The sequence below is a fragment of the Semicossyphus pulcher genome, unplaced genomic scaffold (genome assembly GCF_022749685.1).
Source record: "Semicossyphus pulcher isolate SPU_LCO1_2020_fin unplaced genomic scaffold, fSemPul1.0.p SCAF_16, whole genome shotgun sequence".
Taxonomy (NCBI): domain Eukaryota; kingdom Metazoa; phylum Chordata; class Actinopteri; order Labriformes; family Labridae; genus Semicossyphus; species Semicossyphus pulcher.
Window position 1 is genome coordinate 20275563 of NW_027211670.1, and position 142018 is coordinate 20417580.

Here is a 142018-nt window from a genome sequence, read left to right on the forward strand (position 1 = left end):
ACAGCTGTTTTACATTTCTCCCCTCTGAAATGTAGCGGCTGGAAAATAAAACATCCCCAAAATTAAAAAACTTGGCTGTTCATGAGTTCAGAAATGGACTAAATGTACTTCTACCTACGTATTCTGGTATTAAAGGAGTATATAAACGTGAATAAGGGACTGTGAGGTACGTGTGTATAAAAGCACACACCAGTTTTCAGCTTCAGTTTTCCCTCGTCTGTGTGCAGAATCATCTCCTTCATAGCTGGAAGTCTCTGTGTGAATGTGAATAACAAGTGTTCACTGTGAAAGCAGCTCCTGTCTGTTGCTGCTCGTCTGTCTGTAGTCTCTCTCCTTCATGTCCGATGTGTCGTCCAGCAGCTTCGTGCGGACTGACTCGTCCACCGCCATCTCCAGGGTCACCTCTTTGAACACCTTACACACCGACTCCTGTGAGAGACACGAGGAACCTGGTTTGATTCACTTTCATAATTTGGCATCTCTCACATTGAAAAAGGTCACATGATCTGATTACCTCCTGGAAGCCGAGTTTCTTGAACATGGCGATGCTGACCTGGTTGTCCAGCCCAATTTTCACTTGATACTTTTTCACGCCAAGTTTGGTGACTCCTGGTGAAAGACGACACAGCGTTCACAACCACTACTGCTACATTAAATCTGTTACCACAGTGACCTCTGAAGAGACACATGATTGAACGTGCTCTGCAGCAGCAGCTCTCTGCCGTTCATGACTCAGCACTTATTAAAGCCCTTTTTATTTCCCACCTCTAATTATTATTAAGTTATTACGTGTAGATTTTTTCTTTAAAAAATCGAGTTTTTGTTTGTTAAATGTGACATATTTTAGCATGCAATCAATTTTCTATTATTCTAATCTGTTTTTGAATCACGTTGGTTTCATTTTAAAAATTGTTTACATACTTTAAATATTTTTCTGAGCTTTTCCTTCCTCCTGAAACAAACAAGCCGTTTCACCATTCAAAGGTTAGACCTTAGCCACGATTGGCTGACAGTATTTGAAGCGACTATGTAGCGGCCGCACTGCACTGTCACTCCAAAATAGTAGAAAACATGGCTGCTCTAGGATCGGTTATTCGGCCTTATATGTACGAGCCCGAATAGCCAGGAGGTATTAACGACTGACAACGACTTGGCTACAAGCCAGTGCAAGAAGGCAGCCAGAGGTGAATGATGATTGGTCGATTTCAGCAAAAGCAAGGTTCTACGTAGAAACCAGCAGCTGTTCTGAACGGCCCATTTCAGAGGCGACCTTTTTAAAAATGTAATTCTGGAAAAACACAGAATAATGCAGTTTTCACTTTTTCACTGTGAACAACAAACACCCAAAAATGTGAAACCCATGAAAATATGAGAATATCCATTTGAGAGATACGGCCCCTTTAAAAACTTAGACTATCCTGATGACAGTCGGTGCAGTCTGTGCGTTTTTTCCTGTTCAGTGCACACATTACTGTATATTTCATTGTTGGTTTTAGTATGTTTTGTAAAACACTTTGTAAGTCTGGTTTAAAAAGTGCAATGCATATAAACTTCATTATTTATTATAATCTAACCATCTACGCCCCTGCTGTAAGTATCTTCAAAAATGTTGCTCTGTTAACAAGCCATAAGAAAATCTTCTGACAGATTGTACGATCTGCTCACCGTAGGACATCATCATGCGGGTCACCTCTTTCCCGATGCCTCTGCCTCTGTAACTGGGCTCTGTGAAAACAAGAAACTTCATCAGTGTCAGGAAATGAGAAAACAAAACATGATACATGATGATGTTAATGATACTGTACAATACATGCACTTTTACAAAACAATACAATGAGTTAACATTCACTTAAAATCACATCTGCATCTCACAGATCATTTATTTCTTGTAGGGTTGAAATTGAACTGTTTTGTGAAAAAATTGGACTTAAAATGAAAATGTAAAAACAAAAGCTCATGTAGACTGTTGGTCTTTAACAAGCTGTTGTTTATATAAAGAACAAACATGTTTGTCTTTACCTGCTATCATGATCTCCAACTCAGCCAAGGTCGGGTCTGTGGGGTCAGTCAGGAAGATGTTGACATCTCCCACCATGCACTGCTCCTCTTCTACACTGCTGTCCGCCCACCGCTGCTTATCCAAGATGATAAACGTGCACTCTGGAAAAATTGAATTAAAAAAAAATAATACAACAACTATTCTGTAAATTAAGTATTTTACATGCACTACCTCACAATGGTTGGATATATCATTTGAATATAATATTCATTGATTTGTCTGAGACCTGGAAAGTTGAGAAAGAATTTCTCCTGACACATGTTGGCTGTTCTGTAGTTATAAAGCAGCTCTTTACGGGGCTGAATTTGTTATTTTTGTGTGCACATTTCTGCAGGACTCTTACTGTCATTATCTTCCCTCCAGCTCCTCGCCATGTCGTACTCCTGCTCCAGGGTCAGCGGCTCTGAAGCGGTCAGCTGCTGCAGCTCAGGAGACTTCATCCACTCATGATACCTGGAACAGGAGGATAAAAGGCAGGTAAATAATAATAACAATAATAATAATAATAATAATAGTAGTAGTAGTAGGGCTATATAAAAAAATGACCTTATGTAGAGTAATGAGTAAATTTACACAACCAGTCCAAAATATCTGGATATTCATAAAACCTTTGACAATATCAATTTTATGAATAGAAAAGGCACGTTTAATACTTAATAAAATTAACGTAGCCAGAAATGTAAAATAATGACACTTTAAAATACAAACTTACAAGATTTCAGCAGAAGAACAAATGAAAGACATGTTTAAAAACGCGAATGAGTAAAAATCACAGACAGAGAGGCTGGGCAGTGATGCTCTCATGTCTAAATGCAGCTGTTAGTACATACATACTGTACTTTCAGCTGTTGATGTTACCTGGGCACGTGCTCTGCGGTATAAGGAACCAACACGACTCTGTTTCCCTCCAGTAAAGTGTTCTCGTTTATCTTCATGGTTAAAACATATAAACCACCAATACGACAGATACAAGCTTTAACTCCGCCACACATTCATGCCTATGTTGTCAAGTCCTCAATCACTTCCTCCTTCACACTCGGCGGTTCAAACTGCAGCTGCGCAAACTGACGTAAAGGCGAAAGTCGCCACCTGCTGGACAAAAGCAGGAAGTACTGGAGAGCTGGTGAAGTCGGGGTTAATTTTTCTGACTTTATTTTCAGTTCTTTGAAAAATCTTTATTAAAACGGGTTAGGATGTAGATATAGACACATACACATAACACAATAAAAACATTTTCAACAAATACATTATAATGAGCTCTTTATAACGACTGATATTTAAGGTACAGTATCTTTAAAACCTAACCTACAGTATTCTTGTCTTACAACTTTTCCAACACAATAATTATTTTTTAAAGGGATTGTATAACTTAACTTTAAGTGTCTGGCTCCTCCAGATCAAAAAAGTTGTAACCCTGCAAAGTTAAATAAAGCCAAGCACTTACAATCTAAAATCTTTAACTCAGATTTCTATGACAATATGAAATGTTACAAAGGTATGAAACATTAATTTTTCTTAATTTCATGTAAAAAAGCACATAATTAATGATTGCAAAATTGTTATGATTAAAAAAGTGATTTTAAATGTTCTTCCTATCCTCAAATGAGTTGTGACGTTAAGAGGCCCTGCCCAGTCTGTGCCACAGCTTGATCGTCTCCTGTGGTGTGTTGACCATGTCCATCCAGTGCTGCAGCTGCTGGCCCCTGGCATACATGAAGGGGCCTAACACAAGCACGCCCAGCAGGGCCGGAGGATCTGGGAGACAAATGAATCACGTTGTCTGATTATTCATAATAATCTAAGGCAAGAGAAACTTCAGAGCAAATAATGACAACAAAATAAGTGGGACTGCTGCTTTTGCACAGGAATATGTACAGCACAGTACAGCGTATCTTACTACGTTCACCATTTCACCTGAGCGGATGTCGTTTGGTCGCTGCAGCTCAAATCTGAGACAGGCCTCGTCCAGGTGCTGCGAGCGGAGCTTAAAGGTCATCCTGTGGTTGAAATTGGGGTTGACACCTTTCGCCACGCAGCTGCGCTTGATTTTCACCACCTGAGTGTGTATCTGTAAGCTCACCTGGACACACACACCTGGAAACCAGATGCTTTATTATCAATGCTTGCAAGTTTATTCCACTGACTTAGCTGAGATATTCTACCTCACTATACCTGCGTCTGTGATCAGCTGCAGGCCTCGAGCTCTCAGGACGACCACAGAGAGGCGCTGCAGAGACGGACTGTAGCTGAGAGATATCTGCACGTCACCCAGCTCTGAACGCTGAAAGATTCGGGATTACAGAATGATTTTACGTTTTCATGACAGACTTTGTGCATGAAGCTTTACCTACTTACATACCTGTGTGTCATCCTCTGTCTCCAGGTCCCTCCACAGCACCCTGCCGGCCTGACCGAGCTCCCCCTCCAGAGGAAACAGCACCCTGCCCACCGCGTGCCGTTTGCCATCCTGCTCCACACTCAGCACACACACGCTCAGAGTGCCCTGAGGAACACACACTCCTGACACCTGTGTGTGAGAGCAGATATGAAACAACAGGGATGCAATGTAACTAAGTGCATTTACTGTTTTAGGTAAAAAATTTTGTTTTAATGCCACTTTCTGCTTGTACTCAGCAGATTCAAACTTGTGTAAACATTCACGTCCTCGCCTGGAAAACGAAGCAGTCATTGAACTCCGGGTCGGGCCCCGTGCCCCGGGCCTTGGCCTGGCGGGGCCGCCGGTCGTCAGGCAGAAGCCGGAGCTCAACCAGAGTGACATTGCCGTGAAAACGAGGAGGGAGGTTTCCGAGGCGGAGCAAGGAGACCATGAGCTGCTCGCTGCCGTGTCGGTACTCCACGGAGAAGCAGAGGCGGGTGGCCATGCCGGGTGGAGGGGCCACCACCTCGTTGAGAGGAGGAACAGAGTAGAGACCGGCCAGCACCGACCCCACAGGGTACCATCCTGATGGAGACGGAGTATATTTTAGGACAAAAAAGTGGTTGCATTTAGCAGCAGTGTGCCTAAGCTAGTATGGCTGATACTGTGTCACTTTTGCAGAAGCTGAAACATCTTTAACAACAATGAATCTTTAAATTTAGGTTTAAAATGAATGCAGTAATCACCTACTGCTTACTGAGAGTGATCCACGATGGTCTAGTATGTTCCTCCGGACCTCCAACTTAAACCCCTCTTCTTCTTCTTCTTCTTTTTCCTCCTCCTCTTTCAGGTCAGCTTGGTTTTGTGTCATGAAGCGAGGAGGCAAGGTGAAAGGGATCTCACTGGGCCTTTCACACATGCAAAGAAAATGTATTAAATGTGCTTTCGGTAACTTTTTACATGTCAACTTAATGATTTCAACCAATTTTTTCCCCATTGTTTCAACATTGTTGTAGTCCTGATTGTGTGTAAACAGCTGCTATTTTGTTTAGTTTTTATGTGCCTTAAAGAAACAGCAGCAGATTTCTTCAATAATCTGACTTCATGGAGCGCAGGGATTGCGTTGATTGGTCATAATATTGGTACTATTTATCTAAACATATTGTACTAATGAGTAAAATATTAATATAGTGATGTGTTTTTTTTATCCTTATAGACATTAAGGCTCATTAATGTCCCGAATTTGGGGATCAATAAAGTACTATCTAATCGTATTATTCGAGTCAATTAAGGGACATTATTTGAAATTGAATGTTCTAAAATTGAAGGCAAAAATACTTTAAAGAATAAATATAATAAGTAAATTGTTATTTGGTTGAAGTAGAAGATTTGTCATGCATTGTACTAACGTGTTGCAGAAGCCCTGGGACACCAGGATCACCGGAGGGGAGCATGCTGGTACTGCAGGCGCTGTAGAGCGCAGCTCCTCGTATTGACTCTGACCCTTCTTCTTCCTCCTCCACAGACAGTAAACCATCAGGACGAGGAGCAGCAGCAGCAACAGGAGACCCACTGACACGCCAACAGCCAGTGACACCTGGTCTGAACAAACAAACATATCAACAACACACATATATATGGTCAGAATGAAATCAAATTCAATTTACTGCTTACCTGTCATTTTTCAGTCAACTCCTTTTCTTTCCGTTCCTCTAAACAGACTGAATCTTCTTCTAAGTGTTAGTTATAAACAGGAGAGTCTCTTGTAGTTGACCTGTTAGCAGTTAGTTTGGTGTGTGAAGTTAATACAGAGAGGTTCGACCCAGCTGTCTGATTCTCACATTCACTCTGTTATCTGGCTTGTTGGTTGCCGGCTGCCCGTTTAAAGGGCCATACCAACGATTCTGTTTTAGGCCCATTCACAAATTACACATTACAGCTCACCATTTTTACACCACGCTGTTTCGTTTTAGATTTCGTATTTTGATCTTCTCTGCAGATGTAGGCTTTCATGCATTGTATTAAAGAGCCATTACATCAAGTTTACACATAAGTTCACAAGCTATGGTGAAGGAGAGGTAACCTTAAATTGTTAGGAGGCATAGTTTGCATTGTTCAATCTATCTTGGACTCGAGCACATGGAGAAGTGGTGCACAACCAGAAATCAAGGCTTACTTTTAAGAATATGTGTGTGTGTATATATACAATATATATTATTCTTTTGCTTATTGTGTCCAAAGCTGAAGTTGGATTTATTTATTTCTTGGTCCTGAGCAGTGACTGACCCCTCAGCTGGTTACCTAGCAACACTAAAGCAACCCAAAGAGCCAAGCAGTTTCCCCCTTTTCCTATTTTATGCTAAGCTTAGCTAGCTAGCTGCTTTAGCTTCATATTGAACTGAATAACACGGGGGCGGTGTCAGTGCTCTCTCCTTACTCTCAGCCAAAACATCTAGACTTCTTAAAGTATCAAAAAAATGCTAAAAAGCAGCTAAATCTATTATTTCATATCAATATCAAACCATCCATCCATTATCTATACCGCTTATCCTGTCCAGGGTGGCTGGAGCCAATCGAAGCGGTCATTAGGCGAGAGGTAGGGTACACCCTGGATTGATCGCCAGTCAATCACAGGGCTGACACACAGAGACAGACAACCTGTCACGCTCACGTTCACACCTAGGGCCAATTTTTAGAGTCACCAGTTGACCTGACAAGAATGTCTTTGGACTGTGGGAGGAAGGCGGAGTACCCGGAAGGAACCACAGAGAACCTCTTCATCCGAACCAGGAACCTTCTCGCGCTAACCACTGCATCACCCATATCAAACCATATCACTGAAAATGATTTATGTCATGCCAATGGATTTTTATTATGTTACTATAATTATCAGTCTTTTTGAACATTATTTCATGTTACGTTATGCATTATATATATATATTACGCCTCAAACTGTTTTATATTCATCCGCTGCTTTGAATAGTCCCACCTGTTCCCCACAACAAACAACAACGTGCTTGTAAATGAACGTCTAGCGACTGCCCCGACTACTGACCTGGTCTTAAATCAGAATCAAGATGCTCATTAGCCACTCATCCGCCCACTGTTTTACTTCCACACATGCACACACACACACTGGGACTGTTCAGAGATTGGACAGCAGCTAATGAGATGACAGCTAATCCTTGGAGCTAAAGGCAGAGCAATGGCCTTCTCTTACACACACACGCGCACATGCACACAACACACAACACACACATTGGGAAAGAGAAATCCCCATATTTACACTCATGCCAAGTTCACATTAGGTCCGGTAATGAGAAAAGAAACAGCGGAGAAGATCAAGCTGAAGACAAGTGACAACAGAGAAAAGCCGACTGTTTGAGGGTGTGAGGGCAGCTGGGACAAGAAGGCTGATTTTCTTAAGATGTGAGAGAGGAGGGAATGAGCGGAGGAAGGAGAGACGCCATTTAGCGCTACCTGCTCTGTGGCAGGGCAGAGGCCAAGCAGGACCCAAGGTGCGAACTGCAAGGTAAGGTTTTCTCTTTGATTTGCCATTGCACTGTATGTTTGTGCACAGAGAAGGTCTGATGTGCAGGTTAACTTATATATTTATTCTTTGAGTATGGACAAATTATAAGGTGGACCGGGTACTTGCAGGTCAGCTGTTGTCAAACACTGCTATGTCAGAGTTCAATTTGACAGTTTGGTATTTAATTTTAACATAAATATGGATTCATGAATGTTTTTGTGCAACTAAATCATGCAAAGTGGAATTGATTGTGAATAAGTGAAGGACCAAAGAATTTGCATAACAGGTTTTTTAAAAGCATAAACACAAAAGAATAAAATTTGACACAAAATGCAAACTTTTTTCTTTGACATGTTTATTTATATTTCTCATAACTTCTACCTTCCGATCTTCCTTTCTTTGTTCCTTTTTGCTTCTTTGTCATCCGTTAATTGGAAGCCAAATGCTCTCTTAAACTGTCTCGATCAATCTCAGTCCGTCCCAATAATCAAGTAATCTGGATTGTGTAATCCAATTAGGCTAATCTGGGAGTGCCTGTGAATGTGTGGGTGTGTGTGTGCATGTGTGTGTGTGTGCGTACGTGCTGACAGGGTGAAGGTGGTGTTTTAAAGCCAGAAACAGGGCTGGCTCTGGCTATTGTTGCGCACCAGTCGAGTTTAGAATTTGGCACCCCCCACAAATGCGCATATGGTAAAATATATAGATATATATTTTCAAGTAGGGGGTATTGGGAGATTCTCCCCCAGCAATGTTTTTTTCTAGCACTATTTTGATGCAATTTTGAGAGAGAGAGCGGCAGACTGACGGTTAATGCGAGCGTAGCAGAGAGACAGGTTGAGAGTGGACGTGCCAATCTTGCAGTAGGCTTGAATTTAACATCTAACAAGACTAGGTCAGAACGGCTGCGGGACATGTTCATTTTCATCTGAAAAGCATGAAAACAGGTGAGTCTTCACAATGCTGGGGTTACACACGTGCCGAAAATGTAGAGAATAGGACGCCTGACTATTTTTTACCATGGGCGGCGCGCGATTCTCGGCCAAAATACACGGTGAAATTGAATTGTGATGAGTCCTGTTGATCTCCGACAGCAATATTAACATCACTTCCTGTAGTAAAAGTCACAGGCATGGAGAATAAAGTAGGTCAACACTTCCAGTTTACTTTTTCAAACTAAAAGTCCGAACTGGAATTCTGACTCCCCTCGTTTGTACACAATGCTTTTATTTTGAAGTGTTTCCCGGGCCGTTGTTGTTGTTGCTTTTTTTAACTTTATTTGGCTCTGAAAGTACCGTCACTCAGTCAGTCACTCACATACAGACCCATGTGTAGGTCAGCCAAAAACATCTGAGGCTCAAGCCAGCATCCCCCAGAACCTGGAGCCCTAGACGACCGCCTACATTGCTTATGCCTTGAGCCCGCCCTGGCCAGAAAGACAGAAAGGTTAAATGAGAAGTGTAACATTTTGGGAAATAATCTTATTTGCTTTCTTGCAGAGAGTTAGATAAGATTACTACAAGTCTCGTATCTGTTGGTTAGCTAATCAAAGTATAGGCTAAACAGCTAGCCTAGCTCTGTCCAGAGGCAACCAAACCTACCAACTAGCACTCCTAGAGCTCACTTTTTAACATAATCTATTTTTTTTACCTACTCAGTCCAAAGCCAAAGTTTAAAATTGTACTTTCTTGGCTAGGAGCAGTGACCAACCCCTTAACTTTTTACCTAGCAACCCAAAGAGCCTAGCAGCTTCCCCCTTTTTTCCAGTTTTCATGTAAAGCTTAGCTAACTAGCAGCTTTAGCTTTATGTTGAAACAAGCAGCATGGCAGTAGTGTTAGTGTTCTCATCGAACTCTGAGCAAGACTTCTGTATCGCAGAAATGCTAAAAATGCAGCTCCATTTAGCTGGTACGTTTCAGCTCAGTGTTTCGCCGTCTGACCCACAACTGAACTGCTCATAATATTGTTTTCAGCTGAAGGAGGCTAGTTGAGACTAGCTGCTGAACTAAGTGGAGGATTTAGCTTCTAAAGAGCCAGATATTTCCCTCAGGAGTTGGTAGACACCAAAATCCGAATAAAGTGAATATTGACTCAAATATATCAGGTGTCCAGAGACTACACAACAAATGAGTAATAATGTTTCTCCATACCTGCTGGATTTGTAAATATGCTACTCTTGAAATGGTTGTTTCTGGTGCCCCCATGTGGCCAAAACCAGCTGTTCAAGGTTAAACTCTAAAAGTTGTGTCTTTCTTCACAGATTGCTGCCATGGAGAGGCGGGGACGCCCTGCATCTGAGAGCTACCAGTCAGTCTGTTGTTCAGGCAGTCCGTCAGTCTCTTTATCCAGTGGAGCTGAGCGTGTCGGATTGGAGGATGAGGATGATCAGGCGCCCATTTTTTCCCTCTCAAAGAGCTCCATGGATGTGGTCATGGTGTCGGGGCTGCCCCACAAGCGGGACCCGGCCTGGGCCAGAACGGACCTGAGACGCAGCTCCAGCACCAACACGCACTCTGAGCAGACCTCAATGATGCTCCAACAGCTGCACCCTCATATGTGGCAGCACATCAACACCGCCAGCAGCCAACAGTTGTCTCACGCAACCCAAAACGTGGACATGCACAGCCCACCTGTCCTCAGTGGGCGCTGGATTGATAACATGCAGCGCTGGAGCGGATGTAGCGCCAGCACACAAAGCCGCAGCAGCACTCCAGACACAATTGTATGGAAAGAAGAGAACTCACGCCCCTCCAGTCTAACCCAGGAAACCCCTTGTCCTGTTGTGCCGGACTCTCCAGTGTCCAAACCAACTTCTCCACCAGCCACACCAACTCCTTCCATCTCCCCCCTGCAGACACCAACTTTAACTACATCTTCTTCTTCAATACTTGCACTGAACGCTCATCAACAGAAAGATATACTTGAGACATTGCCGATGCCCTCTCCTCCTCAGTCACCTCGACAGGCTTCCACCTCCTCACCCGTGCCGTCCAACTCCCCATATGCCCTCCACCTGACCAGCACCGAGGACGAGGGATTCCTGGAGAATAACATGCTTTCTTTTACATTCCCTTCACCAATGCTGTCGTCTGTTAGCTTAGCAGAAGGAAGTATGCCGTCGGATGCTGGAAGCCTTATTGATGATGTGATAGAAGATCTGAAAAGTCCTGGAGTTACAAAGTTATCAGAGAGTGGAAGTATGAGAAGTCCATTGCAAGTGTTTAGCCACCTAAAGCCTGATTCCTGTTCCTCTCCAGAGCTACAAAGTCCTGGAGTTACCCTTTTAGTGGATAGCGGGGGAGTGAATAGCCCAGTGCAAATGTTTAGCTACCAAAAGCCTGATTTCTGCGCCTCTCAAGAGATACATACTCCTGGAAGCACACAGTTATCAGAGAGTGAAGGCATGAGAAGCCCAGTGCAAATGTTTGGCTACCCAAAGCATGATTTTTGCCGCTCTCAAGAGATACATACTCCTGGAAGCACACAGTTATCAGAGAGTGAAGGCATGAGAAGCCCAGTGCAAATGTTTGGCTACCCAAAGCATGATTTTTGCCGCTCTCAAGAGATACATAGTCCCGGAAGCACACAGTTATCAGAGAGTGAAGGCGTGAGAAGCCCAGTGCAAATGTTTGGCTACCCAAAGCATGATTTTTGCCGCTCTCAAGAGATACATAGTCCCGGAAGCACACAGTTATCAGAGAGTGAAGGCGTGAGAAGCCCAGTGCAAATGTTTAGCTACCAAAAGCCGGATTTCTGCCCCTCTCAAGAGATACATAGTCCTGGACATACACAGTTATCAGGGAGTGAAGGTGTGAGAAGCCCAGTGCAAATGTTTGGCCATCCAAAGCCTGGTTTCTGCCCCTCTCAAGAGATACATAGTCCTGGAAGCACACAGTTATCAGAGAGTGAAGGCGTGAGAGGCCCAGTGCAAATGTTTAGTTACCCGAAGCCAATTTCTCCAGCAGAGGGACAAGAATCTGGAAGAGGAGCATCAGTTTGCCATCTTGAGCTGCCATGCCAAGTTCCAAGCTTTCCAACAGGCAGAGGCAGGAGGTTACCCCTGGTTTCTTCCTTGAGCGACTCCCAATTGGGTGAGTGCTGCAAGTGCAAGAACACAAGAGAGGGCTTCACGAATGCTCCAAAGGTTGATGTCTTCAGGGAAGGCGGTACAATGACTTCCAGGCTGGAGCTGGTGGACGCAGCGGTGCAGACGATCTCTCCTAGCGACTCATTTTGGGGCCTCAGGAGAAACACGTCCAACTCCAACATGGGCTCTCACTCCCTCTTGGGTTCGCCGCCTGGATCAAGACTGAACCTGAAATCCTCAGTAGGGTCAAACTCTAATCTGGTGTCCCCATCCTCAAGCATGTTCCCAGTGAGCAGTGGAGAGGAGGAGGAAAGACTAGAAGATGACCCGGCGTGGAAGATCAACTCTCCAACCTTGCACGATGCAGAGCGGAGGAGGTCGTGTCTGAAGATCCAGGGCGAGGTGAGGGACAAGCTACGTAGAAGAAGCAGCATGAAGCAGGTGCAGTGGGATGAGGAAGGGATGACATGGGACATCCATGGAGCAACTTTGGACCCAGAGGTGCTGAGCACAGCCATACGTAAGCATCTGGAACTCAAGAACAGCCCCCAACCAGCAAAGCGTCCATCCAAGAAGAAGAAGAAAGCACCAAAGCCTCCTCTTATATCAAACGTGGTAAAGGCCATGACCCCAGAACTTAATCCGCCTGCGATGATCATCACTTCAGCTTGTATGGTGGAAGCAGACAGTGAGGACACAGCAGAGGCAGAAAAAGGAAGCCCGGTGGTGGAGAAAGGAGGGAGCAAGAAGGAGGAAACAGAAGTAACTGCTCGTAGAATCAGCAGAGCAGAGGCGCACACTGCAGAAGAAGATGAGGAGGTCTATGGGGAGGAAGGCGTCAGCCGACCTAAATCACCCTCACATGGGAGTGGACACAGCCGCAAGAAGAGTGTGATCAGGTCACTGAGGCCTGGGTGGTGTGGAGGCTCCAAAAAGGCAGATGACTGATCTTGGAGACTAATCTAATGGCTTTGAATAGCTTATTGATTATCCAAAGCTGATTCAAGTTTGCACGAAAGCACTGCTACAAAACTTTGAAGGAAGCTCAGAGAGACATTTGAAGCTCTCGCTTGCCCGGCTGTTGTCTTGACTTTATTGTCTTCACTTGGTAAAATCGTAGAGAAGCAGCGTGAGAAAAGTTTCTCCACTGATTATGATCCACTGTTTATCATGGTTGTAATATCCACTTATATCCGTCACTATTGCATTAGTTTTCAGGTGTATTTTCTTACTTCAATATACTCTGAGGCCCTGGCTAGCCTTGTAACCATGGTTACGATGAGAGCAGTGTTGATAAGGATGTTTATATTTTGCTCTGATTTCACCTTCAACATGCACTTCCAGCAATGAGGTTCACATGGTGCATTGGTTTTTGGACTACCATTCTGACGGCTCAAATTGGTATTTTGCCACTGCTATCTTTTTTTTTTTCCAGTCAGATGTGACCATATTTGGAGGAAAGGGCGATGCTGGGAGGATAAGCCTTTATCCCGATTGAGAGGTAGTAGCAATTTCTCGATCACAAGGTAGCAGAGCTTGAAACCATCCCCTGTTTAATTGTCAATTGCTCTCTAAATGGGACCATAATTTACTAAATGAACACCATGCTGTATTGAAAAAGACTTGCAAGTTAGGAATGAGACCATAAATTAATAATGTAAATGTTTACTGAGGTAATAAATCAACAAAGTACAAACCTTGGAGGCTTAAAACTGAAGCCAACGTGAAGGTGTCAAAATCTGCAGTTCCTAAAATGGCCACTTGAGGCTGGCCCCAAGAGTGAGTCGATCCCCATAGACCCTGATGTTGAAACGCTCAACCTGGCAGCCCAACTTTAAGCCTGGTACAAAAAACGGTTTCAGTCTCTATAGTTAAAATCCCCATTAAGGACAAATATGCAGTGGGGAAATTTTCATATAAGTCATCTGTTTCAAATATTCAAAGGCTTGCATGATTAGAGGTATGGCTAGCTGTAGGTGCGGCTGGCTTCCTGCTAGGTGTCACCTAATTTAAATCACTCAACATGACTATTTGTTCTAATAAGGTCATTTCTGCTCAGGAAAAAAACAAGATGGAGACAGATGAAACGCTAAAATCAATAGTGATGGATAGATCCATTTCTGGTTTTCAAGTTCAAGTTTTTATGGAATTCAAGATAAACTGATAAAAAAGGACATTAACTATGAAATAATACAATTATGATGTAAATGTTCAATTAAAAAAGACTTGTCTTTGTATCACTCTTGTTTTGAAATAAAAGTTGATTATAAATAATGTTATTATGAGTACAGTTTTGAGGTAGTATTTTTGTTTAATGCTATTTCATGTATGAGCCCGGCCGATGCTGGACACATCTTGCCAGTAATGATATTTGAAATTTCAGATCTGTTTCGAAATTACCATAAACATATCCTCAGCATTTTATACAGCAACATATTGTTACTTATCAGCTACACATATACCTATAAATATTTCATAACCTACATACACTGATTATACATTGTACTTATTTTGTTACATTTCAGAGGAATATATTTACACTTACACTACAAGACATTTATTTGAGAGATAGTTACTTTGCTGAGCTGCTACTCAACACAAAAATTAAATTGGTTTATAAATACGATGAACCATCCGTTACCAAGCAGTATATTAATTACTAAAGGTAGTTTCACCTCAGGCAACTGCAACAGTACACCAGCAATCCTTCCACTTTTAGTACCTGAGGTACATCGAACTGATACAAACTCTATAATTTGTGCATTTTTTGGTTTTTGCACAAGTTTATTTTTAGTCTTTGACGTTAATATTTTAACATATATGAGCTCCGGACAACTTATTTTGTAGGAAATCCCCTCAGATTTTACAGCTGACAAATGTGCACATCCAGTTTACTCTCAAATATTTACACAGATAATTATACAGGAGGTGACTCAGCTCTAAATGTCTGTGTAAAGAATGAGCGCAGACCCACTACACTCTCCCCTCCCTCTCTTCCTGCTCTGGCTCAACTCATTAACGGTGGAAAAACATACAAAAAGAGGAGTTGTATGTAAACTTGGTGAACCTCCGTGTGGAGGTTTGACCATTCAGGCGCAGCCATTCAGATGAGCGGGCACATTCTCTCTCATTCACCACAGAAAAAAGCTCAACTCACCAGCGGCTTCCAATGTAGTTATTGTTGCCATATTTACACAGATGTGTGTAGAGCGGGAGGAAGGGTCTTTGATACGCCTAGATAAGAAGAACTTTTTTTTTCACCCACTTCTTGTGATATCTATGCAGCAGATAGTTTTAGCTTCGTTTGCCTTTTTTCCTGTGACTTTCAATAATCCATAAAATACACTTTCACAAGGTTTTAGTTGGACTATTGTGTAGTGTTTACACCAAGAATTGTCAAAAAATGGAAATATGTTCAATTTTAAAGAGTTTTGATTCTTTGTTGTTGTTGTTATTTATGCTAAACAACAATAGCCAGCCCTAAATTGGATTATTTAAGGTTAATACTGATGTTTATGAGCTCTATTTGTATTGAAAATGATAGAGACATAGAGACTAAACATAATATGAAAACACATTTGGGATAGGGATACCTTGTTTTCTACCAATTGTGATTAAGATACGTATTAAATGGGAGGGACATCTTATAGTTAAAGTCATAATCTGGAAGATTTTCATTTAAATAAATCTCTGTTCAGTCTCTATCTCTCGCCGAATGAGGTAACACATTGGTGATTGAGCCTATGGCCCACTGATGAAAGCCTTTGCATTAGCAGTATTGCAGACTGGGTGTCACAAGCGGCGCCCAGTTAGTGACGCGTTTTCCATCACCCAGCAGTGGTTGGTCTGCCAGAGAGGGTAGGCGGAGCTAAGCGGCTGCTTTTCCGGTCTCTGCAAGTGTTGCGAGTAAACAGTAATCTACTATGGCTGAACAAACAAAGAAAAGATGGATGACTACAGATACAACTTCAACAATAAGTGAAAATCCAAAGAAAAAGAAACAAATTGGACGTTCAGATGAAGGCAAACAGTCTGAAAAGGAAAGCAACTGTCAGCAGGGAAAACCAAGTTCACCAACAAGTTAGCGGCTTTATAAGGTTGTATTAGAGCACACTTGTGCTTAAGCTTAATGCTATTTAGCATATGCCAGTATGCTACATGCTAGAAGCAATAATGCTAATATGGCTTAGCAGGTGTTCAGCAGTTATAATACATGGAAGTGTTATTAAGACCTGGATATGAAAGCGCCACACAGCCTTGCTTCTAATATCGGACAGTTTCAGACAATCAAGACATTTAACTCAGAAATAAACTTACTTTAAACACAACAAAGATATGTTGATGATAAGGATTCATCCTATCTGAATAAGTATGAAAAGCCATATAAAGCCCTTTTCTCAGGAGGGTAAATAAACAGGTAACAAAACCTTTTCCGACACTTACAGAGATTTGGGATATCAGAGATAAAGGTCATTTTCAGGTCACTATGTCACATCTATAGGTCATGTGACATGATGTGATGTTTGTGTGTGTACAGTGCAGTATTGGCTTTGTCCCGTGTGCATGTTGCTGTACTGTGAGCATACTATATGTATGTGAAAGTGCTGATGGGACTCCATGAAATCCCCTTTTTCTCAGCTGCAGTGGAAACTCACAGCTAGAGGAGAACAATCCAGTGTTCGGCCTTTGTTGTGATACAGCTTATTGTCCCTGGAGGTGTGCTGTTGTGTGTGTACTGTATGTGTACCTGTGTATGTACATCTGCGTGTGCTTGCTGCCTGGTATAAATAGCCTGTGATGTGTGCCGGCCGGTGATTCTGTGGATGAAGATGGCTGTACCTGGACCTCCTCTGCTTCTCCTTCTGTCTGTGCTGCTGCCGCTGCTGTTGAGCAAGGCATCTCTGCCCGCAGCTGCATACACACTCACCCCCGGACGACAGCCTCAGCCCAAGATCCTCCACCTGGGTGAGGACGCACAGGAACGCACACTTCTAAACACTTGAGAGTTTTTATTTTCTGGTTCTTTATGTTGCTGTTTGTGTCTCCTCCCAGACTGGCCTAAGGATTGTGGTATGGCTCACTTCAAGCCCAACATGGCCGAGAGGATTGTGTCTGGAAACGAAGCCAGACCTCACTCCTGGCCCTGGCAGGTCTCACTGCAGGTAACTCATATCGTTCCTAAGGTGCCATAAACAGTTATTATTTTAGTTTAGAGTCAATTCTTTTGAATTAATCCGTCATCCATTGTTGGCTTCAGATACTAGTTTGATATTTAATGTTTAAGTGTATGAAGAAAACAAAGTTAAACCGGAGTCAAATTTTTTGTATGTGTACATACCCGGCCAATAAAGCCGATTCTGATTCTGATAGTGTATCCTGGAAAATGTCCATAATATGAATTATTAGGAAAGCATAAATATGTATGATTATGTTAAATTACTTTATCTTAAATATTGAAACTGTGGAATTGTAAAAAATCTGTTAACAAATTTTCACCCATTTGTTTTATTCTCATTGTTACGATTTATTTATTACATATCAACAAAATAAATAAAAAACATACCCAAACCAAAACCGAACAAAGAGCTGATGGGCCGGAAACACTAAACAAAAAGAAGGGAAGACACTCAGATCAACACACAAAGGGTCGTAGGATCTGGATTAGTTCATTGTTATATGCATTGAATATTCTGACCATCATTAGTATGCAGCAAAAAAGTTGAAAAAGTAACTTGTCAGCGCTCTCTGCTGGACAAACTGCGCACTAGAGCACAGTTTCTAAATCAGAACCTTCTTACTGTCAAATCGCGACCTAAATGTTTTGTGTTCAGTTTGGACCTGAGATGGAAACGAAACATCACAGTATGTCAACAAAAAGGAAAATATTCCCTCTATAGAAATAAACTAAAAAAGTGCAACATAAATGCAACCATCAAGTTTCACGAATGTAACTGTAGCTGGGATTACACAATCAGTGAATACATGGAGTGTGAATAAACTACACGACTACTCCATGCACAAAATAAAAGCGCAGCACAGACATTCTGCCACAACTTTATTTTTTTTCAAGCACACATCTGCGAAACGTTTGGGTCCCGACCCACCAGCTGAGAACCATGGCTCTAAATGACATCCGAGGTGTACTGTATATCTGAGATGAGCTCATACATTGTAGTGGATTTATTGCTTGGGCTTAAGATGTTTCAGTTTTTAAAAAGGCTGAAAACAACTCGACCCATTCTACGTTTTTGTTGAGTTGTTTACCTGCAATATTTGTTTCAAAGTTCAAAAGCACAGAAATACTGAATCAATCTTATTCAAGGTAATTGTGCAAATCATTTGGTCGCCCTTCTTTTTGGGGAAAGAATGAACAGTTGGATAGATTTTCATCTTGAGCAATGGTTGTTCTTAAAAAAAGAGGACAACAACTCCCATGATCCAACGCTACTTTACCAACTTCAAAATAAGTCTTTTGTCATTGTTTTTCACTGAGAGACCTCTTGTGAAAGAATTACATACTGTGGTTCACCAAGTTGAATTAAATTGCTCAGTTGTATGGTTCTTTATTGCTCTAAGAATATTTTTTAATGGTATTTGGTTTCCTGACATTTGTACATCCAAGTTTTAGATAAGGTTATAGAAGCTCTGAGCTCTCTCGCAAAGCTCCTTGAATGAATGAAGGATAACTAGCTGTGAGGCTGTTACAAAGGCTGTAGGTACAGTGTAAGAACACCTGGTCAAATTGTCAAATAACCCTTAAAAAACAGAATTATGCTAGATGGATTTATCAGGTAATGTGTGAGGGGTTCTGTGTGAGAGAGAGCTGGAAATTTAATTTAATCTTACTTCACTGAGAAGGCTGTCTGTTTGTCTCCTGTAGGTTCGTCCTAGGGGAAGTAAACATTACATACATGTCTGTGGAGGAACTCTCATCCACAAGAGCTGGATCCTCACTGCTGCTCACTGCTTCCAAAAGTAAGAAACCCATCCATTAACAAAGTAGAAGAGAAAAAGAAAACATGAACATTACTTTAACTATTTTTTGGGGTCTGTCAGGGGTAAAGCAGAGGATGCTGGGAGCTGGAGGATCGTCCTGGGGAAGCACCAGCTGAAGCGCTCGGAGACGGCAGAGAGGATTTTCCCCGTGAAGAGAATCTACCGGCACGAGAACTTCCGTTACCCCGCTCACAGCGAGCTGGACTACGACATCGCCCTGGTGAAGGCCGGCACAGAGATCGTCCCTTCAAACTTCATCCGCTACGCCTGCCTGCCGCGCAAGCAGACCAGCCTGAAACCAGGACACTACTGCTGGGTGACAGGCTGGGGGGACACCAGGGGTGAGTATGGGAAAGGGAGGATAAAAAGAGGGGTAGTTTAAGTTATTATGTGCAGGGGTTAACAACTGAAACTGATGCAGCTTAAATGTTCTTCTTCAGGTGGGAAGGAGAATGTGTCTCTGGCTGAAGCTTTGAATCAAGCCCGCCTGCCCATCATCGACTTCAAGACCTGCAAGCAGAAGAAATTCTGGGGCGATCGTGTCCGAGACTCGATGATCTGCGCCGGGTTCAGGGACACCGAGGACCCTCCTGCTGCATGCCAGGTACCACTGTAATTTACAACAACTAATCTATTTATCTAAATCTCCCAAGTCCTTAACTCTCACCTCCTTCTTCTCTCAGGGTGACTCTGGTGGTCCTCTGCTGTGCCAGCTGGGGCGGGACCGCTGGGAGGTGCACGGCGTGGTGAGCTTCGGCCCCATCGGCTGCACTGTGGAGAACAAACCCAGCGTGTTCACCCGCACCGCCGCCTACATCCCCTGGATCGAGGCGACGCGCATCAGGGACTTCTTCCTGCACTGAGAGGGCGTCCTGACCGACAGCAAACATAAGCTCAGCTCTGTTTAATGTCTGATGCACGTGGCTACAAACTTTTTTTTTTACAGTTTTCCAGAGATGTTCAAGTTACAACTACTTAAAGATGTTAAAACATGTTCTTAATGTGCAATAATTGTTTTCCGACACATCGTGTCTTTAAGTCTGAACTACAAACTAAGAGACAAAATACACAACTCATGACATCCAGTCTACTTTTGTGCAATAAAATCGGTTAAAAGCAAAATCTTTGGCAACATTTCCCATTTTTTTATTACAGTTGTTATTACAGTGGGTTTGATGGAGACACATGAACAGCACCCATATTCAGTACAGCTTTACAGTGATTCGTTTGTGCACAGTAAAACAGAACCCACCGCTTATACGCTTCAATAAATACAAGAGTAGAACAGACCGTAAGGCTTCGCTCTGTGTTTGCAGTTGAAAATCTCATCACTCTCCTACAACAGAAGAGTCTTTCAGTCCAAAATCAGAACGTGAATCATCCTGTGACGCACATCAGATGTCACATTGGCTCGTTTGATCCACAGTCATAGGTACTAGAATCAAAGAAGACTTCCATAAACAATAATAAAACAAATGACACACCTCTACGTAACATCCTCGCAGGGTCTTCTTGTTTCTGCAGGGAAAAGGAAACCTCACAGGATGAAGACAAATGGTGTTATAGGACGGTCTGCGTCTGGTTTTCCGGCGGATTTAAGTCCTCATTTTTACATCATCTTCTGTCAAACACATCTTTTAATTCCCAGAATGCACCTTGAAAGGGTAGTTGCTATGAGGGGGAAACCAGTGAACTGGGACCAACTCAGACTTCCCTTAAAGCACACTGCATTTGACCAGAGTCTAATTCCTCTTAGCGCTGTGGTTAAAGGCTGTGTCCCGGGAGAGATATTTGGCCCTAATGTGGAAGCAGATGTGTGAGGGAGAGGTTAGTACAGCCTGGACGATGAAGACGAGGAGCCGGTGATGTGGTCCCAGTTGTTGTAGAGAGCGTAGGCACTGGACAAGGCTAAACCAGCAAGACCTCCTCGGGCTACGCCCTTAAGGCCGCCTGCAAACACACAGAAGAGGCCAAATGAGTGATGAAGCTTTGTGTTAACAAAAAATAAACACGCATCACAGAAAGGTAGTAACGTAAGGATATGTGAATTCAACAAAAGTACCACATGGGTAGGGCTGAAAACACTACTTCAGGCAGGAGAAGGTAAGTTAGGAGGGTTCACTAGAATCAAGGGATGCAAGGTCACAGTGACCTTGACTTTTGACCACCAAAATCTACTCGGTTTATTCTCGAGTTCTGGTGGATATTTGTGCAAAATTTGAAGAGATAAAGGTGGCCTTAAAGTGTCCTCGATATCGTGTTCATGAGCAAGAGACGAGCAGACAGACAATCCAAAAACATAAAGAATTACTCACAGATTAATAAATAATGTTCATGTAGTATTTTAGCTAATTCAAGGTCTAGCATGCTGTGATAGTTAAACTCAGTTAACCATTCATTTTGATGAGAACTTCTGAAACTACAATATTTCGACAGGAGGATTTTATATTGAGGAAACAATAAATAATAACACACACACATACATACAGTATATACAAGTAAAAAGGACACCTACTGCCTGATTTAAAGAGCATCCCTGTTAGCGTCCCAGCAGCCACTGTGTTGACGTCATCCTCTGCTCCTCTGGCCTTCTCTATCACCACACCGAAAGCACTGTACAACAAGGCTGCAGCGGCAAAGATAAAACAAACAAAGCTTAGCAAAATAAAAGTTTGTAACACACAAAGTTTTCACAAAAGTTGAGTCATTCAAATTCTTTATGTCTTTAAGAGTTTAAATACAATAATCTTACCAACTGAGCCCAGAGAGTTTGCCCATGAAGCACCCTGTCTGGTCACCATGTTGATAATCCTGAGGAGAGAAAGCAAACATTCAGAGGATGATCAATGATTATTGTAAAAAAGTAATACCACCAGTAAACAGAACTCTCTCGTCATACTCACTGTACATTACGAGGTTTAGACCAAGCCATGTCTCTCGTCTCCTTCAAGCCCATCCTGAGACCATTTACAGCCCCAAGTGCTGCTCCTGGAGTCAAAACAAGAAATAAAGAAAAGCTGAGTGACACATTTGGTTAACTTGCATTAGAAATTTCAATCATATTCTATCAAATTCAATTTTCTCTTGTTACACTTTGTGCCAAAAAGTATGATATATAGACACCCAAACATTATTTGCTGTACTAGGCTGAAGGGATGTTCTCCAAATCAGGAACATGTTACCACATATATGCTATAGCATTTAAGTATAACAAATATATAAGTATAACAAACGTAAAGCTTACTGACTGGTTTAAATTATGCTCATGTTAGAGTTAATAAAGCTGTTAGTGGTATTATTTGTCTCTTACCAGTCATACAGGATCCTCCAATTGTAAAGAAAGCCAGCTCAAACCTCCCTCTTGTTTTATTAGCGCCTGTAGGTAGGATGAACTCATCTGTGTCCTACAAAAACACAACGTTTTCAGCTGTAACAGTGAAAAAATGCGCAAAACAAATTCATTTAATTCAACACCGGAAACAGTTACGAAGTCTACGTTAGCTGTAGCTTACCTGAACCAGGTAACGAGGGTCGACATTGAGGTAAGGGGAGAGAGGACTCATTCCAGTCACTGAAATCACATTACAATATAATTTAATATATAATCTTTTTTTTTTACACAATTCAACACCTGTGTATAAAGAATATCAGAAATACAAGGCCACAAAGATGTCTTACAGTACAGCTGTTAGCATGCTGATACTGGTAGCTTTGAAGCTAACTGAAGCACTGTGACAGCACATAGCTCGCTAGCATTATGCTAAAATTACATCATACTTACAGGGAACACCGGCCAGCTCCGTGTTGGAGTATTCAGGTGCACCGCCTCCAAACAGACCCCCGAGACCACCTTTCATTCCCCCCGATCCTTGTGGGTTGTTGTCCATGGCTGCGAAAGATCCGAGGGGGTCACCTGGCGAGAACTGGAGCCAGGGGGAGCTGCTAGCCGAGCCGACCTGGCTGACGTTAGCAAGCAGTAGCTAAGTCGCAATACTCAAAACCTAAGACACACTGGTCAACGACGAGCTGGTACATTCACCGCCAACCGCTGAAGCTGTCCTGTCAGTGAGTACGATCAATTGTAAGTCAGTTTTCCAGGTAAAAACACCAGATTTTAGCGTGACAGATTACTGAGCTCGAGTTTTCGACATGCCCCTGACCTCCAGTAGCACGCTCTGCCGTAAAGCGACTACAGACGTTGGGCTGTCGTAACGTCAACAAAACTGATCATGAAAGGACGAAAAACGGGCAATTCTGTGATAAAAAAAGCAATTTTATTTCAGTAGTTCCTTACTATAACTCTTTTCAACTCGATGAGCAAGGCGACAAAAACGTGTTTGTTACGTTAGTGGCCAGGGCGATTTTACGACACCTCCACAGATCTGAGATCTGTTTACTCACCCCAAGGACGAACAGTGTGAAGCAGAGAGAACATTTTAAAACTGACTGCAGAATAAGAGAGAAAAACTTTTAACATCAGGTCAAAGCAGCAGAGATTGTGGTTGTAATCAATAATTTAATCATATTGATGAAACATTTGCATACAAAAATTGGCAAACATAATCAGCTTTAAATGAATTAAAAGCAGCAATAAGCTATCAGTAAATATACTAGTAATAGTTGTGTTTTTGAAGTTGCTCTTTTCTTTAAGTACAAAAGTACTCACAGCAAAATGAACTCAAAGTATCAAAAACAACAATAGTTATATTTCTTCTGTAATGTTAATGTTCTTAATCCGTGCTCTGTTTTTAACTGTGTAAAGCGCTTTATGTATAAATGGTGCTCTGTAAATAAACTTGCCTTGCCTTCTGTAGCTTTCTATGTTGGGTCAAGAGGCTAAGATGAGTTATGAAAATATACTATTCCTCTAAAGGCCTTTTTAGTTTAACATTTTGTAAGTCCATATCAAAAGTATTCTTTGGTAATGGTTTCCATTTTGGTCTTGAAAACCTTTCCTTAGCCTCTTGCTTCTGTTGCTCATAATTCATATGAGGTAACCACTTAAGGGACTTTTGATCATTTTGAGATACTAAGTCGTTATATTTAGATCCTCACTATCACTATCACGATAATAGTCAAAACTGGGATATAATACTATTATTCTGACGTACAAAGTCATTATAGTAAGAAATATTGTCATTTTGTTACGATTCTTACTCATCATTTGGAGATACTAGTTATTCATTTGAAGTACTACTGCATTATTTCGAGGTAATAATGCATTATTTTGAAGTGCTAATACATTATTTTGGAGATAATTTAAATTATTTTAAATACTTTGTCTTTATTTGGAGATACTTTGTCAATATTTAGGGACTATAAGTATTAGGGATGCATGATATTGGATTTTTTGCCGATATCCGATATTTTCCAACCCTTTTTGCTGATTGCCTATTTCGATACCTGATGCCTACTCTTATTGTATTGGCCAAAATCTGCTATACTGCAAACATCTGGCACCCTTCTTGATGTTTGATGGAATAGGCGTGGTGCGCGCACACTTGCACCGTGTTAATGCCGTAACATTATGTCAAGCTTTTTTAGGGAATCATCGAGCATTTAGGTAGAAATAAAGTGTTGTTTTATTGGCGGAAAATATCGGTGCGGATGTGTCATTTTCAAGCCATAATCTGCAGATACCGATAACGTGCATCCCTATTAAGTATAGTCAGTATTCTGAGAAAGCTTTTATTTCGTTACATTTGTGGAAACAGTCTTATTTGCGCTTTATTGTTTTCACATATGGTCTTTGTTTGTCTGCTCACCTGTTTTTTTTTTTTTAATCTTGGGGGAGAAACGTGTGGAGTTCCTCACATGCGACAGAGGGGGGCAGCAGAGAGCTGACCAGCTACAGAAAGGTCAAACCTGTTGGCTCTGCTACTCCTCAGTCCTCTTTCTAATTAGGCCTCATTTCATTATCTGATTTAGTGAAATATTTTCCAAGTCACGATAGGAAAAAGTTAGATTTCAGCGATACTATTTGAATCAAAGAAGAAACAAAGAACTGGGTTAAATAACTTCCATATGACACCTGTCATCCCATTAAAAGCATTATTTCCCACATTTCAAAGCTACTCCTTACTTACCCATGATGCAACAGAGAGGCAAGACCACACACATGCACACGTACGTGCACAGTTTCTCAGGCCGGGCCCCGGCCATCTGCTGCCGGTCAAAGGGACAGAGGCAGTGAAGGAATTTAGTGTGTTGAATTTCCCGAATAACAGAGCATCTTATTTGGATTCTGCCATTGTATGTGTGTATTCAGAAGAGGCCAAGTGGAGCGATGAAGTTTGCCATTGTCGCCCAGTGTGGGTGTTTTCAGACTCTCTGGCATGATCTGTGAGTTAGTGTTCTCTGTGTTACTGCCCAGTGTGCCCACTGTCTTTCCCACAATGCCCCATTCAGCCCTGGGCCTCTCTCTCTCTCTCTTTCTCCCTCTCCTCTCCCTCTCTCTCTCTCAGACTGATCTGCCACCCATTTTGTGCCTTCGGCTAATCATCATCTTCATCATCATCATTGCCATCATCGGGCCACAAACCAATTTCTCACTTGTGGGATAAAAACATAGCCGTGATGTCATCTTTGTTATCTTTTTTTCAGCCGCTTTTCTCCTTCATTTCCTCTTTTCCCCTCTCTCTCTCTCTTCCTTTCTTTCTTTCTGTCCCTGTGAGCTCCCAAACACAAAAGACAGAGAGGCCACGACAGGACCCCAGTGTATGCTGGTAGTCTAGGAGACAAGGAGACAGTGTTGGGTCTTTAAACTGCCTCAGAGGGGTGTGTGGAGTTAGGGGGGAGTTGGCCTTATTTACATGGGAAGAGGACAAGAGAGAGAGAGAGGGGTTTGAAATACAACTGTTCTCTCTGCAGCTTATAGGACTCCAGCTAAAATCATTCAGTCATCAAATATTTACCAAGCAGACGAAATCTGGAGCTGTTCATTATGTGGAGAATGCCGTGCATACATAGTAATGTAAATCAACCTGTCTTTTTCTCCCACACACACCCCTCCATCCATCCACGCACACACACACTTTGATTGTAAGCGCTGGGAGCTCTGGGCCCCACAGTGTTGGCAATGCTGAGAGCTGACTGCAGAATACATTACCAGATGCTTTAAGAGTGTTTCATACCAGACTGGAGCAACAAGAAGGAGAGAGAGAAAAAAAAAAACAGCTCGAAAACAGGAAAAACAGACGCACCCATCCAAACATACATGCACCCCCACCCAAACATATCCAGTCTCTTTTATTTCCCCCTCTCTGCTATCTCCTCTCTGCTTCTTCTTCCTGTCCAGAGGATTGTCTGCAGAGGTCACATTATGTCCTCTCTCTCTCTCTCACTCTGTGTGTGTCTCTCTCTCTCTTTCTGTGCGATCGGGGGGTCCGGGGGTTGTGGCCGCAGAGCAGGCTCAACTCCAAGCCTGAAGTTCAATATCAAACCCCTCAACTCCACAATGAAAGCAGGAAGGGCAGGGAGAGGACGGATGAGCCACCCACTGCTGCATTCACAACAGAGAAAAACATCACTCTCCTCTTTTTTTCTTCCTTCGTCTTAAAGGGACGTTTTGCTTTTAAATTCAAGTTTCAGTTTAACCAGTGCACCCTTACAGGAAGTCTAATAACACAAATGAAGCTACCATGACACATTAGCGGTCGCTTTTCGGACACTTCAGGGACAGCGCGTTATCCTGTGCAATATTTACTCTGCAGATGTTTGAGGGCGAGCTTGCACAATCAATTTCCCTTTAATTCCCCGGCCGTATAGTCCTCCAAAACCTGCACACACACACACCCCTCCTCTTTTTTTTTTTTTTCTGTTATACATGTGCATGCCTCTGAGAAACCATGGTGAGCAGGGTGTGTTTTCTTCTCTCTTATTACACACATCCATGTATGTGGAGAGAAAACAACACAGAAAAAGGAGAAGTGGGGAAAAACAATGCCGTGGCCTTTTCCCTGCATTTTGTCTGAAGTGTTTGCAGGGTTTTTTCCGCCCCTTTGTCGGTTTCTAAGGAGTGTTTGGTGATTAGTATGCGGAAAGGAAGCTGATTTGCATAATTAAGTGCTACAGAGAAAAAGCAACAAAGTTTTGTTAGTTCAACAACTATGAGTTTAATAGTGTACAAAGAGTTATTCCTGCTCAGAAAACTTTAAAAGTTAAAACATTGTTCAACACAGGTTTTCTTTTTTTTTTTTAGACACACATGTACTTTTTTTAAAAGGAATCCAAAGCTGAGACAGATACCATTAAAGTGGTTAATAATCACAGAAGTGGTAACAGTTAGTAACCTACACTTAAAGAGTAGATTAATGTTGTTCTACACTGTTAATTGTCACACTTAATAGTATACAAAAGGCACAGAGGGCAAGCAATGCTGATCTCAAGTTAATACAGAGACTCCAGTATATCAGGATTACTTGTGACACATGAATGATCAAATTATTCTCCATAATAAGGCATGTTGTTCTCATCTGAAAAGGTCATTTAATGTTATTTTCACGTACAAAATAGAATATAAAAATACATTATAAACTTGTTACAGATGTTACTCTCCATGATTCGTCTTTTTAGGATCTCAAGGCATCGGTTGGTTTCTGTGTGTGCGTGTAAAACTGTACCCTCCGAACAAAAAGCGAGTACACATGCAAAAATATATATATGGACGACTTCATCTCCAACAAAAACAAACAAACAAAAAGATAAAAGTCAAACACTGTCCTCTTGAGGCGTCAGACCTCACATAAACATGTCAGACTTGTAGCTGCTGCTTTAATACTGCACTTGCACTCCCAATGCGTGTTTTATTTGGCACCGAAATCTGAATCGGGAAGATTTATAGATGATAATAATCAGGCTGCGACACATTTCCTGCAGTCGTGATTAATCTGCATGAAACCCAAATGACATAATTTCACCCTGTGGGATTACGGTGTAACATTGTTCGATCGCTCGAAATAAATAAAGGCACTGCTGTTCGAGCTCGTACAATACTGTAGTGTGAACAAGGCATCTTTGTGTGACGTCTGCTGGGTTTAGACAAAGGAAGTGCAACCTTCCCCCTGTGTGGGTGACTTGGCATTTATATTACAAACGTATTGGGGTGCTATACATTTAATTAAAAACTCTAGAAAGAGACTTTGGCATTTTGGATTCCAGGTGTGCTGTTTTTCCTCGCTGAGCACCTGTTGCTTCGTCTTTAAAAAAAGGTTTTTCCGCTGCCTTTTCTTAAAATATTCTTTGACTGAAACGTGTCAAAGAGAAATAGAAAAATCTCCGCGTTGTGATTTAAAAACAAGACATCATTGCATCCACATGTTGGTGTTACATCTTAAAGGAAAGCGTGTTAATATATTAATATTTTAACACCAATTATAACGTATTATAATGAAATTAATGTATGCGATCCCTTTTTGACAGTGTGTGGAGAAGTAAGAGGTGCCCGATGAGGAAAAACGCTTCAAAGAAAATCAAAATATGTCCTAAAGTTTAGTGTTTTTACGGAGGGTTTCTGTGCTGGATAAGTATCAGTTATCATCATTAATCAGTACAGCATTAATAGAGTCATTATTATTGCATCACATGGACTGAGGGAGGGCAGCTCAGAGAGACAGTTTGGCACAGTCAGGGAGCCCTTCACCACTTAGGAGCCCATCCCCAGTAACGTTTACTGCTAATAAATGGCAGCTACAGATGATTGACTGGTTTTGAAACATTCTCAGACTGGCTTTGAACTTCTAAAAGGCACGTTTGGTAAAGTTTAGTTTAGGACTCGGTGACGGGCGGGGTCCTGAGGTCTATTCCCGTGATCGCTGTCGTCTGGTTGGCTGGTTAGACAGAAGCAGCCGGGGTTGTTCCCAATGTGCTGGTCTGGTTGGCTGAGCTGCAGGGGAAGTGGCGGGGCCGTGGGCCAATGAGCGCGCCAGCGGGGCAGAGATGGGTGGGTCATCAGTGGGCGGAAAGGTCAGAAGGTCAAGGGGTCATGGGTTAGTTGCCGTGGCAGCTAGAGTTAGACAGACAGAGACGGACGGACGAGGAAAGGAAACAAAAAGGGCACATAAAAGGGGACATAAAAAGAAAAAAAGATAGAAGAGAGATTAGTGTCAGCTAGTGGCGTCAGGATGACAACAAGGCAGATCTACTGCAGCCGCACAGCGTGAGGGGAGCCGGGGCGACACCTTCATGAGCCCTGCATGACCATTCAGAGTGACTTACACCAACCACATGTGGTGACATAAGGAATGGCCGGTTAGCGATGCTCATAAGCGCTCATGAAGGTGTTTTGCAAGGAAGAAGACGCCCCTCCTGCCGCGCGACTGCTGCTATAGTGATACTACTCATGCTAGCTGGGCTACGACTAGCACAGACAGACAGTGAAACCATGGACAGAGAGGGAGACAGCATGGTTTCATGTGGGTGAGAGAGTGACCTTTATGTCCAAAGAAAAGTGTCCGGGCCTCAGAGATACTTTCACTCACTGACAAGGAGAGCTATTGTTTAGCAGCAGGCGTAGGATCTGGATGATTAACAGTTGAGATTATTGATTATGGTTTGATTTGTTTTTGCTATGAAGTATTAGAAGAGCTCCTAATGACTACAGTCAGCAAAGAGACACTGTAAGAGATAGTGATGAGAGGTTAAGAGATGGTGATTTTAAAGGGAAACAATTTAACAGTAGACAGACTAACTACAAGAATTTAGAGGCTTTGGTTTTCTTTAGAGATTTTTTTCAATAGTCATCTTTATTGCCTTTTAGTGTTTTTTTGTCCATCGCGTACAACAAGAGCTCCACCGCTCACATACACACATATATCGTAGCTAGCTAGTCCATTTCTATTGCATAAAACAGTCACGAGGCCTGTGAATCGAGAAAGGTCACCTCATCTTTAAATAGACAGAGCAAAAAAAACACTGCCTTCATTGCCACCTTTTTTTTCTTTTATATCGCGGTGACTAAAACAGTAGTAGCTACACACCTTGAATAAAGTTTGAAGTTTACATGGAGACACTTCATCTATAAAAAGCATATCGTAGAAACAAAAATAAAAATTTACAAACTAAAAAAACTAAAAAAAAAAAAAAAAATACTACAAGTATTTCAAAGCGATCTTGTTCCATAAGCTTCATATAAGCACTTTAAAATCCCTATATACAAATTTATTTTGCAGCTAAATACATGGCAACAGCACCACTCTGGCTAGGAAATATATGAAAGATGTAAACAGCCCCAATGATAAAGTCCAGTGGGCGACTGATAAGACCACAAACAACAGTATTTCATACAAAAAGAGCTTGTAACACAGACTTCAGTAGTTATCACACGCTGTGTTTTAGTAGTAAAAGACCAAAGATCATGTTGAATTGAATGACCTCCAGAAAAAGACAATCACTGTTACTTTAAATGTCATATAGTCATTGGGCACAACACATGATTTAATTAATAATAATAATAATAATAATAATAAAAAAAACATTTGTGGAATCTACTGGAATGAAGTTGGGTATAAATAAAAATTCCCACATATATCCGAGGGTCAAAAAGTAGTAGTGAAGAGATAAACAACAACAAAAAAAAAAAGTATCTGAGAGAGACTCCAAATCCGGAGTCACGAGGACCGAGTCACATGAACGGAGCGATCCATTTTAATTGAGAGGGTCCCGGCCTGCAATCTAACAGGCGAGAGAAAGATAACCCTAACATGGTTCCTCCCAGTCTGCTCACTTATTTCACTTTCACATTTTACTCTGACGCCGCTTGCTCTACAGTTATTTTCTTTTTTTTTTAAGGCATGCCGTATTACAGACACATGTAAACTGAAATTGGTCCATTGGTCTGCATGCACGCACACTAACACACTTACACACACACATACATCAACATAAAGTGGCTGGTGAGCTAACTAACCTCTGTCTGGGGTCACTACCCTTTGGTAAGGATGGATTCTCTTGTCGTGGCGTCGTACCTTAGTGGTCATGGCACCTGCTTACAGCCATTGACATTCGCCAAAACAGAACACAGAAGGTTACTCATCAGAAAGACATCAAACAGTCCACCCATGGCACCAACATCAGTGAAACCAGGTTTAAAAAAAGAAAAAGAAAAAAAAGCTCAAGGCTGAGGGTGAAAATGAGTCAAAACTTCTAAGAGACAGAATGTTTGTTGTTTTGTGGTCTTCTGTTCTCTAAAGAAAATATTAATCCAAACCACTAATTTCTCACGAAGCTTCACTAGTAGATTTAAAATCAGCTGTAAGCAGAGTCACTCTATAGCTCTGTGATTAAAATAAGCTTTAAGATATATTAAATCACAAACAGCGGCGCTAAAATATCTATGGGTTCACTAAAAAACGTGTTAAAAATTACAAGCAGAAGCCGATCTATTATAAAAAGTTAAATAGCCGTCACACCACAACGCTAGTCTGCTAATACAAAGAGGAAATGAACAGGAATGGACACTTGACTACAGAATGACTGTTGAAGAATCTGTCATCCTAAAGTATGAGCAAACTTTGACTGTTTGCTCTGTGGGACAAATATGTAGGGGGGTAAAAGAGAGAGAGAGAGGGGGGAGAGGGGGGGTGGTACTCTGCAAGCCAGTCCGTGTGTGTGTGCTAGGAAGGGGGGTTGCTATCGCTTAGCCTTTGGTTGGGAAAGCCATACCTGCAAAAACACAGGAAGAGGGGACTGTTAGCCCAGCAATGAGCTTCTGCATGCACATGCATATGTCGAGGATGTATTACAAGAGCTGGATCTGGCTGCCAATATGTACCAGTGGCATCTGCTGCCTCCAGTTCTGCCATCTAATCAGACACAATATATCAGGTTTTTTAAGTCGTGTTAGGCACGTTAAAGCTCCTGGTTTGGTTGTTTTTAATGTTATTTGTTAAGAAATGTCTCTGTTTCATTCTCAGACAATAACTATCCTCTTCTTTAATGCTTTAAAACATGATACAAACTCCCCAGAGGAAGGGCAGGCGTGTTCTCTCTCTGTGTCTCAGGATTAATTGTTAAATCATAATGATACCGCTTTGACACCAGTGTGTTGCTTCAGCCTCGTAAGCTAACAGTTGCTAATGGTGGAAATGTGGCTCTCAGATTGAACAATACAAGATGAGTTCAGTGTATAGGCTGTGTGGTTCGGTCGAGTCAACTCTTCAGAAAGAATGTGAGATGACATTTAGCTGAGGTTCGTTAGCATACAATGAAACTAATTCCCTTTCCGTGGCTCAAACTGAAGCCAAGTTACGTTTGTGGGAGTTCAGAATGTTTCAACCTGAGCGATTACTCCGGCTTCTTTATTAATCTGTTTCTAAATGAAGACGTAGGGAAAGGATGAAGTGGAGTTTCTGGTGTTTCTGGTGAGTTCAGTCAGAGGCTGAGCCGAACATAAACACACACAGAAACACAGAAACATACCCACACAGGCATTGTTTTTGTGGCTTGCTAGCTTAAAGCTAACCTGTGTATAGTTGGTACATTAAGGCTGAGTTGCACTAGCGAGGATACATTTTTAAATCCGATTAAATCATGGTTTAACTTTAAATTATGTTGCACCAAACTTTATAACTAAGAGAGATTAAATTTAAGCCTCTCTTTAACCCTCAGTTTAGTTTTGACTCTAGAAGCTAGATTCAATTTAATTCTGTTGCACCAAACCTTTAAACTCCAATTTAAAAGTTCCTCGAAGGAAATTGAGGGAGAGACTCAACCCGATTGAGTTTATATGATGCTGCTGAATTTCAGTCAAGATACCGGTTCACAAAGGAAACTGTTATCGAGCTGAACAGGAAGATTGGACTTTTTAGCTAACATTAACGTTAGCTAGCAAACATGGTAGCGTTTAGTTGTTAGAATGTTACAGAATACAGAAAGTTTCCCCCCTTTTTATACTTACTAGGTCCCGACAGCATTAATTTATTTTAATATGGGTGAGCAAGTATCTCCATATTTATTAAACTCTGTTTAACTTCGGTTTACGTCAATAAACTTGGTTTTGAATTGTGCAACAGAGCTCTGCTTAATTTTAAATCTGTATTCACTCATTTTAAACCTAGTTCGGATAAACTCTGTTGGTGCAACCCAGCCTAAAGGTTATTAAGGGTGATCCGCACAGACTGCACAAACAATCAAGCAGTCAAATTTGCATGCATGAGGCTTTGCTTTCTGACTGAGCACACCTATATAGCTGCAGCTACAGGCGAGGTTAATGTCTAGGAAAGCGTCCGTGCAGAACGTAACTGTGGCTTATAAACGTATGAAACTGTTAGCCATGAACTAATGAAGTTTTTTGACCAGGAAGGTTAAACATTTATTTTTCTCTAGCATCTAGAAATGCTTAAAGTCTCAGAGTATAGTCTACGGGGCGAGCATCTTAAGCAGGGAACAGATACGAGAGGTTATTTGGTGCGCAACTTCTATTGGAGTCCAGTATCCAGTTCTCATAATACATCCATTGACCATGTATGAAAGTGATGTACTTTTGATTTGATACCTAATACTCCAGTCGAGTCAATCGGGTATTCCAATATGGAGGGCGTGAGTGTGTAGGGATACTCGTAGGGCGTGTAGATGATTCCAGACTCGGGCCCTTGCTGCACAAGCGCCGGGTGCGGATTTCCTCCCTGCACGAGGGCCGAGCTCTGGATCTGACGAATCAGAGGCATGATGGTCGGCGTGTTGACGGGGGCGGGGTTGCGCAGGGAGGGAGGCAGGACGGGCGTCGGGCCTGTGATGATCCGAGGAGCCTGAGGGGTCGCTAGAGGGAAGCCGGCGGTGGCTGCACGGCACACAAACATAAGATAATGCAAGTATGCGCACACCCACACGCGAGCACACACGTACAATAGACAGGGAGGAAGAGAAGACAAACAGACTATTTAACAGCAGAAACAGAGGCATTGTTCTTATATACAGTGGAGTCCTGTACCCAGACCCCTCCTCTGTCACCCACCAACCCTCCTCCACATATAACTATGATGTCATCCTTACGCGTCTTGACATTGGCGTCTCTGTAAGTCCCGTTGAGAATGGCCAGCTCCATCAACTGCATTTTCTTCAGGTTGTCCTCCCCCTCGGCCTACACGCACACACACACACAAGCAGAGAGGCACAATCAGCTTATTTAGCGAGCCCGGTCAACAAGTCAGCAAAGGTTACAGTATGCAAAAACAAATCAGGATTTAATTTCAATATTTTCTGAAGAGAAAAGACTGTTTTTGTTGTTGTTTGAAATGTCTGAAACTGAGTGGACCACCAGACCTTGAACGCACCGCACAGGATATATTCAGTGTCAAACACGCTAGCTTCTTAGCTCCAGTTACAGCCTGGTGAAAAGCCCGACTGATTTACAGTCAGACAGCAAGGTCGAGCGGGTTAAACCAACACCTATCATTAACTTCACCCTCCCGCACACACATTCACAAACACAGATTAACAGGTGTTCGGATCCTGATTGCCTATAGCTGTTCTCACATCTTTTCACTTTTAGGGTTGGCCGATACCGTGCTGTGATTGGAGCGGAAGTGGCGGCTGATTGCTGCAATAGAACATCCCCCTGCTGGTCTTTTCAGGCTGTTTCCATTGTTGCAAATAATGCAGAGGAAGAAAAGGAAGGAGCCTTGTGATTTCAAAATATGTGCTTTTGTGATTGTGTGTCAAACGGGACAATTTAGGGAATGTGTCAGTCTACATGCCCAAGTCTTGTTCTTTATCGTGATATTTGCGCATGGTTATGTATGTTTGTGTGTCCGTAGGGGGGGGGACGTAGGTGGGCCGGAGAATGTGAGAAATGTTGAGGAGTGCAATCAAAATGTCCTCTTGTGTGGACAACAAAAAAGAAGGAGCGAAAAAGGAATACTGTAGCCAGTAGTTTGGGAATGAAGTGAGTTGTGAACGAGTGAAAGGAGTGATGGAGTGGGGAGAACAAGTGAACAGACTCTCCATTCATTCGCTCAGCCTTTCAAACAACCCGGGGTTACCATGGAAACCCCTTTATGCGTGTTCCCTAATTACCCTAACCCCTTACACATACTCTCACACACACACAAAAACACAAAAAAGACACAAACACACACTTTTTGGACTGACAATCCCCTTCCCCCTTCCATGCATACCAACACAGTGAACCCTCGTCCAGTCACACAGATTTTCCATCGAGTCCGGTCTGTGATATCTGACCGGTTCGGACTCATACTCACAGCGGGCACGAGAAGTTTCTTGACCTCGTTGATGGCCCGTTGGAGCTTGATCTTGGCCCGGTTGTGTGTGTCCTCCACTGTGATCAGGACGTGTAGGTCCTCGCTGAGGTGCTCCCAGTTGGGCTTCCCTCGGTTCATCTCCTCCTGAAACACAAAAACAGTTTAAAAGCTCCGTTTGAATGCAGCACACATGCTCGGGCAATCACTGCGGCGAGGGAACAGGATGTCTTCTTGTTTGGTTCGTTTTTTTTTTCTTTTTTGGATCGGCCTCAAACTGCACACACAAACACTCACAAAGCTCAAGGTCGTTCAATGCGGCTTCGCAAGTGTTAGAAGGCTCAAGTTGGTACACATATGTGGTGCTGCACTTTACCGAGGACAATCAGATTCTTTGGGTCTCATCTGTTTCCCTCTCTCTCTCTCTTCCTTCATCAAAGCCAGTGCTGAAAGTTTTCAGCCAGTGATATTCAGATGTTGAGCAGCATTTATAACTGAATAATCGTTCAGTCTTTATCAAATACAAATCCCAAATATTGATGCTGTTACTGGTTGGACTCATTGGTCTCCTCCCCTGTTGTCCAAATAACAAAACAGGTGCACACATACACTCTTGCAAATACCTGTTTACCTCTTGCAACTTGGATAAGTTTGGGGGCTGCACGGTGGTGCAGTGATTAGCGCCGTCGCCTCACAGCTAGAAGGTTCCTGGTTTGATCCCGGTTTAAACTTATAGTGGGCCTTTCTGTGTGCAGTTTGATTGTTCTCCCCGTGCATGCGTGGGTTCCCTCCGGGCACTTCCTCCCACAGTCATGCTCGTTAGCTTCATTGGTGACTCTAAATTGCCTGTAAATGTGAGCCTGAAAGGTTGTCTGTCTCTACGTGTCAGCCCTGTGATTGACTGGATCAGAGCAGGAAGTACCCGGCCTCTCGCCCAATGACAGCTGGGATAGGCTCCAGCACCCCGCGACCCTGAACAGGATAACTGGTATAGATAATGGATGGATGGATGGATAAGTTTGGATAACAATATATACAAGCTGGATTAGCTGTTTTTCTCAGTCTCAGATCATTGTAAAAATTTTGGTTTTTAAAGTTCATCAGACAAATGAAAGGTACGGTTAGGAATAAGTAAGTATAAATAAGTATTTATGTCTGTAAATGAGTATATTTATATTTAAATATGTGTTGAAATTCTTTTTAAATCCCTAAAGCGATCAATAAATCAAATGCTCTGACAATAAGAAGAAAATACTATAGTATCTGCTGCTGTTGCACGCCTGTAATGACTGGTTGGTCTACCTGCCTACCTGCTCACACACCGTGTACTTATTGCGTGTGAGCAGAGTTTTCCACATGCTGAAGCTAACAAGCTAGTTGCCAGACGGAAGCAGAGAAATAGGATGGCTACAGTTACTTGCTCGTCTCCCAAACACAAGAGATGTTGTTTTACCGGCTAGATTTAGCATCTTTTAACTTTCAAAGTGTAGCTTACTCTTGCTGCTTTCTCCAAAGGAGCCTACCCAAGCTTTATTTTAAGTCTAAATGAAAAACACTTTTAATTTCCAAAGAGGTCGGACAACACAGCGAACAAACTAGTTCCGTTGAGGAACGTGCTGGAGCTTTATCTCGTCCTATCCTTGCTGGATGTCTCCGTCTGCATCCAGTCATTACACTAAGCTAACTAACTCCTAGCTGTAGCTCAGTGCATCACGGACAGATATGAGAGGTATTGACCTTTAAGAGGTAAATCCTGCAGAGATAGCAGAAAAAAAGAATGGATACAGTTAGCGATGTACTTTGCGGACTCGTCCTGCACCAGCGGTCGTGTTTTAGCGACTTGATTTGGCATCTTTTTGGGTCGATACTAGCTTACTCTTGCTGGTTTCTCTAAAGTAGCCTACCCCAGCTTTATTTTAAGCCTAAGAGGTGGGTCAAACTAGTTCTGTTGAGCATAACCTGACCTTTTTTGTGATGAGGCGTTTTCTTGGCTGTGTGCAGTAACTTCCTATCCAGGCTAGATGGTTCCCTCTGCGTCCAGTCTTGCTAAGCTAAGCTAAGCATCTCCTAGCTGTAACTCAGTACTTAACTGAGAGATATGAGACCTTAAGAGGTATCTCTCAGCAAGAAAGCAAACACACACACTTCCAAAAATGTTGCACCATTTCTTTAAGCACAAGTATCAGTAATCTAACATTGAGCTACAACGATAATAACTGTCATCTGCAGCCCCAGTTAAAACAGATATTTTGGAGCCTTGTGTGCCGTTGGAGATTGTATCCTCTGGGAATGTTTTGTCAAGTGAGATGTATCATTTTGAAAAACACCAAAAGTCAACATCTTTCTCTCGTCTCCCCCTGTTGCCTCCCACTGTGTCTCTGTTTTCCTTCCTCTCTGTCTCTCTGTGTGTGTCTCTCCCTCTCTCTCTCTCTTTCTCTGAGGGGCGTGCGGGGTAGGGAATGTTCTGGAGAGAGAGGGTGGGTTGGAATGCTGGACTTGCTCCACCTGCCGTTTGGAAGGCTTGAGCCGACTCCGTCCAACAGCAAACACCAGGGGAGAGGAAGGGAGAACAGATGGACCGAACACCAGGAGAGAGAAACTGAGCCCCAAAAACTTGTTTTCAGGATAGACAGAATGACAGAACGACAGATAGATAGACAGACAGACAGACAGACAGACAGACAGATAGATAGATAGATAGACAGATAGATAGATAGATATTCTGTCGCTCTCTAACTCTAATTGATTTTGGGGAAGCATTAGTCTTGAATTGTATTTTGTTCACTCCTGTCAAAGCGTCTGGACACCGTGTCCTCATTTATTTGAATCAGTTGTGTCATTGCTGAGTGTTAATGTGTCTCAAAATGAGAGCAATTTGAGGCGCATCAAGATTAATCCACAGTAATAACAATAATGAAAGTACACAATACACACAGATTACCTCTCTCTGCAGAAGTTTGGATTTTTTAAATCATGCTGAAATAAATAGAAATCAATGGCTACCTGGCAAATGGGCTTTGAAATGTTGTGAAAATACACTTTCGTCTTCTTGCAGTTATTTTAAAGAGATACTTATTTCTTGTCCAGATGGTAAACTAAAACAACAGCTAGCAGCTGGTTAGCTTAGCTTAGCGTAGAATAAAGGCTGGAAGCAGGGGAAACAGCTAGCTTGGCTCTGTCTGAATGTTACAACAGCTGTGTCCCAATTCTGGGGCTGCAGGCTTCGAGGGACGTGTTCGAAGGCCGATTGCGTCACAGCGGCGCGTCGAAAGCTGTCCAAATTCGAAGGCTCCTTCAGATGCGGCCGACAACGTATCCCGAGACTTATTGCATGCCGATTCAAATGAGATGGCGGACTCTTAGGCGGACGAGGAATACACTTTAAATGTAAACGTTTTTGGTTTGAACTCAATCGACTAGCTAGCGATACACATGTTTAAGAAAATGAGGGCCCTTGACACACATAATCTTTAAATTGATAACTTAAAGATACAGTTAAGTCTCTATCTATCGCTGAATGAGGTAACACAATGGTGATTGAGCCGATGGCCCACTAATGAAAGCCTTTGCATTTGCAGTATTACAGACTGACATTTAGTGACGCATTTTCCATCAGCCAGCGGTGGTCGGTCTGCCAGAGAGGGTAGGCGGAGCTAAGCGGCTGCTTTCCCGCTCTCTGCAAGTGTTGCGAGTAAACAGTAATCTACTATGGCTGAACAAACAAAGAAAAGATGGATGACTACAGATACAACTTCAACAATAAGTGACAATCCAAAGAAAAAGAAACTAATTCAACGCTCAGATGAAGCAAACAGTCTGAAAAGGAAAGCGAGTAAAGTCAAGAGTCAGCTGAGACGTCTGGTTTAATTTGGATTATCACCAATGAGTGTCGCCTAAGAGCACAAAAACTGCCTATTAGCACCTCTAAAGCTTCAACAGATTAACTCATTGCATCTAATTTGTTTTGTTTTGTGTGAAAATTAAATTTTTTAGATTTACAGATGTTACACAAGGGACTATTTCTTGGCCTGGCTGGGTGCAGTGTCTTCAACCACTCTTTGGCAAAGACAGGACTTTGGGGATTTTGTAACCTCCAGACATCGCTAGCTGTTTCCCCCTGTTTCCAGTCTTTGTGCTAAGCTAAGCTAAATGCCTCCTGGTTCTAGATATTCATACAGACTCGAAAGTGGTCTCTATCTTCTCATCTTACTCTCTGCAAGAAAGCAAAAAAGTATACTTCAAACATTTTTTACCTTTTCACAGAGCCACACAAATGAAGCCAGCATGAAAATAAATGAGACACACGATGTAGCTTGTAACTTGTGTAACTTTCTGAGAGTGTATGAGTGTGTATACCTTCTTCTTGTCCCTCATGGAGCCCTTCCCTCGCACCATAATCTTGCAGCCGGTCTCAGCCTCCAGTTGTTTGGCCGTGAGCCCACGTGGGCCTAGGATCCTCCCTACAAAGTTGAACTACACAGGAGAGCAAAAACACACTCATAATAAATACACTCGATGTATTGTGCATCACAGACTTTCTTTTTACAATGCGTGTGTACTTGCATGTGTGTGTGTGAGTGTGCGTTTGCGGTTTGTGCATGTGCAGTGTGTTTGTGTTACTAACGGGGACAGAAATAGCTCATTATATGGGTGCTGGCTGGTGCTGGTGGCATGGCAGGACAGCGCCGTTCTCTTAACCTTATCTGTCACTAAGACTGAGTGATTAACTAGACAGCTGCCCCTCTGTCTCTCTGTGTGTGTCTGAGCATGTGTGTTTGTTTCTACACCGCTGCCCCTCTGTCTCTTTCTGCTGCACTCACAACATTCGCGCAGCCTCTTCCTACTTTTAACCTAATGTCCACTTTGGTAACAGTTGCAACATATTCTCTCCGGCCTCTCACCCTCGACCAACAAATCCAGAGAGAGGAACTGCTCTCTAAATTTAACCTTGATCTCAACCGTTTTCCAGCGCTCGCCTGTCTGCTTGTGTGTCCTGCTAGTCCTCTGTCATGTGAGTGAGGACAGCCTGTCATTGTATTCTCTGATTGGCGAGCTGATGCACGGTGAAAATCATGTGAGCCCCTCAATCTGGATCAACGAAACTCATATTGAAGTGCTTAACTGTACTTGGCGGGAGCAGGGACGTGCTGGCCGAAGACTCTTCACTGCATTTGTCTTTTATATTTGAGGAAAAGACTTTAAGCTCTTGTAAATATTTATGGTGTTAACTTATGGCTCAAGCTGTGTCCGAGTGTGGGAGTTAATCCAGCCTTTTTGAGCAATCAAATCCTGTTAATCATTAATTATTGGAAACAGGGGCCAGGGTTCATTATTGATCTATTTTCAGTGAGGATTACATCACTGGGTGTGAGCAGAGATGATCTCAGAATGAAATCAGCTTTTGGATTAATTGTAAAGCAAAGAAATCCCTGTGATTAAAGGCCTCGCTGACTTTCTGGCAGCCCCGAGAGGAGATAAAGTGACAACAGCGACAAGCAAACAGTTAACTCTTCGGTAAAGGTCAAAGGTCACGGACTTGTCCACTCACATCGGGGTACTCTTTGACAGGCACGTAGAGCTTCTCCTGCAGCTGAGCCACGGGGCCGATGGCCTCGGGAAGCTCCTCCATGTCCCGGCCGTTGAACATGCCGCCGTTCACCGTGTCGTTGTACATGTCTTTGCGTACCCGGCCGATCTCTGGGAGACAGACAGACAGAGAGAGAGACAAATAGAGAGACAGACAGGGAGACAGACAGACAGAGAGACAAATAGAGAGACAGACAGGGAGACAGACAGACAGAGAGACAAATAGAGAGACAGACAGGGAGAGAGAGAGAGAGTAAAGTTGAGTGAATTTAACTGACGACGTCCAGGAAAGTGTCATATTTCTTCAGGCCGTCTGATTTTTAGGGTGATGACTCACTGTCACAGAATTACAGGGTCTGAGAGTGACAGCAGACGGTTAGACAATCAGACAGACAGGCAGGGAGGCAGGGAGACAGTCACAAGCATTCTGCACCACAATGTAGAATCTAACCACTGAATGCTTCGCATCAGGCCTCCTCTATTACTGACAATTTCTCTCTTTTTTTTCCTCTCTTTTCTATTTTATTCTCCAACACCGTTACACACACACACACACACACACACACACACACACACACACACACACACACAGACACAGATACACACTGCTCCTCCTTTTGTTAAAATAAATACATGCTATCTGGGGTCACAATGACCCATTCTCTGTTATTCAACAACAGAATACTTAGAAAGCAACGGGTCTGCACCTGCAACTTTTATTTTCAATATTAAATCATCTGTACATCAGTTTCTTAATTAACAGACACATTTTCTTTAAAATACCAAAGAATTTTAAGAAATGGTTGTTACTTTTCTCTCATGTTATGTTAGCATGTTTGTTTCATTTTGTTAAACAGTCCAAAAAAACTAAAGCAGCAAATTCTCACTATGTTCCTGCTTAAAATGGACTTAAAGCTCCTGTGAGGAACTTTCAGTTTGTGTTGATTTTGGCGCCCCCTGTGGACAAAGCCGTACCTCTCATCTCTTTGCTGATTTTGTCCTGTACATGCTGAAGTGGTGGCTTTTAACAAAAAATCTCATTCTGCTGTCTTTAACAGTTGTATGTATCACTCACTTTACATTTTTGCCCTGGGAAATGTAAACAAAGGCAGCGTGCAGTTATCGCCTTGTCTGACACCTACCCCCCTCGCCAGCCGTTTAAGGCATGAAAAATAACTATAGAAATAATCAATCTCATCCTGATGGTCTGGTTTGCTTTTGTAGGTCATATAGAGTCATCAGAATTAATTTCAGTTTGTTTCATAACGAGTGAAAAAGTCCTCACAGGAGCTTTAAACTTAAGGGCCGCAATGATCGAACGAATAGTTGTCAACTATTTAATTAATGGCTGATCGATTAATCAGTTTGTGTCATTTTTAGTCCCTAATTCCAGCTTCTTTAATGTGAATACTTTGTAGAGTCTTTACTTCCCTATGACGATGAATATCATATCCTTTGTTGTGAATAAAACACGGCATTTGAGAATGCTATCTTTAGAAAAGACTCATTAAAAGTTTTCTGACATTTATAACATTCATATATATTTTAAAAACCGAACAACTAGTTCATTAATTGAGAAAATATCAAAAGATCAATTGCAAATGAAAAAAAAAAGTTTGTTGCAGCCCCTAATCTGCGGAACCATTTCCGCGATTAATCAATCAGGTCTGTAAAAATTAGCACACAGAAGTTCATGACATTTTCCTCTTCTTCAAATGTCCTTTTTCAACAAGTCTTTTTTGTGTAATGAACATGCAAAAACCCAAAAATATAAGCTTTACAACAATATAAAGAGTAAAACATTCACACAGGTAGGAAATTTCGGGGAGATTTCTGCTTATAAAAAGAAACTTAAACACCCAAATTTTTGGCTTAAGTTTGGTGCACGAGCCCCGTCATAAATGAGACTGTTTGTCTGCCTGTCTGCTTGTTGAGTGTTGTCTCAATGACCGATGCTAGCCTCTGATGCCTTTGTAATGACACGCTAGCACAATAATAACTGACTACTGCACCACACAAACACATACGCAGCACAAACACACACAGACTCCCCCCCACCCTGCTTGAACTCACTCAGACACACACACACACACACGGCAGAATGACTGCCTTGAGGCACAAATATCATCTGACCTAAGCAGGCTGACAGGCATGTCTCCCCGCTCTGAGAGTGATAAGTCTGACCGTAATAACTACAGTAGGACACTATAATTACAGCCACAGCTACAGTGACAATGATGATCCTCTAATAACCCATTCTGACCTGTTACACACCAAAACTGACTATTAAAAAACACACACATACACAAACAAATCTGCACAGACAAGCAGGGCTTTGGTCGCCGTTCTGTGGAGACAGGGAGCGACATGCTGGAGGAAAATGAGAAGTGAAAGAAGAACAAGAGCTGAACGAGTGAAAGATAAAGAGGGGGAGCTGCAGCAGACCTTATCTTAACACTTCAACCTGTCATTGGTTTATATATAGACGGGACTCGACCGCAGTGCTTCCAAATATGCCACAAACATGCGACCTGACAATATGCGTGACTGACAGGTTTTCCTATCACCCCGCAGTAACTTTTCGGTCCTGCGTCGCTGTCCACATAACTCAGGCAGAAGATACAGCCAGGCTGGAAATGGGCTCGGTACAATGCCTTTCATTCTTACCGTGGGTGTCACTTTATCATGTGTGAGGGATGAGCCTGCTTGGCTGTCAAGTCTTCCAACATGAGCACAGCAAGAGACGTTAAGTTGACCTATTTGTCAGGCTCTGGAGGTCATCCGGTATGTGGCCAACCTTGCTGCGTCATGAGACTTGTCACAAAGTCACAAAGTCAGGACCTCTGTGATCCTGATGTGCAACAACAGTAGCAACAACAACAGGCCTTGGCAGCTAATGGCAACTGTTAAAGAAGTATACAGTATAGTGTTGCGATATTGTGCGTGGTATTAAATGTATCCATAGAAAAAAATATATTTTAAAGATTAAGGGTCATATAACAGAAATTAAGCTTTTTGGACTACAATGATAAAATCCTCTGCTGTTTAAATAATGGATGTAGCCATCATGACAACACCCATTAGTGCGTCAACTTCCTTTTTGAAGCTTCTTCTTCGACATTTAGATGACACCATGTTGGTTTACTGGAGCCGGAAGTGACCGTATTAGGAGAGGGTGTAGCAAACACTATGTTATTAAAGCTTAATGGTCTGTGCCTGTGGCTAATTCATTAGCTGCGAATGAGCTAGCTACCAGAATGGTTTCTATTTGTTGTGCTAGCTGACCAGAGATGTTTATTTTATCAGACTCAAGAAGCTAAGGAAGCTTGTGGAAATAGAAGACATCTCGTGTATTTCCAAAGAGAGCTAACATATAAATAACATAATACTTAATTTTCACTCAGTGGAAAAGCTGGAGAACAGACTCCTTGGATGGTCTATGGATGGTTAGTACAATGAACCCAACAGCAAGACGGCCATAAAGGCAACAACAACACAAACGCAGCTGAAATGTGAAGTGAAAGGTTTAGGTTAAGCGACCACACCCCTAATTGTCAGTAAAGCTTAATATCATTTAAGCGTGAGTATTATAAAAAGTCATACTTCCTCATAAAGTTGTCTTGATTAACTATACAGACCAAAACTATTTTTGTACCAAGCTGTAAACTAATTCTGTTGTAAAGTTGGGCCTTTTAATATGTGGTTTAATGGGGATTGACTCGCTTTAGGAGCAAGCCTCAAGTGGCCACTCTAGGAACTGCAGTTTTTGGTACATGTATAGGCTTCATTTCTCAGCCTGGGAGGTTGCCGCTTGGTTATAACAAATATAGAGGCAATATTATTTTATTTAGACTTGCAATTACTGAACTGGCTGCATAACTTTTTTTGTAAAAGAAGCATTTTTTTTATTTTACCTGTATCTTATTTTAACCTATGAGATAAAAACAGTTGTTAACAAAGTGTTCCTAAGGGGACATAATTTGAAGTTGAAAAAGTAAGTAATCACAAATTATGTTACCTAAATACTCACGCAGATCGCAAAATGTTAAAAATTCCAGAAATATTGTATTGTGACTCAAGTATCGTGATAATATCGTACACTGACTCGGGTATCGTTATAATATCATATTGGACAGAAGTATCGTTACAATATCGCATTGTGACTCAAGTATCATGATAATATCGTACACTGACTTGAGTATTCTTACAATATCGTATTGGACAGAAGTATCGTTACAATATCGTATTGTGATCCAAATATCGTGATAATATTGCACCCTGACGAGTATCGTTATAATATCGTATTGGACTAAAGTACCGTTACAATATTGTATCGTTACTAAAATATCGTTATAATACTGTATCGTTATAATATCATAATGGACTGAAGTATCGTTAGATATCGTATTGGACTGAAGTATCGTGATATCGTATTGAGACTTAAGTATCGTGATAACATTGCACCCTGACTCGAGTATCGTTATATCGTATTGGACTAAAGCATCGTTACAATATTGTATTGTAACTAAAATATCGTGATAATATCTTATCGTTATATTGTATTGTGACTCAAGTATCATGAGGTCTCTGTTAATTCCCACCAAATTAGAAAATGAAGAAAATAATTAGAAATAGTGACACTTGGCTCATTGCTCTAATGCTTGTAGAGGACCTCTGCAAATATGTTCAATATCAGTAAGTGAAGTGCCTTGATTGCATGTCTCAAATCAAACATTTTACACGGGGACATGCTCTCGCTCCTGCTCAGGGATGGGCTGCAGCATTCACATAAGCCTGCGCATTAGGTCACTGAGAAAGACTAACAACTGTCTGTTTGTTCCCATTACCAACTGCCCCAGTGTGTGTGTGTGTGTGTGTGTGTGTGTGTGTGTGTGACAGAGAGCTCATCTACTGCTCTCCACAAATTAAAAATGTGAGACTTAAAAGCAAAAGACACAACCCATTCAGAAGTCTAGTTTTATAGCAATGTTTGATTTGTGTTTATCAAGAATTCACAACCACAGCTCTATGACGGAATTTAGTGAGTAAGTAACCCAACAATGTAAGTGTTTTATAATTCACTTAAAGCACCTTTCAGTGCTTGATAGATGGCATTAGTCACCTTTCCTAGAAGATAATGAGGAATTGCTGCAGTTAATTGACTTTTCAATATTGGGAGTCTATAACTGTTACTTTTATGACCCCCATACGCAATGTGTCTTGTCATAAAAATGATTGATTAGTTTCCTGTGTAGTGTGACAAGTGGTTGAAGTCTCTAGTGCAGAAACAGAAGCCGGTTACCTTCATCCAGCAGCCGCTCCAGATGCGTGAAGATGCCGCTGAAGTTGGGCAGGGAGCTCATCACCTTCCTGTCGTTCATCAGCTGCATTAAGTAGTCCGGGTTGGACTTGGGTCTCTCCTTCACCTCTGTCTCCCCAACCATGGCTTATGTTTCAACAATAAAAGTGACTATAGATAGCTTACTCGAGCAACTTTTTGGGGGGGAATAAAAAAAACCGACACGCCCCGACAAGCGATGCGAGGACCCAAAGGGGATTCCACCGGCTGTGACCCGCTCACCGCCTCTCTCCTTCGGCTGATGAAACTCAAATCTCAGCGCTGGTTTTATCGACTGTCCTTCGATTAACGTTTCGTGTGTGTGTGCCCTCTCTTCTTCAAAGCGGTCCCCCCTCTGTCCGACTCTCTCCAGAGTTTCAAAAAGTTCCTTTTTTAGGGGGGAGTTTGGCTCTGTTTGACACCTCACGCGACACTTTAACGGACACTTCTTCTTCGGTTTAAAATCAGCCGTTAACTCGTTCCCTTTGCCCCGGCTCCTCTGCCCGGTGTGTCGGTATTCTGCAGAGGGGATCGACTCGGTATCATATGATTACAGTATAGCAGCAGCACGAGTGGGCTGTCGCGATCGCGCCGCGCGACGCCGCTATCAGAGGGGAGGGGGCGCTCGTGCTCGTCCAGCCCTTCATAGCCCCCGCCTTTCTCTCACGCGCACACACACACTCACAGGCACGCACGCACACACCCTACGCCCGCTATAACAATATAACAGCTCTTCATAGTTATGTACACCTGTTCTGCATCAGTCACTGTCCATCACTTGTCTTAGTGTGAAGTGTGTGTGGGTCCAGGTGACCTCAAATAGGCCTACTTCTGCTGCCTAGTTCAATTTTGAAGTACTTTATTTGAATATTTTAATTTTATATAACTTTAGCCTAAACTTCTACTTCAAAGACAAATGTTGTGATCTTTACTCCTCTATGAATGTTTGACAGCAACTCGGCTCTACCCATTATCAGTGGTGGAGCAAGTTATTTATATGTAGCCTAAATGTAACACAATAACATATAAGAATACCAAATTACTACACCTGTATTCTACAAAATGTATTATAGACTATCTGTGTAACTTAAATGTGATGATATGTTAGGATGTTTTCACTTTGTATTTTTGATGTTAAAACTTTTTGAACTATTTTTGAAAGCGTGTAATAAATCATTGATGATAATTCACACCTTATTTCTATAATCAAAGTTTTAAAAGTAAAAGTTCTGCTGAAAAAATGACGTGTCACTGATATATAATTAGGCTATGTATTTACAATGGAGATAGTCTAGTGGTTTTTAACCTTGGGGTCAAGGCCTTTCCAAGGGGTCACCGGATGTGTCTGAGGGGTCTCGATTTGATAAAAGGGAGAGGAACAAAAAAAGGATTAAACAACTCTGCCACACAACTGAGGATTCAATTTTTAAATTCTCTGATGTGCGCTTTTATTTTGAAATATTGATTAATTTGACCTCTTTTGGTTGATAAATGACCTAAACTATTTCTTATTTATGAAAACAGTTGAAGATTACATTTTTGTTTGTTGACTAATTGTTCAATCTAACCATAAAATTAACTGGTTATTAGCGTGTTTAAATATATTATTGCTTCTGCAGGAGCCATAACTAAAACATTTACTTTTGGCATTATAAGCACATATAATCTAATCTAATCTAATAATATGTCTGTACTTTTACTTTGGATTCTAAACACATGTATTTTACTTGTAACAGAGTTTTTTGTTACATGTGTAAAATGTCTAAACACTTCTTAAACTGCTTCCTGTCACACTACGTGATCCACGCCCTCCACGTTCAGGACTTTTGTCGAGGATCCTGAAATAATAAGAAGGTGTGATGTGTGCGTCGCTCCTCTCTGGGTGGCTGCTGAAATGTTATTGCTGCGGGAACAGATAGGTGCGAGGGTCTAAACTTAACTCGCTGTAAATCACACACATGTGCACAAACACACACGCACACTAACACACACACACACACAGGGGCAGGACAATATGTGTGCCCATGCATGCCTTGACTTAAGCCTTTTGTTGGCCTCCCACCTGGTTTCTCTCCTCTGTCCTCTGTTTTAGTGTGTTTTCTCCTTGTGAGACCAAACTTATGATTGTGTGTGTGTGTGTGTGTTAGTGTGTGTGTGTGTGTGTGTGTGTGTGTAAGAGCAGCAGGGATTGTAACGGGGCAGCAGCAGCAGTGTCGGTAATGGCTGGTCAGCTGGTATGGCGAGTATTCAGGGCGGGGGCAGTGCATTGTCCTCTCATAGCTCCAACAATGCCCCTCTGAGCAGGCCACACATCTACCAGTCACGGGCCTCTCTCTCTCGCTCTCTCTCTCTCTCTCTGTCTCTGCTTTTCTTTCTGTCTGCCATATTTATTCAGCCCACAGTGAAGTGCACAGCGAGATGCGATAGTATAATGTCTCCTGCGACCTCCGCCTGAACGTCAAGGTCAAACCTTGCTGAATATCAGAGCAGGTGCCAGTCATCACTCCACTGTAAAGACATCACACCTCGCATGTTCATTATCGCTTTAAATGATACATAAATGTTGCATAAATTCATCGCTGCACCTCCATCATGCATAATTGATGGTTCACATTAATTAATTGGCCTCACATGGGATGCAAAGCTGGTTTAATAAAATTAGCACCTTTATAATCTAATCGGTTAACTCGTACATATACTAGAAAATTATTCGTCAGTTGTCAAAAAAGCAACTTTGTAAATCCATTATTAAGAAAGATCATTGATTAATCAATTAGTCGATAAACATAAAATTAATTGGCAACTACTTACAAGATCAAATAATTGTTGAACTCATTTTTTAAAGCCTATTAGTCACTAATCCTGTCTTTCAGCTGCTTTGATCTGTTTTAAATCATTATAGATTCAATATTTTGATCCTCATTTTACAAGCCCTAATGATTAGTTGATTAATCTATTAGTCGATGACCAAAAATTAATCAGCAGCCATTCTTACATGACCAATTAATCATTAAACTCTTTTATTGAAAGATATAAGTCAAATATTCTCTGTTTTCAGCAGCTTTTAATCATTATAGATTCAATATTTTGGTGATAATCGATCCTCATTTGACAAGCTTTAATGATTAGTTGATTAATCTGTTAGTTGAAAATGAATCCATAACTATTTTGATGACTGATTAACTGTTAAAGTCACATTAAAGCATAAGGGTCAAATATTCTCTAAAGTGTATAAATTTGATGCTTTTAACTTAAAATTATATAAATTATAATATTTTGTTGATAATCATTTGCAGAGCTGCAATGATTAGTTGATTAATCAACTAGTTGACGAACAATTGATTGGAAAATATTTGATGTTCCATTTATCGTGTAAGTCATACATTAAAGCATAAGGGTAAAATATTCTCTGGTGCAGCCTCTAAGATGTAAATTTGATGCTTTTAACTTTAAATTGTAAATATTTTGTGGATGATCATTTGTCAAGCTTCAACGATTAGTTGATTAATCTCTTAATTGATGAACAAAAATTAATCGGCAACTATTTTGATAGTCGATTCATTATTCAGTCATTTATTGCAGCAAAACTGTCAATTATTCTCTTATTTTATTCTCTATAATGTGACTATTTGCTGCTTTTCTCTGCTTTAAATCATAAATATTTTAGTGGTGATCATTTGAACAGCAGAAACGATTAGTTGATTAATCTATTAGTCGATGAATAAAAAAATTGGCAAATATATTGGCGTTTTGATGATTGATTCATCTTTAAAAAGTAATTTATTAAAGCATAAGGGTGAAATATTCTCTGAATTCAGGCCCCAAAATTTGAGAATGAACTGTTTTGCCTGCTTTAAATCATAAATATTGTGGTGATTTGATCTATTGCATATTTGGTCTATGAGCAAAGAATATTTGCCACTATTATGATGAATGATTAATCACTAGTCATTACACAAGTCACAGGTCATCCCTGCAGCAAAAACGCCAAACACTCATTTTCTCTCCACTTGAACTCTGTGAAGTTGTGGTGCATGTGTAGAGCTGCTACGAGAAGTTGATTAATCAATTTGTTCTCTGAAATTGTTCCTGATTCAGTCATCAATTGTTTTAGTCCCCAGTTCTAAAATGTGAGGATGTGCTGCTTTTCTGTCTTATATCACTGTAAATTGAATATTCGAGTTTTGGTTTTTGGTTTTAGAGTGTTAGCGTGGATCTGGGATTTCTGACATTTTCATTTTACTCTGCAGATCATATCTTTAGCATCTCTGCTTTATTACTGATAGAGACAGCTTTAAAGGCACCGGAAAGACAGGCGCAGGAGAGGGGAGGACATGGAGCAACAGGCCTTGACACTGGTGGCCACTTATAGATATAGAACATTTAATCGATTAGTCAGACTAATTGGCAGATTAGTTTAAAGTGCTGTTAACTGTTAATTACAGATATTTTTCTGTACTTAACAGATATCATAGAGAATAAATGCAGAAACTCAACAAACACTTTGACTGATATTGAAAACGATTGTTATCTGCAGTCCTCATGTCTAGTAGTTGGTTAGATCTCATACCATGAACTTACTTAGTAGTATGTTTTTGCGAGGAGAGACAAATAATGATTAAAAACCTGGTATCTTTATGCATTGTGCAGTTTTTCATCATTATAAATTGAATATCTTTGGGGCATGGATTCTGCTGTTGAAAGTGAGCTCTACTTTCTTTATAAGTGTCACCAAAATGAGTCCTATTAAGGTTTTTACATTAGTACATATATAATACCTTTATTGCAATTGTTCTATTTGTATTTCTTTTTAATTAACCTGAAGTGATAAATTTCCTTCAGGTTTTCCAGCAGTAGTGAGGCCACTCCTGTTACATTATCACTGATGGAAAGACACCCTCTTGTGGACACATAGTGTAACTGACGCTGAGAGGCTCAAAGTGTTGACGGATGCCAGCAAAATGTCATTAAACTAGAAGACATTTAGAGTCAAAATAAATACCTTTTATAGTAGAAAGATGGCTGTCAGCAATAGGCCAAAACAGTGTTATTGTTTATGAGACAACAGATTACAGTTGAAACCAAACTAAACATCAGAGACCTTTACACTCACTATGATTTGATTACCTACCGTCACCAACAGAGAGCAGCAGAATACGGACGACACACAGGCAGCGTGTGTGTGTTTCTTGCACTGTAGCTGTAAGTTGTTGTCTGTGGCTGGCAGGTCAGCTAACATCTATTTAAAGTTAGTTTGTAGGCGGTGACTATCAAACAAACACAGCTCTGACTGTGGTTAAAAGGTTGGTTTGTCATGCAGAGAGAGTTTAACCACACTACATATTTGAGACAGCTCTAGGTACATATTAATGATCACTCTATAAGATATGATACAGTTATATAAACCACGCAACTCGACACTTTCAATATGAAGCAGTATAAATAAACTACACCTACAACTACATCAAAGTACAGTGCTCATATAAATACATCAATGATAACAATACTTTTACTTATGGTACTTTAAAGTTTTTTTAATGCTAATACTTTTACTTTTAAAGAAGTTACAATTCATATTCTGGACTTAAGTTGTAATTAAGTATTTTTAAAGTGTGCTACTGAAACTTTTACTGAAGTACAGTTTTCAAAAACTGACTGAAGCTGCCATTTTTTATATGTGGTGGAAAGTTAGAGAGAGTAAATTTACTGAAATATCTTACTAGTTGTACTTTACAATTTCTGCTACTTAATAAATCTATTTATAACAAACTTTTTAATCTAAGTTGACTTAGTAGTTGACTAGTAGTAGTAGTAGCAGTAGTACGGTAGTATTAGTGGTAGAAGTAGTAGCAGTAGTGAAAGTAGTACTGGTGGTGGTGGTGGTGGTAGTAGTGAAAGTAGTACTAGTGGTGGTGGTGGTAGTAGTAGCAGTAGTATGGTAGTATTAGTGCTGAAAGTAGTACTGGTGCTGGTAGTGGTGCTGGTTGTAGTAGTAGTAGTGAAAGTAGTAGGCTGCTGGTGGTGGTGGTGGCGGTGGTAGTAGTAGTAGTAGTGACAGTAGTAGGCTGGTGGTAGTAGTAGTAGTATGGTAGTATTAGTGGTGAAAGTATAACTAGTGCTGGTAGTGGTGGTGGTGGTAGTATTAGTAGTGAAAGTAGTAGGCTGCTGGTGGTGGTGGTAGTAGTAGTGAAAGTAGTAGGCTGGTGGTGGTGGCAGTAGTAGTGAAAGTAGTAGGCTGCTGGTGGTGGTAGTAGTAGTGAAAGTAGTAGGCTGGTGGTGGTGGTGGTAGTAGTATTGAAAGTAGTAGGCTGGTGGTGGTGGTGGCAGTAGTAGTGAAAGTAATAGGCTGGTGGTGGTGGTGGTAGTAGTAGTGAAAGTAGTAGGTTGCTGCTGGTGGTAGTAGTAGTGAAAGTAGTAGGCTGCTGCTGGTGGTGTTGGTGGTAACAGTAGTATGGTAGTATTAGTGGTGAAAGTAGGCAGCTGCTGCAGGTGGTGGTAGAAGTAGTAGTGCATTTTCACTGAGCCAGGACAGCCAAAGTTAGGCCTACTTTTTACTTTACATATTATAAATGCATAGATATAGAATGGCCTTTTTACAAATTGAACTAAGGAAATATGTAATACACTGGGATTAAAAATAGTCTTGACTCAGCCTGTTACAACATTAAAATGCTATTTGCATGTTAAAGCATCAGCAATACAGCTGTCAGTAGCAAGTCTGCTGAATTAGTGGTTTTACTTCTGTTTCTTTGAGTACATTTTGCTGAAAGAACATCTTTACTTTTACTTACAGTTGGTGAGATTTTTAATGAAGGACTTTTACCTGTAATGGAGTCCATTCACATTGTTGTATTGTCACTTTTACTTTTAAAGTGAAGGATCTGATTACTTCTTCCACTGCTGTTGGAAAATCCCCTCATTTAACTCTATTTAACCAGCCTGTTTTTTTAGTACAAAACATTTAAATCGCTCTCAGATCTTCACTTTCTCTTGTTTGTCTTCCTCTCTCTGTGCACCTGTGACGTGAGTGCTGCAGCAGGACATCACCTGCTCACCTGGATGAGGGGCTCATGCTAATCTAAAGCCGATTAGGCTTCTTATCTGCTCAGCACAGGTTATGTGCTTTGGTCCAACAAAAATACCACGCAGAGGTGGCCTCTTTACTGTTCATGCTGACTCTTCATCGTCCCCCATCCCCTATTTGCATTAACCAAGATACACTTTTGTTTTAACTTATTAATAAGTGAATCTCAGTTGTTTTAACAGTGGAGTGTGTTTCAATAGAACAGATAAACAGCATCTTACTGGTTGCTATTTATCGATCGGCTGAAGGGATCAATGGATTTGTTACTTGCGTCCTGTGAAGTCAAAGGTCCAAGAGCTGATTTAAGGCACCAAAAATCAGGTTATGGATGAAATCAATATAAAGAGCTCAACAAAAGAGAAACTTTTACCTAGACACACACTCACTGACTCTCGCACACACACTCATGGACATGTGAAGAGTCATCCCATGTCCATGTGAAAGCAGTAATGCCGTAATAGCCCTTATCCTATTGACTTAATCAGGAACCCTGTGGCACTCACAGCATGCCTTCACGTCCTGATCTCAAGGTCGATGCAACACCATGTCTTCATTACATGTCGGACCACATCTTCTAGAATCCTTTATTTGTTTTTGTACAATGAGGAAATGCTCCTTTTTTTTTCTCTACACAGAAGCACAAAGCCGAAAAACATATGGAAAAGAAACTTTACATGGATTTAAATAAAAGATTTAGCTTAATTACATTATTTTAAAAAATATTTTTCGTCGTTTCTACACTATGTACAAAGACAGCAACCCGGTTGTTACAATATACATACATGTGTGTCAATATACAGATACTGAATGCAAAAGGGAAACATCAAAGATCATCTGATATCACGATACGGGGGTCAGGAGCCGATAGTTAGCTGCCAATTTCAGTCGTCTTCACAGGTTTTGGAGATAACCCTGCTTGCCTAAAATCCTGTTTCCAATGTCTAACTCTTCGACGATGTGCTGCAACATTCATTCATTACTCATACTGATTCATTCGATTCATATTTTTACTCCATTTCAGGAGCTTATCCAGTCTTCATTGTGGGCAAAGAGGGACTGGAGTACAAAAACAGCTGAATTCAGGAGGGTTAAATCTGTTTGTTTGACTTTATACAGAATCATCTACTACATGTACGGGTCATCAAAATTACAACAGTGTTTTGTGGGTTGTCTTTCATATGCCCCTCTCGCTTTCATGAGTTTTATCAATATATATCACATTAAATTAGACTTGTTTTAAATTAAGAGAGACCCAAACGCGCAGTGATGGAAACAAAAACAGTAAATATCTTTAAAATCCTGAGATGGATTTGTTTTGTTGGGAAAAACCAAAAGAAAACCATGATATAACTCATCCTATAATCTCTCTCTATGTGTGAATACACAGTAAAAGTATTAATGCAAGGAGTCCATGAGTGAGAAGGAGTCCATTGAAAAAGGATATGTGTGTGTGGAGTCTACATTACATAATAAATGTTGGTAGAAAAACGTAGCGTTCTCACACGTCCCCGTCCTCCTCCTTCAGGTGGGAGTGGTGTCAGTTTTTTTGAGGGAGGGGGGGGTTAGCTCAGCTCACTGTGGCGACCTCGCCTCCCTCCTCCACCTTGCTGCCTTTGCCCATGGCCTTCATGTTGGCCATGATGTCGGTGAACGTCTCCTTCACCGTCTTCTCCAGGATCCAGCCCTCGCTCTCGCTCTCGGGGTCCTCGGGGTTGGCCAGGGTGGACAGGGAGGAGTCCACGTACTGCAGGCCGATGGTCACGGCAATCTGTAATGGACAGGAACATCGGGTTAACCCTTAAATTGGAGTAGCATCTTTAACAAGCACATAACATGTTTTGAGGCCTTTTTTGTAAGCATAACACAAAAGAAGAGAAGTAAACTCCAGGGCCAAGAAAAGTATATTTATACGGGCCAAAATGAATGCCATGAAATAGGTGTAAAAATAACTTCATAGTATTTAAAATAGTTTAAAATGGTTTGACAAAAGAAACTGCTCTCATTAAGATAAGCAGTAGTACATGAAACATTGTATTATTAATATGATAATTGGTTTAAGTGGAGTACGAAACAGCACAGAGATGACAAAAATAAGACGTCTACAAAGTTTACAGACAGACCACATAATGTGTTTCACTTGTAGTTTCTGTTTATGTGTGAAAGTGTGTAATCTAAGTTTGGCGTGTGTGAGTGAAATGTGATGAGGTAATTAAGGTGAATGCTGACTCCAGATCAGATTGTGAGCTCAAGCTGCAGTAAGTGGGTCTGCCCTTGTCACTTCTTTTAGATTAACCCATTACTCACTATCTGTGTCAGAGTCGCTTGCATAACCACCCTTAAAACCTTACTGCGACTGGGTATCGTATAAACCCATGGTTTTAGAGGAAGGGTAGTCTGGTGCATTTCTGGGACAGGGATTTGACCTAAATAAAACTGTCCGCTTCAGGTGACAAACGCACTCAAACCGCTCATCACTGGGGTCATTGAGTTTTACGGATTTATCCGTACACGTCCCGGTTCCTGGAAATGGATTGCAGGTTCCAGGACCTTAACAACATCAACAACAGATTTTAGCCATGGAGGCTCAAGAGTGAGTTGAGGTTGAGGCAAGATGCCATTTGGCTGCTTTGGGATTAACATTTAGATACAAAGTAGTAGGTGAGATACTCCAGGTAAGCTGCATGGCAAAGGTGGTGCTGGGTACCTGGCAGTGCAGCAGAAGGAGGATTGGGTTGTTTGGCAGGGATTAAATGCACACAGAAGTGAAGTGAAAGGAAGTGCCAACAGGGTCAGGGCTTTATCCTACGTGTTTATACACAGGCTCTTCCTCTCACTTAATGCTACCAGGCCATCAACATTCTCACCTGACTTGACAATAATCTGGATGTTTGAACCGTGCAGAATGCTGTATGTGCAGAGTTTGACACGTGAAGGCTATTTTTGCATTCAACTGCTGAATGGGGACAGACTCTGTAATCAGATTTAACCTGGGAGCCGACCATGGTTCAGTAGGAAACTTAGAGTGACGAGGACAAACCCATATTACAAAAGAAGTTCCTATTAAAAGGCTTCTCTTAATTCTCTGTGTTTAAAGAATTTGTTATTGCTTGGTTTGGCTAATTATGGTCTTGTTAACTTTAACACCTTCTTTAACTGCAGCAGGGTTGTCTCCCATGCAGTGGCTGGGCTAGAACTGAACAAAGCGAATAAATTGTGTCAGTATTTTGTGGAAACTTATCGCGGTTGAGAAAACATTATGTTTAAACTAAACTGTGAGTTAGAAAATAATTACATTTGCGAGCCTGGGAACTAGACAGATCTGCTAGCTAGTATTTATTTGCGCTTGCAGATCTGGTTCCCATCGGTTCAGATTCCGGTTGGGCCAATCACAACTGTTTGTCTAATTTGAAGCGGGGTAGATACAATGACTGACTGCACTGTTAAGGCATTTTGGTAAACATCCAAGATGGCTGCCGCTGACGTGAAACGTTACAAAATAAGCTAACATGGCAGTATTAACACAAACAAACTTGACTGTAGGTCAGTACAAATGGTAAGTGTTGGTAACCAAATCATGTAATACCAAATATCTGCATGTTATGTGAAACTACAAGCCATTTGTAGTAGGTTGGAGTTAGCTAACTAGCTTTGCAGCATCTGATTGGTTTTAGCCTCCAGACAAATGTGGGGCTGTAGTCATCGATAACAACCCTTAGAAATTGATAAATGAGGCGAGAGATTCCTGGCTAATTTGTGAATTGGACTGGTGATGCTAGGCTACACATGTTTGTGTATTGTGTTGGTGGTCTGACCTCCAGTATAGTGACCAGCACCACCAGGGCTGCGATGGTGTTCATCATGCCTCCATAGTAGGACAGCAGGGCTTCACGACATCCGCGGTTCCACACGTTGAGCTCCTCTGTGTAGTGGTCGTAGCTGTAGTGGGCAGTGTTGTTGGTCATCTGGCCCTGGATGCAGGGTCTCGGGGAGCTGGGGTTACAGCAGCTGAATGGGACTCCATCCATCAGATACTGGCCATCCACGTTGCTCCCAATGCGGCTAAGAGGATGAGGCAGAGTGTCGTGTCAGTGTCACGTTATGACGAGTTGAAGGTGAGACTAAAGGTGAGAACCTTGACATACTATATTTGTAGTGTGGATGGGCTAAAAGTAGCTATGCTAGGCATGTTTGGTGATGGAGTGGTTTGTAGAGCTTTTACAAGACAATCACTGGTGTACAATCACCAGTGAAGAACCACTAATCTTCATCTCTTAGAGAATGTTGTGTACTGAGAATGATCTCCACTACAAAGGCCTACGCAATTAGAATGAATGTAAAATTCAACTTAAGGAGCTGAACCAACATTTCATTTTTCTAAACCACTGAACGTCAAGAGATGGTTTCAGTTGAATGACATGAAAGCGTGCATGCAAACATGCAAATTTCAGAGATCAACTGTGATTGATAGTAGTAGGTCAGTGGAAAGACCCTGTAATCGGATCACTAACACAAGAGAAGGTCAGATATGGACAAGTGAATTCTATATCCGATCAGCCCACCTCATGTCCCAGAAAACACTTTGTTCAATACGACAGAACAAAGGAAATACTAAACTGCTGTTCTGAATACTAACAAAGACACCAATAATTAGAGAGATGGCTGTCCTGATATCTAAAGATAATTTATAAAGGATGTGAAAAATGTGGGATTAAAGAAAAGTCTTGGAGCCATTTTGAAGTTTAATCCAAAAGGCAACTGGACTTGCTTGAAGTTCAACCTAGTCCAGTTGCCTTATAGATTTAACTACGATGGCCTGGATGACTGAGAACCTTTACAAACTTCTCTTGGCCATTAAGAGAAGTATTTTCGATGATTTATGTACTAGGTCTGCAATGGCGTGTTATAGTCCACTGTTATTTTAATCAGACGACCAGTGTTTTGCATTCAAAATCTCATCAACATTTTACTTGGCCATGCTGTTCCTGGCGTGTTGCCAGGTCTCCTGCTGATCGGAAAAGACACAGGTACTTAAAGGACATGGACGCTGTAATCCCTGAGCTTAAGCACTAATTAATGCTCAAACTTCTTCACAATATTTATCACAAAGCTAAATGACACTTGCCCAAAAGAGATTGAAATAAATACGACTGGTGTTAATAGGTATGGTCACATTTCACTGGACCCGAACAATGTACTCCTAATTCCACTTGTGCCTTTTTGACCTCGTATCTTTTTCTGTACCTAATCGCCCAAGTCCCTCCCCCCTACCTTATCCATAAAACTACCTAGTAACCAGTGAACGAAAGTGAATAATACACCTGCTCTGACCTACCTTCACCTCAAATCCACTTATGCTCCCACCTTGATACTCTCAGGTTCAATGACAATTTCTTTGAGCCAAAAACAGACAGTTCCCAGTTGCCTGGTTGATTAATGATCTCTAACTTTCTATAGGGATTTAGTTTTATATCTTTGACACTTACTCTTTGACTTCCTTTGCGCTGAAGTCCAGGTAGCGGTTGCTAACCCACTGAATCTCAAACCAATCTCTGTAGTTGTCATTTCCGCAGCAACGAAACTCCATTTGCATCTGGTCCAAGGTCCTCTTCATGTAGCAGCGTCCCGGTGTGTCCGTGTCCTTGTAGAACTTCATGCCGTTCCTCAGCCCCTCGGCCAGGGTGAACTGCAGAGGGATCCTCATCACGAAACACAGCAGGGCCGTCGCAAGTAGCAGGGCATTGAACCCTACGCAGAACACCAAGAAGGTCTTCAACATGGGCTTCCACTTGCCAAACTTCGAAGGGTCCAATGAGTCATAGCAGACTTTGCCTCCAAAGGCGTTGATGCCGCAGGCTATTAGACCCATGAATATAAGCAGGTTAGGTAAGAAGTGGCTCTCGTTGTTGTCCATGAGTTCTGAGCGCTTTCGCAGCTCGATCTTAAAGAACAGGCCCATGCTGAAGACCAGCACGCCGGCCATTACAGCAAACCAGTACATGAACCAGACAGTCTGAGCAAGCTTCACTCGCTTCTTCAGATCGAACTTTACCAACCCTAAAGCCATAGTTCAACCTGTGGTGTGTCCTTGCCTGTAGAAGAGTCAAATTATAATCTAGAACAGCAGGAACTCCAAGATTTCCGGATAGCCCTTAGTTCAGTCAATGTTCTTGAATACGCCAACCTGCAGTTCCCTGTCTGTTTGCTGTCAGGGTCTCCTTTGGCTGGTCCAGCAGGACAGGAGATTCAGTTCAACCTGTAATCCATCCCACAGCGAAAGAGCAGAGATGAAGAACCCAGGTTGACACGTGAGCAGCACTGGAGTGTTATTTCTCCAAAGATATCTCTTCTCCCATTGTGACAAAAACGTCCAATTTCAAAAGGATATTTCCCCCAACTTTTACTGTTTTTTCTTTCCTAACACACAGGTGAGGCTAATTGTGATGCTCCGTTCTCCTTGAGAGGTGGAGGATTGCCGAGGATCCTCATGATTAAACTCAAAGTTGCAGTACGTCATGGTAAGCCCCTGTAAGAAGCCTGATCCAATTTGTGGAAATCCCTCTACACAAGATGAGCCTGATCGTAAGCCTCTGCCAGGGGCCATAATTGGTTTGAGCGTTCACGTGGTCATGGTTGCCTTGATCAAACGCACCAGTAGCAGAGGAAGCATCACCTGAAGGCTGACAAAGACCATGGTCAAGAAAGTGGAGCTAATAATGTAGCATACCCATTCACAGGGAAGGGTCCACAAGTTCAACACAATCAGCATGTCCTACCAGTAGTGCAAATACCTTGTGCTAATCAAGCCCCAGTGACCCATTCACAGGAATAAAAGAGCTTTAAGGCTCACATTACAACCCGTGTAGTGTGACGGAATATTTGATATTTAGTTAAACAAAGGGCACAAGAATTAGACACATTGGATCGATAGAACATATGGTCACACATCGAGAACCTTTACCATAAACGTGTAGCTTCGAGCTTAAGATCTCTCAATTATCTTATTGTCATTCGCTCTTACTGAAGTTAGAATCTGACACAAACATGAGCTAGATTCTTTCAGTGACCACAGCTAGGTGTTTTCTTGAATGTCTTTTATTTGATTGGCTGTGAGAGCTGCAGTCCTGCGTACTGCAATGTTTCATCCAAACTGTTCTCGGTTCTGCATTCATGTCTTTTTAAACTCATTCTGTTTGTTCCTGTTTGTCCTCAAGTCATTGTCTCATGTTGTTTTTAATCATTTGTGGTGAAGCCAAAAACAGTTTTCTTTAACTTGGTTGACCAGAAACTTCCTTAAAATCAAATTAACTATAGAGAAAAAGATCTAGATATAGCATATATTTAGTTTCCTCCATTTAGTTTTGTACATTTTTTCTTTTCTTTTTTTACTTTTGATAAAATTGCCTAGTTCAACATACAGTCCCTTCGCTTCTGCTTACAACCACATTATACTGTATCATTGTTGCTGCACTGGTTCACTGGTTTATCTAGTCTCAGTCTCTTTTAGCTTATGTCATCTTTAATTGCTACAAAGGGAAAAGAAAAGGTGTTAATTTTTAATGAAATGCTTTGACAAAACCTTCAAAACCTCTTGACTGTGAGTATGTTATAATTCCTTTTTTTTTATTATGCTTATCTGTTTATACAATGCCCCGCACTTCCTTTATAAGTAACAGTTGCTGGCTATCAACTAAAAAGTATATCTACTTATAACTGCATTATTGTGTGTTATAAACTATTTATTAAACGTTGTATAGTGCTTATAAATGCTAATTTAGAAGAGTGGGGGTAAGGTGTTGCAAAATGTATCAACTTTTTCTCAGCAGCTTAGCAAAGAGAGTAGGAGAGTTTAGTCTTTACAGTGATTTGTAGCATAAGTGAAATTTAGTTGTAGACATGAATCAGCTACGTTATGTGTAATGTTATTGATCCCATGTTGTAGTGCTATTAAAAATTGCATGATGTGCATTTTTGATCTGCTTAATTGTAATTTGTGTTGTTTTTTAAGTGTGCCGGATTTATATGTATGCATGACATAGAAAAAAAAACCATCAATAGAAACATAACAAGAACCGCAAGTAATAGAGCAGGAACACTATATTTGTCATTATTGCATTTTTGTTGCAGTTAAATTTCATTTTTTGCAAAGTACAGACAATAATAAGTTGCATACTGTAAGACTTTATTCAGGTTTAGTGATCGTTAGCAGCATGAGGACACATTACGGATTCTACATCTGCACATAATTCAAATCCATTCATATAATGAAGACTAGATTTTATACCACTTTAAAGTTCTTTTAAGCTGTTGTGTTAAACACATTTAAATGGCTTTAATTACTTTATATCTTAATATTGGGACAGTAGATTTCAGTTTGTTTGTCACAAATAAGAGCAAAAGGAGAATTACCATTATTAGTCAAAGGTACATACATTTCAAAGTTTTGCCTCAGGTTAATCAAACATTACTTAGAAACTTTGGCAATGACTCACAATTCCTTTTATTTTTATGTCTCTGACTCTCTTTAAGAAACTGTGCATGTCAGGCAATTTAAGTAAGGATTTCTACATGACAATGCAAATTACCTCAAATATTCAGCATTCTTAGGAACCTATTGAATGATACAGGAAGTATGCTTTTCGGTGAATTTATTTAACAGCAGCAAATTATCACGATGGTTTTACCCTACATGGCAGCAGTCCTCTTTAACAGAACTTAATGAGTTTAATAATCACAAAGGTTTGCCTTAGACCATGACTATGGTGAAGAACTAATCAGCAGGTTAACAGTCTGTGAAAGCTGGAATATTCAGAATATACGTATATATTCTCAGTCAATTTTTAAGTAATCGGATTAACAAGCAGCACATCGCCAAGATGTCACTTAAACAAGATGTTTGATTATCCTGTCATTTTAAAGACGGGGTAGTCAAAAGAAAATTCAGCAAATTAACCAGAAAAAACAATTGTGAGTAGCAGCCATGCTCAGTTTATTAGGTACAACTTGGATTGCAGTTTAATACAACAGCGCTGTAATCAATCTTACCAGCAAATCGGCAACATATCAACCACTTGATTTATTTTTGTATTCCTCAGAAGTAAAGGCACTACATCAAATGTTAGAGAGGAGTGTTTTCTCTCTGCGAGAAGTCTGCTATTCAGAGTTTTGCATTTTGCCCTAATTTTTAAATTGGTGCCAACGTGAGCAGGAAAATAGGAATACCCCAATGTTAAATTTTGGTAAGCATGAATGCCATTCTGTACCACAATTAAAACAAAAAAGGGTATGTCATATATCTTTGTGAAGCTTTAACATCGTCATTAGTGTCTGTTTCTTTCAGCTGTGTGTAGCAGTGGACATCTGCCAAAATAGCATAAGAAAAGTGCAATGAATCGAATTTTGTGAAGTAACATGGACACAATATATATATGTGTGTGCTTGGGCTGAAAACATTAAATATGATGGTTTAAAAGTCTTTCTCTAAGGGCCCCAATTGGTTTTCCTGTCGGCTTCTGGAATTACAGTCCAGTTAGGGGAAGGTGTTCCTGCAGCCAGCCAGTTGAAGTCATCCACCTGGTTCCAGTTATTCCGGTCCTTGTCTAAACCAGACACGGCAAAGTCCTCCTCCAGGGTGGGATAAGACCAGGAGAATGGGGCGAAGCCAACACCACGACAGTCCTCTATGATGGCCCGGCTGGTGACGTGCAGATATACCTGTGTGTCTGTGGTGTTGTGTGTCCGCAGCTGCTGGCAAGGGAAGACCAGAGTACTGTTCTTACACTGATCAATGAATATTGAGCTAGACACGGGCCCACACAGGATCTCACAACTGTCGATATGTTTCAGGTGCAGTGTGCTAGGGGAGCCAAACAGACGGACCTTGCAGTTAGTCAGGTGAGTCAACAGCACGTCGTGTTTAAGGATCTCCTCTGCCGTCTTTGTGAGACTCACATTGTCCATGTTGGAGAAGCCACACTTCTCAGGGGCCGCACCTCCATCTACCTCAGTGCTACCAGAATCTGCAGGTGTGCCAGCTACAGGTGAAGGCGTGTCTGACACGGGGGCAGGAACTTTATCTGCTGCTTTAGTGCGAGCTCGAAAGGCAAACTTCTTCTTGGGCAGACCCTCCTCTCTGGTCTCAGCAATGGAGGTTTGGAGTTTCTGGAGCGCAGCCTGGGCTTGTCTCAGGTCGTACGACTTCAGAAACAACGTGCTATCACTAAGGAACTTCTGCAGCTGTAGAGTTTTGGCCGTCGCCTCCTCCAACCTTTGAGTCAGCACAGCCCGCTCAGCTCCGGAGCAGCTGGACAGCAGCTCCTCGATGGACTCCCGCTCTCTGTTAAAAGTGCTGAAGAAGTAGTCGCCCTTTTCCTCCGCGACAGATTGACTCTCCTTAGCTTCCTTCCTCCGCTCGGCATCCTCTATCCTCTCCTGGTGTCGTCTCTGAAGCCGCTCTTGTATCTTTGCGGCACCGCTTTCGCCGGCAAAACCGTATTCTTGGCTAATATCATTCGTTAGATCCATGTTTTCGCCCTGTCAGAAATTGCGGAAGTGACAATGGCATATTTTCTTCTTCGTGGGTATAAAGAGCCAAATTTAAAGATATAGCGCGCCACCTGCTGTTTTGGAAGTGGAACGACTGTAAATAAAAAGTAAAACCAAACAAAACCTTCAACTGATTTTGTTTTAGTGAACAACCTGTAACCCACAAATTTAAATACTTTATCAGAATGTATTGGTAATTGTAAAGTACAAATATAAGAAAATGATGACAATTTATGTGAATCTATGGAGTGACTACGCATATAATTTATGTTACTATACTCAAATCCTTTCTTAAAATTATAAAATATAATAAGATAAAAACCCTTTAAAGTAAATTTTAAAATGCATATATGGCCATAAATTATTAAAGGTATTGTACTGTATTACCTACAGGTAATAATTACGTATTAATTGTCAAAAGAAATAGATATAGAATGTATAGATCTGGATCTGATTTTTTTTTAATTTGTGGATGCCAATATTTGGATCATTGTTTAATAATGTGTAAATGTCAGTTTCACCCCATGTTTTTTATTTTTTAAGTAAACCAAATCTATTAAAAAATATTTTTCTAGCCCTGTCTCCTCAAGAGAGCACAACACAACATTACAATTGACCAGCACACATTCTTATCTATCGCTTTTTTTTTTGTCTACCTTTTTTAATGTTTGTAAGAGAGAGTATTACATTATTATTACATTTCATATACTTATTTATAATGTGTAGTATTTATATACAGTATATAGTGGCTAAGCAGAAAACAACGAAACAAAGGGAGACATTATAAAATAGTTTATTATTATAAATTATTATTGGGCCAATTTACTATTATATTATAAAACTGAGATATGTAATTTATAGGCCAAATCTTTCAAACAAAACAATACATAGAGTAATGTGTTTATTTTAACCTTTGATTATCACTTGACTGAGTAAAATAAAAAGAGGGCTTAGTAGGTATCACGATCATAAACAGTAACTATGGTGATACCTGAAACGTCAAGGTGTGGCACACACAGGCCCGCCCTCTACCGTTGGTCATGATTAATTCTAATAATATCATTTATCTGCTATTCATGAGGGCAGTTAAGCGTGCTATTATAATTCATATTAATATAAAAACGTGTGGTTATTGATGAAATTTTTACAATTTGTATATTTCCTATTCAAATTTTGACGGTCGCATGCTCTCGTAGTAGACTGATGATTTGGGTTGCCTTGTTCTGTGCACTACCCCAACAACCCGTGCGGTGATGGCGAGGAAACCCCGTTGACAAGGCACTGCTTTTTCATGACGGTGAGTTTCCCTTTGAGTGTATTATAATTTTGTGATAAAAATTTCAAGGAAAAAACACACACAACCTCCTTCCTCCCTTCCTTCAGGGAGGGAAGAGAGTTTGAGCGGAGAGAAAAATCTATCCGAGACAGAACAGGGACAGTGAGAAAAATATATGAGTGGGAGAGGGAGAAGGAGGAGGAGGAGAAGGAGGGGGGAGCAAATTAAAAGTTGCCAAATGGAGATATTGGGTTTCAAGAGGAGTGAGACAGGAGTAAAGGGTTTGCCTCTTTGAGTCGTCTTTATGTTTTGCTAATCGGGATTAATATGTATGCCTGGACACGGTGTAGTCCTGTAGCTTTTTCGACGAATTCTAGCCGACGTTTTCAAAATAGGCGTCGTCTCCACCGCGGCTAGCTAACCAGAACAGGCCGGTGTTTATCGTTAAAATGTTGCGGAGCTTCCAGCCCGGAGTCCTAACCGACCAGAACACGGACACGGGTACAGAATCCCTCGATTGAAACGCGTCGCTTCGACATATCGAGACAAATGTGACGTTTTTCATGCTGGCAGATGAGCCACATAGAGGACAAATGAAAGCCTCCCCAACAGAGAAAGAAAGATCACGTCAGCGACGACCAGCCACAGGCTGGACGACGGGCGTTTTTGTGCTGCTTGAATGCGATTATCATTCTGTCGATTCAGTCTATTTTTGGAAATAAAACTTGCAAGCTGTACATTAGCTGACTTAGTGAAGCAATGGCGATGCCACACAGCAGCAGTAGCAGGAGTGGAGCAGGGTGTAGCTTGGTTTGCGTCGAAGCATGCATGCTAGGGCGGATATCGGACACTGAATTTTAGCCTTAAATTCAACTAAATGTTCAGACTATCAGGATTACATGGCTATATAAAGACAAACCGATCGAGTTTGGTGATATATCTGCTAATCCTGGGTTTTTAAATCGCTGCAAAGGCTCGTTTTTGTCAGCATATGGTCACCTTAAGCTCTATTGGGTTTTTTTAATGTAGCTACCGTTGGAATTTTCTTCCAATATTAACGGCTAAACTCGTAATCTGTAATGTTATTAACGGTTGACTTTTTGGTGTCTTCTTATTTTATTTGTAGCCGATATCGAGAGCCAGAAGTGGGGTGTTTTCAATTATTTGGCATATAATCTACCCAATTTTGGAGCTTTTTTGTGAAATAAAATGTCAATGTGTTAATATTTTCGTTTCGTTTTTTTATTTGTAATGGTCGACATGGCCTTCTCTCACATTTTTGTAACGTTGTGTCGACTTTTGAAGGACAACGAAGCCCCTCTGATTGTTTTTCTCCTAGGACGAAAAAAAAAAAGTTTATTTTGAACCGGTATTTTATATACGTAGCAACATATTGTACTATATGTTATTCAAGCGGATTTTCTGGTGTTTTGGTCACCGTGCAGTAAGGTTTTAAAAGCACAGTCTACACAGAGCCCTGTCGTCCTTTGTTCTCCCTGTACCAAAGATGGAGGCTAAACGTGGCTGAGTTGCAAAGACAGCCTATGTCATGGTAACAGCCATTTTGTAGCATTGCAGTTTACACGTTCAACACATCCTCAGGAACACAACCATTTGTGCATGGCTTAAGAACAGAAAAAACTACATGTACAGACCACTATCATAATACAAATGCTGAATGTATGACAAAGCATATTTGATTGTATGTCCTTTTTAGGATAACTACTACATCAAAATATACAAAAATGACAGAATAGTAACCCATACACTCATATCTCTTTACTCTGCTGTGTCAAATTAGTGGTCATTTCCGCTTCCCTTTTTATTGTGTAGCACCAAGACAGCTGCATACTTTCGCTGGCTGACTCAAAATAAAGCCAACACCTCTTTCAATGCAGAAACTCAAACAACCATTCAAGGTATAAATGGAGCAGGGTGGAGTTATTTACACTCAAATGCCCATTCTCACTCTCTTCAGACTCGAAAGACAACCAATGTGGGACAGCAGAGGAGGGTTATGGGTGGGAGTTAGTATGTCAGAGACAAACATCTGTAGGAGGGGATAAGGGCCATCCTGTCCTCTACTTACATACAGATCTCCCATAGTACTAAATAACATGCCTGTCCCCTTCTTCCTCTCGACCACGCATTTCCCACACCCATCTCTTTATTTCAATGTCACCTACTTCACTCTCCAACACTCCCACACCCTCTATTTCAAATGTCTTATTTTGTAATCTTACTAAAAGCAGTTTCTCACCCTGCAGCCCAGGAAACAAAGGTGTTAAATGACTGAATCCATGCTTCCTGCTGGAGATCTGTGAGTGAGACATCCTTACTACTAACATAATCACAAATAACACACGTCAAAGCCATTAGAGGTCACACACACTAGAACCCCATTATACAAAAAGCCACTTGGTTTATTATCATGATTAATAAAGCTACTCATTAGCCAGTAGTCCATGCAAATTAAATCATGAATCGTCATATCAGTGGTCCATCCTGTTTCCATCTATCCCCATATCACTCCATACTCTTTCAGGTGTCATGGATGATGAGGACGATCGCCGTCTTCTGGATATTTTAGGGTAAAAACCTTTTTATGAAACAGGCAATTCACAGTGTATCCACACATAAAGCAAATATCTGCAAATATATTTTTCTGATTAGCGAAGTTAATAAACAATAGACGGCCCATTCAAAAAGGTGTATTGTAAAGCATTCCTGTCATTTACTCCAAACAAGTTAAACCATTTTCAAACAACACAAGTCAGATGCAAAGTTTAGGTTTGTTTCAAGCAGCTAAAACTCTCCTGTGCCCCTCGCAGAGATGTGGATGCGTTGAATGACTATCTCCATGGCAGCAACAGCAAGTCTGTGAGTTCCTCTTTAAGAATGTATTCACAGTCATTTCTTACAAAGTTTGAATAGTTTCCTCACTACTTCACCGCATAAAGAAAGCCCACTCATTCTCAAAGTCTTTGTCGTATTTCTTTCTGCAGATTGAGGAGGATGATGTAACAAATGCAGCTTATGGGTCGGATGGATCCTTCTTTGCTAGTGACACGGTGAGCGTACCTCTCGTTACATTTTGCCAACAAATCATTAGGGTCTTAACAGAGAGAATTTTCTTGCTTTTACTTAGATTTGAGTAGTAATCACTTTCTTTGTTTAGAGGTAATTGATTTGGCACTATTCAGAGTTAATGTTATAGTTTCCTTTCTGTAGTGGTGGTAAAAAGGATCACGGATGTATGAGGCAGACCTACAGCGAAGGCTGTCTTGTATGCAGTTCACATGCAAACTGCTCTCTGCTCATTTACTCTAAATGCTTCATTCAGGCTGGCTCCAACACTGGCCTCAAGGATGGCTCCTCTTCAATGGGCGAGTTTGGAGAGGATTCAGCAGGGGCAGGCCTCCAGCTTTCCAGCAGCCTTTCATTTATCGAGGATGAATTGGGACCGGAGACGTCCCCTGGAGGGGTCGACCTCGGGGGAGAGGACCAGCCCTTTGACATCCTACAGAAGTCTCTCATGGAGGCCGACATCACGGAGCAGACTTTGGCCCAGGAGGCCTTACTGGACTCCCAGCCAGCTCCCACTCTAGTGCAGGCTCCAGTTCCCTTCCAGTCCCAGCTGGTTCCTGGGGGTTATGGAGGGGGGGTGGTAACGGCGACGGCTCCATTCCCCACGGGCCAGTTCTTGCAGGGGGTGTCCCAGCTGCCTAATGGCTCGGCCCAGCACATCCAGGTGCTGGGTTCGTTCGGGGCTGGTGGTGGTGTGATGACACTGAGCAGCTTGGAGAGGACTCCTCAGATTGTGTTGAGGCAGGGGGCACCAACTGGGACCACAGCAGGGGGTCAGGTGTTCGCCCCAACCCAAGGGCAGGTAGGCCAAGTGGGCTTACCTTTCAAAAACATCCCCCTTCAAAACATCATCATCCAGAGAGGCCCAGGGGGGACCCAGACTCTTGTCAGACCCATCCAGCCTAAACCCCTTCAAGCTGGTGCTCAGACTGTTTACAGCCTCGGTCCCACCACCATGGCTAATGTAGTTAACGCTAACACTGCTACACCTGGGGGTCAGTACACAGCTAATGGCTCCATCGTGGTGCAGCCGCCCATGGACCAGCAACAGGCGCAGACCCAGACAAACTTACCACCTGGACAGTTCCTGCTGCCTAACTCTTTGGCGCTCACACCAGCGAACACCCTCCACAACGGCCCCACTGACCCCAACTCAAACACCCTGATTACCGGTCAGAACACGGTGCAGATTATCGCGGGGCAGAACTTCACTGCACCATCAGGAGGCCAGCTCATTTTGAATCAGGGGGTAGTCAGTGGGAGTCAGGTTGGAGGGAGTGTTACCCAAACATGGACAGGAGTTACCTGTGCGAGCTCCGCCTCCGTGCAGGCGTCCTGCACTCCAGGGCGGCTGACTCTGGTCGGCCCTGCGACGGCGGGGATCGGCGGTCAAAGCCAAGTGACGGCTAGCCCAGTGCAGCGCCTTCTAGTGACTCAGACTCAGAACTGCTCTTCTCTGTCGCCTGTACCCGGTACTGTGGAACAACAAGACTACAGACAGGTATGAACACGACTTCCTGATGGATTCATTCTCACCTTTGTTTTATCGTACTGACAACACTTTGATTTAAATTTCAGAATTCTGCATCACCTGCTCTCAAACAGGCGCAGCTCAACATCCATGGTAATAAAGGCTTACAGATTTTGTTGACGATTATTTATTTATATCAGCTTTCATACATTTTGACTTAATAAGGTCGCTTTTTTGTTTTTACAATCTCTATTAGCCATTACAACCATGACCCAAGACTCAACACTAAACTCTCAGGTACATAACTCATTCTGCGCCTCATTTGTTTTGCACTCATGTTGCTGTTTATTTAGGTCGTATAAGGCTGATAGTTTTGTTGTCAGAAATATTATAAAAATGTTGGTATGTACACTTTATCTTTACAGGTCAGTGCTCAGAAGAGACCTGCCCTTCCACCACTTACAAGAGGAGGAATGTAAGTTATTTTTCACTTCCTGTGTATTGTTTAAGTATTTCTTGTGTTGTCTTGTGTTTGTTTTTCTTGTCGTTCAGCCATTAAGGGAGCTTGCCTCTTTTTCCCCATCACCTCTGTAGGATTTTACAACAGTTGAGGAAGGATCATGCTGGAGTTCAGACCTCAGATCGACGCCGGTTCGCTTCAGTCGACGATGCACTGCAGAGACTCCTCCCATACCACGTGTTCCAGGGCACTCTGCCCAGCGGGGAAGAGTTCTCACAGGGTACGGCTTTGAACTTATTTGCTTTACTCTAAATCTGCATGAGACTCCAGCTTAACTGTGGTGAAACATGTTTATGCCTGTACGCAGAAAGTCAAACTGCAGACATTTGTTTTGCTTTGTTCACAGTGGATGATGAATTTGAAGTAGTTGCATCTCAGGTGTTGATGAGGACCCAGTCCATGGTGAACAAATACAGACGGCTGCTAATGGTGGAAGCTGAGGTTGGTGCACACATGAGCAAACATGTTGCATACATACATACATGCATGTGTTTCATGTTACAACATGCACAGAGCTGACACGCTGCGTCTCCCCGCCCTGCAGCGTTACAGTCCCTCATCAGAAATGGTGATGATTGACAGGACCTTCAACCAAGAGGAGCGCGGCAACCTGACGCAAGACAAACGCATGGTACTAGTGGACCCAGGTAAAGAAAAATAATCAGAATCAGAAATACTTTATTAATCCCCGGGGGGAAATCCGGGCGTTACAGTTGCTCTGATACAGAGAAAGCATTGAGAAATATATGGCATAAAATAGAAGTTAAAAAAATGTCAAAAGGAAAGGAAGGAAGCTTAAAGCCGTTTGGAACAAAGTACTATTTCTGTTTTTTATGTGTTTTATAGACAACTTCCTGGAAGACTTCTGTTGTGGGATGAAATCTAAACTTTTCCAAGAACCCCTCCCCTCTCAGTCGTCGTCCAGCTCTAGTATAAATCAGTCAGACCAAGGCTCTACGGAGCCGCCGTACAGGACAGACTCGCAACCCGGGTTTGGAGACCCAGGAGGGGGCGGGGCTGCAGTTACAGGTGCAGGAGATGGACTCCCCCCCGCGCACTTAGACAACAAGAGAGTCTTGGAACTGAAGAGATCCCAGCAACACTACGGGCCGAGTGGCGCCGGCAACAACAGCCTCAGCGCTGCCAACAGTTATCCCCCCAGTAACCCCTCGTCTTTTACAGCACCGTCGGGAGGACAGACACACTACCAGGTGTCTCACCACCCGGTCCAGCCCCCGTTCCCGTCTCAGCTCGCCTCACCTGCTCATCCTGACACAGACTCTGCTTTAGAGGCGGCAGTCAACAGCATCCTGGAATGTTAAGACTGACGCTCCATGTCATCCCTCATGTACGATTTACACTTCTTTTATACGCGTGTATGTTTTTTTACTTTCAAATCCTGCTCCTGTTGTTTTAATATTTGTTGTTTTCCCCTTTAATCCTGTGTGAAGAGAGGTTAACTCTTCTTTCAGGACTATTTTCTTTGTGTTTGCGATAACATCTCCGGCCATGTAGAGTCTTTTTTTTGTGTTAATTTTTGGGGGTTTTGAAGTCATGAAGTAGGAGTCAAATGTGCACTTAAAATGACCTATAAAGACCCGGGAATGTGTGCAATGCAACAGACTGACAGATGGAAAATGTTTTGTTTATTTTAATGCTATTTTTTTTAAAGAGGTTTGGTCTGAGGCCTCAGTAGCTTTGATCTAAGAGTGTCCCTCTCTTCACACACATAAACACACACATTATTAATACTTTGTGCCAGTTTTACCCCCACTACCTATGCTGAAAAACAGGGAGGAGGAGGAGGAGGGACAAAATGATGACTGTGCCTAATTCTAGGTTTTTATTTTGAAGTGTTTACATGAAGAAGCTCTATTCAAATATGTCCTTTCACTCAGCTCCTACAGACATGCACAGCGCACACAAACGTGCTTTATATTCACGGTTCAGAGGTGTAGATGTCCTTTAAGGTGAGCTCAGTAGACACACATTCACACGGGCTAATTGCACTAAACTTTCTGTCGCTCATTTCAGGAACTACATGAATAACAGTGTACGTTAGGCTAAACAGAATGTGAACATTTCAAACTGAACCAAAATCTATTCGCCTGCTTTCAGCTGCCTGCAACAAGGATAACCTCTTACTCAAACTAGTCAGCGTTCAAACTAGACACATAGACACACACACACAGGAGTATTACTGTACTCAACAGTGCTTGTTTTCTCGTGCTTAAGTCACACTTTCTTTGGCATTTTTCTTTTGTACCTTAAAGGTACGCAAGCCCCGACACAGACACCGGACTAATCTCCACCTAAACCACTTTTATCATTTCACAGTGAGTTTGTGTCACGGGCGCTCAGTCCTCAGATTGAGGAAGATATGTTACAATATGTTTTTTATTTAGATTATTTTTATGTCCTCTTTCTTTTTTTAAAATGATATGAAAAAATATGTTCCTGTTGGTTGTGATGTGTTCCCCGGCTCTGTGAACATGACAATGTCGTCATCAGTTTAAATGACCCTGGAGGGGTTATTGATTGTACGTATGTTTGTCTGCCTTCTGAATATAATGATATATTGAACATATCTATCAATCTATCTATGCTTTACTACCTTCACATGTCTATCAGAGTGTGTGTGTATCTACAGACATACACACTGGCTTATGTCCATGTTTTAGTTTGTCTTATTGCCACGCTCTTTACTTTGTTCCCAAATGTTCACTTTCCAGTGTTTCTTTCCGAGCGTTTCTCACATTTCCTTTCTCAGCAGCGCAACCAAAACTCAAATAGGAGAGAGTGTGATCTCGTCCAGAATCACCCAGATTTTTATGTCTGTCTGCTGCTGACATCAGCTCTGTGGCTGTTTTTAAAAGTGAGCTGTGGTGTTTCCGCTGCAACTGTGCCCCTAAAATGACTCCCACTGTGTTCAAGTTGTGGTGAGTTTTCATTTAGTTATCAAGAACCAAATCTTAACTTCCTTTTTCCGCACAAGTATCGGCCACATATTTCTGTTTTAAGAATGACATTTTTGCTAATAAATCTACAGATATCTGCTCTGTAGTTTAAGCAAGAAAGGATGATTTCTTCCAAATCCAACACAGGACCAAAGCTTCGGTTAAATGTGTTAAACCTGGTCGATTCTGGACTCTCACCTCTCTCCTAGAACTGTGTCTGTGAAATATGCTTGCCAATAGGCTACAGGGCAGACTGAAGGCCTTCTATATGTGGTGATAGATTCTGTGTTTGACTGCCAGTGGCCACCGCAGCCCGCCTGCATCTCTGCCTATAGACCTCTTCTATCTACCAGAAAACTGGGCTCTCTGCTTTAAAGGCAAACCTCTAACGACACGAAAGGTCGAGGGAGATTTGTTCTTTGCTCCTTCAAGTGGATGCTGCAAGATTTTGTGCCTCTATAGCACTTATATCCAAGAGAAAGTTAGTTTTAGACTTGCACAAAGTAGGGACGCGTCCGGTGTTGGTGAAACATTGTTATCTTGATGCATATCAGCGTCTGAGGGCCTGGTAGGAACATACTGTGCTTTTTCTCCCCTGTTTTCAGCGCAGAGAGGCGTTCTTCTTTCTGCCTACATTTTCACTGTCGTTTTTTGTCTCACTTGATTTGTATAGTTTGTTTTTGTATAAAAATGAAAAGTGAAACACAAAATATTTATAATTTTTGTATGGAGAAAAAAAAAAGAAGAATGTAAAAGAAAAACATAAGAAAATGCAAATTATTTTTTATTGTGTTGCCTGAGAAGCGGCGTCAGGAAGAATCGTTACAAAAAATACTGTCATTTCTTCATTTGTAGCTCATGTGTGTTCACTACAGCAGCGAGGAGAGTCAACAATAAATTCATTTTGAATACAATCACAAACTGGTCCAGTCCGGCTGAAAAAGCTCCTTCAGCGTCCCTCCATTACTATTCTGTGAGTGTTCACATACTGGCACTGACAGGCTAAGCATGCATAATAACGTCATGTGACAGGGGGAGCGTTTGAAAAGAAAAACAGGATTTGTAACCCACTGCTACACAGATATGATCTTTTCCTCAGATTCTGATATCAGGACATTTTGAATTTCATGTTTCTTTACATGCTGGCTGCCAGAGTTAGATTTTATCAAGTTAAAAATCTGTTGGTTTCCCTTTAATCCTCTCATGGACCCCAGCTCCAGTGCCTCTGCACAAAGGAGCAAAGAAAACTCTGCATAGCAAACATTCGACTGCCCAGCCCCTTTGATTCTAGTAACACACGAAACAATGACACCTAGTGGAGGTGCAAGGAAACGCAGTGGGACTGTTAAACATGACCTCTCATGACCAAATGGTCCCAATAAAAAGCCATTTTTAGTCGTTCTCTTGTGAAAATTTTCCCTTCTTTAAATAATATAGAAAGAAAACCAAGTAAAACAAACACAGTTAAGTAAATAAATAACAAACTAATCTACACAAGACAATTCACAGACTACAGGCTTTCTTTTAAGAAGCCCTATACAGGTGCAAAACAGTCAAGGTTGAAAATACTGCTATCAGAATATGAGACTACAGCCTGCATTAGCTTAGCTTAGCATAAATACTGAAAATTGGGAAACAGCTAACTCGTCTCTGTCAAACAAAGTCTGCTTACAGGGATCTCTAAAGCACACTTATTAGCTCTCTTCTAAAAACAACAATTTTCCATTCCCCTGGTTGTATCTGAGCAGCAAACCAACTTAGACTCCAGGAAGTTATTGGTTGCAGTATGCCCCGTACAAAATCAAATTGCTGTTTTTATACATATGTTTTTGTCCTAGTGAAATAAAGACGATATAACATGTTAATTAGTGAGCTTTAAAGGGTCTGGTAGCTTGATTTTCAGCTGTTTCCCCCTTTTTTTTTTAGACTTTATACTAAGCTAAGCTAACCAACTGCTAGCTTTAGCTTAATGTTTAACAGATATAAAAGCAGTATTGTATCTTGTGATATAACTAAAGCAGAGAAGTGTATATTTCGAACCTTTGTCTGGAACCTTTCAATAGTTTGACCGTAAACCATGTAGAAGAAAACAGAATGTTACCATGGTGACAAGAACCCAGTACCAATTTCTCACACATCAAACCTGTGTGACATTTTTTGATCTGAATTCATTGCATATCAATAAGTCCTTAAAACGTCCCTCCGCCCCAGCTGCTGGTTTCTTATACAGTCTTGTGCTCGTACAATCATCGTCTCTCGGCCTCAGTGGTGCTTCCTCCAGCGATCACGCTCTGGAAAAAGAAAAAACACTGAGTAATCTCCAAATCGATATAGCCCATTACATAAAGCAACACTGAGAGTAATCCACACACTTACTTATATGAGGGTAACTCCACATGTAGCTGAGCACACAGTATCCTGCTAACAACATGCCCACTCCACCTACACCACCTTTCTTCACGTCTATATACTTCTTATAATACCACTGCCAGCCTGATGGAAACACAGAAAAAGAGAGTGAAAAGACATAAATAATATAGTTAGGCATTCTGGGAGTAGTGTTATGTTCTTGTTGGTTAGATGACAACATTGATACCACCCTCATGTCTGTTTAATACAGAGCTTGAGGGAGCAGCCAGTTAGCCTAGCTTAGTACAGCAGAAAGACTGGACAATAGCTAGCGTAGCTCTTTTTACTGGTAACAAAATTCATCCACTAGCACCTCTAAAGCTCACTTATTAACATATGTATATGTAATTTGTTCAGTTTATACATAAACAGTGTAAAAATAATATAATTTATATTGTAATATAAATTGTTCTGTGTCAGACGTTTTCTTGGATAGGAGCAGTGCCTTGCTAGCTAGCTACTAGCTATAGCTTTGCCATCATCAAGATACCAAATTGTAATTTTTACACTACAGATTTAACAAACAAGATATAAGGTGTGTATGTGTGAGCATTAGAGCTGCTGGAAGGTGGATTTTGTTACCGTCAAACAGCCATGCTAGCTGCTTCCCCTGTTCCTATTCTTTCTCCTAAGCTAAGCTAAACGTCTCCTTCTTCTAGCCTCATATTTAGCATAGCGTAAGGACACAAGTGGGATCAATCCCCTCTCTTTACTCTCCCAAAATAATAATCACACAGATACTGATCTTCTATGTGATTGATAGGCTTCATGCGTTTTGATCTGTGTATGATATATGTGAGACATTTACCGCTTTGCACCATTTGCACCACATCTCTTGGATGGCTGGGAGTTTTGCAGGCGAGCCACTCGGGCAACTCCCTCAGTCTCACCTGTCCAAGACTTCGCTCAGTCAGCGCACCTACAATTCAAGGCACCCATAAAGAATCAATGTACTGACACTGATAAATACACTCACAAACACATAATATTTAATTCCACAAGGGCTGGGTGTTGTATTTTATTAGTGCTGAGATGATGACGTCTTCGATCACGTTAGGATTACAAACATACCTTTTAATTTTTAACTTAAAGTTAAAGTAAAAACTGTCAACACACAATACAGGGGAACAGTAATTTTGCCTAAAGATAGCACACTTATACCCAGCTGTACTTTTTACTTTCAAGTACTGACCTTTAAGTCCATTATCAGCAGTGTTTTGTCTCCTGATCTCGAGCTGTGACCCATCATCAGCTCTCAACGTCTCCCCGGGGGCCAGCAGAGTTTGTGATGTAAGACGTAAAGTATGCGGGCTGGAAAACTGGATGAGTGAGGGTGATATAGCGAGGATTCCTGTCTGATGTTGGCCCGCCTTCAGACCCTCCATGCTGACTGCGTGAGGAGGGGGCGTGGCTTGGCTCACCTGCGACGAAAGATGGCCAGAAAGGATGGAAGCTTTTGAAGTAGTTAGCTCAGGCTGCAGGGAAACATCCCTTTGCAGGGGGATCAAAGATGCTTGACTGGTCTTTGAGGTTTTTCTTTTTACTGATTGTAGCTCTGTCTGGTCTGACTGTGTTTTAGCTGTAATCAAACTGCTCTCTTGATTCTTTGTTGGGAGTGTAGGTGTTATTTTGCTACTTAGAACTTCAGTAGTATCAATCTGGCTCAGGATGCTCAGCCTGTTGGGCTGACGGTTGCCGTTAGCTCGACCTAATGTGGCTTTAACATCCTGGAGCGTAATCCTAGCCTGGCGACCACTTCCTGATTTCAAGAACGAGTTATTCACAGAAAAATCAGCAACTTCCCCCTCGTTTTCTACCCTGAAGTTGTCTCTCACTTGGAGTCTTGCTCTGCTATTATTTAGTTTCGAGTCCAGAGAGGTATCTTTGGTTGTAAGATGAGATTGTGCAGCCTTCTTCGTCTTTGATGCCTTCTTTTGAGACGCACCTTGTGGTTTGATATCTGTGGATGGAAACACAACATGTGTGTTGTCTTTGACTAAGTCTTTGTCAGAATTAGTTTTGGTTTGTGTCACTATTTTGGTCCTGGAGCCCTGAGAATCTGCCACAAATGGATTTGAATTAGAAGACAAGTCCTCTGAGGCAGATCTGGTTCCCTCCATTGATCCTGTAGGAACCTGTTTGGATTGTGTAGCTTCTATCAGAGCACGGAGACTCTTCTTCTTGGGCTCAGAGATGATGGGAGACGGAGACAGTGAAGGAGAGGAGATGAAGGAGGTAGAGGAGGCCATTTTGGCTGTCTTTATTTGTTCAGACAGCTTTTGTTTCTTCTTCTTAGTTGAGGATGAAGGTAATACAGAACTACGGGATGTATATGAGGCATCTGCACCTTGTAAAGGCGGTGCTGATGATTCCACAGACACCCTTTCTTTCTTCTTTGCTTTTGTACTTGCTGTTCCTGGCAGTGTCTGTGTGGCCTTTTTCCCTTTTGCTGTAGGTTCGGAGGAGTCTGCTGCCAGCAGAGAGGATGCTGTTGTCTGATTCACTGTGACATCAGGTTTGGTTGGAGGTGTTTTGGAGCTCACTGCAGCCTTGCAATGTGGCAGGTGACTCTTCAACCTTTTGTAGGTTTTCCCGCAGAATGGGCACACCTCTGTGGGGAACAACAGGGACACAGGACGGTTAAGTTTGTGGTTGAAAGAAGTACAACATGGCACAAACATTTCTGTTTGATGTGGTCAATATAGATTGAAATTTACAATTAATTATACTATTAAGTAATGTTCTGATGGTTTTCTTAAATTAATCTTTTTTTTTCTTGCTAAAAAATGCATTTGCAACAGTATAAAACTCAAGAATATTCAAAACATTAAAGCATCAAAACAGCACATTTAAGAAGATTACTTTATTTTTTTTTGGCCGCTTTGTTTAAAAATGAATGAAATAGTAGTTGCTTATTCATTTTCAGGTTATCCACTGCTGTATTTGTATAAATGAATATGTCAAAACTCCTTATAGTTTGAATAGTGCTCAAACTAGAGTTTTATGGGAGTTGATGGGAGCACTATATAACTCATCGAACAACCCGCAACGCACCTTTAAGATCAACACTCTTCCTACTTATGGACGATTAAGGGCGATGATCAGGCCCACTGTGTGACAGCGTGTAATTGTTTTCAGTCGACTGTATCGTTGTTTATTCTTGTTTTTGTTTTGCTGTATTTAATTTAATCAGGCATCAGTGTAAATGAGGGCTTGCCCTCAGTGATCTTTCCGAGATATAAATAAAGGTAATAATAATAATAATTACCTTATATCTGATTAAAATAAAGTTTATAGTATATATTATTTATTGCAAAATGCTCACTATCTTTGCTTTAAATAGGCTGACTTAGTCATTTAAAAAAGTGCTTTTAGAGGAAGTTGTGGTAGCTTATTCTGCATTATTTCATAATTCAGGAGTGTAGCAAGTAAGAAGACGACACATAAGTTAATAATGGTTGTTATTATGTCACGTGACGTCTCAGACTTTGCGAATCATAAACAGTATTTGGACACTTACCCGAGCTCATTTTGCACGCGACTGTGAAACAGCCAACCAGGGTGAATCATGATCCGAAAGTCAGAAAAAAAGGGACGTTACAGCAGCGGCAACAGTGACATCACCTAAAATAACACATAAAAACAAAAGGATTTAACTTTGGAGTACTTTCAGTTACGTACGTTTTCACATTAAGGGTCGTCACAAACCAACTGTTACAGTAAAGGGAAAGACCCTTTAGGTAGAGCGTTAGGCGCCTGAACGTAAATTGCTAAATGATCGCTAAATTAACTTAAGCTAGCTAAATTATGGCTGTATAAATGAGCGACAGATTTAACACTGGTTTTCAAGAGATGGCATATAACGGGGTTGTCTGGTACACACAAAGAGTTAATCAGATAACTGTATACCATCGTGATCCGTTTAGTGGGTGTGGCGCTTTGATTCGCGTCCTATATTAAGATGGTTCACCCCTGACTACTTCCGGTTTTGCAAAAATCCCCAAACATACCGAACATACCGCTACATTTTTGGTCGTAGTCGACGACAATCCCCCACGTAAGTGTTTGATATGTCTTAGAAGGGTATTTTATTCGTCCACAGTAGTGTTCACAAACTTATTTGGCAGAACAATATATTTAAAACATATTAAACACTCCTGGCACTCCTTAAAAGAGAGTATTCCTTTGAGAAAAAGCAAAATAACAAAAAAGCACAAACCTAACTTGTTTTTCAAGCTTTCAGACACATATTATGGTCTTTCACAGCTGATGGATTTACTCTAGTGTCATGATATTTAGAATCAAATATCTTGAAGGAGTATAGGTTACAGATATCCCTGTACAATAAATCGTACATTGTATTTGTATTCTGTTAGAAGTAGCAAATACATTACCTGGTATATACTCGTTTTAGAATAAGATTCATTTAATTATTTTGGACCCTATATATTTGGAAAATTTAAAAAAAGAGTCAGTTTAAGTAAATGATAATGTAGAAATACAAATTATGGTTGTTCATTTTGTAACAACTTTCTTAGCATATGCACAAAATATACATCTCTTTTGGGCTTGAGTTGTACAAAGTGAATCAGTTATATAAAAAAGAAAGAAGAACCTAGTTTCATTAGAAAAGTGTATTTTATTGATAGGGTTAGAGTGGCATGAGACTTGGCACAGGAATGAATTTCAACAAGGTTGATGGAAAAAAAAATTACACAAAAATACATCTACATCAAAAAGTCATCTTCATTGGAAAAAAGCAGTGATTTTAAAACACATTCAGAATTGAGGGGGGGAAAATGCAATTTCTACAACCATTTACATATACGGAGTTTAACCTGAATATTATTTACATGGCAACAGAATACAGTATGTACAAAGCCAGGACTGGGAGCAAACTTTTGGAGATTTTTGGAGAAAAAAACTACAGGCGTGGTTGATGTGAACAGTCCGGAGAAAGCATGGGGGGATTTGGCAGAGAAACACAGATTACAACAGCCTGGAAGTCGTCCTCTAACTAAGATTGCCCCCAAGTATTCAACTACAGTGGCTTTTTTGTCGACATTTCCCACAAATTCAAATCGTTTTTTAAAGGGGACTCTTAAACAGTACAAGATTTCATTTTCAGAGACACATGGAGTCATAAAACGATGCCTACACAGATTTTCTCACAGGACAGGTCATATGTCACCAGAACAATGTTGGTTACAGTATATTCAGACAATCTAGAGCATCTCTGTACATCTATTAACACACATTCATCATTCAGGCAAACAGGGGAGGTGTGTCCCTTTACAAGGCATCTAATCAGAGATGAAAACAAAGACAGAGAGAGGGGCATTCTGGGTCCACGTTCAGGGGTCACAGCCAGGAGGATGCAGTCCCAAACACAGCCCAGTTAACTGTACTGAGGCCTGACTGAGTCTCGCGCGCTCTGCCACCCAGAGAAACATTAGATTATTTAGTTAGTTCACCAACAATGACATCAGCATTAACGCCTGTTTGGATTCAACCCTGAGAAAACAGTGGACTGCATGTTCACGTGCGGGCACACCTGCCTAATGTGCCAACGAAGGGAAGTATTTTCCTCTAAACAACCACAAGTAAAATACAGGACAACTTGCATATTAATTATCTGTTAAAGGCAGCTAAGACTGGCTTTAAGAAAGAGACGCAGGCACAAACGCAGGATTGAAACAGTGATCGGGTCTCCTTAAGACGTTATATATGGAAAGGCATCGTGGGTTCAGTCTATTTCTAGCATAGTTTCTACAGATAAGGTGCCAGTGCTGGAGCCATTCTCCACACCAAATCTTTAAATATTCTGAGCAGGTTCAGCAACGTTTAGTCGTTCCTGGTCGGGGCCAAACCGCCTGTGTCGACACTTACAACATGCTGACCAAGAAAAGGTGATGACTTGTGATGGGAAAAGGGAGGAACAATGGCAATACGAGAGAAAAATAACAATTGTGCGGTCTCAAGGTGATCAGAAAATTGTCAAACCCTTCTATAAACAAAAGGGATTAAAAACACGGCTCACAAAGCAGCACTGCAGAAATAATGGAGTGATTTTGGACTAACTGAATTCAGTGCTTGGACACAGACTGGCAAATCAACTCTTGATCATTTTGACCATCTAACTCTGTTATTTGTTTAAAAAAAAAGTTCTTATTTCACCATTCCTGTATTTGTTGCTTGGTAGGTTGTATATCTGCTTTCGAAACCGTACGCCCCGATTGGAAAATGTTCTGCTGGTTTCCACAGCCAGGCACCGGCACCTAATGAGTCGGAAAAACCCCCCGGTGGGTCTCAGCGATCAGGCCAGAGGAGAGAGTCTCAGGACGAGGCAGCAGAGACTAGATGTTCATCCAATCCGCCTGCTCGTCTTTCTTTATTACCACAGACAGTCTGTCCTACTGACTCGTCCCCCTACCAAACCCTGGACTAACAAGAAGGCCGACTCTTCAAAGAGGAGTAAAAACTAATATAAAAACGGCTGGAGAAGAATGCTGACGTCTATCGGATTCTTCTGAGGCTGGTCTCTCCCAAGTCCTCGTCAGGAGCAAGGGGGTGGTTTGTCCCCGTTCAGGTCCTCTACTCTTACAGCTGACAGGGGTCATTGGAGCATGAGCTGCTTGAGGTTGTCGTGCAGGATGGTGTCCTTGACGTCCCGGAACACCAGCCGGATGTTCTCCGTGTTGATGGCCGTGGTGAAGTGGTGGTACAGGGGCTTCTGGGTGGCGTCGCGTCTCTTGACCCGGAAACACTCCACCATGAAGGCCTGGATGTCGGGCAGGCTGTGCTCCGTCCCGGAGTACTCGGGAAAGTAGTCCTTGAGCGGAACGCTCTTCACCTTCTCCTCCAGCAGGTCCGTCTTGTTGAGGAAGAGGATGATCGAGACGTTGGCGAAGACACGGTTGTTGACGATGGTCTCGAAGATGTTGAGAGATTCACGAAGCCGGTTGGTCTGCCTGTCCTCCATCAGCACCTGTTAAAGACAACAGATGGATTAAATACACAGTTAAGCTGTTATTACAAGTGCTGCTGTTATTGTACAACAGACAGTTTGTAGTAACAAACATAGCTGCAGACAGAATGTATTGGATCCCTAGCAACTGTCGACACACTGTAATGACTTAGTCCACCACCTTTCTTCTATGTGACAGTAAGGCTTCTCTCTGTAAACTATGTATTTAAAGTTCACCTCTTCTTAACCTGCAGAGGAGGTCGAGCAAGGGAGGCAGAGAGTGAAGAGCGGGAGCAACGTTAGTGACAACGAAGTGTTAAATTAGAGAATTTAAACTCATTTTCTGTTGTTCAAAAGCACCAAAAAAACCAAACCCTGACACCTACGAGAAGGTGCCGAACATGTGTGATTATAGCAGTACGCCCAGTTCATCTTCCTCTCTGCTCTGTGTGCATTAGTGTAGCTTAGCTCGCTTGCTTTAGCGCAGACACAGAGCAAAGCAGAGACAGAGAAAACAAAGTAACTTGGTCTTTTTTCACTCCAGACATGAGCTTAAACTCTCCCAGTGAGCACCAACTGGGATTTTTTTCGTTTAAAAAACAGGTGAAATTAGGTCTGAACGTCCAAGAGCACTTTTTAACCCTTTTTATCACCTGGTAAAGGGAGCAGTTTTGTTTAAACACACCCCACAGAAGAAGAGAAAAGAAAACTCTGACTACGAAGGCAGAGCGACCCCTGGATGCTGACGTAGTTCATTAATACCTGATAGGAAGACGAGTCTTTAGAAGCCTCGTTGGCGGTGCTGAGCACTGGACTTCAATGCCGCTCTCGTAACATCGAATCCAACTCTACTCGTGTTTGCATTCATCTTTTTGTGTTATATATGAGATGCGAGTTGAAAACCGCCGTCAATGTCTTCAGATATTTTTTCAATACTTTTCTTGTTTATTTTTGTATTTTGTATTTTTTTTAATCTACATTTTTTTTAACATGTTCAAAATAAAGATATATATAAAAAAACTTTCACTTTTGAATCGGTTTTGAACGTCTTTATAACACAAATGCAAATCAGTACAAATAACGAAGCCCGAGATGTCGACCAAAAACGTGTTTTCTCCACAACTAAAAGACAACCGGCTGAGTGTTATAGGGGAGAATAGAAACCAGACAATATTCATATTGAAAACAACCCCTGATATCTGAGCATTTTGATTGTAATATTTTTGTTGCTGTCCTGAGTTAATTTCTGTCTTTTGAAAATATCCTCCAGTGGTCTTTGCTGTGGTGCAGCCTCTTCCTGAGTCAGCTGAACGAACTGTATCGAGATGTCAGCACATCCCCGATGTTTAACACTGCAGACTTTGCAATGTAATGTTTCGTATCTTTGCAGATTGATGAATAAAATTTGGTTATTAAAAGAAATAAAAAAAACACTGCAGACTTGTAAGTACTCTGCTCCGCTGTGAAGAGTATGAGATTTCCCAGAGTGCCCTTCTACAGCTGATACGTCGGCTGGGTCGATGTTATCACAGCAAGATCTGTGTGTACGTTGGCACAGACATGCCAAAGATATTTCTGAGGTCTTTTATCAACATTTTTGCCATAACATAGATAGATAGATTACCAACCAGACACGACCTAAAGTTGAACTAATGTCGCACATTAATGCCATCAGCACCAACCTCAGAAATCTAGAAAATCAATCCTTATATAAAAAGGAACTAATCTTGCATCATGTACATTTAAATCAGTGACAGAGACTTTATCCTTTGTGTGTTTCTTGTGTTCCTCTTGTTTGCACTAAACCATCATGTGGGCTACCTTACTCTCCCACTCTTAAGATGACATGTAATACACTGATGGCCTACACTAAAGGCGGATGAGCTATTTTCATTTGAATGTCAGACTTCTCTAACTCTGTGTCTCTTTTTTAAAAGGGCACCATAGAGCACCAAATAAGAGACGCTTTCATTTGTGGTATATGCGCCAAACAACAACAACAACAACAACAGCTCCACAGAGTGTGTACAAAGGCCACGGGGATCACAAGCGCGTGTGGTTGCTTGTACGCAAGAGGAAGTGAGACGTGCGTGTCTGTGTTATTCACCTGGTCGTATTCAGAGGAGGACACGATGAAGAGGATGGAGGTGACCGAGTCGAAACACTCGAACCAGCGCTTTCGCTCCGACCGCTGCCCTCCCACGTCCACCATCTTGAAAGGAACGTTCTTGATCTCAAAGTCATATTCGTGGATGCCTTTGGTGGGTTTACGGGCCAGCAGGATGTCCTGCTGGGTGGGAAGATAATTCTGCAGAGGAGACGGACACAATGAATGAGTGCCTACATCCATAGAAGAAGAAAAACACAGTTTGATATCGGTAAATGAAATAAAAGGATAAAGGCATATATGGGTTGTTGGGGTGATATTTCAATAAAGTCTGGCAGATTTAGTGCCGTCTTTACAGACAAATCATGTATGAGCTTTCAGGAAATCACATTCAAGTTTAACATAACAATGAAACACTATTTTAGATATCCACAAATGCAGAGTTTTATTCATCCTGCACAAAACAAAACCACTGACAAAGTCATGTCAGTAACAAACTTTACTCGAGGTTTATATTTATTAGTTAATAACCAGCTGATATCTGGCTCCATTAAAGCCAAATGTGGGCGTTGTTTTGAAAATATCGATGTCATAATATGGAATTTGGAAATATAGAGTCTGAGAGGTAAAATAAATTCCTCATTTAATCGTTCACTTCCTGTCGTGGTTCATGCTTGAATATGAAAGTACTGGTATTATAGTGGCGATTTGGCCTCGTCAACAAACAAACAAACAAGACTCAAAGTCAAACCAGCCACTGTGGCACGGGGGGGGGGAGAGGATCAAACGCAGGATCAAAACAAACCTTCAAGGTCCAGGAAAAAGTACTTATTCAACCTGGTAAAAAAACCATTCACCTTCCCTATCTTACCTGCCCATATATACATCACCTGGTGCAAACTACTGATTCAAAATAAAAGCCTGAATAAATACTCCAATATTTTCATACACAAATGGTATCTTCTTATATCGTCCTTCTAATAAGTAAATGTTTCTAAAAGGCTCCTTTGACCACATTCTGTTACTTGCTGCTCAGATAGATGTAATAAAGAAGAGCAGCTTCATTTGTTGGAACATTTGTTCTGCTGTTGTTTCTGCAGACTTGTCGAGAGCATTCTGACAGGCAAAGATAGAAACATGACAGAAAACCAGCAGGAATGTTATAGCATAACAAAATTACATTTTTTTCACTTCTTATAAAATATAAATAATTATATTTATATGACTTGGATACAGATAAGTGGCATAAAATGCATAGACGGAATACCTGAATAAAAATGATTAAGTTAATTTAAAGCAGTTATCTCAAAGTTTCGATCTCTTTGGCGGCACCTGTGGCGACTAACGGTAATTCTTCCCAGATATCCAGACAGTGCTGCATGTGTGACGTCCACGGTTGGCTCCGGTTGTAACTCTTGATTTTCCTGGCTGACGGTCGCTTTCCTTTTCAGACTGTTTGCTTCATCAGCGTCAAATTCGTTTCTTCTTTTTTGGATTTTCACTTATTGTTGAAGTTGTATCTGTAGTCATCCATCTTTTCTTTGTTTGTTCAGCCATAGTAGATTACTGTTTACTCGCAACACTTGCAGAGAGCGGAAAAGCAGCTGCTTAGCTCCGCCTACCCTCTCTGGCAGACCAACCACTGCTGGCTGATGGGAAACGCGTCACTAACTGGGCGCCGCTTGGAATTTTTTTCCACTAAAGTCACCACAGACACTCAGTCTGTAAGACTGCACATGCAAAGGCTTTCGTCAGTGGGCCATAGGCTAAATCACCATTCAGCGATAGATAGTGACTTAACAGACATTTATTTAAATGAAAATCTTTGAGATTATCGTTTTAATAGCTTAAAGTTGTGCAACTGTAGGTCTGATGGTGCAGAGTGAACCTTCACTATTGGGGTTAAATAGCTTACAAAAAACACAAAATGCACTGCTGTAACAGTTTAATGATTTACAGCCTGCATGAGAAATAAAAGCTTTTAACAGACTTTTGCAGGCAAGAGAAAACATTGGTTTTATACCTTCCAAGGCCCTTTTATTTACAGGAAACTAAATTCAATGCTTCAAAAACTCTCCACGACCTGTAGATTACTCTGATTTATTATCTACTATGTACTCTGTATGTTGCTAAATTTTCTAAACCAACATGATTAGATTCCAGTTTCCTCGCAGCACAGTGGTTAGCGCTACCAGGAGCTTCTTCACCAACATGAACAACCACCTCGGCTGCTCGTCAGTTAACCTTAAACTGGCCGAGCATGTTGCAGTATTATGAACTATAACATGTACACATGGGTTTATAACAATCAGTGCAGGCAGAAACAACTTACCATCTCGCCAAGCTTATCCAGATTATCCAAGAAATACTTCACTGACTCACCCTGCGACAGGACACAGGAGGAATTTCTGTTAATTCTGCACAATTCACCACATCCAGTCACTTCAATCAGAAACAGAACAGTTTGCATGCAGGACACCTTTTATTTATTTACATGTAGTGCGTTCAGTAGGAAACATTTGCTGTTTTTGTCGAGTTGAAACGGAGACAAAATCTGTCTTTAGCTTAGCAAACGTAATCTGTTTGTTTTCCCCTCCAAAAAGTGCGTGCGTGCGTGCGTGTGTGTGTCTGCTCTGAGCGGCTGAAGCAGGATGCAAACTATTCGCTACTGCAGGAGACACGTGTCTGCAAGTGTGTCTTTGATGTATACAGAAGTGCTGCTACGTCTGAGTGTGTAGGGGAGTTTTTTTTCTCCTCTACACCTTTCCGTCACTGTTCGTGCGCTTTTAGTGCAAGCCCAGACATGAGGCAGCCAGGACTGAGAAGCATTCCTTTATCTGTGTGTGTGTGTGTGTGTCCTGTATTCAACATAAACCAAAGACTGGCTGCAAAAAACAAAACAGATTTTACTTCACAATCATGTCTGAGAGCCACAGTTTGTGTATTGTCACAAGCCGCGCCTTTACAGGAGATTGTTTTGCATGTATTTTGCATTAACGACGTAGTAGGGCAACACCCTTATCGTTAAATTCAAATGTAACCAGTCGTCGTTGTAGTTCTGACTGCTAGCTCCACGTCCCTCCACTGCAAGCTTCTGTACTCACCTTTTGATCTTTTAAAAAAACTAATCTGACCTGAAAAACCTGTGTGTGTGTATGTGTGTGTGTGTGTGCACGTGGGAAGTGTGTAGGGTAAGATTACACAAGGGAGGGGTAGAATGGCGTGGCGCTTCACTACAGCCAGCGACAGAGCAGCTACCCGTCTGTGAAGCTCACGTACTCGGACTTTTCCTTCGAGTAAAGACGCTCAAATCTGAAGGAAGAGCTGGTTTTGAAATGTTCAAGAAATCAGTCCGATTAAAGAAAAAGGAGAAGAGAAACAAGAGGGGAAATCACTGAGCATGACAGAGCCTGCGCTTAATGAGTGTGCTGGAGAAGCAAAACTGAAACATAACATTACATAATGGCAGCAGGTCGTCTTAAGTGACTTGTTGGTAGATTAGGCGTCGCTGCATTGATAAAAAGCAGAGGAGAGACAGGAAGCGTGTGCGGCTGCTTTAAGTGAATTTAGCACAAGTCAAAGCGAGAGAGTCCATGTGTGGTTTCACTTCGTTTTAAAACACATGTACAGTTAAAATCCAGCCTGAAGGCGCGAGTGATCTGTGATGCAAATACGTGCAGGGCATCGTCAAAGCACAATGGGCTGTAGCTGCTGGCTGAAACACAAATCAGAACCTGATAACAAGAGACGGCGCTGCTGCTGCTGCCTCTGCTTTTTATCTGCTAGTGCCCCTCCGGTTTTAGAGTCAAGTTATACACAAGACAAAGAGCTGTAACTACGGCAGTGCTTCATTTAGTTATGGATTTATCTGCCCATTTTATTTATGGCCAATCATATGATCACTTATCTGTATGAAGTGAAAACCTTTGTCAGCCTAAAAACCAAAGGCGGAAATCTTCGGATGAAAGTCAAAAACAAGTCAAACGGATTGTTGTTGTTACAGCTTTACAGTTATCCGATCTGTACGTGTAGTCAAGTGTTGGTTTTATGCATAATCAGACTTTAAATAAAGAATATTTAAATAGAAAATGAAAATATATTAACTTGTAAATGTCTTAAAAGTTGCATAATTTGGCTTGCTATCCAACAATCCCAAACTCAAATATCTCATTTATTTTTAAGTTAATTAGAATGAAGCAGAAATTCACCTCAAAGAGGCTGAAACCAGATATTATCTGATATTGGTTTTATAACTTATTTCCCTCCCCCTATCGTTTTTCTGTCGGTGGATTCATCTACAACTCAAGGAAGAGTTTTTGATCGAGTGAAGATCACCAGTTACGTCTCTGATGACAACTTTAGAGGGCTGTGTTCATTTATACTGATCTGAAATTGCTTAGAGTTGTAACAACACATGGATCAAATGTAAAGATTCATTAATCAATGATTCATCGATCATCCCCTATAATTAAAATAATGATTGTCTCTCATTTAAATGTCTGGAAGAGTTCAGTAATAATGGTCAAACATTTTTCTAGCTGTTTTTTGTGAGTAAAACTTTTTTTAACTGATTATTTTAAAGCCTTTGATTATTTCTTTATCACAGGTCGGGCCGGGCAATCATATGAAAATGTCCATCGTAGTCTATCCTGTGTTGTTTGTTTCCCTTCCTTCTCGTGCCGGTCAACCTTTCAGATTTTATCTTTATTTGTCATTCTTCTGCCTGGCTTTGTTTGGGTCTGCATGTTGTGGATATGTGTTGCTGAAAACTTGAAAATCAATAAAGTTTAAGGCATTGAAACGAAAATGTCTATCGTATGTGTTTTTCTATATCAGCTCTATCGTGATTTACGCCAATTTTGAGGTCATTTCGACGATGCTCAACGTCCTGATCCTTTAACCCAGTCCAGAAAAGGACTCCAAGCTAAAAGGGAAACTCCAAAGCCAAAGCAATGTGGTTATTTCATACAGACTAATTATTTGTTAAATTACCAGAAAACATGATATATTGTGACATATATCATTATCGAGATGTGAAAATCCTATATTGTGATATAGGATTTTGGCCATATCGCCCAGCCCTATCACACAGGCCAAGAACTCTGTGACTGTGTGATATCACCAGATATAACACTACCGCTAAATACTCTTTAATTGTATTTCCAACAGTTTTCATTATTGATTAATTATCATTGTTAATCCAAAAAATAAACAAACATTCTTTTGTTGAAGCTTTTAAAATGTGGAGATTTTAAATTTTATTTTGTTGTTGGTCCAAACTAAACAAGAAAATTAGGATGTAGCCTTTGCTGTAGAAACTACATATGGCCATTTCCCATAAATAACTACACTAAACTACTAACTGTGTCCAAGTGTCCCTGTACTTGTGAGTGTTTGTGCACCAATATCGCTGAGTGGGAGAGCCTGGGCTCTGTTTGTAAGCATAAAGCTGTTTAACTACAGATCAACATTCCAGCTCTGATCACCCTTTATTCCCCTTTCTGTCTGCATAACCTGCTCACACCAACAAGTGTGTGAGAGGCTAACAAAACGCCATTGAGAACAGTCCGGCCTTATGCAACTCACAGGAAAACGTTCTGCTTTCGTCTCATAACTGAAGGCAACTTGCAGAAGTGCGTCCATAAGTTTCTATTCAACAGAGGGCCCCTGCACTGCTTTACAAGGTATAAAGTTCATCACATGACCCCAAAGCTCGCATGAAGTTAAACAAAAAGCACAAATACTATATTTTAAAATCTCAGCAGGTTGTGAAAGTTTTACACATCGAAATAAGAGAACCCAAAAGTCCCAGTTAGGACATGTGAAAGCCACAGCTGTTAATCTGGGGTAAACGTCAGTGTGTTAAAACGTGCATGCTGACAGCCAAGACATGAGGAGCGGGAGAGGTATAAACAGGAAGCTGACTCAATCACATGTCTGACCACTCGACAGAGAAAGAGAGAGAGAGAGAGAGCAAGAGATACAAGGAGAGAGGAAAGGGAGGATGGTTTAAGAAGTTTCACTTTCTATTTTCAATATAGGTACCCTGCCTTTAGCATTTCTAAAGAACCCAACCAGAAATCCCCCAAAACTTTATGATCTGATTTGTATACTAGAGTCACATAGAGACAGTCTACGTCAGTTTAGAGCTTGTACAAAAAGGGGGGTCCCCAGGTGTCTGTATGCAACCTACCAGCTGAAACTCCCTGCGACGATCGTACGCGTTCTGTATCCCCGAGTCCGCCCACAGAGCTGTGATGGCCGGCAGGTACCGCAGGAAGACGGGCGTCTCCAGCTGCCCGATTACCATCTGTGCAGACCGGGTGTCGAACGCCATCAGGCTCTCCCCGTGCGGCTGGTTGTCCGGGTCACCCCACGGGATGTGCAGCTTCTCCCGGGCGTCCACCAACACGCGTACACCTGGAGAGGAAGTGAAAAAAAAAAAAAATCAGAGTAAGAGAGTTTCCAGCAGGCTCGATGTGAAGATGAAACCAAAATGGAAGAGAGATTAGAGAAGAGCATGTGAGCTGTTTCGTTTCTGAAAATCTGTACGTATGTATGTACAGTCTCGTGTTTTATAATGCACAAAATGACTGTAAAGAAGGAATAAAGTTAAATATAGATACGTGTTAGTATGGTTATATAAGTGATGTCTTCAACCTACATGTAAAATAGAGAAAAGCAGCATCTCTGATAGGCTGGAACCCGTATATATTTGTTATTTGAGCTTGGTAAATGACTACATTTCTGCTATCACTACCTCTATTATTTTTCTGTCAATGACATCCATTAATCAATCAGTAAAATTACTATAGCTAATTTTAAGGTATCACAGCCAGAGGACAAACATTATCCTATATGACAAATATTTAAAGCTCCTGTGAGGACTTTTTCTCTGGTTATGAAACAGACTGAAATTAATTCTGATGACTCGATATGACCTACAAAAGCAAACCAGACCGTCAGCAACAAGATTGATTATTTCCATATAGTTATTTTTAACACCTGAAACCGCTGGCTGGGGGGTAGGTGTCAGACGAAGCGATTAACTACACGCTGCCTTTGTTTACATTTTCCAGGGTAAACACTTAAAGTGAGTGATACATACGACTGTTAAAGAAAGCAGGATGAGATTTCTTGTTAAGGAACACCACTAAGGTGTCGATCAGATTGAGCACGTTTTGCAGGCTGTTAAACCTTACCGTTGTTAAGGCAACCACGGAATCATTAGCTGTCATTAACCTAACCGTTATTTTGTAAACTGACAGAAGGCCCGCCTCTCCATTCATCCAATTGGACAATGAGAAAAAACGCCAATGACGTCGGCCGCTTTTCCCCAGAAACGAGAGGCGCCCAGCAACCCAAAAAGCGTCCCTCTCATTGAAAACAACAGCAAAAGCTCCAAAAACGCCTCTGTCTGATTGGGATCTTAAAGATACAATCTTGAAGATTTCATTTTTTGTGCTCTTGAGCACCTCCCACTGGCAATAGTCGGTAAATTCCTGACTTAACGAGGCGTCTAAGTCTGGCTCCCTTTGTCATGGTTGTAACTCTTGATTTTCCTCGCTTTCGTTTGTAGACTGTTTGACTTAATCTGAGCGTCAAATTTGTTTCTTTTTCTTTGGATTTGGATTTATTTTTGAAGTTGTATCTGTAGTCATCCATCTTTTCCTTGTTTGTTCAGCCATAGTAGATTACCGTTTACTTGCAATGCTTACAGAACCCGGAAGTGCAGCCGCTTAGCTCCGCCTACCCTCTCTGGCAGACCAACCACTGCTGGGTGATGGAAACTAACTAGGCGCCACTGTGATTTTTTTTGGGCCATAGGCTCAATCACCATTGTGTTAACTCATTCGGTGATAGATAGAGACTTAACAGACATTTATTTACATGAAAAAGTTTGAGATTGTTACTTTAAGCATGTACAGGACAAAATCAGCACAGAGAAAAGAGGTATGGCTTTGTCCACAGGGGGCGCCAAAGTCAACACAAACCAAAAGTTCCTCACAGGAGCTTTAACCAAGAGGCCTTATAAGAAAAAGCACCACAATTTTCAAATGAATTAAAAAATATTTTAAATATCTTATGTAAAACCTATTGATCTCATAAACCAATACAGATGTTGGAAACACTTTTAGCAACATGTTACCTTTCAATAAACGCATCTATGACGCTTTTAATATCATAAATATTATATTTTATACTTTTATTGTAACAGACGTGTATTTTTAGGTAGTTTAGTTCTCTGGAAATGTTACTGTATTGTAAGAAATCCCTTATTATTTAGTGTACTCCCTTTACATACAAAGAGTGGTCAAACAGGAACACCTTACAACATAATGCACTGGTGGGTTCACTCTCCATTAGCTGGCTCAGTTATTGAGCAACAAAACTTGCCTATGGCTATTTGAAACTGCTGGCTTGTATCCAATGGCTATCAAACACGTTTTGTTTTTTTAAATATGATATGGCTATCTGGCTATGAAAGCTTAAAAGGGAGATTAAAGCAGAAACACGGTTGATATGGGTGTGCCGACAGCAGATGTAGTGTGTTTATGTGTGTCCTCTCACCCAGCCCAGCGCTGCTACACAGATGTGGAAACTTTCCATTTTAAGCGCTTTTCTGTCGCAGCAAAACACACCATATGCTCTCCTAATCTACCTGAAGTTAGCAGCGAGGTTACCTTTGATAACATTGCTGTAAATTGTGGCTCTGAAGTCCTCTCGGGCTTGCTGGTCGAAGTCCTGGCCGTGGATGATCCGCATTTGTTTGAGGAAAGTCGACTTGCCGCTCTCGCCAGCGCCGAGCAGCAGGATCTTTACCAGCCGCTTCACGTACGTTTTCTCCCGGGAGAGACATCTGTCGATCTCTTTGGACTTTCGGATTTGTTCCACCTCGCCGCTGTTCAGCAGGCAGACGGGTAGACAAACTTTTAACACGGACCTGGTCGGCAGGAAATCCGCCATGTTCGCACAAACTTCATCGATGCTAATTTGATGCGCGTTCGCAGGGCGCAGGCACGCGACCAAGCCCCTTCCCTAAACTCAGGAAGTAGTGCTGATGACTGTTTACCATCAATCTTTAGCGATTTTATCTTAAATATCTCTGTCTAGTAGACTCAGAAAGACTTTAACTTACATTTTGACTCTAAGCAACGTTTGTCTCATAAAATTACACTAGTTTCACACACGAATATGGCAGTTAAGGTTTGAATAATCAATCCTAACGGCCTAAACGACGCAATTACACAACGAAAATGCTCAGTTTCAAGGACTTATGTAACGATATTTAAACACTTTAAAGTCTGAAAATGACAAGACAACTAAAATATATGAGTTAACAGTAAAATAAATCCAAACACTATACTTGAATGGTGATAACATGTCGCCCTCTGCTGGTTCGGTTTGCTAATTGCATAACACGTTTAGCCTGAAAAAAGCTGCGCTCTGATTGGTTTATTCTCCTCCGTTTTAGCAATGTTGCCTTTACAGACTGTTGGAACTATGAATACTTCTACTTGAACGTATTTTAACAAATCGTAACAATTTAAATCCAAATTCATTTCTTTTTATTAGTTGATCTTTTTTATGAGTCTTTGGGGCTGTGTATGAGGCTGTTGTTTAATATTTGATTAATTAGGTCAGTTTTATTTTTTTCGCACTTTTTACACCATTGTTTGTTATAGAAACATTTCGTGCAATTTTATGGTTGTTTTTTTTGTTACATACCCGAGATATTGTAAACATAATGTCATATAAACACAGTGTAATAACATGCAACCTCAAAAATAATCATAATGTCTACTTGAATGCGGGGAAAAAACAGAATGCAACAGCGTAATCACAATTTCCAACCATCCATGTAGGACCTGATATGGAACACTTGAATGCAGCATCAGTATTGATCATTGCACTTCCCATCTAGCATCTCCACACGACACAGGGCTCGCAGGCGACAGTAGCATTGTATTAATGTGTGTGAGAGAGTGAAAGGCAGCAGACAACATGACCATTAGAAACACTCTCCGGGATCATGGACAGAGGTATCGACCACGGATGGCTTGTCTCAAGAAGGTAGGCTATTCTTTTACATCAGAAATGCTGATCACATCACAGCCCTGCTCAGGCTTGTAGACAGTACCTGCAGATAGGTATATGACTTATCAAACCCAAATCTTTGGCTGTCTGTAACCTTACACACCGTTGTTGCATTGGCATTTGAACATATAAACAGCGTTAGCCATTAAAACAATCTGTATTCTCAACATGTCCAGGTTTGCAGGTGCTTTAAAGTATAAATTTGTTTTTGGTAAGACATTTTTGTAAAACCACAAAGCTGTGAAATTTAAATCACCTTATGATTCCAGAAAATGCAACAAAAGACAAAAAATGCAATGTTTCAGTTATGCAAGAAATTGTAGTTACCATAATTATAGAAAAAACACAAAACATGCAACAAATCCCAGGAAAACACTTCAAATCAGATGTCAGGTGTTGATGTTTTTGCACTCTCTATCTGTCCATCACACTAAATGTTAGACTGTGTTTTGTTGCAACCTTTTCACAGTGATAAGGTCGCTGTGTTTAATAAGCATTAAGCCTGGATCAGTATCAGTGCGTCCATCCACACCTAGCCGCTGGAGAGAAGTTAATCCAGACACTGTGATAGAGACAGGCTGGATTCATCATCTTATATTAAAAATTAACTTCAAGAGCTGGGAATCTATCACATATATCTTTAATTTGTAAATGTTTTCAGAGTGTATTGATCCCAGAAGTAGCACTCCTAATGGGAATGCTCTCAGAGAACTCCTTTCCAGGAGAACTTCCCGTTTCAGTCCATGAAAGCCTGCAGCTCATAGCCCCTCCAGGATGACTTCAAAGCACAAAGCCACTTCAAACAGGCCCGGGAGTCATCTGCACACACACTCTCCTCTGTCCCTCTCACACACAAACTGAATTAATGTCCTGTGCTGCTTTCCGGCGCACACCTGAGCTGCGCATGGGATGTGCTGCGGGGGCTGTGGGATCAGATGATATGATAACTAAAAAACAACAGTTTAGAGGCCAGTGACTCACCGCTAAACCTCCCACACAAGCTGAACAAAAGCCGAGAGATCAGGGCAGACAACAAGTGTCCCTGCTCACCTCTTGCCGTGTTTAAATGCAGCGTTGGATTAAATTGCAATTTAGTTTTATCTGCACACTAAATCACAGAGACAGCAAGTATTATTTACAAGCTTTCATATTGAGACTTAATTACCCAGGAGGACAGTTTGCCTCATAAAATCTATGAGAGGCAATAAGATTTTCTGAAACTTTCATTAATCAGATAAACAGGCCAGCAGTGATGTTGTGCATCATGAAGATCATCACTATTAGCATCATCACAATCACGCTACAAACATCTGGGGGATTTTTTTTGTTGTTGTAGTCTTTGAATGGAGTTTTAAAAATGGACGAATAAGCACTGATAAGAATGTGATACATTTAAAGAGCCATTGAAAAAACACAGAGTAAGTATCTTGGATCCAAAACTACACACTCTCAGCTCTTATATTAATCAAGATTGACTTTTTATTACTGTTTTAAACTTATTGTACTAATGTTATTCTATTAGGCACTGTCTCTTTGCATTTAACCCATATAAACTTTATATTTCACTGATATTTTAATTATTTTTATTACTCTTATTTTGTGCTGTAATTTTGGAGGAATCTGACACTAGAATTTCCCTCTGGATTAATAAAGTTCTCTCTCGCTATATATATATTTTTTTAAAGAAATGCTCACTGGAAAATAGCTGCAACTATATTCAACCAGAGATAAAGTGGAAAATGGCAAAGGGTTAAAAAAGTAAAAAAAATAATAAATAGAAATACCTGTAGGAGTGGGGCCTCATATTAGGGCTGCACAATAGGATGCATTTTCATCTTTATCGCAATATGAGCATTCGCAATAAACATAAAAGCCTGAATTTATAGTAATGAATAAGATCCATGCTTTCTCACTCGGTATGCAAAAGTTATACCTGTTGGATGGAGAGTATAATGGCCATGGTTTCACACCATTTTGATGTCATTAGATGAAGCCCAAGTTAGATATTAGCTACCCTCAGATTGACTGGTGTCACTTTAGCGGTGAAGAAACCCCAGCATTTTGGATTTAATCTGGATTCAGGAGGGACATGTTGCAAACACAGCCATTGTGTAAAACATGCAGAACAGCAGACAGACATAGAAACTAAGAGTAATAGATAATATTCACCCTTTGATATTTGTTTATTTCAGGATCCGAATAAGAAATACTTTATTTATCCCCAGGCGTTGCAGTTTCTCTTATGTAGAATAAAAGCATGAAGAAATATGTAAAATGTAAGATATGTGAATTATAAATAGCCTACAATACAATACAACACAATCTATAGGGAAATAGGAATAAAACAAGACATATAAGCAATAAGAACAAAATGTGCATCAGTATAAGAAATATATGAAATTTGTACAGATTTTCATCAACAACAGATTATTCTTATTTGTTCCACTAACTCAACTAGTTCAACAACTCAACTGATACAGGACTGTTGCCAAGCAACCCAAGCACTCTTGCTACTTTGTGTCTAAAGGTGACTGCACACTGCCCAGACAACGCCCAACTCACCTCAACATTCTAAAGTTGGCAGTTGGTGGTTTCAGTCTTTAGAATGTTCCGGAAATCAACTGCCAGCTCCGCACTGCCCAGACACCAGCTGACAGGACAGACTTTAGTTGCCTACTTTTTCTTATCTAAGTTTTTGCTTTATCTTACACGGACGAAGGTCGCACTGATGATCCTCATGTGAGTATAGGCTAGTTGTCAAGGGTCTGCTGTGTGATTCAGAGATACCAGCTTGATCAATGTCGACATACACGCTCTGCTGTAATGTTAATTAACAGTATTCAGAACACCTGGCTGAGGCGGAGTGATACACAGAGTGAAAAGTCCCAGTGATGTTGTTCTCTATATCAGCACGCATGGAATGCCTCTTATCCAATCAGATTACTTGGTTGTGACTAACTGTTGTATAAAGTGTAATAACTGAGCACAGTGTTTATATTGCACCAGCTTTCCCCCTGTGTGATTATTAACTCCACCTTCACTGTTTTCCTCTGCAGGCGGAGAAGGTGATGCTGGAGATGCAGGACCCAAAAGCAGGAGTGAAGTCACAGCTACAGAGACTGGTTATCACAACGATACCACACGCCATCACTGGTAAACACACACACACACACACACATACATGCAGGAGTACACGCATGATGTTATTCAGCAGCCGGTCGAGTGATGGTATCCTCAAACTGAAGAGCCACAGATTTAATCTCCATGACAACCCCCGCGGTTCTCGGAGTCATGGAGAGGGAGAAAAGGAGGAGGAGGATCGAGCAGGCGAGAGGAAAAGAGCAAGAAACAGAGACAGAAACAGAAGGAAAAATAAGAGAGACAGCGATGAGGAGGAGGTGGAGGAGGAGGAGGTGGAGGAGAAGAGAAGAGAGGAAACCCAGACTGTTGCGTCACCAGCGAGCTCTGAATCCAGGCAGCTTAAAACAGCTGAATGAAGAAAACTGAGCAAACATGCGTCTGCTCTCCACTGCTCACAACATATCCCCTGTTTTCTCTCCTCTCCTTTTCTCCTTTCCCTTTTCTTTCTCATTTGCTCTACTCCCCCTTCCTTATTTGTTCTTTTGTCTCCTCTCCTCTCCTTTGTTTTCTTGTCCTTTCATTTTCTTCTTTCCTTTCCTTTCTTGTCTCTCCTCTTTTCTTGTCTCCTATACTTTACTCTACTATCCTTTCCTTTCTGATCAATTCAATTAATTTCTTTTTTCTCTTTTCCTCTCCTTTCTTTGTTTCTTCTTCTCTTCCCCCTTTCCTTTCATTTCTATTCTCCCCTTTTCTCCTTTCTCTTTTCTTCTTTCTCCTTGTCCCTCCTCTTTTCTTGTTTGCTTTCCTCTAGTCTTCTCTTTTTTCTTGCCTTCTTTCCTCTCCATTCCATTCCTTTCTTTTATTCTGCCTCCTTTCTTCTCCTTTCTTTCTCTCCTCCCCTCTTCTGTCAATTCTTTCATTTCTTTTCCTAGTCTCTCCTTTTCTCCTTTCCTTTTTCTTTCTTATCTCACCTCCTCGTGTCCTCTCCTTTCCTTTCCTTGTCTTTATCATCTTTCTTCTTCCCTCTTTTTTCCCCTCTCTCTCCTCTTGTTTCCTTTCCTTTCCCCTTGGCTCCTCTCCTTTGGTTTCTAGTCTCTCATCTTTTCTCATCTCCTTAACCTTTCCTTTTTCCTCCCGTAGTGCCCTTTCCTTTTGTTTCTTTCTCTATAATCCTCTCTCATTTTCTTTCTGGTCTCTCCTCTTTCCTTCCCTCCTTTCCTCTTCTCTGCTTTTCTCTCCATTAATTTCCTCTCTTTATTTCATCTTTACTTGTCTCCTTACCTTTCCTTTTATTTCCTCCCCTCTCCTGTTATCTGTTTCGTCTCTATACTGTCCCTCCCTTTTCTCTCCTCATCTTCTTTCATTCTCTCTCTCTTCTATTCTTTCTCTCCATATCACTTATGCATTCATCTCTTTTCTTTTCCTTCCCTGTCTCTCCTATTTTCTCCTCTCCTCCTTGTGTCTTGGTGTTTACCCTCCACAGACCCCTCTTCGCCTCCTCCTCTCTCCCTCCATCTGTCTCCTTACATCAGCTATAGATTGTCTTGTGACTCAGTCAGTCATGTCAGAGGGGATCTGGCATTTAGAGGCACAAACACCCACCTACCTCTCTCTACACACACACACATGCACACACACTGTTTGCTGTCAGAGCTGCTTTTGTAAGTGTTGATGCATATTTTGTCACCTCTGCCTCATCATTTCCATCCTCTCTCCTCAGGTGAAGACATAATTGCGTGGTTAGCTGACAGATTTCAGATAGAAGCACAAGGTGAGAGATGAGTCAGAAAATGTCAAAAGGAAAAGTGTTTTTTTGTGTCACAGTGAATGTTTGATCTCTGCTCCTCTCTGTCTGTTGTCTTCAGAGGCGAGACATTTTGGCTCCATGCTGGTTGCTTTAGGATACATCTACCCTATTCAAGACCACAAACGCTTAGTGATCAAACCAGACGCATCCCTCTACCGCTTCCAGGTAAACACACCTCACTTCAAAACCTGAGCCAAAGCCTCACATACTAAAAAAGAAACCTCCTGAATTTCTTCACTGTAAATATTGAGTTACACAGAGGCTGTACTTTGAGGCAACACAATGGTGATTGAGTCTATGGCCCACTGATGAAAGCCTTTGCATGTGCAGTATTACAGACTGGGTGTCTGTGGCGACTTTCACAGAAAAAATCACAAGCGGCGCCCAGTTAGTGACGCATTTTCCATTACCCAGCAGTGGTTGGTCTGCCAGAGAGGGTAGGCGGAGCTAAGCGGCTGCTTTTCCGCTCTCTGCAAGTGTTACGAGTAAACAGTAATCTACTACGGCTGAACAAACAAAGAAAAGATGGATGACTACAGATACAACTTCAAAAATAAGTGAAAATCCAAAGAAAAAGAAACAAACTCGACGCTCAGATGAAGCAAACAGTCTGAAAAGGAAAGCGACCGTCAGCGAGGAAAATCAAGAGTTACAACCGTAACAAAGGGAGCCAACAGCATACATAGACGTAAACAGTGCATGTCTCAAAATATTTTTTAAAAAGCCTTTTCAAAAGTTTTATGCGGAAGTAAACTAATCCAAAGGACACAAATAATATATTAAAAAAACAAAAAAATCCATAAATATAGTTTTAGTTTACACAAAAACACCAGAATGCACCTTTAAATGAAACAGTAATGGACATCCTACCGTATTAAGCAAAGAAGAAAAGTCTACCTACACATCTGCTGGAACATTCAAGAACATTAATAAAAAAAATTACTTCTTTTAAAATACTTTTTAGTATGTCTTATATTTTCTCATTTATATATAAAAACACAACAAGCAAGAATCAACAAACAAACAGAGTAAAAACCCTTATTAAAACCCTAAAATTATTCATAGGCTATCTTGTATATAATTTTATGATATTTTGGTACATCCAAATCTGTATTTATACATTTTCTTTATTTGCACGAATGTTTAAATCCATGCGGTGTGTTTTCTTCAGAGTCAATTAAAGCTTGATGTTGATAAAAACCCAAATAAGCTTTAAATGCTCTCTAATCATTTTGACTCGATGAAGCCTGCCTGTTAGTCACCATGGTGCTGCTGTAATACACTTGAAAAACAAAGAACCTCACTTGTCTCTTGACTTAAGCACTCAGTGGCCTCTGATGAGATATTCAGGATGCTGCTAATGATCATTTTCATAACTGATTAATCTGTTGATCTTCTTTTATGACTAACAAATTGACGTTAAGTGAATAAAATGTTAAAAAAAGAGCTGGGGAAGCTTCTGTTTTCTTTATTAATGAGTAAAAAGGTTAATAACCGCAGAATTGTGAATACATTACTTATAGATAAGTTGATACTTGTTTATTTATCCAAAGAGTCCAAATGGTTTGATAAAAAAAGACAGATGAATGAAGCTTTGCCGAGGGATAGAGGTTGTTCTGGATTTTAAATATTTGACACTTCCTGTAAAAGATTTTTACAAGGAAAAAGGAAGCGAGTATTTGCTATTACCCACTTTAAATTTTGTAATGTAAAACCTTAAATTGAGTCTGGTTTTGGTTTCCTGAGAAATGATAATTAAACACTTGAACACTTAATGCAAATTCTGTCTTTTGTCCTCCCCAGACACCGTACTTCTGGCCCACACAGCAGTGGCCTGTTGAGGACACAGATTATGGTGAGTGAAAGGAGTTCTTCACATATTATATGACGTTCTTATTCCTCTGCTAACACTCTTTTCTGTTTCTTTATTGAAGCAATCTATTTGGCGAAAAGAAACATACGTAAGAAAGGCCTCCTGGAGCTGCATGAGCAGGTGAGGGCGACCGACCGACCTGTGAGTAAGACACTTAGTTTGCTGGCATTTTCTCAGCTGTTATTTTATGTCCTCAGGAGCAGTATAACCGTCTGCACAAGTGGATGAATCATAAATGGGATTTCATCGTGATGCAAGCTAAAGAGCAGTACAGGTGGGTGTGAAATGACACGCAGACATCACTCAGTTTGGAGTTCAGGAAGGTGTTACGATGCGGCGTGTTTGTGTGATTTTCAGGGCAGCAAAGGAGAGGAAGAAACCGGACCGTGTGGTGTTTGAGTGCCAGGAGAGAGCGTACTGGGTGGTTCACAGGCCTCCGGTGAGAACACACACCCACACACACACACACATAGATAGTTATCAGACTTCTTCCGCACACACAGGATGTAGCTTCATGTAGATACCAGTGGATTGACAGCAGACACAGAGGTCTGAAAATAACTTGCACTCCACCTCTTTACTTCCCAGGGTATCTAATTATCTCCACCCATGATGCCTCATTACCATTACGTGTCCAGTTAGAGGAAAAGGGCACGACCGATTAATATTTCACATTGAGAAGAAGAATGTGGTGCAGGGGTTTGCACCTTGGGTTCGCCGCTTTGTGAGTCAGAGTTTCATCAGTTTCCTGAGGGAGGATTTCAGCTCCCCAGACCTTCAGGGTCCTCAAAGGGCCCAGATTGACTTAGTTTTGGTCCTGCTTTAATACATAAACATGAGGCCCAGATGACTATTGTTTTCTGGATGGATGTATATTCTTAAGTTGTCTCAGTTGGACTCCTGGTCTGCCATACAAGTTAGATTTTGTGAAGTAAGATGAGGGTTTTGCTGTATGGATTGTGATCGGTTGTCTGTCTTACATTGAACAGACATGTCATTTTAGCCATAATAATTTGCTTATTAACATTTAAATGTATCTGTTCTTTTCATTTTTTGAGTAGTGTACTTCATTATGACGCTAGCATGAGTAGTTTGTTTATGGCACTGTCCTTAACGGAGACTTCAAGCTAGCTTAGCAACCTTATGCTGAACTGCAACCAGCAAAAGTTTAAGATAATGATTATTAATTTACCAATGACATGATCATACTTCATTGTGAATATGTAGTCGAAAACAAGCACAAGAAAAGAAGAGTGAATTGTGAAGTAAATTGAGGCAAATCTTTCAGTTATAGCCTACAGAGACGTTCATTTAAGTTAGATAACATAAGCTAACATAAGCTACTGGTCATATCAGACCCATTTAGGGTATCACAGCAAAAGCACTGAGTTTATTCAACTTAACAAGAGTGATTTTAAATGCTAAAACATTGTTTTAATTGTGAGAGGAAGATTGTGTTATATGTTTAGATGCTTAAAGGCTTAAAGTAGTCTGTTAGCCCAGCAGGTTTCTCCCTTTCCTGTGTTTGGAAATGCATCGCTGGGTGTAAGCTAGCAAACAATGCAGGATCACCAGCATATGGAGTAAATGCTGTAAGAAATAGATCTGTGTGAACAATAAAAATGTTCTTACAATTCTGGGCTTTAAGATGCTTGTTGGTTTGATGTTAAAGAGTCTCAAACAAACAGGCTAGCTGTTAGCCTGTGCTTCAAGTCTTTAAGCTAGGCTAGGCTAACTGTCATTTGGCTCCTTCTCTGTGCTAAAGAGAACTTCTAATCAAACTCTCAGAAAGTTAATATGTGTAATTCCCTAATGGTTCGAAAACTTGAACCAGTATGTAAGAAGAAAAACTTACAAGAAGCTAGTTTTTCTTTTTCTTTTGTTTTTAGGGCACAAGAGGCTCAAAGCACAAATGGTGTTTGCATTCACGTTGCATCAAGATGTAGGTTACAGTTAATTTCCCACTTGACAGTCAATTACTTTCCACAGACTTATCCTTTATTCAAGGCTCTACTGGAAACAAAATACTTAATTTTTTATTTGTACACTGAATTAAAAGAGCACATTTTGCACGTAACATAGTGACTGGTCCTCCTGTTCTCTCAGATGGTCACAGAAAGTGTGACACATCCTACGATTAGCATTATAAAACAGTCATCTGCTTTAATGAATTAGTTCTTTGGTAAACACACGTTGTGATATTTGTTTTGTTGTTGATGTGTGTGTGTGTGTGTGTGTAGCCAGGGACAGTGAGTGCGATGGACTATGGACTTGATCGGCGAATAGATCCTAACGCAGACGAGGTAACAGGTGAGTCTCTGCATGACCTTTCTGAATATAAATCCTGTCAGTCAGCTTATATTCAATAAGAGGATTTAATGCATGTATCTACTAAAGGCTGCTTATCTTCTGTGTCCTCTTCCTGTCTGCTGGTTCATTATCTAACTCATCTTTTACTAACATTAATCTCTTCTTTTCTTTTCTCTTCTCTTTTCTTCTCTTCTGCAGGCTTCACCCTGGGCTCTCTTTGTATTCAGACTTTTAAAGTGGTTATGAACACTTGCGCATATTAAGCATTCCCTGCATCCTAACCCTCACCTTGAACATCAAAAACTACATGCTAAACCCTCAATATAACCCGACGTAAACCCTTTCATCCAGTCTCAAAGTGTAACTCCACCTATTTTAGACATCAAATCTTGTAGAGCAAACACATGCAAGACGCTGTGTGAAGTGTAATAAATGTCCTCAAGTGATGTCACTTGAGTCAGTGCCAATTTGGACAGAAGACCACAATGATATGAAAATAATGTAGAGATGTGGCAGATCAAGGCCACATTAGCCACAACTAGCTAACACCCTTAAATATTAAGGTTTGAAATCTCTTTGGCAGCACCTATGGCGATAAACGGTAATTGCGGGAGCACACTTCCCAGATATCCAGACAGTGCTGCATGTGTGACGTCCACGGTTGGCTCCGGTTGTAACTCTTGATTTTCCTGGCTGACGGTCGCTTTCCTTTTCAGACTGTTTGCTTCATCTGAGCGTCGAGTTTGTTTCTTTTTCTTTGGATTTTCACTTATTGTTGAAGTTGTATCTGTAGTCATTGATCTTTTCTTTGTTTGTTCAGCCATACTGTAGTAGATTACTGTTTACTCGCAACATTTACAGAAACGGGAAAAACAGCCGCTTAGCTCCGCCTACCCTCTCTGGCAGACCAACCACTGCTAGTTGATGGAAAACTAACTAACTGGGCACCACTCAATCACCATTGTGTACCCTCATTCAGCGATAGATAGTGACTTAACAGACATTAATTTAAATGAAAATCTTCAAGGTTATGACTTTAAAGTGCATTGTGGGTAATGTAGGCATCAGATTTTAACAAGAAGACCAGTAAAATAGAATAGTTTCATTACATGTCCACTGTAAATTACACAGTGTAACAGTAGAGCAGCCCCTTGAAGATGATAAATTGCTCCTCATTCTTAGGGTCTAAATCTCACAATAGTCCTAAAACAGATCACAGCACAGACACACAAATATCCACAGCACAATATCCCTCTTTATTTATGTAAATGTATTTTTAATATGGTTTATAAAATGACTTTTAATCTGTAACTTAACTTATATTTTCTTCCCCAGGCAAAAACTCCCGACTACTACGAGAGAATTGTGAGTGTTATTTTATAATCCGTCCTTTCTCTGACTTTTAAACCTGTTTTTGTCATCCAAACAATTTTTAAAGCTGTGCTCTCTCTTCTGCCTCCTGTAGATGATCTTTACGCAGCAGTCCATCATGAGGCCCAGAGTGAAGTCATCTGTGTCCATTGGCGCGTAAGCTAGCCCATCATATTCCCTGTCTGCTTGTATCTGTGACAAACCAGTTACTTTGGTTTAACATGGTTTACAAGTTTTACTTCACTTCTACTGACAGGAGTATACCGCTGTAACATTACATTACATTACTGGAAACACTACTGATCACAGCAGTCTCTTTTCTGCCTCACATTGTTGTAATCTTATAATGAGTTTCTTTAGGCATTAAATTCCCTCTTCTTGCAGGTTGGTGAAGTACTGCGGCACCTACAGCAGCCACGACCCGTTCCTCTCCAAGTGTCTTCCCAGCAACCCCTGGCTCACCGATGATGTCACGTACTGGACCTTGAACATGCCCAAGTGAGTCAGCCGAGAACGATGTTTCATTTATGTTTTATTCATCGAGATTCAACTGAAGGTTGAATGTTAAATTGTATTTAATGCATTTGTGCCTCTGTGGTTGTCTGTGCGCGGCAGTGTGGAGATACCGACTAAAATGCGAGTGGAGAGGTGGACGTTCAGCTTCGGGGAGCTGCTGTCAGACACTCGAGGACGAAACGATTTCAGACTCTTCCTGAAGAAGGAATTCAGCGGTATGATGGTTGCTGCACATTTTGTTTACATAATGAAGATTTTTTTAACCATTATATGCAGCTAAAGATAATGTGGTAACTGTGTTTTATATACTTTTCTATTCTGAACCATTGCAGGTGAGAACCTGGCCTTCTGGGAGGGATGTGAAGATCTCAAATGGGGCGCGGCTGCGACGATGAGAGAGAAAGCGGAGCAGATCTACAAGTAATACTTGCATTCTTACTTGATGTTGAACAAAAGGGGGGACTGTTGTTCAGTTGATCTGTAATCTACTACTGCTGTCTGAAAACATTGTGCTTTTAACTGCACTACAAATATCAAAGTAGTCAAAGTATTAAACAGAATAAAAACATAATATTCAAACACGGTTCCTAAAATGTGTACTTAATAACTGCACTTGAGTAGCCATAGTGACATTTATTTAATGTTTCTTCCACTTTCCTGATCCCAGGACATTCCTGGCTCGTGGCGCTCCCCGCTGGATCAACATCGACGGAAAGACGATGGAGGTTACGGTGAAAGGCCTGAAACACCCACACAGATACGTGCTGGACGCGGCCCAAACTCACATCTACATGCTCATGAAGAAGGTCAGTGAACACACCACTTTTTGTTCTTTATACTGTTCAACAAAACACACAACAGATTCATGATGAGTGTGTATGTTTTACAGGACTCATACGGCCGCTACATGAAATCTCCGGTGTTCAAGGAGACGCTGAAGAAGTCCATCTGTCCTGAAGAGCACAAGTTCAGGTATTAGTGATTATATTATTTTGTTTTTAATTTCAGCTGAGTTTGAGCTTTTCACAACATTTTTGTGTGGTAAAAAATACACTTAAATCACAATAAAATCACGACTTTGGAGTGAAATTGGTTTGGAAAGAAAAGTTTCTCTCTTCCTCTCTACTTTTCATCCCCCCCGTTTCTCTCTTCCACACTCTCTTGTTATCTTGTTGTTCCTTCATCTTGGGTCTCTGTTTTTTTCCTTGTCTCTCAGCGATGCCCAGCTGGAGCAGAATGCGAGGAACAGACGGCCCAGCCTCAGCCCCATCGTCCTCCGCCAGCAGGAGCAGGAGCAGAAGGCCAAGATGGCCGCCAATGTTGACATCACACAGGTTATGAGTAAACTCAGCAAGCAGGGGAAGGAGGTGCCTCCTCCTCCTCGTCCTCCGACTAAGAAATAAACACATATGATGTTCACGTTTACTTATTAGTTTGTACTTTATTTTATGAATTATTTAAGTCTATCATTAAAATAAAAGCTGTATTTCCTTATGATAATGTTTATTTTTAAAGCCCTTCTAGGTTAGGATGGATCAAATTACCATGTTTAATGTGAGAAGGTTTGCTCATAATGATACATTTGACCTCACTGTAGCTCTCCATAACTCTACTGAGGTTTATAGCATCTCTTGGCTAATTGTTTATGTTTCATAGCCTGAACTTTACTGTTTAAATTCTACTCCCATAGCGTCATGTTTACTTGCAGCAGGCAGCTATTTTCAGGTTATAAAAATCCACCGTGCATGGCCTGGTCAGAACCCTTACCCTCAAAGTAAGCGTCTAGCAGGAGAACATTGTGGAGTATTTAGTGGCGTGCAGGATATTTCCCCTAGAAGTTGGTGGAGGTCCAAAACAGAGCTAAAAGAGTGTGTGTGTGCAGGAAAAACAGTCCGTGAGGAGAGCAAAAGCAGGCACAAAGTAATCCACCGTCATAACATCCCGGCTCCCATCAGCGTGATCTGACAACGATTTACCTTTTTATTCATCTCTATAAACATCTGCATGCTAACAGCTAACGATCTGCTCTAGACCTAAAATTCAATTTGAGATTAATTCTTCCGACGCTGTGTCACGAAAGCTGTTTAGATTTCCTGACTTCCTCAAATGCATCAGATGCATCCGACCTCCGGGCATTTTAAACGTTTTCTTCTCCTCTTGAGGACAGACCTGACAAGTAAATCACAAGGAAACGGCTTTCTGTAACACTGCAGCACGCGAAAGGGAAGTCTTGACAGGAAGTCGATTATCGTTTACTGTTCGGCACGTTCACCGGTGTCCCCAGAGGCTATATCGTCTCAGACTGTAGCCGATGGGATGTGAGATTGATGATATTCAAACATCCAAAGACGTATCACAAATATTCATCCATCTGTTACTTCATACGGAAACAGAGAACAGCCATGCTTGAATTTTTTGTAATGCCAAGAGTTCAGAAAACAAGATCGTTGTCTTGAGATGACTAAATCAACAACTTCTAATCACAAGAAAATAAATGGCTTTTTGTCTTATGTTCATCAGAGATCAGGTGTGACATCACAGCGCGCATAGATGGCAACAGCAGAAACTGATTCACGATGCAAAGATCAGATTAAGTAGTACTCATTATGGATCAATGCATTAGACAGTACTTCAATCAATGTCTAACACAGGCAGAAATTGCATTGTGGGTTTTTTTTGTTGCTAGAGTTATTGATTCAGATCAATCAAATACAAAATTACACAACGTAACATCTGTTAGATTCCCGTCCATACATGATGTCTCTGTTGTTTTTCATGATGTGTTGTATTGTCCATCCTCAGTCACAGCGTCTGTACTGTTCTATTGTATGTTTTCTTGTTTATGTCGTCCTTCATGAGCCAATAAAGCATCAACAAATCACCTCATGTTCGTTTGTCTGTCTTTAGTTTTCATTCAGTCACTGTGGACAAAAAAGTCACATTGTCACTTCTTACTTTGTTTTTATGTCGTACTACTTTCTTCTACTTCTACTACTATCATTTCTTTATCAACATATTTCTTTACGTTTTTCCTCATCTTTTTGTCTTTCTATGCAAAATTTTCCTTGATTTTCTTCTATTCCTCTTTTCCAGATTTCTCTCTTTTCTTATTTTTTTCACATATTTTTCATCCTTAACACATTTCTCTTTCATTTATTCCATCGAAAGGTACCAACATACTGTTTTATTACAGCTGAAATCTTTTTTTTTTATTATTGATTTATCATTCACAACTTTTTAAACACAGTTTTTGGACAATTAAGACCATTAATTAGTTGGAAAATCAAATGGTAATTTTAAATTGAGTATTTAAAAATTCTAGCATCAGGCTGTGAAGGTATAATAAAAGCTTTTTTTGTTTGATAGAGAGGATTTAACTTTGCTAATGTCAGGATCAACATTCATTCTGGTTAAATTAGGCTCCATGACACATTTTAACATTAGTAAAAGTCTGGTTACAAATATGTGTGTAAAATATTTACACACATATTTCATGCTCTCTGACTTGTATCTGTTGCCCTTTGACCTCACAGCTCTGCCGCTTCACCACTCCTGTCCCCCACCTCGCCGTCTACTCCGGCATCACTGACTTCCCCTCTTCCAACGCCTCGCCCTCTCTCCCCTTCCTGGCCAACACCCCGGTGTGTCCGTCCCCCATCAGCCTGGCTCTGGACAGCACCTCGGCGTCTGAGCGGCGAGCGGAGCCCAGTGAAGGAGACGGCGAAGGGACTCGAACCCCCGTGGTTGGAAATGTGTCCAAGTCTCGCATGGCTCTGTCCCTGCGGCGTCTGCTGAAGCGCGGCTGCACACCCTCCACCATGTTCGCCAGCCTGTCGCCCAAATGCCACTCAGCTGCCGGGACGAGCAGCCGGATTCAGCCGATCAGCCCCGATCAGCCGAGTCAGGCTCCGCCCAGACGGATTGGCAAGTAAGTGTGTTGTATTCAGGTTTCGTTGAAAAATACTGACTTTACAGCATGTGAGTGTCTTTAATGACACTGTTTTGGTTTTTGACCAACCTCATGTTTATCTGTTTTATCTATTTTTATCTCACATCACAAGTAAGCAGATTTTATTCCTGCCATAAGCTAAAAGAAAAGTTGCCAGAAACACGACTCTAGCTGTGTCCCAATCCAAGGGGCTGCAGCCTTCGAAGGCCGTATCTGAAGGCCCATTGCGTCACAGCGGCGCGTCGCAGGCTGTCCCATTTCAAAGGCTCCTTCAGGTGCGGCCAACAAATGCGTTCTCCATCGGATGCATCCTTCGCGGCCCAACGTATCCCTAGATGCATCGCGCGCCAATTCAAATGAGATGGCGGACTACACGGCCAAAAGAATAAACTTTTAAATGTTGATGTTTTTGGTTTCATCTCAGTCGAATAGCTTGTGTTACACATGTTTACAAAAAGGAAACAAATTATCTTTAAAATGATTAGTTACGTCACGCCAGTTATGCTTGTTAATTAGCCCGCTAGCTACCTGTTACTAGGCGACAGGAACAGCGTTTGGTGACGCAAGGGTAAGGAGCGGGAACAGCTGGGGACGCAAACAGGAAATCCTCCGTAGACCAGACCGTCTCATTTCAGTTCAGCTTTAACGGTCTACACAGGCTACGAATGGAGCATTCTCCGTAGACTGCGTCCTTCGAAGGCTGCAGCCGCTGGATTGGGACACAGCTTCTGAATGAATGCTAACTCTGCTCCCTGTGGCAGTGTTATAGTCGAGTCACCAAACCTCGAGCCCTAACCTAAATTATTCGGGCCTTGTACAAAAAAACAATGAAACAGTCCTTATCAATAAATAAGTCCTCCTCTCCATTTCGTCCAAGGGCAGTCAATTAATGCTTGAGTCCAAGTCACTTTGCGATCCTAAAAATCAGGACTCGAGGGCCACAACACTGGCTGGATGTGTAAAAAAAGAAACTTTGAGCCATAGCAACTTTATGAGACAATAACGTCTGCAGCCTGTTTATTGCCCACAGTGTCCAAAAAGTTAACATAAAAACCTACACTTAATTCACTTTAAATTTGATGACTTATTTTAAGTTTAAGTAAATGTAGTGAGACAATAAGATAGGATATGATGTCATTACATAAATTAAATAAAATTCAATAAATATTTATTTATAACATTTCATCAAAATGCGAATATAAAATGTCAGCTAAACTTAATGTAATTAGAAAACATCTTGGTGGAAACGTCACCTTCAAATTGAAAGTCTTCACCTATCCAGACAAACAAGCACCCCATTTGTAATATAGTTCAACAGCATCACACTACAGTGTTAAATCGTGTGTATGTGTGCATTTTAAGATTTTAAATTCAATATTCTGGAGTAAAGTTAAAGTGACAGAAATGTGTTACTGTTAAACTCCTCTCTGTTGTTATTTTATCTACCAGTGTGAAGCTATTTAGCGGCCTCTAGTGGTGAACCTGCAAACTGCAACCACCTGTTAACCTCTGTGCTCTTAAGAGCCAGTTTCTATTGTCTGTGCGACCTTCTCCCACTTATACATTATACATATGAAGATTGTATTCAATATCTGCCAAAAAGATCTCCCCAAATCTTCCACACTGGTTCCTCAACAGAATATGAATATCACACTGATCTCTCACAGCCTCTCTGCAACCTCTCAGTTTCTTTCAGATTAAAGTGGATATTCCTCCAGAGTGCCGCATCTACCCCATAGAGTCTGAGGACGAGGACGAGGAGAGCAGAGCTGCTTCTCGGGGGGGAGGAGTGGGAGCCAAAGAGATCATCTGCCCCTGGGAGAGCCTCACGCCACACAACGGGACGGGCTAACATGCTAACAGGCTAACAGGCTGCGTTTACACAGGTGTACTGAGATGTGGTCTTAAATCTGTGTCTGTCTGAGCTGGCAGGTTTGTCGCATGTTGTTAAAGAGATAAAAGATCTCACACAAAGCATGGAGGGATAAAATGTGAACATGTGGCCACTTTATCACCATCAGGCCTCAAACTAGCCGACAACATAGACACCAAACAGTGTACGGACTGACAGAAATCAGTCAGGGGCTCTAAAGACAGAGCTTTAGTCTGCACATCAACTTTAACTCCTTATTTAGCATCAAACACAGACTGCCAGTAGGCCTTAAAGGTTTTATGTCTGCTGCAGCATAATACAACTAAATACACAGCGTTTGTGTGTTTTTGTCACAGAGCAGCCCTTCCCTCTAAGACATGTTTGACTAGCCAACAAAAAGGCTGTTTCTCATTGTAATTTTTTTTGCATTTTTATTACTTTTTAATTTACGGTTTAGTCATATTTTTTTCAAAATTGTGTTTGTTTTTGGCTCTTTGGCTGTTTCAAAGCCTTCCCCACACGTGCAAGGACATAATTATGGTTAAGAAAACACAAAGTGAGTAATTTGTAAGTAATTTTATAAAGCTAACCCCGACTCAGGTTGTTAAAAAGCTCAATTCTAAAAATGAATTATGAAAGAAGTCATGATTTTTGCCTTCACAGAACCTACTTTTGATTTGCATTTGATGGCCACAACCATTAATGGTATATAAAGATGGACGACATTTCTCTATTTCCTCTCATAGTACAAAAGTGAAGCCAAAAAAAATATACCTTCTTGCACATTTGCAGCTAGAGTCTGCGCAGCAGAGGTCAGCTGATGGAACTAAAACAAACATTTAACTTACAGACAAAGCGACAAAGATCCCTTTTGTGGCTCAGTCTGCAGCAGAACAGCTTCTTGTGTTGGTCTGAAGCAGAAACTAGATTCAAGATTCAAGATATTTATTGTCACAAGTACAACTGTGTGAAAGTCTTTAGCCAGGTGCCTTCATTCGAGAAAAAAAAAAAGGGCAACAGAAAATATAATAACATAAAATATTTCAGTCAGACAACTCACTTTGTTGTAGTTTTAAATGTGTATTGCAGCAGCAGAACATGGCTTGCATTTGGCGTCCAGGCTCCGACCTCATCACTCCTCGCTGATTTATTTTACATGCAGAAATTGAGGAGTGATGATCTTAAACCCCCTATGCGGAGCCTGCAGGTGGATGCAGGGGTGGTGGTGGGGCTGAAAGTAAGAGCGCAGTACTGGTGCAGGGCAGCGATGACAATGACAGAGCGGAGAGAGAGACGGGAAATCTTGCAGCTTAAATAGACGGCCAATTGGGAGACAGTATTTGTCAGGGGATGTGGACGTGACGTATATCAATTATTAAATCGGTGCAGCTCGAGTTGTCTGCCTGAACTAGCTCGCAGGCGGCGCCCCATATATAACAAAATAAGGAAGCAGTTCTAAAAATCAAATAAGAAAATTTGAGGGGAAAAAGTACATTTAGAGCGTAACGTAAAACAATCTATACATTTAAGGCATAGGCAGAAATATAAAAATATATACATTCAAGAGTCAAGTGTGTATTGCACAAAGGGGCAGAGCTGTCAATCATCCTTTTGACAGCATCAAATAACTAATAAAAAAATAAACTTGTCAGAATAAAAAAACACTTAAATCAGTATGATAAGAACTATAATGTAAGAAACCATGTTTGAGAAACATTTATTGTGTATTTTGATTTTATAGTTTGACTCATGTCCCATCTGTTAATATGGAGGAGGCGGGCTTTATGAGCTATACTGCAGCCAGTCAGCAGGGGGCGATAGAGAGGGTTTGCCTGCACTTTAAGGAGCTGTCGTGTCGTCCATCTTTTTCACAGTCTATTGTCAAAACGTATTTTGGCGGACTGCTCCTTTAACATTCGCCTTACTGACACGAACCAGTGCAGATGTGAGCACCAGCTGAGCCAGCTGTTTACATGTGGGTGTGTGCTTTTGAAACTAGAGGACATCAGGGTGTATGAAAAGCTTTCGAACTTGAGCTGTAGCTTTTACATTCAAACCTCATTATGTATAACTGAACAGTAGCCCAGCGGCAGCCTTATTCACCTCCGCACACCTGAAATACTTTGTTTTTAAGCCTCAGATGTTTCTACACAGCAGGCGTGTGCACAGACATGTTCTGATAACCAGGGCCACAAGATCACAACAACATCACATGAGAAGAAATGTACGTATGTATGTATGTAAGATATAGTGTTTTTGTGATTGCCAAGGAGCGTTAAAAAAACAAATTATCATGAAGTGTTAATACCAAATTCTTGTTTACATATTAAAGAGTGATAAGCCAAAGCACGCAGATATATTTAGACTCTGCCTGTGCACACGCCTGCTATAAATATACATAATGTATTTATATATTCACTGAATAATGATCTGTTTTCTGGACTAGAGACGTGTTCTTGTGCTGCTACATAGACTTAGATGCCTCATCCACAGTTTCTTACCTCTTACGCACGTGATGTGAAATAGACGGATGTGCACTTTTCATGAATGACGCGTTACTGTACCGAGGGTCAGGTGATAGTTTTGTATTTGGCTCCACTGCTGTTTTGTACACTTTGTGTAGCGAGGTGTTGATATTTTCTCACACAGGGGAGGGGGGGGGGGGTGAGTAAAATGTGAACTAACTGTAACAAAGAATGTATTAACCTTTAAAATGTTTACAGATTCAAGAATGTGAAAAAATACCTTAAATTTGTTGTTTTTGATTTGTACATTCCATGGCTTGTGTCAAGTGCCTCAATAAATGACAGAAAAGTTCAACTTCTGGATGAGTTCATTAAGAAATGTACAACAGTTAGTTCAGACCAAGGAATCTGATTGGACAATAGGCATCAATGAGAGCTGATATAGAGAGCAACATCACTGGGACTTTTCACTGTGTATCACTCCGCCTCAGCCAGGTGTTCTGAAACCTGTTAACATTACAGCAGACTGTGGCCCAATCCCAATCTCCACACTCACGGACCCACGGACTTTGAGGCGCGTTCCCGGTACGTGCGTGAGTAAGTTAGTGCTGTCCCACTGTCAGATCACAGAGTGTGTGAGGGCTCTGGTGCGGACTTTACAAGGCCAAATTACGGACTTTCCGTGAGTCAGCATAACTGCTGACTTTCCTTGGGGACTTACCCAGGGTTCATAGCGAACTTGGTGACGTATACAAACGTGATTGTCCAGCCCCCCACTAAATGTAAACAAATGTCCGTACATTCAAGGTGGATTCAGTAAAGTTTGACCAAAAAATAATAAGAAATGTAAACAACGCGAGCATGGACGATGACGGGAACCGCAAATACGTTTATCTGTAAGTGACAACAATTAAATATTCGCAAATGATTAACATTAATGCCTTTCTGACTTTTGATAGTTTGTTAAATAAAGCTTATCTTATCTTAAAATATGTAAACACTGTAAGACACACAATGCTGCAGGTCGGCTTTTTTACTTATTAGATTGAATGTCCCATCTGGTTTCCAGGCAACGTGCGATGCCATGGTAGTGCGTCCCATTCCTCATTTTTATGCAGTTCTCAAACCCTCACGGACTCACGCACTGCCCGCCTGACGCCCTTAAAGTCCGTGAGTGTTCTGTGCTAAGGCTTTAGGGTGGAGATTGGGATTGGGCCTGTATGTCTACATTTATCAAGCTGGTACCTCTGAATCACACAGCAGTCTCTTATTTCACTGGTTGATGATAAATTAAACCAGATAAATGTACATGATAAAAACAGCTGATCCATCACCTGTAGACTCTGAGTGCAGGAGAATGTTTGGGTTGCTCGGCAACAAAAGTCCAGCTTCAGTTAAGTTTTGGAACTAGTTGAGTTGGTGGAGAGAAAAAAAAAATCCGTAGTTGATTGTTACTTTTTATTACTATTTGCTGCTTGTGTAACTGTTAAATCCACAGGGAAGGTGAGGCTAATAAAGTGAGGCTCACAGGCACAGGTGACCATAATCAGGGCGGAGCATACAATCACATGGGCGGAGCAAACAAACAATTGCAGGAAGTGAAGCTTCATGCATGAAAGGAAAAGGAGAGGAACCCAAAAATAAAAAACTGGAAAACTGGAAAGCACAAATACATCAACAAAGCGCACAAGACATGAAAGTGGTAAGTTATAAAGTTTTTGTTTGAATTAAAGTGAACTAACATTTAAAGCTGGGCTGGACAAGTTTAAAGAAACAAGAAAGAGTTGGCTAAAAGTATCAAACTGCCTGACTACAGGGACAGGAAGAGTCCACAGCTTTTGAGAAAAGAAGCAGAGTGCAATGTTGTCTTTGCTAACCGTGTTCAACTTTGTTTCTCTGCCATTCTTGTGCTAACAGCTTCCTAGCTTTAGCATGTGGAAGACTGCTCTCATGCTAAATTAGTGCACCAGCAGAGTGTGTGCAAGCAGGGATATAGGCAGGTAGAAAAGCAGGAAAGATGTCTGTTTATTTAATTTGGCTGCACTAAATGTTTGGATGGACGACTTACAAGCCTGTGACAGCCACAGATACAAGGTCTTCTTCCTTTTTTTGGACAGAGTTAGAGTACTGCGACACCCACTTCTAACTGTACACATGATGTATCAAACAAATGGGCATGGTAAACTCTAAAAATCTACATAGACATTGTTAGGCACCACTTGCAGCTAGCTACTTGCAGTTTCAACCTTTTTACTCAGAATTAATGGACTTTTCAATGACAATTGTGAAGACGAATTTAGATCTGGCAACCCTTTATAAACCTCTTCAATAACAGCTTTGAAGAGAGACTCGACTTGGACTTGCAAGTTAATGACTTGAGACTTCACTTGACTTGAGGCACGATGACTCGGATGACTTGAGTGTGTTCATAAGTTTGAATGTTAGCTGTTGAATATAAAATGATATAATTCAAAGTTTCTGTCTTACTATCAAGTATGTACGCAGCGCAAACTGGGAATCATGATTGGATGACTCAAAAAGCTCCCCGGTATGTGATTGTCATGATTAGATGGCTCGCTGTCAGTCAAACTCCTCGCTATGGCAACACGCAACATCAAAGCCCCCAAAGAGAATCCTCATCAGTCGTACTCGTTACTACTCAATACGGTCTCAGAGCAGACCATCATCATGGCTGCGTCTGTGCCAAGATGATACAGATACAATTCACTGTCATACTTTTTGAACAGGCTATATAAATTGGCCAATAATATAATTATTAGACAGGCCATCAATACCTTGTCTTTCTCTTTATAAAGACCGGATACTAAGAGTGCTGTATCTTGGGTGGGAAAAAAGTGACTTGAGACTTGAGCAAAGATGACTTGGTCACAACACTGCTGAATACTCAACTCATGCAATTTGGGTGGACTTTTACTCAACTGAAATAGTTCCCCATCTGTGTTAAAACGTCCCCTTCCAGCCACAGGAAGTGGTGATGACTGTGATTAACCACTAGAGGGCGACATAGCAGTGGCAAAGGCAACACGGCACCTTTACATAAAGTAACAGAACCTAGTGGGAATCAACGAAACGGGTGAATTTGTTCACTGAAACCTGAACTATTTTAGAAAATTAGCAACATTTGTAATTTGTAAGAACATTTTAATCTCATAAATATTTAGATTATGTGAAATATTATTAAACACAAATACACTCTTCTATCTCAGAGAGAAACAAGCTCCCCTGACACCTTATTTCCACATTTCTACACCCAAGGTAAAACTCTGGGTAAAGGTATAAACAGGAGCGTGCTATCACACTGCAGAGTCTGTGTACATAAAAACAAGTGTGTGTGCCTGTAGTCAGCATCATCTCTGTGATCACACACTCACCAGCGGAGCAGAAAAACACACTGAGGTTGGTGATCTGAGGCCGGAGCGGAGCTTTGATCTGTGTGTGCGTGTGTTTTGGTGATCGCTGCCTCACAATACCCACACAGGGACGTCCACACAAAGTCCATTCATACATTAGCTTAGCAAGGAGGACAGAATTTATGCACCGCACTTAACATTCATCTGAGGTGTGCATATATTAAAATACATTTGTGTGGAAGCATCTCTTAATGAAGCCCTCTGTGTTTCTGCGTGTCACACCTGAATGAGCTCCCCGTGAATCCTCATCATGTCTGTAACGTTTGAGCAGAAATCACAGCCTCTCCGTCACACGGCCTCAGCTTGAGGACACGTTCTGTTCTTATCTGTTTTCTGCCTTCAACTCTTTGATTTCGCAGTTATCTGTGGCTGGAATTATTGGACTGCATGTGCACAGAAGAAAAAGACATAAATCAGCATTTTAAGCAGGAAATTGCTGCCACAACTTAAAAATATCACATTCTTTGACCCAGATTGCTGCTGAGACACTTTTAAAGTATCAAAACGGCTTCAAAATCAACATATTGTTCAGTAAAGGGTTAGTCAAACTCGCTGGGAAACATACATGTCGACCTTTTTGCTCAGAATTAAATGACTTCTCAAAGTTAGGGTGTAAAGATAAAGTCTAACAGATCTGGCAACACTTTAAAGCCTCTTCAATAACAGCGTGCTCATCCTCCTAAAAAAAACTAGCCTTGTTTCAACAGGAAGCACAAAAGCACATGACCTATTGACCTCTCTTTCTTTCCGTCTTTCTTTTTTCCATTTAGTCATGTAATTCCTCATCATGTTGTCCATGTTTGATCTGAATTTTGTAACACATGAAAGCTAGGAGTTTCCTGGTTTGAACCCCGGTTTGGACAAAGTGGGCCTTTCTGTGTGGAGTTTGCATGTTCTCCCTGTGCATGTGTGGATTATCTCCGGGTGCTCCGGCTTCCTCCCACATTCCAAAGACATGCTCATTGGGTTCATTGGCAACTCGTGCCTGTATGCGTGAGTGTGAACCCGATCCCAGATCCAAATCTCCACACTCACAGACTCACAATCTTTGAGGCACGTTCCCAGGAGGCGTGCGAGGGCTCTGATGCGGACTTTTCAGCAGACTTTCCGTGGGTCCGAATGTCAGCAGACTTTCCTGTGGGACTTACCCAGACTTCATAGCTACCTTGGTGACGTATGCAAATTGTCCTGCCCTGCACTAAATGTAAACAAATGTTTGTACATTGAAGTAGCATTCAATAAAGTTTGAACCAATAAAAATAAAACAATGCGAGCGTGGGCGGCGACGGGAACCGCAAATACGTTTATCTGTAAGTGACAGTTAAACATTCGCAAATGATTAACAATAATTTCTGACTTTTGATAGTTTGTTAAAATGTGTAAACACTGTAAGACACACAAATACACGCTGGAGGTCGGCTTTTTTTCTTAACGGATTTAATAGTGCATCTTGTTTCAAGGCAACATGTGATGCCATGATAGTGCGTCCCATTTCTGATTTTTATGCAGTACTCAAACCCTCACGGACTCATGCGCTTGCACGCCTGATGTCTTTAAAGTCCGTGAGGGTTCAGTGCTTAGGCTTTAGGGTTGAGATTGGGCATGTTGCTGCATTCCAGACAACTGGGAACTCGCCAATAGAAATTTCCGACTTCTGACCTCAGAGCGTTCAAGGTGTAACGATGCCAAACGTAAATAAAAAACATGGCCGACCGTGACAAAGTGATGTTTTCTTTCTTTCAGAGATTATTTATAGTAACCAGGTACCTCATCTCATGTGTTACTGCAGTTATTTCAATTAAATGCAGCCAAATGTATATAACTTTTCAGCTGACAGTTTAGCATTAATGATATGCCTCTCCATGGGTGCGGCCATTGCTGTGAGGAACTCTGACTTTGAATGGCGTAATTTTTGGAGTCGGAGGTCGGAAAAACTCGACTTCTCAAGTTTTCTTTTTGGAACGCAGCATAAGTGTCAGCCCTGTGATTGACTGGCGATCAGTCCAGGACGTACCTCCCCCCCCCCCCAAAAAAAAACATTAATTTTTTTAATAAAATAAAATCTTTTTTAAAAAATCTGCATAAAAATATAGATATTTTTTCCTATTTTTTACAGCATGTTCAACCCTGAAAACCCCAATAAAAAGATAAACGTAATATTTAGATGGCAAAATCAATACCACCATTTCTTCTGAATACTGGACCTTAGCTAGTTAGCTTAGCATAATCACTAAAAGCAGGGGTAAACAGCCCCATTTTTGACATGGACCATATTTGCTGAGTTTGCAAGAAAGCAAATAAAATGTTTAACATTTTAACTTCGTAGAAATATTCATTATTTTCCAACACTTGTTTGTTGCTTTATTTTCACTTCATCATCCCTATGAGCCATTTCCTCTTTTCCTGGCTTGAATTGGAAACCAGACAAGGATAAACAGGAAAACAAAGCCCGGGCATGCTGACACACACATGCACAAGAACACACACCTGCAGGCACACACACAGTCTCTGCAGACTTAAACATGTGTCTGCTGCTGTGTGTGACCTCGCTGCGACATGATGAATGACCAAATCAGAAGCGTAATGAAACGCCGCGCATTCGCCTGCTGCTGCTTCCCCATGAATGCACGTGTGTGTGTGTGTGTTTGTGTGTGTTTGTGTGTGAATGTCTGAGTGCCCAGGACCTCAATCAGAATCACAGGTGACCCAGTGTCCTGCTGAGCCTCCCAGGTTTGACAGGACGGATAATTACCGGTGACCCCCCACATCGTAAACTCAACAGAGGTGAGAAAGCGAGCAGCGATGAAGAGGAAGAGGAGCGATGACCTTGAAGCTTAAACTACATTTAGGTCACCTTTCACGGCCTTCTCTTCACACACACTTACTTTTCTCCCTCCATGTTGGCCTTTAACTTCCACACATCATCCTGACCTCCTTTAGTCCTTCTCTTCCTCTGTACCTCGCAGAGTTTGATCAGTATCTGTTTCTTTTTTAGTTCCAGCTCCACTAAACGTTTTGGATTATGTAACATTACAAGTCAGGGCCGCTGCACTTGCTTGTGGAGTTATGATGAATTGTTTGCAAGTTAAGTGTGCAGCCTTTTATTGTGCCATGCAGGTGCTTGACTGTGACTGCCCATGCCTTTAAGTAAGGCAATGGCATGTTTTTGGCTGACTGCCGAGGCCAGCCCTACACGTGAGTCTGTATGTGACTGACTGACTGAGTGAGTGACGGTGCTTCCAGAGCCAAATAAAGTTGAAAAAAACCCCATAACAACGGATAACCAATCACAGATGTCCCTCGTAGACTGTCCTCGCCGTAGAAATAACAGCCTCGACCATTAAGTCCAACACTTAACCTTTGTTTACATTGTGGACAAACCTGCCAGGAGTCATGGAAATTTGAACTAAACACAAGATACTTGTGTCCTAATGATGAGGATAAGCGCTCAGTGAATAAAACCCTCCCTTTGTTCCCTTATCCCAACACTTCTAATTATTCTAACCTACCACCGCAACCCAAGCAGCATTGCCAACTTCAACAGACCCGGGCTCTGTTCGTGCAGATGGCTTCTACTGGCCCCCACATTCGAATAAAACACACGAGAGAAAAACAGAGAGAGAAGAGTTTGTAGGGAGAGGTGTGTTAGAAAGAAGACGGGGAAGGCAGAGCCAGGGTGACGTGCCCTGCCCGGGGCAAGCACTCACCCCCGCCAGGTTAGGCTGGGGTACAATGTACATGTTATTATAACACCACAGTACCTGAGTGGATTTCAGTGGTAGAGCAGACAAACAGTAGAGGACCAGAGCACAGTCACACCTCATCAAATTGAGCAGGAATAATTACATAGAGCTAAAGTCCATGTGTGCATGTGCTCTACAGACTACAACAACTTGCAGCAACAATAAAACATTATTTTACAAACTGTGTAACAGAAAGACTGAAGATAATAATTTTCTAACCAGTTTAATATCTGTGAATTATTTAACAGCATAAATGTTTCACATAGTTATTACGACATCCCACGTGATGAGAGTCGATTCTGAATATCTGAATATATCTGGTATCAGACATATTAACAACCAGACGTCAGACTGCAGCAGTGTAAAGCATTCAGTTAATGTCGGTTTGGTTTAACCACGCCCACAATCTTTACCCAACTTCAACCGAGTAGTTTTAACCACCAACATAATCTTATGTAGATAGCAGATCAGCTAATGCTCGTATGGGGAGTTTTAGAAGGCAGTGACTAACTGACATTATTGTAGTTAAAGGAGCAGTTCGCCACGGAAAAAAGCCACTGTCAGTCACAGCTGGTGTTCTCTGTAATCGATAGAAGCAATAATATTTTAAATTGGCGCCATAGCTGTGGAGAAAGTTGTACAAACGCTCGTGGTTTCTCCCATTCTACATTCCTACAACACCCAGCATGCATTGCACCCCTCCCTTTGAAAGGAGAGATGCTGGAGTGAAATACTACCATTTGGCAATGGCTCAGAGCGGTACAGAATCCAAATTACCTCGTGAATATACCGGTGGGGGCTGCACGGTGGTGCAGTGGTTAGCGCTGTTGCCTCACAGAACCGGTTCAAACCCCGGTTTGGGCAAGGTGGGCCTTTCTGTGCGGAGTTTGCATGTTCTCCTCATGCATGCGTGGGTTCCCTCTGGGGTCTCCGTCTTCCTCCCACAGTCCAAAGACATGCTTGTAAGGTTAATTGGTGACTCTAAATTGCCCATAGGTGTGGGTGTGTCTGCGAAAGATTGTCTGTCTCTATGTGTCAGCCCTGGGATTGACTGGCGACCAGTCCGGGGTCGCCTTCGCCCAATGACAGCTGGGATAGGCTCCAGCCCCCCACAACCTTGAACAGGTAGATGATGGATAAATGGATATACCGGTGGATCGTCTAAAAAAAATCTTCAGGTCTGCAGTCTACATTTCAAACCTTTTGACGATTTTGAACGAGAAATGACATAGGAGGTCATGATAGGACTGAAGTTGAAAATCAGCGAACTGGCCCTTTAATGTTGGACGACTTGCCCTACCATAAAAAGACAAACACGCTAAAACCAGTAATCCAATAAATATACAATTAAAGATAAGATTCTTTATTGTCATTGTACAGAATGAAATTCAGGTGCACTTCAAGTACTGGGCTCAAGATATTAATATAAAGATAAATAATAAATACACTCATACACACATTCAACAAACACATACCAACATTTTTACCATACGCTCATTGCCAACGTATGCAGTTAAAAACATGATATAAAAAAAGAGGAGTGATCCTCCACAACTAAATGTCAAATAGCTCCGTCATTATATAGTTTGAGTTCTGTGGGTTTGGTCGTGGGTATTGATCCCTTCATCACACATCAGAAAGAGGCCTTCAAAACGACACCTTCAAATTATATGAACCCCAAGTTACTGAACAAGAAACCCTGAGAGGTTTCCACTGTGTCAGCTGTGAACCTTAACGAGGACAGGGAGGAAGCAGAGAGGCCGGCGCAGGAGGTGACCGCTACCTGTTGCTAACAGGCTCGATTACTGACACTTAATTTCTTTGGTTAATTTGAGAGAATTTAACCTGAATTTCTTATTCTATAATAATCTGTTTTAAGACTTCAGTAACATTAATGTAACTTTAATAATCATGCAAGTATTGCTTATTTGAAGCATGCCAAGTGAATTCAGGTGGAATAAAACGTAAAATCAATAGTACAAATCAATTTTACACAATAGTAAAAACACCAACAACTGTCTCTATCTGTGACACACAAACACGCACATGCATTGTACACACACACACACACACACACACAGATTTATGCACGCCCACACATACAATCTTTGTCTCATGAGGAATGGTATTAATACCTTGCCGGCTTTAAAATGTCAGCGAGACTCAAACAATGTGCACAAAGAGCCAATTTATTTATGGATCTGACACTTCTCATGTCTTTCTGCTCTTGAGCTATTTTTGCGTTCAAAGTGTGTCTTAAGAAGGACAGGAGGAGGAGGAGGAGGATGGAGACGAAGATGACAGACTGACCGAGTGCGGGGAAAGGTTTGTGAGCCAGCAGCTAAAGAGATCAGCCACTAAGGCCCAGGGGAGTCAGTGTTTTAACCCACAGTAGGGCTAAAATGTCCCTCAGGATTATTCCTCTCTTTCCGACACGTGTCCGTGATCAAAGAGTTTCATCGGGAGATAAAAATATCACAAATGTGGGCTAATCACAAATCTGCATTCAGCCCTGATGGCTGCTCTCTAATGTGAGCCGACAGAGTTTATTTACTCTCCGCTCTGTCTGCTGCTTTTGTCTTTCCATTCTCGCTCTCCGTCCTCGGCTCTTAGTATTCACCTCCACTGTCACACACACACACACACACGCACGCGCACACGAGTCCAATCAACAGAGCTGTTTGCTCATTGAGTGATGATTGCCTGTTTAAACATCTGTCCACACCAGTGTACACAGCTACACACACACACACACAGCTCCATGTCTGGCGGTAACATCACTGTCTGCCTCACTTTGAGACGTACAACCAGAAAGATCTGCTGATTCAATTTACAGTTAACCCTTTAATAGTGTAGTAGAACACTGGGTTTACATATACGATGTGTTTAATGTTGTGACCCTGAAGATCTCGGTTTCGTTCTCTTTGGCGGGACCTATGGTGATAAACGGTAATTGCGGGAGCACACTTCCCAGATATCCAGACAGTGCCGCATGTGTGACGTCCACGGTTGGCTCCGGTTGTAACTCTTGATTTTCCTTTTTAGACTGTTTGCTTCATCTGAGCGTCGAATTTGTTTCTTTTTCTTTGGATTTTCACTTATTGTTGAAGTTGTATCTGTAGTCATCCATCTTTTCTTTGTTTGTTCAGCCATAGTAGATTACTGTTTACTCACAACACTTGCAGAGAGCGGAAAAGCAGCCGCTTAGCTCCCCCTACCCTCTCTGGCAGACCAACCACTGCTGGCTGATGGAAATGGCGTCACTAACTGGGCACCGCTTGTGACACCCAGTCTGTAATACTGGAAATGCAAAGGCTTTCATCAGTGGGCCCTCGGCTCAGTCACCACTGTGTTGCCTCATTCGGGGATAGATAGAGACTTAACAGACATTTATTTGAATGAAAATCTTTGAGATTATATCGTTATAAGACATGAACGATCATTGTGTTCAGATGAAGTATCTTTAAACAACACAAACCCACCTGAAAAGACCATTGTTTACATTTCTCAGACGCAGAGAGATTTCCACTGAGAAAGCAAATCTCTTGTTTGCTGACAACTAAGAATTGGAGAATATAATCACTGTTTAGCCGAGGCAGAGCAGCTGTGTTTGTGTTTGTGAATAAGGAAAATAAGTGTCATGAAATCATTTTATAAATGTCTTCCATTTCTCATTTATTTAGTTTTAGAGTTAAGAATCAGTGTTTATGGAAGATGAAAGAGCTGTTAGTGATGTCGCTCTCTGTCTGTCTGACTTTTTTCATTTTGCAACTTTGATTAAAACCAGATACAAGTACAACCTCCTCTACTGCCTACGAGTTTGACTGACTCATGGCTTACAGAACAGAAGCAGCCTGTCAGCAGCGAACTGTACAAAATGATAGACGTCGTGACAGTGCCCTTAAAGTGAAGCCAAACCCTCTCTATCGCCCCCTGCTCATTGGCTGCAGTACAGGTCATAAAGCCCGCCTCCTCCATGTTAACAGATGGGACATGAGTCAAATTATAAAATCAAAATACACGCCAAATAAATGTTTCTCAAACATGTTTCCTGTCATTATAGTTAGTTCTTATCATGCTGATTTACGCCCAAGTGTTCATTTTTATGACAAGTTTACTTTTAAATAGTTATTTTATGCTGTAAAAATGATGATTGACAGCTCTGTTGACAAATCCGGCTCCTGCAACCGATCTGTTCCCGAGTAGCAGAGTAGAGGAGGAACGGCGAGAGGAAAGGTAACTTACACACTCATTGAAGTTTCCATATTGTTAATATCTGCTGTTAGTGACAGGGGCAGGACTTCTCTACTCTCTCTACTGCGCAGACTCTGGCTCCAAACGCCGGCTTTGAAGGTATTCTGGCTTTACTTTTGTACGAAAAGAGGAAACGGAGACGTGTTGTCCATCTTTATAGACAATCAGTGTTGTTGACTATCTGCTGACGCTGAATATTTAGTTTTTAATACTGCTAGACTGTTGCTCTGCTTTTGCCAAAGCAGACCAGTCCTAATCCACGCTGGGTAGAAAATAATTTGGCCACACTGACTCTGGTTTCCAGTTATTATGTTCCTATAATAAACTTTTGGAAACGCTGGCTCATCTCCGCCTCTCTTCACTTGTGTCTGTTCCCCGGGGTTGATTCCTGACGCATTGTTTTTAATTTGTATTCCGTCTTTAGGGCGCAGAATTTGTAAGCATAAAATTGCGCTTAATTGCTATGCAGATGACACAACTTTATGTCTCACTGAAATGCATTGATGCTGAAAGCCCTGCTTGCTCTACGGCCTGTTGCTTCTCAGATATGAAGCGTTGGATGTCTTCAAACTTTAAGCTCGGTGACATGAAATCAAAGATCGTTTGCTTTGTCACTTCTAACATTGTAATGACCAACAACAATCTTAATGGTTAGTGATCTTTTCCCTGTCGAACATCTATAAAAGTCTTTGCTGCACTTTAAAGGTTATCAATGCTTTTATCTTTAATCATAGACTATTCTTACTCCCTGCACTTTATACTATCAAGGCCATTTCATCCCCGCAGGGCTTTTATCCAACTCATAGAGTGATCATATTATCCATATTGTTTGTTGTCAGTCAGTTTCTGAGCTTCTGGGTTTTAAAGCCTGAGAGGGACCGTACTTTAGCAGTCGCAGTATTATGGTATTGTGATAAAGTGCTTTCTTTAAATGTCTAAAAAGCAGGTTTTTAACGAATATAAAGGACAGTTTATCCCTCACCTGTCGTTCTCTTGTTTTGTCCTCTTTAATTAGAGATTTTTGCTTCCTTAATTTGTCTGATTTTCTTGTGGAAAACTGGGGCCAGTTAGCCCCAATGCTTGAGGTTGAATACAGTTTGTAAGGTTACTTCTGTGTATCAGTCGGATAAGCTTATTTATAAGAGAATACAGCTTGGAAGCATTGTTAATGTTTATTATCTCTGCTCTGACATCATCACTCCCTGCAGCACGCATGTGAACCTACACAGAGAGAGTTTGGGGAGTGATGATAACAGACAGATTCCCCAAACAGACCTGAGTCAGAGCGCACGCACGTGGAGGTGGGGGCTGATTAACAGCTAAGCTGCAGACATGCTTAAACAGAGCAACCAAGCGATGGCAGCACTGGAAGAGCGGGGTGAAAATATAACATTCACTTGAGGCCTCTGGCGATGGGAATTGTGAGAAGTAGCATGGTGTCGCTAAAAAGTTGCCAAAGGTTAAGGTGGGTTGTTGGGTTCAATATTGTTTCCTTTCCCCAGAGAGTGTGATCTTCCTGTGATCCAATTTGTGTTTTTTAATCCAACCAAAAATCTCTTGTTCACGATTCCCAAAAAGGTTTGTTTTTTAAGTGAACCACAATCTTTGTTTTACACTCATGAATGATTGAGTTTGAAATTCACCAAATCCTGTCCTGCTGTTACAGGCATCAGATCGGAAATTGCTTTTATAGGCCGTCTACACCCAACATTTTATTTCCAAGGTAGTTTCTGGGACATTTAATTATGGGATTGAATTCTTAGGAACGCTTTGACATTTGGGGAAATACACAAGTTAGATAGAGTAAAGTAAAGACTGGAAAAGCAGGTTGAATTTCCTGACCCTGTCCAAAAGTAACGCAGTCCATCGGACTTAATGCTCTGTTTTTAACTGTGTAAAGCGTTTTGCTCAATGCGATGAATTGCTCAGTGTATGAACAGTGCTCTATAAATAAACTTGCCTAGCCTAACAATAACTCCAAATCTAGTAAGTTAGTAACATTTTAACTACTTTTAAACTCTGGTACTAATACATGTAACAAATAAATCGTGCATTGCACAGAATTTCACCTCCCACTTTAGTAACACAACATGAGTGACCTGCCTGAACTGGCTTGCAAGCTTTGCTCTATCAACCAAATCCTGCTTTAATGAGCGCCACCGGAAAAACAAGTTGCACATCTAACCTTGCAGAAAGAGCCTGACCTGTGGCACCAAAACACAGGTGTCTGCTCGGAGGAGGATTTGCCAAACATGCCAAGACCTTGATGAATTCTGTCCTGCCGGAAGGCTTGTCCACAATGTGAAGCGCTGTCCATGGTGCTGAAACTTTTTCTTGTTTAAACGCGGTTAAGGTTGCCAAGAAAGATCCTTTTCATACTTGAATGAGGCATAAATGCTGGTTAACCAATATGACTATGAAAAAAAACATGTCCTCCTAATTAATCTCTAGAAGTTATTGTTCGAAGCAGTTTTCTCAACTAACAGCCCCCTCTGTAGGACGACACAATTTGAATTCTATACCTTTTACAAAAGCTTTTTCTGATCGGCCTCAGATTCTGTTAAGGTTTGGTTAGGTTTAGACTTTAATAAACAATGCTAAGCTTAGAAAACAATTGTGCTTATGATAGAAAGAAGCCAATGTTGTCCATAGGGCTGCAGGTAATGACAAAGCCCAATGTCAAAGTTCATCACTACCTCCTTTGCTCTGAACAGCTTCCAGGACTCATAACTCCTACTGCTTCAAGTTCTTCATCACTTGAACACAGATATATTTGTTGAACTGACTGATGCTGTTGTTTTTCTTGGGATGAGAGGCTCAAAATGTCACAAAATATGGGGAAAAAAGCACAAAATCATCAAACTCAGTCTCCATTTTTGGCATTTTAACATTAAAAAATTGACTTAAACTAATAATTGATCACCAGAGCAGTTAATTGTATGTGGTTTAGCTTAAAAAACATTTTCATTAGTGCTCAACACTACCTCAGATTTTGATTCAATGTGTGTATTATGTGTACAGCTGCAGATGTTCCTCGGTGAAACTGCAGAAACAGTGGATTTGCTGAGAATCTCAGAGAACAAATACTGTGTTGCTTTCCAACAAATCCACATCTTACAAGTCATACATTTACCTCAAATCCTCCTTGACAACACTCAGAATTGTAGTCTTAATTATTTGCCCGTCAGCCAGCAAGCTTTTCCCTGTGAACATCATTTTGCTTCTCAGTGAATCAGAGTTAATCTGTGGTTGTGATCGGCTGCTGGCCTGAGAACATATGTTCTCTGCAGGCTGTCCAGCTGCTGAGAGAGAGAGAGCGAGAGAGAGAGAGACTATCCTTTGAAACATCTGTCCTCCATTGTCTGTTTCCATTCTTCAGAGGTATCACTGTATCTACTACACACACCCGTACAGATATAGCCGCCTCAGTCACGCGTCTCACATCTCAAACACTCTATTTTAACACTCGTCTGTATTTATAGCGTTGTGTTAAAAGGCCTGTCACCTGACCGAGAAGAAGAAGAAAACAGCTTTCATTAGGAGTGACGCTAACCTGCAAACGACAGCTCTCTTTAAAACTATCAAACGCCTGTCCCGCAATGTGAGTGAAGGCAAAATTGTTTGTCTCTCCTCTGCGAAATAACTGTCAGAAGTAAGCCATGAGGAGATGAGGAAAAAGTGTGAGGTAATCAGACATTTTTCTCTCCCTCTCTCACACACACTCTCTCTGCTTCCTCCTCTCAGATGCACATTTATTCAAGTAAACATAAATCCAGTCAACATTTCGTAAAAAGCGTGTTTTCTTTCTGCAGAATAAAAGGAGTGAGGATTATGATGAAGTGAGTTTCTGTTATTTACCTCTTCAGGCAGATGATTGCCTTCTTTATAAGCACTTTGATCCGTGAATGAGACAGATAGCACACAATACCGAGAGACACATTTGTATGTCTGCAGCACTTCTAAGTTCATTGTCGTATTTGTTTTGTCTCTTACCGGCGCGTGTGTTTACCCTGTCGATAATCCAACGTAAATGTGTTGTTTGAAGGCCCGAGTTTGCCACCAATGATTATTTTCTTTATCGATTCTCTCCGTTTAGAAAAATGTGCTGCATATATACAAAACCACAGAGAGATGCAACAGAGTTTCCAGGGGACATGAAATCAATGAACATGCCACTGATTAAAGGTAGAAATAAGGGCATATGACCTCAATATCATGATCACAATTCTGAATTATAGTGCCAGAATAAACAAAACAACTTTCACATCTTCCAGAAAAATCTTCTTCTCTATTTGCAGGGGAATTTTTTGTTGTATTGTTTTTTGTGTCATCAAATTGGCTTTGAGATTGTTTCCTGTACCTTGAATATTCTCCATTTTATAGTTTTTGTAGCTTTATAATGGCTAGGTAACACTTTCTATGAAGACCACATCTATAGTGCTTATAGGGGGATTCATAGTGAATTATAATGCATTCATAATGCTTTATGACTACACTCATAAACACGCATAATGCTTTCTGATGCACTGTATCAACAGTCATAAAACATAGATGTGACTTATAATTAATGAGAAGTTCAAGGGTCTTATGGATGCTCTTGACTGGTTATAAAGTAGAGGTTGACTGATGGGGCTTAAAATACATTATGACTACCTATAGCCTACTCACCTGAACACACCTTAACGATAAACTGTAGTAAGGACTTATAGTACGCTATAACAGTCCATGCAGTATTATAAGTAATCATTGTATGTGTTAAGTATAGTGAGGTACAGACAGATGCATCTATAATAATGCTTCATCATAATGTGTCACTGTTGGTGGTAAGTAAAGTGTAATGCATTTACATGCATTATAAAGAATCTATGCTGCATCATGAGTGATTAATTTGGCGTCTTACATAATAATCACTTATTTATTAACGCAGGCATTGTCAAAGTAACAAAGTTAATATTCATTTGAAAGTTAGAATCGATGAATGTCGGGCAATACTTAAACAACTTGAATATTAATTATCAAAACCTTTGTGTTACTTTGATATAAATAGATATAAATAACGTAATAACACAGTGTTTTTTAAATGATTTAGCTTCTCAGGGTTCCTTCATCCAGAATCCTACATTTCCCACAATGCAATTCGACCACAGAACTCGTTAAGATGTTCAAACGGAACATGAAGCAAACTTTAAAGCAGGAGAAAGAGACGTAAACGAGCAGAGCGCTAGGTGGCGTTAACTGAAGCAATTAAAGTGTTTTTACTTGTTTAGAAAAAATAATGTTTATCCCGTTGCCTTATGAGTCTCCTTTTGAACTTAATGAGACAAGAAAGAAAGTGGACGTTAAGGTGAGATTAGCCACACAAACACACTACGTATGTTTTTTTAGCTAGCTAGAGCTAACATCTGTACAGGTGGTACGTTGGTTGAACGAACACAGGCTGTGCAAAAAGTCCTGCGGTCGACTTTATGGAGATAATACAATACGAAATGTTGCCTTATTTCCTGTCTAAACACTGGCATGTTGTATGCAGGTTTTGTGTTCAAAATGCGCAAAACCAAAGACATAATGAGAGGGTAGGTCCTAACCCCCCTCCAAGGCTACTTTAAACTATTATTCAGATGTTTTTTTTCTTCTTTTGTGTTAGTATTAATGAGGATTAAAAATCTTAACTTAATGTGTAATATTGATGGAGTTCCCCTCCAATGGATTAATTGTTTTAGCATTATTGAGTTCATTGCAATATTTGCTTTGTCATGTTGGTTTGGCTGCTGTCTTGTGTGTTTCCAGTCAATAGTCCTAGGTAAACGTGATATTTGTCAGCTTATTGACTTTGCCGAAATGTATTCACACTGATAAACACCGGACAGAGCCTGGGGGGCTGTGTGGAAAAGCAATAATATTAATGGGATTCATTTTGGAACAGAGAGGAGAAGAAGGTAGAGATAGGGAATGAAACAGCAGAGAAATACAGTGAGGTGATTTAAGGAAAAGTAGGCAGGATACATGACAGGATGAAGGTGAATTATACCGAGAAAACGGGAGCAAAAGTGGGCTGGGATGAGGAGGAGATGGAGGAGGAGGAGGAGGAGGAGGGGTCGCTCAGAAGTGAGAGAGAGAGAGAGAGGGACGAGAGAGAGAGGAGGGCTAAATCCTCACACCGTTATTATCAGAACGCACATGCAGCCCCTCCTGTGATGGAGTGAGAGGAGATAGAAAGAGATAAAGAAAAGATGGAGTTGAAATGGAAAGCAGGATTACTGGTGTGACAGAGCAGTGAGAGAGAGAGAGAGAGAGAGAGAGAGAGAAACTCTGGTGGGAGAAAAAATCAGTGCAACAGGATGAGGACCTGCTAGTGCATAGCCTGCCCGACCCCGCAGACCTGCCATCTGTCCCGCTGTGTTTCCCGACGCTCCCACCATCAAGCAACATCTGGATTCACTCGCATCCATATGGGAAAAGGGGCGAGGGGGCGAGAGAACCCAAATCTTACCCTTCCTTAATCTTTTTTTTTTTTTAACACTCAGGAGCTGGGAAGGCATCATCACCATCACCGGGGGGATCCCTCGTTGCGGAGTACCTTCATCACTGATAACTGGACCAAAAGAGGGCAAAACTTTTGCTCCCAACATGCAGAAACGTCTGTGAGATTTCCTAACTTTCCCATGGATCTGTTGTGTCTTTCACCCCCGAGCAGGAGGAGGGAAAAGGAGCCAGAGGAGGTGGAGAGGGGGAGAAAGGAGGAGACGGCGGGGAAGCGTCACAGCCGCCGCCGCCACCGCTGCTGAAGTGTTACCGGCGCTTGTGCTCCTCCGCTGAAGAGGCATTTTATCACTCTTCCTCCTCCCCCCTTCTCTTCTTTCGCTCCTCTCCTCATCCGAGCAGCAGGGAGCCGGAGGGAAACAGACAGAGAGCTAAACACACACACACACACACACACACACACAAACACCGGCTGGATGCTCGTCTTCTGTCACCCTCTTTTTCCTCTCACTTTCCTCTCCTCCTCTCTCATTTTGATGTCCTGTCTTCACCTTCAGGAAGACATTTCTTCACCTTGACAAACGCAGAAAAAGAGAAAGTGAGGAGTTGGATTTTTTTTTTGGGAGAGATCACATATGCTCGTTGTCACGTTGTGAAGTCCTCCAGGGGAGTGTGCAGACATCCAAAAGACACACACACAGACACACACAGGACTGATAACTCTCACACAGAGACTCGGTCTAAATGCGTACTCCTACAGGTGCTGAGAGGGGAGAGAGGCAGGTGAAAACCAGGTAAAAAAAAAAGGAAGGAAACGGAGAGAAAAGCATTTGGAGGAAGGATGGAGCAGCAGGAGTTCAGCTTGGATGACGGCAGAAAGCACAGGTAAGTCTTCCACACACACACACACACACACACACACACACACTCCTTCACACTCTTTTTAATCTGTCAGGAATTATGTAAAAGTGAGGCAGACAGATTTGGAGAAGAGAGAGAGAATAAGAAGCTCAGGGGGAAAATGAGTGAAGACGCACAGTATGAGAGCAGTCATTCTTTCACTTTTCATAAGTGAAGAGTTTCCTCGAGAGAAAGATCCCATCTGCTGCTGTGACACAAACAGAGCAGACAGTTGTTTCTATAAAAGGACATATTAGCATTTTTCACTCTGACTTTAGCAGCTTGTGTGGAGTGTGTGCATGTATGTGTGTACCTGCATGCACGCTAACGCAGCCTGACACATTCACTTATAGACTATGGATGTTACACTATCAGTGTTTTACTGTCGTATCAGTTCTCTGGTAATGCTCATTGGTTTGTCCCATAAAGCTGAATGTAGCAGCTCTCATTTTTCTCCATTAGCGACACAAGCTTTGAGCTTCACTTTACATATATCAGGGTTGCAACAACGCTTACTCTCAGCAGCACAGTTCTCAGTTGAATAGACCGGTGCTTCCCAACATAAGGTGTGTGGGCCACAAGGTGTCCCAGGATAAAACTAAGAAGTCTCAAGCTGAGTAGAAACAGGGAATTTTATCTTGCACAAAAACAAGTCTTTTTTTACCTCAAAGTCTTCTGTTAATAATTTGCCCCTGATAATGCAAACTGTCATTATATGCCTATATATCTTGTTGCAACATCATGTACCACAGTTACACTTAGCTGCACAGTTCAGTAACATAGACCAGGGGTTCCAAACTAGGGGTTTGTGGCCCTCAAAGGGGTCCTCAGATAAAACTAAAAGGGCTTAATCTTGCAAAACAATATTTATGTATGTTTGACTTTTGTCTAAGTTTTTTCTGTTGTAGCCTTACCTCTAAAGGCTTCTGATTAGAGTTTACTACTGCCAACTGCCAATATATGTCTTTCATGTATGTCATGTACCACAGTTACTCTTAACCACACAGTTTAGTTACATATACCAGTGGTTCCCAACATGAGGTTTGTTGCCCTCAAAGGGGTCCAAAGATCTAACTAAGAGGTCTCAAGCTTATTGAGGTAAAAATAGAACAAAAATAAATTTTATTCAGCACAAAATTAGATTCATGTTTTTTTAAAAGTTCTGTAAAATACTGGCTTCATACCTCTGAAGGCTTCTGATAATTATTTACTACAGCTGCTATTCCTATGTATGGTGCTGCAATCATCTTGTACCAACAGTTACTCTTCGCCTACCACAGCTCACAGTTTGGGTATATATACCAGGGGTTCCCAACATGGGGTTTGTGGCCCTCAAAGGGGTCCTCAGATAGAACTAAGAGGTCTCAAGCTGATTAAAGTCAAAATAGATTAAATAAAATAGATGATCATACTTTACTACTCATACTGTCAGCTGTTGCTATTCCTGAATATCATGTTGCAACATCATGTACCACAGTCACTCTCAGCTGCACAGCTCAGTTACAGAGACCAGTGGTTCCAAACATGGGGTTTGAGGCTCTCAAACTGGTCCTAATATGAAACTTAGAGGTCTCAAACTGATTAAAGGAACAAAAGACAATAAAGCATTTTTACCTTTCACAAAATTATGTAAATTAAATTGATTTTTGTGAAATACTTGCTTATTTTACCTCTTAGAAACTGCTTTTGTTTACATCATCACAACATGTATTACATGTATTTTTTCAGCTGCACAGTTCATGTCGAGTGGTTCTCAATTTGGGGTTGAGGGCTCTAAATAAAGGGTCAATATCCATCTTTTCCCCCTCCAAATATTTATTTATTAGTTTTTTTTAACTTTATGATTAAAAATTGGAAATATTGGACACTTTGCAAACTTTGTATCCTGTTTAGATACAGCAGTGGTGCAAACATTCACATGGAATGGGGCCCATTTTTTATCAAAAAAACATTTCTTTTACAAAATATTACATTTATTATTTCTTTCTTTTATTGTCTTCTTGAATCATTACAGAGGCTGCAAACTGCTGCAATTACATAACAATACATAATATTGGAACATCATGGTTAGATAGAGAGGGGGTTCCCAACATGGGGTTCGGGGTCACAAGACGATAACAGCTGTGACTGTAAAAGCCAAAAAATTATATAAATTTGAGACTTTTGTGTAATTTTTCCGTTGTCAAATATTGGATACCTCTATAAACTTTTAAAAATCTTATCTACGACTTGCAGCGGGTTTAAAGTCGCATTATTTGTGTTAAAAAGTAACAAGCCAAAAAGGGTGGAAAGCACTAACACAGAGAATACATGTATAATTTCACATATCATGTATGTTCCTCCATGGGTTGCAATATCTGCTTTAGCAGGTGTGGCAGCAGATTGGGTGTCACTGAGATTTTGATTGCTTTACATTTGATTGGCAGGGGGCCAAGCCGATGTAGAAATGGCCCCCGCCCCGTCAACGTCACTCATCCCGGCTGGTGCGTCCGGCCCGCAACGATTTCCTGTAAAGCTGTCAAATCTTCATGCGTGAGAGCAGGAGCCCACAGAGAGGACGAGGGCTGCTACTGTTCGCGGCTAAAGACCCTAATTATGATAAATTTATGAGGCAGACGTTATGTTATAGGCTTCATAATAAGCATGACACGCTCATTTGTCCATATCGTAATTTTAATTTGTATGTTTATTAGCTGCATTCATGAGCGTGGACGAGTGAGAGCTGCATGTGCAACACTCACAAATCAACTTGTCTTTCACAATTTATCCATGAGGCAGAGAGACGGAGGGATGGAGGGCTTAGAAGAGGAGAAGAGGGGTGGAGCAGTTGAGCAGGTTGACGGTGACGGAGTGGTTGCTACTGGTTCACAGAACTGTTGATGTAACAGACGACTTTAAAGGGGGATGGTCTCGTTAATCCAAAGTGTGACTGGTGTTTTTTCCTTCTATACTGAAACGTATTGAAGTTCTAATCAGTTTATTGTCTTGTGCAGTTTTTGCAAGCACAAAGACAACTGCGCCCTGTGATTGACTGGCGGTCAATCCTGGGTGTAATCCCGCCTCTCGTCCAATGACAGCTGGGATAGGCTGCAGCCCCTCATGACCCTGTATAGGATCAGCAGTATAGATAATGGATGGATGGATGGATATACAACTGGCACATTTGGTCTCATATCTAGTTCATATAATACATTAATGTTTCGTACTTTCTTACTTGTTTTCCTTCGTCAAGAACCGTGTGCTCACTACTGCCACTGGTGGCTGAGAGCTGTAATAACTTCCTACATTAGTAATGCTGTAAGCAAGTGACTGAGTACATTTACGTAAAGTAATAATCTCAGAGATTTTCATGTAAATAAATGTCTGTTAAGTCTCTATCTATCGCCGAATGAGGTAACACAATGGTGATTGAGCCTATGGCCCACTGATGAAAGCCTTTGCATTTGCAGTATTAAAGACTGGGTGTCTGTGGCAACTTTCACGGAAAAAATCCCAAGCGGCTCCCAGTTAGTGACGCGTTTTCCATCACCCAGCCGTGGTTGGTCTGCCAGAGAGGGTAGGCGGAGCTAAGCGGCTGCTTTTCCGCTCTCTGCAAGTGTTGCGAGTAAACAGTAATCTACTATGGCTGAACAAACAAAGAAAAGATGGATGACTACAGATACAGCTTCAAAAATAAGTGAAAATCCAAAGAAAAAGAAACAAACTCGACGCTCCGATGAAGGCAAACAGTCTAAAAAGGAAAGCGACCGTCAGCGAGGAAAATCAAGAGTTACAACCAGAGCCAACCGTGGACGTCACACACGCAACACTGTCTGGATATCCATTTATGGCCATAGGTGCCGCCAAAGAGAACGAAACTGAGATCTTCGAGATTGTATATTTAAGTACTGCAATGCATAATTTTGTACTTTTTGGTGGTTGCTAACTTTATACTTCTACTCCTCTGCAAATATACAGTGCAAGACAATATTCTCTTGACTCCCACTGGGAAATAACAAAGCTTCCAGGCTAGAAAGTAATTAAAATGAGCTCCTCTTTAATCAGCTGCAAAACGAAGGAGATGTTTATATTAATACCTCGATAACTATAATCCAATTAAACGAAATTAACTATTCAAAAATGGGCCATTCTGTGTGAGGAGTACTTTAACTTTTGGTACTTTAAGTATATGATGGTGCAAATACTTCTAATGTTCTGCATTCAAAGTTGTAGCAAATTAAAAGAGTATTTTTTTTACACTGTTGTTTTATAATTTTACTTTATAAAGAGATCCAAGTACTTCTTACACCACTCAACATGTCCTCCAGTCATCAAAGCTGTGCCTGGTGAAGTCATATGTGCACTTCAAAGGCCTAAAATTGAGCATTTCCAGTATCAGTCAGAAAAATAAAATAAATAAAATAAAGTAATTGCTGCAGAATAAATTTTCATACTGTAATTTCTTGGCCTGATCTCAAGTCTGCATAAATGAGGCTCTGGAGGATCCTGATGTTTTATACAGCTGTCAGAGCGCTGTGCCTGCAGTATGTTGATGAGAGGAAGACCGTCTACTACATTAATACTGGCCCACTAATTCAGGCTCCCTAATTAATGCAATCAAATCAAAGGTGCTGTGAAAAAAAAAACAAGGTTCGAGGCAGACATGTTGATAATTCTCTGGTGATGATGCTCATCCCATCAACTAGATCCTCTCTGCTCATTTCCTCTCCACCCCCTGGGGACTCGGTGTAGCGACTCCGTCATCCCGGCTAAGTAGCTAAATGACTGAATATTCCCTTCTGTATATATACTGTACGTCCCAGGAGGTATGTGGAAATTTACCAGGGGACAGGCTTCAGCATCACAAGAACATATGGTCCAATATGTTAGACAATTAAGCACTAATAATTATAAAGAAGTGGCCTTTTTCGCCCCTTTTTAGTGGAAGAAAACAGATTTATGTTTCTTTTAGGTACCTGAAAGTACAACAGAAGGATTATAATTTTTGTTAGGTTATTAACTCCCAGATGCCGGTCATTTGCTAAATAAAGTATTAAGTTAAAATCATAGACTGTATAATAAGAACAGGACATTGTGAAGTCACCCATTGGTTTGTGAATTGCTGTATTGAAGCTTAAAATTCGACATGATGGCCGCCACCATGTTGTCTTTTTTGGGGCCAGAAGTGACTGTATTTGGAAGAAAGGGGTTTGCAAAGTTTTCAAAGCTATAGAGTCTATGCCTGTAGCTAATTTACAAGCTGGCAAAAATGATATGAATGAATGTGTCAAGGTTATGATTTAAACAAAAGGTTGAGGACCCAGATGCAGACTTAGATAAATAGGTTTAATAAACAGAAGGCAAAAAATGAAAAACAAAATCTAACTCCAACAAAAGACAGAAAGGAAAATCAAAAAGGCGGAGCAAAAAACTTACAACAAAACCAGGAACAGGTAATCCAAGAGACATGAGGGGTTAGGGGAAGCACGAAGAATATCCATCATGGACATAGACAAACTCCAGAGAAGGACACCACAGGATGGACGACATAGACTCACGCACGATGGATGACAACGAACAGGCAACGAGACAAGGCAGCACAAAGACTAAATAAACTTAGGAGGTGAGGCTAATCAGACACAGGTGAGACAATCAAGGGAGCAGGTGAAAACAATAAGGGCAGGGCACATAATCCAACAGGCGGGAAAACACACAAAGGCAGGAAGTAAAACAAGACAAAACATACATAGGGCAAGAACTACAAAATAAAACAGGAAACACTAAAAACCAAACTCAGGGCTGTGATAGTAGAACTCATGCAGAAAATCTCTAGACAATAAAACACGAATGAATTACATAACTAAACAAGACTAAATCAAGACAAGAACACAATATATTAAATACAAAATTAAACAATGAGAACTCATGACAGTGAGACAAAGAGACAAGGTAAAACAAGAAATGATAACTGAACACTGAAATACAAGACAAAAACATAACTAAACTAGATTGGCTCATGACAGAATGAACTTCTATTGAGTTGTTTAGACAATACAAGCTGGTAGAAAGTAACTCCCTTGCCCACATCGAGGGTAAACAAAGAAACCGGTCAACTTAAAAGAACAAAATTGTTAAATTGATATATTTTTGAATGGAGCCTGGTGTGAGGAGGATGAAACTGGGTATGCATGTAAACACTGATTTATCTAGATGGATTGAACCTTCAGCACTTAGCAGAGGGGTTTAGAATCCTCATCCTGCAGACCTGAAGTGTCTCTGAGCACGGTCCTGGCGGAGCGCCGAGAAGACGATCAAACTTGACTTTCTAGAGAAAGAAAAAGTCGGAACAAGGTCTGTAGGTGAAGCTGCGGAAGGATCATTAACGGTTGCCTGTGCAACAATCTACATAAATCCTGACTCCCATGCATGGGCCGCCACAAATGTATCCATGTATGAGAAAAATTCCATGAGATAACCATTTCGGTTCATATATTTTAGATATTGTGATTAAACTAGATTTTACAGGTCACATGTCCAATGTTTGCAAGAAAATCTATAAATAAAAACACTGTTTAAAAGGTTAATTAAGAGTCGGTCTAGACCTGCTCTTTCTGTAAAGTGTCTCGAGATAACCCTGGTTATGATTTGGCGCTATACAAATAAAACTTGAGTGATTGATTGATTGATAATTTAAGACTTGCTGAGGTGATGCTCTCAGGCAGCTAGCAGAAACTATCTGTCATTTAAACTGGCAATGTCTACCTTAAAGCCTTGCGTAATTTAAACGTGTGTGCTGAATAAAAGAAATCACCCCCTGTACAGTTGTCATGCGTCGAGAAATGAGCTACAAAGATCAAAATAGTTTTTCATCCCAGCCTGTAAACATATTTAACTCTGCTGTAAAGTTGCACATTTTAACAAAGGCCTCTATGGGGATTGACTCAGTTTGGAGCCGCCCCCAGTGGTCATTTGAGGAACTGCAGTTTTGGCACATTCTTATTGGCATACATATATTTGATTTTACAGGTTTCCGTTGTTTTTATGCTCTTTTTTGTAATTGTTTACCAACCCTCTTACACTCTTTTCCTGTTGCTATTTTCTCCCTTGTTTATCGTGTCATTCAAAATTACATTAGTAGAAAATCTAAGGAGGAATTGGGATACATGTAGTCACTTTAAGCCCTCGCCGGTACAGTCTTACGTTGGTCCCTGTGAGTTCTTTCCACATGTGTGAGCTGCACTCCACCAAACCATCTCCATATTAATAGAAAATCAGGCGCATGCAGCGCCACACTCACTTGATCTGCACACATTATTCATATTTTGGAAAATAAGTGCACAAACACAACAGGATTTAAGGATAATAAGGTCGGATGTTATCCTATTAATCTCTCATCTGTTTTCATTTATGTAAAGATAAGAAGACAGTCAGCTGATTGTTGTTTGCAGCTGCTCTGTGTTTGTGTGTGATTGAAATTCAGATGCTTCACGACGACGTCAAACCTTTGTGCTCACATCCCGTCTCTGTCGTAATCACACTCTGTTATATTGCTGCTAATCTGGAGCAGACACGCCCACTCTGTCAACTTCACTAACACCACCCCCACCACACACACACACGCACGCACACACACTGCTAATCTGAAGCCCCATTATCCTGCCTTTTTTCCAGAGATTACACTGTTAAATGATCACTTGACCTGCACTCCAGTCATGTGCTCCTCCAGTCAGCATTGCCTTACTCTCTCTCTCTGCCTGTCTCTATCTTTTGCAGTCATCCTCTTGTTGAAAATGTGATATTTTGACTCCTATAATTACTTCTCAAATGTTGCTCATTTCTAATTTCCCTTGGTTGTTTATACAAATCCCTGAAACATAAAAATTCAGGCCTTTTCCACATTACTTTTCTTGACTGAGAACAGTTTGCAGAAGCCGTCAATGAAGATTTTGCATTTTGTTTCCTGTGGTTTTCTTAAAAAGAAGCTGAAATTCACAAAACATTTGAGTCAAAAATAATACTTTATAAAAGAAACGTTGTAGTTCACATTCATATATAAACCTGTAAATGAAAAAAAAGCTGATTTATTTATTCCCAACAATCTGCACATAATGTTCCTTTTACATCGTCCAGATGGTACACTCGGTGTAATTACTCTGTTTATGTGCAGCTTTGTTATAAATCTGTCCAAATATATGAACATATTTTTGCATAGATTTAAGTAACAACCCAAAATCTCACAATAATATTTTTGTATTTATTTAACCTTTATTTAACCAGAAAAGAAAGCTCTCTCGGCTAAGATAGGCAGCAGGATGTTTAACAAAGTGTCTGACGCGCAATGAGCAGCCATACTTTAAAAACAGGATACATGACTATTATACAATAAAAGACATGAAACAACAAGTGAAACCAGCAAAAAGTTTTGCCTAAATCAACCACAAAAATATATACAGCTCTGGAAAGAAATAAGAGACCACTTCAAGTGTTCCTTAAATCAGCATCTCTCTCTACATGTCATGGCCAGCCCAGTTCAGATGTGACCCCCATTAAACCTCCTGAATGTGATCAAGAGGAAGATGGATGGTCACAAGCCATCGAACAAAACGTCACCCAACAGCACTGTGACAGACGGGTGGAGAGCATGCAGAGATGCATGAAAGCTGTAATTAAAAACCAGGTTATTCCACCAAATATTGATGTGTGAACTCTTCCTGAGTTTAAACATTAGTATTCTGTTGTTTAAACATGAACCTTTTTTCTTTGCATTATTCAAGCTCTAAAAAACGTTTTCTTTTCTTAACCAGTCGTCATTTTCTGCAAATAAAAGACCTAAATGAGAATATTTGATTTGGAAGTAGTGAGAAATGCTATTTACAATAAAACAAAAGTTCATTTGAACACATACCTATAAATAGTAGAACCAGAGAAGAACATATTTTTGCATTGGTCTATTATTTTCTTTCCGGAGCAGAACATCTACAGCCTGCCTCCAAGTTATTCAAGATCACCTTCAAAGCATCCAAAGAGTCAAGTTCTTAAGTTCTAGGTCTTTTTGTAATTCGTTCCAAGTGTAGGGAGCAGCAAACTTAAATTGCTTTTCCCCCCAGTTCAGTCCTGACCTTTGGGACAAACGGTAAGAACAGGTCCTGCTAGGGAAAATTGTGAATTCCTGTACTCTTCTGTCTGATGTAGGTTAGAAGGTATGAGGGAAGCATCCCTGAAAACGATTTGGGAATAAGAATACGCCGTTTCTTTAATTAATCTAACTCTGTAACTCTCAAGTCGGGATAATGTATAGTGAGC

General features: G+C 41.1%; 11 protein-coding genes across 14 annotated transcripts in view; 3 read left to right on the forward strand and 8 right to left on the reverse strand.

The window, feature by feature from the left end:
* Window positions 1-3070, reverse strand: part of nat9 (N-acetyltransferase 9) — a 3708-nt gene extending 638 nt beyond the window's left edge. Inside the window, exons 1-6 of the mRNA XM_069664800.1 lie at window positions 2918-3070; window positions 2403-2512; window positions 2020-2160; window positions 1666-1725; window positions 515-609; window positions 1-429 (exon numbers count right to left, since the gene is read on the reverse strand). The exon at window positions 1-429 is cut by the window's left edge and continues 638 nt beyond it. Of these exons, the coding sequence (XP_069520901.1) occupies window positions 280-429; window positions 515-609; window positions 1666-1725; window positions 2020-2160; window positions 2403-2512; window positions 2918-3051 (690 nt within the window). The 5' untranslated portion in view covers window positions 3052-3070 and the 3' untranslated portion in view covers window positions 1-279. The remainder of the gene's footprint in view (window positions 430-514; window positions 610-1665; window positions 1726-2019; window positions 2161-2402; window positions 2513-2917) is intronic.
* A 604-nt stretch (window positions 3071-3674) lies between these two features.
* Window positions 3675-6036, reverse strand: syt15 (synaptotagmin XV). Its single transcript, XM_069665132.1, has 7 exons — window positions 5846-6036; window positions 5187-5344; window positions 4729-5021; window positions 4419-4586; window positions 4232-4340; window positions 3974-4153; window positions 3675-3814 (listed from the first exon to the last, which is right to left on the reverse strand). The coding sequence occupies exons 1-7, from the start codon at window positions 5971-5973 to the stop codon at window positions 3675-3677; spliced, it is 1176 nt and encodes a 391-aa protein (XP_069521233.1). The 5' UTR covers window positions 5974-6036.
* Window positions 6037-16875: 10839 nt separating this feature from the next.
* Window positions 16876-19911, forward strand: LOC138594001 (elastase-1). The gene is made up of 6 exons (XM_069665092.1): window positions 16876-17017; window positions 17105-17214; window positions 18933-19027; window positions 19109-19389; window positions 19489-19652; window positions 19732-19911. The coding sequence occupies exons 1-6, from the start codon at window positions 16876-16878 to the stop codon at window positions 19909-19911; spliced, it is 972 nt and encodes a 323-aa protein (XP_069521193.1).
* Window positions 19912-20182: 271 nt separating this feature from the next.
* On the reverse strand, window positions 20183-23209 carry timm23a (translocase of inner mitochondrial membrane 23 homolog a (yeast)). The gene is made up of 7 exons (XM_069664598.1): window positions 22830-23209; window positions 22561-22619; window positions 22359-22452; window positions 21952-22036; window positions 21801-21859; window positions 21564-21674; window positions 20183-20998 (listed from the first exon to the last, which is right to left on the reverse strand). Exons 1-7 carry the CDS (start codon window positions 22933-22935, stop codon window positions 20877-20879), a joined length of 636 nt encoding a protein of 211 aa, XP_069520699.1. The 5' UTR covers window positions 22936-23209; the 3' UTR covers window positions 20183-20876.
* Window positions 23210-27137: 3928 nt separating this feature from the next.
* qki2 (QKI, KH domain containing, RNA binding 2) lies at window positions 27138-46689 on the reverse strand. 4 transcript variants are annotated; one of them, XM_069664103.1, is made up of 9 exons: window positions 46130-46689; window positions 40790-40938; window positions 39598-39714; window positions 35245-35388; window positions 34037-34124; window positions 33540-33824; window positions 31709-31732; window positions 30954-31028; window positions 27138-29051 (listed from the first exon to the last, which is right to left on the reverse strand). In XM_069664103.1, the coding sequence occupies exons 1-9, from the start codon at window positions 46269-46271 to the stop codon at window positions 29029-29031; spliced, it is 1047 nt and encodes a 348-aa protein (XP_069520204.1). In that variant the 5' UTR covers window positions 46272-46689; the 3' UTR covers window positions 27138-29028. The 4 variants fall into 4 exon arrangements, with proteins under 4 accessions (XP_069520204.1, XP_069520205.1, XP_069520207.1 ...); XM_069664104.1 differs by lacking the exon at window positions 31709-31732; XM_069664106.1 differs by lacking the exons at window positions 27138-29051; window positions 31709-31732 and having other exon boundaries at window positions 30815-31708.
* An 8127-nt stretch (window positions 46690-54816) lies between these two features.
* On the reverse strand, window positions 54817-59313 carry prph2a (peripherin 2a (retinal degeneration, slow)). Its single transcript, XM_069664938.1, has 3 exons — window positions 58733-59313; window positions 57062-57308; window positions 54817-55017 (listed from the first exon to the last, which is right to left on the reverse strand). The coding sequence occupies exons 1-3, from the start codon at window positions 59311-59313 to the stop codon at window positions 54817-54819; spliced, it is 1029 nt and encodes a 342-aa protein (XP_069521039.1).
* A 2103-nt stretch (window positions 59314-61416) lies between these two features.
* tbcc (tubulin folding cofactor C) lies at window positions 61417-63784 on the reverse strand. The gene has a single exon (XM_069664810.1). It carries the CDS (start codon window positions 63768-63770, stop codon window positions 62727-62729), a length of 1044 nt encoding a protein of 347 aa, XP_069520911.1. The 5' UTR covers window positions 63771-63784; the 3' UTR covers window positions 61417-62726.
* Window positions 63785-66603: 2819 nt separating this feature from the next.
* Window positions 66604-74452, forward strand: bicral (BICRA like chromatin remodeling complex associated protein). The gene is made up of 13 exons (XM_069664713.1): window positions 66604-66619; window positions 67335-67387; window positions 67613-67658; window positions 67899-67947; window positions 68073-68138; window positions 68411-69655; window positions 69733-69778; window positions 69882-69922; window positions 70051-70100; window positions 70220-70365; window positions 70492-70586; window positions 70690-70792; window positions 70992-74452. The coding sequence occupies exons 3-13, from the start codon at window positions 67618-67620 to the stop codon at window positions 71465-71467; spliced, it is 2358 nt and encodes a 785-aa protein (XP_069520814.1). The 5' UTR covers window positions 66604-66619; window positions 67335-67387; window positions 67613-67617; the 3' UTR covers window positions 71468-74452.
* Window positions 74453-74588: 136 nt separating this feature from the next.
* LOC138593638 (mitochondrial nucleoid-associated protein 1) lies at window positions 74589-79178 on the reverse strand. The gene is made up of 5 exons (XM_069664712.1): window positions 79032-79178; window positions 76704-78122; window positions 76320-76430; window positions 75479-75595; window positions 74589-75393 (listed from the first exon to the last, which is right to left on the reverse strand). The coding sequence occupies exons 1-5, from the start codon at window positions 79039-79041 to the stop codon at window positions 75365-75367; spliced, it is 1686 nt and encodes a 561-aa protein (XP_069520813.1). The 5' UTR covers window positions 79042-79178; the 3' UTR covers window positions 74589-75364.
* Window positions 79179-80130: 952 nt separating this feature from the next.
* On the reverse strand, window positions 80131-93561 carry LOC138593190 (guanine nucleotide-binding protein subunit alpha-13-like). Its single transcript, XM_069664088.1, has 5 exons — window positions 93270-93561; window positions 90779-91005; window positions 86918-86968; window positions 84586-84786; window positions 80131-82499 (listed from the first exon to the last, which is right to left on the reverse strand). The coding sequence occupies exons 1-5, from the start codon at window positions 93550-93552 to the stop codon at window positions 82128-82130; spliced, it is 1134 nt and encodes a 377-aa protein (XP_069520189.1). The 5' UTR covers window positions 93553-93561; the 3' UTR covers window positions 80131-82127.
* Window positions 93562-94590: 1029 nt separating this feature from the next.
* On the forward strand, window positions 94591-111695 carry rgs9b (regulator of G protein signaling 9b). Its single transcript, XM_069664522.1, has 19 exons — window positions 94591-94659; window positions 97740-97836; window positions 99485-99535; window positions 99630-99736; window positions 101375-101426; window positions 101506-101564; window positions 101642-101718; window positions 101802-101883; window positions 103685-103747; window positions 105090-105119; window positions 105220-105281; window positions 105510-105623; window positions 105741-105856; window positions 105974-106061; window positions 106309-106447; window positions 106531-106613; window positions 106858-106975; window positions 109175-109569; window positions 111277-111695. The coding sequence occupies exons 1-19, from the start codon at window positions 94591-94593 to the stop codon at window positions 111440-111442; spliced, it is 1968 nt and encodes a 655-aa protein (XP_069520623.1). The 3' UTR covers window positions 111443-111695.
* The last annotated feature ends 30323 nt before the right edge of the window (window positions 111696-142018 follow it).

Excerpts from the sequence above, each read along its gene's own strand:
- syt15 (XM_069665132.1), bottom strand. The coding sequence starts at position 5,973 with ATGGTTTACTGTCTGTGGAGGAGGAAGAAGAAGGGTCAGAGTCAATAC. Across the intron at positions 5,022-5,186 it reads TGGATCACTCTCAGTAAGCA|GATGGTACCCTGTGGGGTCG; the intron begins GTAGGTGATTAC and ends CGTCTCCATCAG. Across the intron at positions 3,815-3,973 it reads ACCAAACGACATCCGCTCAG|ATCCTCCGGCCCTGCTGGGC; the intron begins GTGAAATGGTGA and ends TTTGTCTCCCAG.
- LOC138594001 (XM_069665092.1), top strand. The coding sequence starts at position 16,876 with ATGAAGATGGCTGTACCTGGACCTCCTCTGCTTCTCCTTCTGTCTGTG. Across the intron at positions 19,390-19,488 it reads AGGCTGGGGGGACACCAGGG|GTGGGAAGGAGAATGTGTCT; the intron begins GTGAGTATGGGA and ends GTTCTTCTTCAG. Across the intron at positions 19,653-19,731 it reads ACCCTCCTGCTGCATGCCAG|GGTGACTCTGGTGGTCCTCT; the intron begins GTACCACTGTAA and ends TTCTTCTCTCAG.
- timm23a (XM_069664598.1), bottom strand. The coding sequence starts at position 22,935 with ATGGACAACAACCCACAAGGATCGGGGGGAATGAAAGGTGGTCTCGGG. Across the intron at positions 22,453-22,560 it reads ACCCTCGTTACCTGGTTCAG|GACACAGATGAGTTCATCCT; the intron begins GTAAGCTACAGC and ends GTGTTTTTGTAG. Across the intron at positions 21,675-21,800 it reads AAACTCTCTGGGCTCAGTTG|CCTTGTTGTACAGTGCTTTC; the intron begins GTAAGATTATTG and ends TTGCCGCTGCAG.
- qki2 (XM_069664103.1), bottom strand. The coding sequence starts at position 46,271 with ATGGTTGGGGAGACAGAGGTGAAGGAGAGACCCAAGTCCAACCCGGAC. Across the intron at positions 40,939-46,129 it reads GGAGCGGCTGCTGGATGAAG|AGATCGGCCGGGTACGCAAA; the intron begins GTAACCGGCTTC and ends TCTGTCTCCCAG. Across the intron at positions 33,825-34,036 it reads AGACGCCAATGTCAAGACGC|CCACCGCCGGCTTCCCTCTA; the intron begins GTAAGGATGACA and ends TGTGCCGTGCAG.
- prph2a (XM_069664938.1), bottom strand. The coding sequence starts at position 59,313 with ATGGCTTTAGGGTTGGTAAAGTTCGATCTGAAGAAGCGAGTGAAGCTT. Across the intron at positions 57,309-58,732 it reads AGCGCAAAGGAAGTCAAAGA|CCGCATTGGGAGCAACGTGG; the intron begins GTAAGTGTCAAA and ends TCATCCTCTTAG. Across the intron at positions 55,018-57,061 it reads TGCTGGTCACTATACTGGAG|ATTGCCGTGACCATCGGCCT; the intron begins GTCAGACCACCA and ends TGTCCATTACAG.
- tbcc (XM_069664810.1), bottom strand. The coding sequence starts at position 63,770 with ATGGATCTAACGAATGATATTAGCCAAGAATACGGTTTTGCCGGCGAA.
- bicral (XM_069664713.1), top strand. The coding sequence starts at position 67,618 with ATGGATGATGAGGACGATCGCCGTCTTCTGGATATTTTAGG. Across the intron at positions 67,659-67,898 it reads CGTCTTCTGGATATTTTAGG|AGATGTGGATGCGTTGAATG; the intron begins GTAAAAACCTTT and ends TGCCCCTCGCAG. Across the intron at positions 68,139-68,410 it reads CCTTCTTTGCTAGTGACACG|GCTGGCTCCAACACTGGCCT; the intron begins GTGAGCGTACCT and ends TGCTTCATTCAG.
- LOC138593638 (XM_069664712.1), bottom strand. Across the intron at positions 75,596-76,319 it reads GGTGCAAATGGTGCAAAGCG|GCTGGCAGTGGTATTATAAG; the intron begins GTAAATGTCTCA and ends TGTTTCCATCAG. Across the intron at positions 75,394-75,478 it reads GTGGAGTTACCCTCATATAA|AGCGTGATCGCTGGAGGAAG; the intron begins GTAAGTGTGTGG and ends TTCTTTTTCCAG.
- LOC138593190 (XM_069664088.1), bottom strand. The coding sequence starts at position 93,552 with ATGGCGGATTTCCTGCCGACCAGGTCCGTGTTAAAAGTTTGTCTACCC. Across the intron at positions 86,969-90,778 it reads GTCGCAGGGAGTTTCAGCTG|GGTGAGTCAGTGAAGTATTT; the intron begins GTAGGTTGCATA and ends GTCCTGTCGCAG. Across the intron at positions 82,500-84,585 it reads CCTCCTCTGAATACGACCAG|GTGCTGATGGAGGACAGGCA; the intron begins GTGAATAACACA and ends TGTCTTTAACAG.
- rgs9b (XM_069664522.1), top strand. The coding sequence starts at position 94,591 with ATGACCATTAGAAACACTCTCCGGGATCATGGACAGAGGTATCGACCA. Across the intron at positions 101,565-101,641 it reads TCCTGGAGCTGCATGAGCAG|GAGCAGTATAACCGTCTGCA; the intron begins GTGAGGGCGACC and ends TTATGTCCTCAG. Across the intron at positions 105,120-105,219 it reads CCGACTACTACGAGAGAATT|ATGATCTTTACGCAGCAGTC; the intron begins GTGAGTGTTATT and ends TGCCTCCTGTAG.